General features: G+C 33.3%; 3 protein-coding genes across 7 annotated transcripts; 2 read left to right on the forward strand and 1 right to left on the reverse strand.

Annotated features, from left to right (window-relative positions):
• The first annotated feature begins 5,690 nt into the window (after positions 1-5,690).
• Positions 5,691-28,580, forward strand: LOC114388907 (ubiquitin-conjugating enzyme E2-17 kDa-like). 3 transcript variants are annotated; one of them, XM_028349448.1, is made up of 5 exons: positions 5,691-5,760; positions 6,626-6,753; positions 7,376-7,480; positions 28,356-28,460; positions 28,527-28,580. In XM_028349448.1, the coding sequence occupies exons 1-5, from the start codon at positions 5,691-5,693 to the stop codon at positions 28,578-28,580; spliced, it is 462 nt and encodes a 153-aa protein (XP_028205249.1). The 3 variants fall into 3 exon arrangements, with proteins under 3 accessions (XP_028205249.1, XP_028205248.1, XP_028205250.1); XM_028349447.1 differs by lacking the exons at positions 28,356-28,460; positions 28,527-28,580 and adding an exon at positions 7,547-7,690 and having other exon boundaries at positions 5,691-5,793; XM_028349449.1 differs by lacking the exons at positions 28,356-28,460; positions 28,527-28,580 and adding an exon at positions 7,547-7,690.
• Positions 28,581-38,773: 10,193 nt separating this feature from the next.
• On the forward strand, positions 38,774-72,227 carry LOC114390454 (DNA (cytosine-5)-methyltransferase CMT2). Of its 3 annotated transcripts, none has more exons than XM_028351193.1 (23): positions 38,774-39,338; positions 42,077-42,111; positions 42,224-42,821; positions 43,045-43,079; positions 43,194-43,296; positions 58,843-58,947; positions 59,031-59,150; positions 59,254-59,347; positions 60,672-60,814; positions 60,922-60,987; positions 61,073-61,315; positions 62,227-62,285; positions 62,363-62,429; positions 62,519-62,848; positions 66,763-66,834; positions 66,913-66,999; positions 67,251-67,338; positions 67,692-67,810; positions 67,888-67,989; positions 70,558-70,601; positions 70,695-70,764; positions 70,836-70,939; positions 71,596-72,227. In XM_028351193.1, the coding sequence occupies exons 1-23, from the start codon at positions 38,970-38,972 to the stop codon at positions 71,900-71,902; spliced, it is 3,360 nt and encodes a 1,119-aa protein (XP_028206994.1). In that variant the 5' UTR covers positions 38,774-38,969; the 3' UTR covers positions 71,903-72,227. The 3 variants fall into 3 exon arrangements, with proteins under 3 accessions (XP_028206994.1, XP_028206995.1, XP_028206996.1); XM_028351194.1 differs by having other exon boundaries at positions 38,775-39,338; positions 66,766-66,834; XM_028351195.1 differs by lacking the exon at positions 42,077-42,111 and having other exon boundaries at positions 39,024-39,338.
• Positions 72,228-84,370: 12,143 nt separating this feature from the next.
• Positions 84,371-85,165, reverse strand: LOC114389849. Its single transcript, XM_028350575.1, has 2 exons — positions 84,679-85,165; positions 84,371-84,477 (listed from the first exon to the last, which is right to left on the reverse strand). Exons 1-2 carry the CDS (start codon positions 85,163-85,165, stop codon positions 84,371-84,373), a joined length of 594 nt encoding a protein of 197 aa, XP_028206376.1.
• Between the last annotated feature and the right edge of the window lie 26,250 nt (positions 85,166-111,415).

Here is a 111,415-nt window from a genome sequence, read left to right on the forward strand (position 1 = left end):
TTTCTGGCACATTTTTTAAAATTTATTTTCTTTTAGATAGGAATTTATTCAGAATCATAAAATTTTATAAAATCTTATATTATATTTACTGATTTTCTCCTAATTTCATAGTCTTTAATAATATCAATTATAAAGAATATATTTTCAATTATAGAGATAGGGAATATATTTATAATACTCATTTACTATTCCTTTTGTCAAAAACAAGTGTGTTGTAGATTGTTTTATATAGAGAATAGTAACTTTACAAAACTAATAAAGTGAATAGTAACTTTACGAAACTAATCTTAATATTAATATTATCATGAAAAATTAAAGTGATACTCCATCAATTCCAAAATGACTGATGTTTAAGATTTTTCACACTAACCAAGAAAATAAGTATTCTAAGATAATTATCATTTATTAGAGAATAATTTTACTAAAGTAACCTTGTTCCTCTTATATTCAATAAATGTATTATTAATTTTTGCAAGACAATATTATTTATTATAAGGCAAAATTGGAATAGATATTTGAATGTTTCATTGAAAAGTGAGAACATTAGTCAATTTGACTTTTTTTCAAAGCCTAAAAATGTAATCATCTTGGGAAGAAGGGAGTATTTATTAGGAGTATCAATGGAAAAAATAATTAATATTATATTAAAACAATTATGGACAACAAAGTTGATCCACCTATTTGGTGGTATCTAACATGATACTTATTTTGAAACAATCTTTTCCTAAATGCTATGCTTATTTTGGGACAAAAAACATATTAATTTTTTTTATGAAGTAAAAAAATTAAATATGAATAACAATTAATCAATTTAAATGTTACTATTAAATATGTTTTTCCTTTATGAGACCCATATATTTTTTATTTTATACTAGATTTTAAACATGTGTAATGCACAGGTTCAATTGAATTATATATATATATATATATATATATATATATATATATATATATATATATATTAATAAAATTAATTTTTAAATATATAAAATATAATTATATTAAACTTGAGAAGATATTTTATTATGTTTTTAATTGATGAGATATTTTAAAAAAATATTAAGTTTATTCAAATTTATTTTGATTGTTCTCCCTCTAAGTAATAATAATGACATAATACATATATCAATAAATTTAAAAAATATAAAAACATATATTGATAATTATTTAAATTTGAGTATTCATATTTGCTATTTTAAATGCTATGTTTACATGCACTTCAATTTTTCGTGTTTACAGGTAATATTTTTAAATACTTTTATTGTAAAAATTAAATTTTATTTTAAATTGATATTTTAATCATTTTGAAGATATCAATATTAATTATGTGATATAAGTTTTTACTATTAATTATTACTACTGCCACTTGTTTTTTTATTTTAATTTCATTACTTGTTTCTTTTTAAGGTTATTTAACTATAAGAATTTTTATATATTAGAGACTTTATATGTTTTAATTTAATTATTATTAGGAAATATTTATCTATATAAGAATTATTATTTATCTATTAGAGTTTTTATGTAGTCATAATTTTGTTATATTATTAATTTTTTTTTCTTTTTATATGTTACTTTTTTCTCACTTTTAGTGAATTTGCAAAAACAATGTTATTTAATAATTATAACTATTCTATTATTGAATACTTTAAACATATTATAATAATAATAATAATATATTTTTCATAATGATCAATTATAAGACATTAACAATGACGTAATTTCATGTGGAGCTTGTAGGCCTAGAATCTTCTTCATCAATAGAGTCATGCGCTTCTTGAGGATCAATGACAACGGAATGGAGAAGGAAGAAAGATGATTGGAGACGTCACTTCAAGGAGAAGATGAGTCAAGAACAAGCTCATCACTATAGGAAGCCATGAATAAGAGCTTGAAGGTAAGAGAAGAGAGTGAAGGGAGAAGGAGAAAGGAGCACAAAATTTTGTGACTCAAATGAGGTCTGAACTTTGAAGTGTAATTCTTAAATATAGTCAAAGTTGAAAAAATACACACACAAGGTTTCTATCTATAGCTAAGTGTCACACAAAATTGGAGGGAAATTTGAATTTCTATTCAAATTTCACTTGAATTTGAATTTGTGGAGCCAAATTTAGAGGCAAAATTTCACTAATTATGATTAGTGAATTTTAGCTATGGTTCAACCTACTAATCCAAGATTCTCCACTAAGTGTGCTTAGGTGTCATGAGACATGTAAAACATGAATGACATGCACAAAGTGTGACTATATGATATGACAATTAGGTGTAGCAAGCAAATGTTCACCTCCTCCTCTAAATTTTAATTGGGTTGGGCTTCTCCCAATTCAATTAAATTTATCTCCTAACACACATCAAATATTCACTTAATGCATGTGAAATCACAAAACTATCTCTAATACAACAACTAGTCTAGGTGCCCTAAAATACAAGGGCCGAAAAATCCTACATTACTAAAGTACCCTACTTATATTACGGAGCCCTAAATACAAGGTCCAAAAATAGTAAAACTTTAATCTAATATATACAAAGATAAGCGGGTTCATACTTAGTTCATGGCCCAAAATCTACCCTAAGCCTCATGAGAACCCTCGCGCCTTCTCTTATCTGTCTGGCTCAATCTTCTTGGAATCTTCTATCCAATACCCTTAGGGTAGGATTACATCAAGTACTTTTTTATATATAATTTAGATATTAAAGAATAACAATTATTCATCAAATATCATAAATATAAAGAGTAATATTTATTTTATTATTATCTTATTTGTATATTACTTATATATTAAACTTAATTAGTGTCATAAATTGTGTATTATTTAATATACTTTTTCCTTTAAAATATCAGTGAGGTTATTGTATCAACTTAATTGTATTTTTAAAATGTTATATTTATACAAGGAAAAAATAATTTTGAAAGACATTTAAGTGAACTTACTATTACTATACTACTACTATAAATACCATCTATAATAAGGACTCTTCATGTTATGTTAAAAAAATATTATAAGTTGAAAATATAAAGTAAAAGTCAAATTAATTATTGATTTTTTGTTCTAAAAATGAGAAAGGATAAGAATGTACACATTATTTGTTTATAATATAGTAGAAAAGAAAAAAATAAAAACATATATGAAATAGTTAAACGATAATTATCAAAACATAATAATAAAATAAGAAAAAAAAAAGAAAAAATGCATAAAGTTATGTGGAGAGAACATATAATAATAATAATAATAATAATAATAATAATAATAATAATAATAATAATAATAATAATAATAGAAATTAGTTATTAGGGAGTGCTTGGTTCTCTCAATCCTCACTTCACATGTTTCGTCAAATTCATTTGATGATGAATTTTTATTTCTTATATTATTAAGTTTCAATGTTGCAAGAAAGTTAAATGAAAGATGTTGAGTGACATTCTCATTACATCAAACTATATTAACAAAATGAGAAATAAATATTAATTAAGCAAAAAAATATTGAGCAAATAAAAGGACAACAAATAGGGACAATTAACAAATAAAATAATATTCAGATAATGTTAACATAAGTTTTGATATCTTTTTTATTATTAAGTTAACTTAATTATCTTGATGTTTGCGTTTATTCGTAGATATACTCAAGAATATTATGAAGAGATTATCATATAGATATTAATACTTAATAGTTGATTAGCAAAATGAAGCAAAAGGAAGTTAAGAGGAGTGAGTGGTTAAGGTTTTGTATCTTTAAAATAGTGACAAACAAATTTCATTTGACTCCACTTTCATTTTACATGTTACATATTTATTACAAGTTTTTAATGCTATGTTTTTTTCTTAAAAAATTCTTCTATGATCATCCTTCATTTCTTATATATATAAAAGCATCAAGATAAAAAATAAAAAAATGCACATGCTAATTTACTCTTAAACTTCATGAAAGAATATAGAGTATATAAGAGAGAATAATTGTTTTCATTCTGATGATAATGAGTCAGTTCATGTTATGAATTAAATTTAAATTTTAAAATGTTATAAAACAGTTTACAAAATTTAAATCAATTTTATACATTATTGATTGATTTAATTTAAATATTGAATGAATTATTTTTTGCTTAAAAAATCAAAAAAACGAATTAATTGGTGAAATGATTTGATAATACTTCTAGCATCTAATTCAGTATTGATAAGGAATGATTATGTAAGAGTGCTTGCTTATCTGAAAATACAAAAAAGAAACAGAAAAAGCTTTTAACATACTACTTTTTTTTACTTCTTACAAATAAAAAAATATCTTTCTTATTTTGAAGTTTGAAAAGTTAGTATAAATTATTACCGTTAAAAGTAATCAAATTAAATATATATTAATACAGTTTATCCAAAATTTAATAAGATGTTTACAATTATTTTCATCAAACCATTTTCTCATATATTCTATTTTTATAATATAGTGAGTATAATTTTATTTGCAAAAAAATTAAATTCAAGTATTTTAAAGAATTAAAAATTAAATATATATATATATATATATATATATATATTATTTTAATTTACATATATGTATAGATATAAAATATTTTAATTAAGTGCATAAATTATTTATATACATATATTGAATTAAGCATATTAAATTATTATTATTTTTTAAAACACTAAATAAATAATTATTCTAAAAATAAAATTTTATAAAGAAAATAATTACTTTAAAAAATAATTTTAAAATTAAGGCTACAGTCTTTCTTATTTAATTATTATTTCTATTTTTATTTGCTAATAATAATAATAATAATAATAATTTTAAATCATTGTTATAAAATTCATAATCCTTCAAAATGTTTAATTATATATATATATATATATATATATATATATATATATATATATATATACTAACTTTATTTTTAAAAAAATCAAATTAAAGTATTTTAAAATTTTGAAAAGTAAATTTATGTTATTTTAATTTACATAAATATATAAATATAAAATATTTGAAATACATGCATAGATTATTAATATACATGTATTAAATTAAATATATTAAATAATTATTTTAATAAGTAATTTTAAAATTAATACCTCATTATCTCTTATGTAATTGATTTTTCTATTTCTATTTGATAAATAATAATAATAATAATAATAATAATAATAATAATAATAATAATAATAGTAAATTATTGTTTTAAAAAATCATAATCCTTCAAAATGTTTCAATATGACAACTATTGTGAAGTTAAAAGTTCAATCTGATTGTTATTGTAAAATTTATATAGTTAAATCAAATCAAACAGTTGTTATAAAATTAAAATTTCGATCTGACGGCTCTACAAATTTGAAGTGAATTTTACACAATATTATATTTTGCATGTCGTATGTATGAAATACACAACTCTCTCACTCCTCTTTGCTTCTTATTAAAAATCATGTGTATCCCATCATCAATTTTCATTAATTTTTCAATCCTCTTAGCTTCTTATTAAAAATCATGTGTATCCCATCATCAATTTTCATTAATTTTTTAATCATTTGCATGCCATATGTATGATATACACAATACATAGAGCGTGGAATTATTTTAATGTTGATGTTGATAAATATTAATCATAGAAATATCTCTACATGCATAGATACTTAAACATTGGTTCATATATAAGTGTGATTGTGTATAAATAAATAAATGTAATTGTGAATGTGAACAACATTGATCGCATGGCCTTGAAACGAATCAATATGGAATTGAAGGACCTGCAGAAAGACCCCCCTGCGTCCTGTAGTGCTGGTATGCTTTTTTGTTCTTTTTGGGTCTCTCTTTGTTTTTTTTCTTGGCCTTCAATTATTATACAATTAAAAATTTACACAAACGTTGTACAATTCAAAATATAGTTTGATTGAAAATGTAGTTTCTGACAAAATGTATAGACCAAGGTTTTAAATTGCAATTACAATTATTGTCTAGTTGTGGTTTTGTTGGGATCAACAATTGTGGTCGCGATGGGCCCAAAAACCTTGATTTGGTGTTGAAATCATGGTCACGAACTGCACCAAGGTTTTAAAAAAGGGTCATCGGCTGTAATTTTGACAGCAAGGTCAAGGCTTTTAGGTTCCCACGACGACCGCAAATGTGACTATAGAAGTTGTATTTGCTCACAATTTAAAGTAATATCAAGGAACATTAGAAAACTCAGACTACAATGTTGGTTGGTATTGTGTTGTGATGGACTTTACATCTTTTAATTTTATTTTTATATTATCTTTTGATTGTTTGATAAACTTTTTTTTATTGTTACTTTCTTGTGTACACACACCCGTGGCTGTATGCATAGCTAGGTGTGTTTGTGTGGACCAAATTAATTTAATTTTTAAGTGCCACGGAACATTTGTTTGTTGATAGTTATCACAATAATTTATTGAAGATGTATGAACAATATAATATGTGGGTCCTTAACACTTATGCTACTAGTAAAATAGAAAATTTTGAAATTTAGAGGTTGGATGCACCCCACATTATGTAGTTAATTTTTATTTTATTTGTTTGGTAAAAAAATAAAATGATTCCTTGAGGATTGGAACCACAATGATTCTATGTTTGCTTAAAACCTATCAAAACTTTTGAGTGTATGAGTTATGGAATTTTTTATATTCAGGCCCAGTGGCTAATGATATGTTCCATTGGCAAGCTACAATTATGGGCCCTATAGATAGCCCATTTGCTGGAGGTGTGTTTCTTGTGTCAATTCACTTCCCTCCTGATTATCCTTTCAAACCACCCAAGGTAAATCAAAAGTCTTTATTCTAACTTATGCTCGTGTCTAACTATATCTACCCACACACTTTATGGGATAACTTTCTTTTGTGTTAACTATGATATTTTTGGTACCAATATCTTCATTGAATCCTTTTATTAGAATTTTGCATTGAAGTGTTGTAAATTTCACTTTAAGCCGCTATATAAGACAATGTGAATTGAACTCCTTAAAGTCACAATACATTCTCAACTTTAGTTTATTGGACAATTTGTTGTGAACTTATAATGTTATATATCTTATTTAGTGATTTACTCATATGATCATTGGTTGGTTCTTTTGTGGACTAATTTGTTTTATTTTTATTTTTCGATTGTTGGTAATGTTTTGAATCATTATCAGTTATCTCTTAACTTGAACCTAAGATTCCTATGCATACAAATGGCTTGTTGGTGAACTGAAAATATTCAAGGATTGTAGAGATAACTACTAAAAAAAAATTCTCATTTATGTGGTTGGATATATAAACAACTTTTGCAAGAACTCATTTGCTCCAACGTTAACCAACATAAGTAACTGCATTGGAGTTTGCTAATAACAATTACACCTTGTGGGAATGGTTTGTATGACATTCATTATCATTTTGTTAAGGTTTCATTTCGTACAAAGGTTTTCCACCCTAACATCAACAGTAATGGAAGTATCTGCCTTGACATCCTCAAAGAGCAATGGAGCGCTGCTCTAACAATATCTAAGGTAACGAAATAATTTATTTAATTTAATTTTCTTGTAATGGATACTTAAAATGTTAAAATTGTGTAGGTTCTTCTATCTATATGCTCTTTGCTGACAGACCCTAACCCAAATGATCCTCTGGTGCCTGAGATTGCTCAAATGTACAAGACTAACAAAGCCAAGTATCAGGCCACTGCTCGATCATGGACTGAGAAATATGCCATGGGCTAAAGTCACTAGTTAATCTGCAAAATAATTTTCTTATTATTCTTTACCATAGTAGTAAATAAATAGTGTTGAATTGATTTAAAAAAATATGATATTATACTCTGCTTTATGCAAGCCACTTTGAACTTTAATATTGGAAAAACAAGTTCGTTGTATATAAAGTTTATGGATGGATGTTCACGCCCCGGTGTTGCTTGTTATTATGGATGTGTAAATCTAACTGGCAAGTGTACCGAGTCAGGCAAGTAATAATAAAACGATAAGAACTGAGTATCGATCTCAAGAAACTTGTTTCATTTGGTGAACTCTCATTCAATCAGTAGACATTGATATAAAGCCATGTAAACAGAATCGAATTAAAGATGTATGTGTTGTAAATCTAAAAGAACTACAAATACGCTTATCAAAACGGGAGAGAAACAGATGATTAAAACGTTGGGTCCTTCTACTGAACGCTTGATGTAACTAAAATATTTTTCTCTATTTAATTTTATTTCTATGTTCTATGTTGAGGACTAAAATACCAAACACTGATTCCTCGCGTGAATGGACCTCGTTCTCGAATGTCTCGTCCAACTTAGCCTAATTGAATAGTATTACAATCACAACATATCAAAAACTAAAACCCTACACTCTATGTCTAGCAATGTAGTTATCTAGCCCTGCTCTATCCAGTTCTAAGGATTAATATATTTTCCAATGCTAAAAATACTAACTTTACACCCCAATGGGTGATCAGACTAAAAGCATGCAATAATTAAGTCCAGATAGAAGCAATGAACACATAAAACAACTTTAAATAGATAGTTAAGAATTTACATCAAGTTCCAGTAGAATTTCCCAACAGAGATACTTAGCCTTCCATCACAAGGCAACACCTTTCAGCTACAAGATGAGGGTTTAAGAAGAAAATAACATATTACACAGTAGTGGGGATGTCTCCTCCACCTCTAGGAACCTAGAAATTACTCTTAAACCTAAAATCCTCTTGAAAGCTGAGATTTTTGCCTTCCTTGCTTTGTTTTGCGCCTCTGTTATGCTCTCCCATCGTCTCAATTAGCCCTTTTCTTCCAACTTCAACCTTAAAAAAGGCTTTCTGTCCTCGAAGGCCCGCTTAGCGCCATTTTTGCGTTTATCACGAGTTAGTGAATATCCGCTGAGTGAGCTGGGCGCGCTTAGCGCAGGAAGAGAAAAATGCCTCGCTGAGCGAGCTGAAGATGCGCTGAGCACGTAGATGCTTCTCAGATTCTCCTCCACATTCTCCCAACTCGCTAAGTGAGCTGAGTGCCTCGCTTAGCGCATGACTCTCGCTAAGCGCACAGGCCTCGCTTAGCGAGACACCAGCTGCTAGTCTTCACAAATTTCATCCTTTTTACCTGAAATTGAAGTTGAAACACATTAAATTCACAATGTTGGGCATTTCTACTAAACAAAATTAAGCTAAACCTAAAAATATGTACAAACCTACAAAAAGAACCATAAATTGGGGAAAAGACAAACATTTTATAACACTTTTCTATACAAAAGTTAGTCGTAGATGACGACTGACAATGGAACTCGCCAAGTATTTTGCATTTAAATGCATGGTTTCCTTTATATTTATTTTAAATGAATATCTTTGTCAATATTATACTCACATTATTTTATAAAGCAAATTACAGTGACACTTGAAGTTTTGTCACATTGTACAAAATATCCCTGCTTGTTTTATCACTACATAAAATATTACGCGAACACTTCTTTATATGTTATTATGTACACACTCCTTAAAGTTTAAAAAACATTACACCCAACATTCTTGTAAGGGATGTCATTATAAGATAAGCAAAAGTAAAGATATTTTGTATAATTTTACAAAATTTCAGGAAGTGTACTTATGAGAAGTTACACCCAATATTACACCCAATTTGACAAAATTTAACAATAACATTACACCCAATATTATGCTAACTTTTGATCTATAAAAGCACCACTAGTTGATAACTGTCGCAACCTACCCTACGACAGGGGTGCGAAGGCAAAGAAAAAAGGGCATCTTCCAAAAAGAAAACGCGTGGGAGTCGCTACCAACGTTTATTTGAGGAAAATGTTAGAAAAAACCAAAAAGAGGTCTCTAAATTTTGAAAATGAGGGTTCGGGAGTTGTTTACGCATAGGGAAGGTATTAACACCCCACGCGCCCGTCACAAGGGACGACTGCCTTTAATCAAGTGTGCAACGTGACTTCAAAATTATTTACTTTTCCCTTTTTATATTTCTTTATTTTTTTGGGGTCGACAAGGGGGTGCCCTTGCTCCTACATATCCTCAGGTGTGATGAGGAATTCAGACTTACGTAGTTCTTTAAGTTTGAATATTTATGTGTTAAATTGATTTTTATGTTTTTTAGATTTATTTTGATTGCGAACAAAGAGTCGTTAAGGTGTTGGACCTTGAAACGATCTCAAGTGGTATTTGATGAAAATAAGTTAGGTTATGAGTTGATTTTGTTTTAGTTTTGTCTATTAGCTTTCAATAATCTTAAGATAGTTTTGTGGCACTAGTGATCGGTTAAGATTAAACTTTACAAATAAAACGAGATCACCAATGGTAAATGGAGAAGATGAATATGCACATAATATCAGAGGAGACCCCTAAGGGTACATAGATTACGTTCAACTCTTAAAAACAAAGCTAACCGATTGTTGCATGAGGAACACTGAACAAGAAAAACGATGTAGGGAATGGTTGCGGTCATGATTCGGTAGCGCCTCGGCTTTGTTTCCTCTTCTTTCTTCTTCTTCTTTCTCTCTTTCTTCTTCTTCTCTCTCAATTCTCTCAAGTGTTAACCCTTGGAACCCCTTAAACCCCCCTAGCATGTCTATTTATAGGAAAAAAGCCACTTTGGGGCGGTTAAAGCTCGCCCAGGCAAGCTGAAGCTTAGCCCTGAAGGAAGAAGCTCGCCCAGGCGAGCTGCTTGCTTAGCCATAAAGCTATTTCATGGCCCAGGCCAGCCAGATGTTGGCCTGGGCGAGCTAGGGTCTAGGAAAATAAAAAGAAGGACCTTTTTGCCTCCCTTCCTTGGTATCTTTTGTTTTCTTGATCAAAAACACTAAGTGATTCCTTGCTTTGCACTATAACGGGTGCCCAATATCATAGTTCGACTAGAAAGAATCAAAATATCAGCGAACGATAGTCCTTGGACAAAATTAGGGTCTAACAGTTGCCCGTCTTTACTTATCTTTTATTGAAAATGAAAAGGTAAGTAAAGATTAGGACACTAATTTCATCTGAGCGATCTTGCTATTCGAAATCGGACGCCAGAGGAAACAAAGGAAGTGGAACCAAAAAAATGCAAAAAGACATTGATGTATCGAAAGCATCAAGCAAAAGACAACGTAGTCTCATAAAACATAAGACTGGAGACATTGAAGTCTTGGTAAAAGGCTGAGAACATTGACGTCTTGCAAATAAAAGTAAAAGACAGAAGACATTGGAGTCTTTGAAATGTAAAAGACGGAAGACATTGAAGTCTTGTAAATGTAAAGACTGAAGATATTGAAGTCTTTGAAATGTAAAAGATAGAAGATATTGAAGTCTTTTAAATGTAAAAGACTAAAGACATTAAAGTCTTGTAAATGTAAAAGACTAAAGACATTAAAGTCTTTGAAATGTAAAAGACAGAAGACATTGAAGTCTTTGAAATGTAAAAGACAAAAGACATTGAAGTCTTGTAAATGTAAAAGACTAAAGACATTGAAGTCTTTGAAATGTAAAAGACAGAAGACATTAAAGTCTTATAAATGTAAAAGATTGAAGACATTGAAGTCTTTGAAATGTAAAAGACAGAAGACATTGAAGTCTTTGAAATGTAAAAGACAGAAGACATTGAAGTCTTTGAAATGTAAATGACTGAAGACATTGTAGTCTTTGAAAGTGTAAATGAATGAAGATATTGTAGTCTTTGAAATGTAAATGACTGAAGACATTATAGTCTTTAAAATGTAAATGACTAAAGACATTGAAGTATCTGACAGCATAAATGAATGAAGATATTGTAGTCTTTGAAAAGGTAAATGACTGAAGACATTGCAGTCTTTGAAAATGTAAATGACTGAAGACATTGTATTCTTTGAAAGGATAAATGACTGAAGACAATGTAGTCTTTGAAAGCATAAATGACTGAAGACAATGCAGTCTTTGAAAGCATAAATGACTGAAAACAATGTAGTCTTTGAAAGCATAAAAGACTGAAGACATTAAAGTCTTTGAAATCATAAAGCAAAATACATTGTAGTCTTTTGAAACATAAAGCAGAAGACATTGTAGTCTCTTAAAACATAAAGCAAAGGATGTTGAGTCCTATGAAAAAAACAAAAGGCGTTGAGTCCTATGAATCATGCAATTAGATTTTGAAAATTGGTATATAATGAGAAATCTATGGACTCATAGCTTGATGTGAAACATGAGTTTTGGAATGCATGGACATGCAAACTTCACCCTAAAACGCAGTAAATGTAGGCTTTGTACGCAACAATGCAATGCAATGAAAAATTGTGCAATGTTCATGACATTCTTTCCTCTTTTTGATTTTTTTTTTTGTGTGAAAAACATAGATTGACTGCCTTTTTCTGAAATACATAATAACTCATGTAACCTTATCCTATCTTTTGCAAATCTCTTCAGGGACTCCCTCAAAGTGCGTGTTTTGATTTAACCACTTGACAATTTTTGGGTGACGACAGTGGAGCCATTTGACATCTAATCAATCAACTAAAATATTGATCGTAGGGTTTGCCCTTTTCTTTTTGTTTAAAAACTTCGATTATTCTGCACAACAAAAAATATAAGGCTTTGGGACCAATCGCATGCACCATTGAAGGATGGCAATGGATTGTTACACTTTGGTATATGACCAAGTAAAACTTTCTCGATTTAAGGTCATAGAGTGATGCCAAGGGTTTGTCGATCCCACTGAAACTTTATGACATGGGTAGATCCCGAAAGAATTTATGTAACGAAGGCTACCCTTGAATCTGAAAGGAATCCTAAGGAGTTTGCATGAGCGACTAACATCAGATGTACCCTATTATCACAATTGTCTTTGGGCATTTTCCACGAGCTCCTGGTCGAATGAGTTTTCTTCTCAACTGTGTAAGTGTAAAACCTCGAGGGTTCTCCCTTTTTTATATATTTTTTTCTCAACAATCACAAGCATGTGCGGGTTCTATTCCAGAATCTAGACTTAAAAGCAAAAGTATCATTCCTTGATCCACATGGGCTTTATTGGGCTTGTAACGTGGTTGAGGGTAAGAGGGGTATGATGAAAGGATTTGAGAGGCTCAAAGAATGTTTAAGGGTTATATTGAGTAAGAACCCTGAGAGTCTTGCTTGTACTTTTATTCATTTCAACCTTTTGGGTTGGGCTCTACCCTATTCGCTTTATACATTAATCTTTTATTGCACTTTTGTGCCTTTCTTGTAAAATTTAGAGATCTTTTGTCTCTCTTTTTTCTTCACTCACCTTTGGCGGATCTTATTTTCTTTTTTCATTGTTGCCCAACTTCATGCATGTATTGTTTGCATTGCTCTTCTTACTGGTTCAGCGGTGGTTCCTACTTGGGGTTTCTACTTTGTTTTTGTTGTTTTTTTGTGTGTTGTTTTTAGCAAACAAATATGCTTTGGCTCGGAGGGGGTAATAAGGGATAAATTAGTGTTTGGGATGTTGAAACACGGCCATGTGCCATTTCAAATCTTGACTAGATACTTTTATAGTTTAGATTTTGGGACCCAACCTCTGACAAACACGCTCCTTATTCTTTCTTATTTTTATTTTTTACTACCCTAATTTTTGCCTAGGCTGCCCTTTCGGGTTTTCAACCTACCGGGTAAGAACTTTTGATCTACCCCTAGGTTCGCTTGAGGCTCATGCATGGTGCCTCTCATTGCCCCAGTGTAGGGCTCCGAGGTATCCATTGTTGTCTTTTGTCATGACCTTGTAGCAAGGAAAAATTAAAGAAACTATCCAGGTTCTCGAATATGAATTTTCAAGGACGAGAAATATTTGAAGGATTTTCAATTGATAGATTAAGTCGAATGTCTCTTGTTCTTGACAACTCACTTTTCTCTCAAAAAAACAACTTTTAAGAATGATAAAATGAGGTCACATGAATGTATGTACTTCTTATTTTTTTTATTTTAAACACAATCAATCAAACGTTTTTTTTTTCTTCTTTTCTTTTTTTTGAACTTTACTCTTCGTTTATGGCACCCCTACCAAACATGTAGAACGAGCAATTTCTGCTTGAACAGACTTGGAGATCAACTCAAGAGTGCAAGTCACTTAAGCAAACAAGCCAATGACGTACATTCACATTCCAATGAATGTTAAATAAATATGCAAAGATGTAATTGTGAGAGAATGAGAGACAAGGACATCCAATTTATCCATATTATTATCATTATGACCGTTGTTTACAGTAATGGCATAAACTTGAAAATCCTAATGAGTCGTTGGAGAAAACTAACAACAACCTTCAAACTGCCCCAAGTATCATGCATAGTATCACTCGACAATGTTAGAATTCACAAGCAATTGTCCTCCTCAAAATTTAGCTAGCATGCATCAATTAGACTTTGCACCTTATGTTTCAGGATCATACAATGTTCAATGGAATGCCCCGACACTCCTCCATGATAAGCACATGTTGCATTCGAGTTGTATCATTGGGAATTGAGGAATCTTTGCTGTGATTATGGCTACATTGCATTATTGAGGAGATATGGGAGTAAGTTAGCATATGACACTGGAATTGGGGTGAATTCTACATGATTCTTTTCTAGAAAATTCCTCCCTTGGTTCGTGTTTTGGTTCGTATTAAGGGTGGTGTTTGGCCTCGGATGTGCGGCAGGTCGGTTTTATGGATGATTGGGTGTTCTTGGCTGGTAGGGAGGTGGGTAATAAGAAGGACTGATATTGGCTGAGTATTGATATTGTTGAGCTAATGGGAAATTTGGCCATGTAGGAACAACAATCACAACATGGGTTTCTCCCTCCTTCTTATTATCTTCATCTGTCCCAAGCCTCCTATTTCCAGAACTCGTCGAAGCAACATAATCAAATTTTCCTCTCTTTAGACCTACCTCAATCCTCTCGCCTGCAAACACTAGGTCTATAAAACTCGAAGGCATGTATCCCACCATCTTCTCATAGTAAAACATAGGTAATGTGTCTACTATCATTGTTAACATTTCCCTCTCCATCATTGGGGGTGCTACTTGAGCTGTCAGATCCCTCCACCTTTGGGCGTATTCTTTGAAAGATTCATACTCCTTTTTACACATGTTATGCAGTTGCATTCTATCCAGAGCCATATCAGAATTGTACTGATACTGCCTAATGAAGGCAACCATTAGGTCCTTCCAGGAATGGACCCGGGAAGATTCCAGATTGGTGTACCAGGTGACGGATACCCCAGTAAGACTTTCTTGGAAGAAATGCATCAAGAGTTTTTCATCCTTTGTGTATGCCCCCATTTTCCTGCAGTACATCTTCAAGTGATTCTTGGGGCAAGTAGTCCCTTTGTACTTAACGAAATCTAGCACCTTGAACTTCGGAGGTATGACGACGTCGGGCATTAGGCACAGCTCTGTCATGTCAGCAAAAGCATAATCTCTGCCTCCTTCAATAGCCCTTGGCCTTTCTTCTATATGATCAAATTTTTCCCTTTCCACCATAGCAGGAGGTACTCTTCCCACCGCAAAATGTAAGGGTTGTGGTTGTGGGCGATACTGAAGGGCCCAAAAGTGTTTGGCAGGGGTATGCCAAAAAATGTATGTCCCTTAGTGGCATATCTGAGGTGAGGCTCAAAGTCAGATAAAGTGTAGTCTCGGGGTACTTCATGTGTCTCCCCATGGGTAGAGGGACCTGTGCATGACTAAATTGGGGTTGTTGGCTCTCAATTGGTATGTGAGCGAAGTTGTTGACATTCTCATCGGGAGTGTGTGCAACATTGGGCGGTGTATAGTTGGGAGGCAATCCATATGGTGGGAAGGAATGCTTGTTTTGAACTTGCACAAAATGGGGGCCGCCCGTACTTCCCAACGCTTCACCTCCCTGACCTACCATATCCGAAGCTGGACGATTTACTTGATTGAAGCCAGGTGGGTGAGTCGGGTCCACTTTTGTGGCGGTACTTGCGACAACAACAGTAGTTGTATTGACCTCCATCATCCTTCTTATACTCATCATGGCCTCCATCATTGTGGTCACCTGTTCTTTCATGGCATCAATGTTGGCCTTCATCTGCTCTTGCACCTCCTCTATTTCACTCATTACTCTAGCTTTGGCATGTGTTCGGTAAGGGCACCGTAAAGTGTGTAGGGAAGAAGAAGACAAACACAAGATTTATACTGGTTCGACAACAACCCGTGCCTACATCCAGTCCCCAAGCAACCAACGGTTCTTCAGATTTCTTTCAACCTTGTAAAATCCTTTACAAGCCAAAGATCCACAAGGGTTGTACCCTCCCTTGTTCTCTTTGAACAACCAAGTGGATGTACCCTCCACTTGAATTGATCCACAAGAGATGTACCCTCTCTTGTTCTCAGTATAACAACCCAAGTAGATGTACCCTCTACTTGTGCTACAAAGGATGTACCCCCAATGTGTTAGGACAAAGAATTCTCAGGTAGTTAGTCCTTTGAATCTTTGTAAGGGGAAACAAAAGATATCTTAGGCGGTTAGTCCTTTGAAATCTTTTGTTTAAGGGGAAGGGAAGAATCAAAAGAATTCTCAGGCGATTAGGACTTTGAATTCTCTTGGAAGAGGGAGAAGGGAGATACAAAAGAACTCAGGTGGTTAGTCCTTCAATTCTTTTGGCAAGAGGAAGAAGGAATGAAGAAAAAAGAATAACACAAGTTTTTGGCCAATGAACTTTTCTTGAAAGAGAAAGTATTGAACAAAAACTTTTAGAAAGACGAAGAGAAATGAATCAGAAAGTTCTGTAAAAACGTTATTGAAATTCATGCCATGGTCACATATTTATAATCATTTGATAACTTAAGTTAAAGTTTGTGACTCTTTGGCAATTTCTTTAAAACTAGTCACCTTTTAAAAATTGTGACTCTTTTGAAAACTAGTTACTCAAAAAGTTGTGACTTTTGAAAAAATCTTGAGAAACAAGTCACTTTATGAATTGTGACTTTTGGAAATTTATTTTTTGAAATCAGTCACTGGTAATTCATTACCATTATAGTGTAATCGATTACACATCAAAAGATGTGACTCTTCATGTTTAAATATGAAAATCAAAATGTTTAGAAACACTGGTAATCGATTACAAGTATTGTGTAATCGATTACACAAGTTTAAAATGATTTGAAAATGTTTTATCACTAGTTGTGATTCTTGAAATTTGAAATCTAACGTTTTAAAACATTGATAATCGATTACATGATTATGGTAATCGATTAAAGCTTTGTAAATTAGTTTTGAAAACAATGTTGGCTACTAATAATCGATTACTACCTTCTGGTAATCGATTACCAGAAAGTAAAACTCTTTGATAAAAGATTTTGTCAAAAATTCTTGTGCTACTCAATGTTTTGAAAAACTTTTTTAATACTTATCTTGATAGAGTCTTCTCTTGATTCTTGAATCTTGAGTCTTGAATCTTGATCTTGATTATTCTTGAATCTTGATTCTTGAAACTTGATTATTCTTGAATCTTGATTCTTTGAAACTTGATTCTTGAAGCTTTTTTACTCCTGATTCTTTGGAACTTGCTTAACTCCTAATTCTTTGGCATCATCAAAATAATCTTGGAAGACATTGCTTCCATAGGGGGTGCTACTTGAGCTGCCAGTTCCCTCCACCTTTGGGCGTATTCTTTGAAAGATTCATGCTCCTTTTTACACATGTTATGCAACTGCATTCTATCTAGAGCCATATCAAAATTGTACTGATACTGCCTAATGAAGGCAACCATTAGGTCCTTCCAGGAATGGACCCGGGAAGATTCTAGATTGGTGTACCAGGTGATGGCTGCCCCAATAAGACTTTCTTGGATGAAATGCATCAAGAGTTTTTCATCCTTCATGTATGCCCCCATTTTCCTGCGGTACATCTTCAAGTGATTCTTGGGGCAAGTAGTCCCCTTGTACTTGACGAAATCTGGCACCTTGAACTTCGGAGGTACGACGATGTTGGGCATTAGGCACAGCTATGTCATGTCAGCAAAAGCATAATCTCCACCTCCTTAAATAACCCTCGGCCTTTCTTCTATATGATCGAATTTTTCCCTTTCCACCATAGCAGGAGGTACTCTTCCCACTGCAAAATGTAAGGGTTGTGGTTGTGGGCGATACTGAGGCCCCCCAAAGTGTTTGGCAGGGGTACACCACAAAATGTCTATCCCTTAGTGGCATATCCGAGGTAAGGCTCGAAGTCGGATAAAGTGTGGTCTTGGGATACTTCATGTGTCTCCCCCATGGGTAGAGGGACCTGTGCATGACCAAATTGGGGTTGTTGGCTCTCAATTGGTATGGGAGCGGAGTTTTTGACATTCTCATCGGGAGTGTGTGCAACATTGGGTGGTGTATAGTTGGGAGGCAAGACATATGGTGGGAAGGAATGCTTGTTTTGAACTTGAACCAAATAGGGGCCGCATGTACTTCCCAACGCTTCACCCCCCTGACCTACCATATCCGAAGCTGGACGATTTACTTGATTGAAGCCAGGTGGGTGAGTCGGGTCCACTTTTGTGGCGGTACTTTCGACAACAATAGTAGTTGTATTGACCTCCATCATCCTTCTCATACTCATCATGGCCTCCATCATTGTGGTCATCTGTTCTTTCATGGCATCTATGTCGGCCTTCATCTGCTCTTGCACCTCCTCTACTTCACTCATTACTCTAGCTTTGGCATGTGTTCGGTAAGGGCACCGTAAAGCGTGTTCTTTCCTTTTGATTACAATGATTACAATTTTGATTTCAAGGAAAGAATGCAATGAGCAATGCACCCAATGTGAAAAGAAAAATAGGCATGAATGTATATGAATGATATATTGTTGAAGTATTTTAAATTTTACACTGGACATTCAATAGAACATGGGGTCGAATCAATTCAAATTTTCATCAAAACAACATTGATTGTTCATTACATCTTGTCAGAGTCAAGGTGCACTTGGAAAATCAACAGTCCCTAATTTTGTAAATTATTTAGCTCAATCATGTGTTAGTAGTAGCCAAAGAAGCTATGTAAACTTGATCCATCTTCTGCCCCAACTTTTGCAAGCTGGTTACTTCCATACTTGACCTTGACCTTGATTTGATGAAAAACTTTTCTCAAAAGCATATGCTTGGTTCGACCCCATGTTCGCAGGAATATAAATTTTGATCACCAATATTTCAACAACTTATCATAGAGGAGATATAATGAATGCTTAGGGCATAGTTATGCTATACATGACAAAATGTTTTTATCAAACCGAAACAAAACGCCCGAAAGACCATCCTTTACTATTTAACAATGCATTAGGTACCATGTTCACGTGATTTTCAATCATTTTTCAAGGGAAATGAGCATATAATCCCAACATGGTTTGTTTATAGCTATCATCATGGTACCCAACACATGTAACTAAGAATGTGGTGTGAACTTTCACGCTTCATCGTGACTTTCCTTTTTGTTCTTTTTTTGTTTTTGTTTTTGTTTTTTTTTGTTTTTGCGAGGAAAATGGAAGGCATGAGCAACTATGTGTTAGGATCATGCAATGCGTGAACATAACATGCGAATGATGAAAATATAATGTATGCAATTGGAAGAACAAAAGCATGCTAAATGAAGATGTATGATAATGCAATGGCTTATGCAAATGCAATGCATGAATATGATAAATGATATATGTGGAAGCAAAGCTTCATGATGAATCAACAATGATTCAAAGGTGTTTTGATGATAACAATGATGACAACAAAAGATGATGACAAAAGTGATGAACAAAAAGCTCAAGTGAATCAAAGAACATCCATTTCAAGAGAATCAAGAACAAGTCAAGATTTCAAGAATCAAGAAGCATTCAAGACTCAAGAAGAAATCCTACAAACAAGAATCAAGATTCAAGATTCAAGATCTCAAGAATCAAGAATCAAGACTCAAGATCTCAAGAATCAAGATCAAGATTCAAGACTCAAGATTCAAGAATGAAGAAAATACTCAATCAAGATAAGTATTAAAAAGTTTTTTCAAAACTTTGAATAGCACATGAATTTTTGACAAAACCTTTACCAAAGAGTTTTTACTCTCTGGTAATCGATTACCATATTGTTGTAATCGATTACCAGTAGCAAAATAAGTTTGAAAAAGTTTTCAAACTGAATTTACAACGTTCCAAATATTTTCAAAAGGCTGTAATCGATTACAATGTTTTGGTAATCGATTACCAGTGCCCTTGAACGTTGAAATTCAAATTTAAATGTGAAGAGTCACATCCTTTCACTCAAAAGCTTTGTGTAATCGATTACACTTATTTGGTAATCGATTACCAGTGACTGTTTCTGAAAAATTTAAAGATGTAACTCTTCAAAAAGGTTTTGACTTTTTCAAATGACTTTTAAGTCTTTTGAAAAGTTATAACTCTTCTGAATGACCTTCTTGACCAGACATGAAGAGTCTATAAAAGCAAGGCTTTGTTTTGCATTTTGATTCAATCATTCCAATCTTGAACACTTTTCCAATTCATTCAAACAATATTTTACAAGCCTTGAATCTCTTTGAACTTCTTCTTCTTCTTCTTTGTACCAAAAAGCTTTCTGAAGTTTTCTGGTTTTCCAAAACTTGAAAACTTGTGCTATTAATATTTTCATTCTCTTCACCCTTTGCCAAAAAGAATTCGCCAAGGACTAACCGCCTGAATTCTTTTTGTGTCTCTCTTCTCTCTTTTCCAAAAGAACAAGGGACTAACCGCCTGAATTCTTTTGTGTCTCCCTTCTCCCTTGTCAAAGAATTCAAAACGACACAGTCTGAGAATTCTTTTGATTCTTCCCATTTCCTAATACAAAAGCGTTCAAAGGTTTAACCGCCTGAGAATTCTTTTGTATCCCCATTCACAAAGTATCAAAGGTATAACAGCCTGAGATCTTTGTCTTAACACATTGGAGGGTACATCCTTTGTGTCACAAGTAGAGGGTACATCTACTTGGGTTTGACTGAGAACAAGAGAGGGTACATCTCTTGTGGATCAGTTCTAGTGGAGGGTACATCCACTAGGTTCAAAGAGAACAAGGGAGAGTACATCCCTTGTGGATCTTTGCTTGTAAAAGGTTTTTTAAAAGGTTGAAAGAAATCTCAAGGACTGCAGGTCACTTGGGGACTGGAGGTAGGCACGGGTTGTTGCCGAACCAGTATAAAAACTCTTGTGTGTTTGTTTCCTTCTTCCCTACTCTTTTACTTTTCGCTGTGCATTTAATTTCCGCTTTTACTTTCTGTTAAGTTTCTCTTCTACTCCATTTTTTCTTAACAACATAAGTAAAAGCCTTAAAAGAGTAATTTTTTAATTGGTAAAGTTTTAGGAATAATTAATTCAACCCACCCCCCTTCTTAATTATTCTGAGGCCACTCGATCCAACAAGTGGTAGCAGAGTAGGTTTCTTGTAGAAAGTCTAACAACTTCAAGATTAATGGCCTCTTTAGAGTATTTGTCTTTCAAAAGTATTTTCAGAAACAGGTTATTCCAAGATCATGATGAAGACCAAGTCAATTTGTGTCTCATGACAAAATCTGATGAGAATAACAAAGAAGATTCTGTAAGGAAGAAATGGTACATAGACAGTGGATGTTCCAAGCACATGACTGGTGATGTATCCAAATTCACAACTATTTCTCCCAAGAAATGTGGACATGTTATATACGACGACAACAATATTAGTAAAATCTCAAAAGAGGTAACATCTAAGCCATCTCTATGAATTAAGGTATGAGTAGTATTTTCAGTTAATTCATTTTTGTGGCTAATAGAAAATAATTGTTAAAATTGTTTGATTGTGTTTACAATGTTTAATTAACTATATTTAGTTTTAATTTTGAATATATATGATTAATTGAATTTTGTTTAATGCTTGAATTGCTTATGTTTTGTTTGTTTTGACATGATAGGATAATTGAATTAAGTAAATAATTACCATAATATGTGTTGATAATTGTTATTTGATACTTAAATTTCAGTGTTTAATTCTCTGGTAATCGATTACCACTATGTGTAATCGATTACAATAGAATAGACTTAGTTCTATAAATTGAAGATAAGTTCAAAATTATTTGATTATGTTAAAATTTATTATGATTAATTAACTATATTTAGTTTAAATAATTTCAATATACATGATTAATTTTTTGTCTTTGGCAATTGTGTCCAAGTAGTTGGAAGTTTGAAAATTAAAATTTGGAAGTTATTGGAAGTTTCAAAATTAAAATTTGGAAGTTATTGGAAGTTGAAAGTTGAAAATGAAAGTGGAAGTTATTGGAAGTTGGAAGTTGAAAAAGGAAGTTACTGGAAGTTGAAATTTGAAATTTAAAATTTAAAATTTAAATTTTAAATTGAAATTTAAAATTTTTTATATTTGAATTTTTTTAAAAAAGTATTGTGCACAGTTAGTTGATTATTAATTAAATTTAATTAATTTGAAATGTTTGATGATTGATTGTGCTTAAAAGTTATGTTTATTATTTTGATAATATATATTTTTAAAAGGGGCATCATCTATCGCCATCTATCGCAACCTACCCTTCAACGGGCGTGTGAAGGCGAAGAAAAAGGGGCGTCTTTCAAAAAGAAAACGTATGGGAGTCGCCACCAACGTTTATTTGAGGAAAAAGTTAGCGAAAACCAAAAAGAGATCTGTGAATTTTGAAAATGAGGGTTCAAGAGTTATTTACGCATAGGGAAGGTATTAGCACCCAATGTGCCCGTTACAAGGGACGATAACCTTTAATCAAGTGTGCAACGTGACTTCAAAATTATTTACTTTTCCCTTTTTATATTTCTTTATGTGTGTGTTTGACTTCAAAAAGCAATGAGAGAGATATTGCAAGAGAACTTCATTGCCAAATGCTCGCTCAAAAGAAACTCTTGGGCAAACACTTGCAAATCCATTAAGATTTCATCCATGGACTTCAATTGTAATATCCTTCTCTTCAAGAGAGAGTTTCTCTTCTTTCTTCTTATACAAAGAGATTGCTTTAGGGACCGAGGGTCTCTTAAGTTGTAAGGAATTTTGAACACAAGGGAAGGGTTGTCCCTATGTGGTTTAGACTTTGTAAAAGGAGTTTTACAAAGATAGTGGAAAATCTCAAGTGGGTTGCTTGAGTACTGGACGTAGGCACGGGAAGTGGCCGAACCAGTATAAATTGAGTTTGCGTTTCTCTCTTCCCTTATCTCATTTATTTTGTTGCAATCAATTTTGTCTTGCATGTTTAAAGAACATTATTAAATTGATTGTTGTTTCTTCTGCATTTTGAGCCTTCCTCATTTAGAAGGGGGTTAAAAGTTTGTTAGTGGGAAATTAATTCACCCCTTCTTAAGATAACTGAGGCCACATTTGTCCAACATCAATTGCATCAGTACCCTTGTCCATAAGATCAGTCTTTGTGAAAACTCCTAATATTCTTTCCCCTGAAAATTAAAACAAGTTTCATAAAAAAGCTTACCTAAGTTGCATAGTACCCTAAAAATAAAAATAAAAAAGTTTCATAAATAAGCCAACTTTAGTCACACAGTAATCTCATCATCGAGTTAGTTGCTTGTAAAAATATTGAGTTATCTACTTATGTAGAGGTCACATAACATTGAGTAATTGACAAATTAAGAAGCACAAAAGTGAGAACCAAAAATTTGAAAATTCTTATGCTCAAAGGAGTCAACTGTAGAAACCACTACTAGAATAAAGGTTTTCAACGTCAATTCCAGGACCCATTTGATGACGGTTCTAAAATTGTCTTTGAAGTCATCATCGTGAAAAATGTTAACTTTACACTACAGTTATCCAACCGTCTTAGTTTGGAAGATTTCTAAGACGATTTTCAATCAAAATCATCTTAGAATGTCATTTTTAAAAATAAAAAAAAAATGCAAACACATACTATAATCACCAAGTTTCGTGCAATTGTGTCAATTTCAGTAATTAAACAAATTGATAATCAGTATGATTCAACAGTACTTATGATCAATGTAATATCCATCACCGAACTACTTGCCATATAGTAGAGAGAATAGATAATGTGAGACATCTTTTACCTCGACAAACATATAAATAAATAAAACATATAAAAATACAGATAAAAAAATTCACGTGGATAAAAGGTTTACATTTACTTCACTATTACCAACTAAAACTTATTAAAAGCATATTCGGCTTAGAACAAGGCCATCAAAGTTTACAAAGGAAATTTTGTTAAATCAGTGAGGTAAAATAAAATAAAATAACATCATGCAATTAAATTAAAAACTCATCCCCGATGTCACATCCTATCAGAACATTGTGTCACAGTGTCCTCTAGCATGAGGTTCTTTAAAGTCATCCACCTAGTTATCTACTCCCACAAATACAAGGTTTGAGATTATCACAAGATCCAAACATAAATAGCACATAGGGAGTGAGTTATCACATTTCTAAAAAAATACAGATCACCAAAGACATAATCAATATAAATTATAAAAGTATTTATAGCATAGCTCAACTTAATACAATCCATGTCACCACTTTATCATTTAAAATTCATTTTTCAATCACCAATCACATTACACATGAATCACACACTCAGATCAAGATGTAATAACACTCATTAATTTCATAATAAACAATTAGCAGGTGTTATGCAACAATTATACTAAGACTCAAGCCTATATGTAATGTGGTACCATGTCAGTGAAAAACTACACTGGGGCGCTTAGGAGTACATAACAAGACACACCACACAATGAGTATGTCAAGTCACTCTCACTAAGTAAAATCATAAGGTGACCAGTCAAGGTCATTCTGTTTTGCGAGAATGCTCCAACCATATGGGATCAACATAGGCTTAAAGGAGCACTCAAACTGAGTGTCTTTACCCCCAAGGTCTAGACTCCAAAAATTCTGTTAGGGCTTCACCTTCCTGATTCAGGTCCAACTCCTAAAACAATTTTTGCACGCAGACACTACTCATGAATTATACAATACCCATGACTTCACACTCGTGTTTCAAACACGTTTAACACATTGTGCTACAATTTAACACTTTAGGTTCCTAACTAGGAATCCTACACTTTCCCTTTAACACTGTGCATAAACACTTTTCTCAAGGTAAACACCAGTCAGGTTATTGTATAATTCGAAGCTCACAACACAAGTATTGTCACATCAAGTGTTAACCACACATTTATTCACAACCAATTTCATGTCCACAATTTTAACATATCACAACGTCACAATCCACCATCACATGTTTATGTGAACCTCATAAATCAATGCATGTTCAACTTTGCACTTATACTCAATCCCAATAACAATGTTGTGATCTCAAAGCATCATGTTATCTCACAATTCATCACATATTCAATTTATCACTTAGGCACAACTTTAATCATAATTTCATAATCTCAATATAATAATTTATCATGCCAATCTAGCAAATCTTGTCCAAAGTACAAACAATTTATACAAAAATGTTTCTCACAACATGGGGAGTAAAACCCCTCAAACAATTTCACATAATATCAAAATCAATGAATCAAAATCCTAGGTTAAAAACACGAAAACACCAAGAGCATTCAATTTTATCAACCAATTTGCATCAGGACATCAATTGGTTTGTCAAATGCAACAATATTGCATTTATAATCATAAAGGAAAAATTATAATTCAATAAACATCCCAAAATAAATCCCAATTTGATCCCCTAAGGATCCCTACACATGTTCATTCTAACCTCAATTGCGATAAACTCATCCCTTACCTCTAAGCAGGCTCACATGTGTAGTCCGGCAGTGATAGCGACGTCTCTAGTAGTTCCCTAACATTTCTCAAGCTTTTCCTCTGTTTGCTCTATTAGGGTTTCCAAGCGTTAGAGAGAATGGAGAGAGATTGTAGCCTCCATTTTACTATCAACGTGCGAGACTAATTTCTCTCTTCAAAAACATTATTTCTTAAATAGCAACGGTGAGAATTTGTGAAAATGGGTTCTAAAGGTGGTGTTCAAATTTCACGATGATTCAACGGTTGATGAGTCCGAAATCGTAGTTTTATTGGGACAAGTTTTGGGTATTTGCGGGAAAAGAGAAAGCTTAGTGCGAGGGACATTTCATCCACCACAGATATTATCTCAAAAATCCCAACGGCGTGTGTGTGTGAAAATAAATTCCAAACCATGCATTCGAATTCTACGAGGATCCAACAGTTTACGAATACAAGATCATTGCTTTACTGAGACAGGTTTGAGTGTATCCGGGAAAAAGAGATGGTTTTGGGATGGGAGAAGGAAAAACGAATTTTAAAGGAAGAGAAATCGTAGAGATGTATCGTCAATCTGGAAACTAACCTAATATGTCTTAATTTATAGTTAGGGTACTCTTAACATATTATTTACTCTATTTTTCTTTATTTTTATCATTTTATAAACAAGAAGTCTATTTTATTTCTTATCAAATGAATAAATAAAATATCCTTTTTATTTTCCTGCAAACCATTATTTTAATAAAGTTATTTCTCCTTATTTATTTAATTATAAAAACCTCATCATTTTCCTAAAACTCTATTTATTTTTAAATAAAAATCATTTTTAATTTATTTTACGAAAAATGGGGTGTTACATACTAGCTTATGTGCTTATATCACATATTGAACAAAATAAAAGTATAAACATGAAACAAAAATAGTTTCAGAACCGATAACTTACATGTCCCAAAGAAGTACTTACCCATACAAACACCACAACTAATACAGTTTTGCAGAACCTGGAATACATTGACAAAAAAAAACTTTCATTGAAGAATCTAAATGATGCAATATCAGTGTTCATAATGATCTGATGGATGGCTTGACAAACAATGTGTGAATAATAAATTACCTAGGTGTAGATTACGAGAGAGGTAACGCCAAACTTCATTTGGTAAAAGAAGAAGAAGAAGGAAACTCATCAATTTTTGCTAAGTAGTAAAAAAAAGGATGCTCTCGGTCAATAGCACCGACGATGCTAGCTTACCAGGAACACTTTATTCATGAAAATGACACTGAATCGAGGCAAGATGATGACGTAGAAGGCCTCTCCAAAGTGCTTGAGCTTTAAGCCAACATCAAGGAATTCAGTTCCACCAGAGTGCCAGAAAGGATTTCGGCATTGCAAAGCCTCACGGTGGTGATGCGGGTAATGGCGACTCCATCAATGATAGGCCATCGCAAAGCAGGGCCTGGTCCTCGACATGCACGCCATGCTGGTCCTCGATGCTTTGGCTCTGAGGCCAAGACAAAACGCGACGAGGTGAGAGGAACATGAACGGAAAATCAACCACCCTGGCAACCACGACAACCTTATAAAAGTTGAGGCGAACCTCAATTCTGGCATCTGGCCTTAGCGACATGGTTTGGTTGGAAAGGAAGGAAAATTTTCAATTTGAAAAAACCCTAGGAGGAGCAAGCTCATAAGGTCGTGATGCTTGGGCTTTTTAAATAATTTATATTGTGAATATAACGATGGTTATCCAAACCCATATTTATTTGTTTGGTAAAAATAATTAAATGATTCCATGAGAATAGGAACCCCAATGATACGTTTGCTTAAAACTTGTCAAAACTTTTAGATTGTTTTATGTTCAGTCAGTGTATGAATAATTGAATTTTTTATGTTTAGGCCCAGTGGCAAATGACATGTTCCATTACAATTATAGGCCCTACAGATAACCCATTTGCTGGACATGTGTTTCTTGTGTCAATTCACTTCCCTCCTGATTATCCTTTCAAACCACCCAAGGTAAATCAAAAGTCTTACTTTATTCAAACTTATGCACGTGTCTAACTATATCTACACACACAGACTTTATGGGATAACTTTCTTTTTTGTTAACTATGATATTTTTGGTACCAATATCTTCATGGAATTATTTTATTAGAATTTTGCATTGAAGTGTTGTAAATTTAACTTTAATTCACTGCATAAGGCAATGTGAATAGAAAATTTAGTAAATCCAAGCCTATGTTTGGTAAAGGACTGATGGGTGTATTGAAATTAATGAGGAACTCCTTAAAGTCACAATACATTCTCAACTTTAGTTGATTAGAAAATTTGTTGTGAATTTATGATGTTATATATTTGATTTCGTGATTTACTTATTTGATCACTGGTTGGTTCTTTTGTGAACTCTTTTGTTTTATTTTTATTTTTCTATTGTTGGTAATGTTTTGAATCATTATCAGTTATCTCTTAACTTGAACCTAAGATTCCTATGCATACAAATTGTTGGTGAATTAAAAATATTCAAGGACTGTAGAGATCATTACTGCAAAATTTTCTCATTTACGTGGTTGGATATATAAACAACTACTGCAAGAACTCATTTGCTCCAACGTTAACCAACATAAGCAAATGCATTGGAGTTTGCTCATAATAATTACACCTTGTGGGAATAGTTTATATGGAATTCTTTATCATTTTGTTAAGGTTTCATTCTGCACAAAGGTTTTCCACCCTAACATCAACAGTAATGGAAGTATCTACCTTGACATCCTCAAAGAGCAATGGAGTGTTACTCTTACAATATCCAAGGTAATCGAATAATTTATTTTATTTAATTTTCTTGTAATGGATACTTAAAATGTTAAAATTTTGTAGGTTCTTCTATCTATATGCTCTTTGCTGACAGACCCCAACCAGATGATCCTCTAGTGCCTGAGATTGCTCACATGTACAAGATTAAGAGAGCCAAGTATGAGGCCACTGCTCGGTCATGGACAGAAAAATATGTCATGGGCTAAAGTCACTAGTTAATCTGCAAGATACTTTTCTTATTATTCTTTACCCTAGTAGTAAATAAATAGTGTTGAATTGATTTAAACAAATATGATATTGTACTGTACTTTGTTTGCTTTATGCTAGCCACTTTGAACTTTAATATTGGAAAAGAAAGTTCATACTATATAAAGTTTATGAATGGAAGTCAACAAGTATTTTGCATCTAAATGCATGATTTCCTTTATATTTATTTTAAAGGAATATCTTTGTCAATCTTATATTTCACATTCTTTTATAAAGCAAATTACATTGACATTTGAACTTTTGTCACATTATACAAAATATCCCTGCTTGTTTTATCTATACACAAAATATTATGTGAGCAATCCTTTATATGTTATTATATATACACTTATTAAAGTTTAAAAAACATTACACCCAATATTCTTGTAAGGGAGGTCATTATAAGATAAAAAAGTACAAATATTTTGTGTAATTTGACAAAATTTCAGGAAGTGTAAGCATAATTTACTCTTTTTTACCTATATTCGGGTTCTTAATTGTTGGGGAAAATCTGGGAAGTTAAGCACATATATGTTTTGCTTTTGGGTCAAGTATTTGAAGCTCTTTTGACCATTGTTGTTTGCAATCTTTGATTTGAGTGGTAGGAGTATTATAAGAAGTACTTAGGACGTCGGCATGTTAGACCAAAAAGGACACTAGATTTTGGCATGTTTTATTAGGCAATGATAGAATAAACTAATATAATGCACTAAAGATTTGTGACTTTAGCGATGTTCGCGGGCCGATTTTGGTCAAATTCAGGACCCAACTCAATCAAATTTGAATGGTTTGATTCAGTTCGGTTTTCACAATTTTTTTTAAAATCCAATCCAACCCAACCCATTTATGAATGGTTTGGTTCGGTTCAGGCCAATGAGTTACCCAATTATATTTGATCTTTTCTCTTAGAACTACTATTTTATATCATGATTCATTCAAATATCCAATACAATCAACACAATATTATCAAACGTCTGAAAATAGTAAAACTGATTCGTTTAATACCATCAACACAATATTCTAAAATAGACTAATAGAAATTAAAAAAAAATATTTTTCAACGAGATTTACTATAATAGTCTGAATCATAACTATTTCCTGTAAACTAATTTCCTGCAATAAGCTTTGCGGTAATCAAATTCGCTACAACCAGATTTGTTGAAACAAAGAACAAAATATGATCCATTAATGTTATAAACATGACAAAAAATATATGAAAAAAGGTTAAACAAATAACAATGTACCTTAAAGTAATACATTAAGAAGTTTCAACACTAGTAGTCCCAACACTTGCAGTTCCAACACTTGGAGTCCCAATATTAGCAGTGTTTAAAATCAAACTAAACAACTCTAAAAATTTAAACACAACCCCATTAGCACAAAAATTAATTGACATTCTATACAAATATAAAAAATGAAATAAGAGATTACACACCTGATTCAATCTTTTCCGCTTCATTTATTTGAACTTACAAGTTATTAACACCTGATTCAATCTAAGCCAATTTTGGGAACCAATGAGAGATTCAACAGTAGTGAGACTCAAATAATGCAGTACCACACCTTCCCTAATTTTCAAATTATTTTTTTAGTTTTTAATATATATATATATATATATATATATATATATATATATATATATATATAAATTATAAAATTTATATTTTAATCACTGGTTCACGAGTCAGGTCAACAGATCTATAAATCTAAACCCGTGACTACACCTGTACATGAACAATTTTGATCGATTCGGTTCGGTTTTGACCCAAATACATAAATGACCCAATCCAAATTGTTTAGATCGGTTTAGGTCAATTCGGGTTCATGGGTGACCCGTACCCTTGAACACCCCTATGTGAGTTATTTGGCACCTAATTGGGTCACTTTCCTACAAATTGATCAACTCAGCCCATGGTGATTCTTCAAGTTGGCCTCAAAGCATCTTCATCAATTTGTAGGAAAGAGACCCAATTAGGTGCAACCCTTAATTCACATTGGTCTTCTTTCTCGTTGATTTTTAGAATCAAGCCTTGCAATGCTTGCTTCATCCTCTTAGTCTTGGACCTTGTCATAGGACCTCTAATCCCATATAAAGGATCATTAGATGGGTTGGTTGCTCACTCTCATTTTTTTTTCTTTTCTTTTTTTTTTCTTCAATGCTCAATTGTTCTTCTCTCAACTTACAATTTTGATTTGATTGACATAGGCCTCAACAGGTCAGAGAGGTGTTAACACAATGGTGCAATTGTTCAAAATAAGAGCATATTTATTTTTGTAACTATCATGAGTAACCTTTTTATCAAATTTTCATGGACTCCCCAAAAATATATTCCCAACATGCATAGGTACCACATCACAAAGAACTTCATCCTTGTATTTACCAATGAAAAAAGAAACCAACACTTGCTTGGTCACCCTTATGTCTCTACAATCATTCAGCCACTAAAGTCTATATGGATTAGGGTGCTTTAATGTGGGCAAACCCTATTTCTCAACCAACAAGGTGCTAGCAACATTAGTACAACTTTCACTATCAATGATCAGATTACATACCTTGTCTTTTATGTGGCATCTTGTATTAAAAATATGTTCACCTTGCTCCTCATCACCTCCTACCTTAGGCTGCATGTTAAGAGCATGCCTAATAACAAGCACATCTCTATTTATTACAGGTTCAGTGACATCAACATCACTGCAATCCTCCAATGGTGGCATTTCACCATCACTTGAGCTCTCACTCTTTATGTCTCCATTATCCAGCAATATCATGGCTCTTTTTTTTTTTACATTGAGAAGCAATATGTCCAACTCCTTGACGCCTGAGACATTTGATATCACGAGATCTAAAAGATGAATTAATTTCCATTTTACCTTTAGGTGCAGCAAATGAATTTTTGGACTTAGCTTCATCTTTTAACTTTGTCACGGATTTGTTGTTTTGCCAATTTGACTTCAATGAAGAAGTGGAAGCAATTTTGGAAGTACTCTTAGCTTTCAATTACCTCTCCACTTGAATAGATTTGTGCAACAAGTCCTCCATCTCCACATAATGTTACAATTCTACCACATCAGTTATCTCTATTTTTAGACCTCCAATGAATTTGGGCATAGTTGCCTCGTGGTCTTCTTCAACATTGGCTCTAATCATGACTATTTTTATCTCCTTGTAGTAGTCTTCAATAGTCATGGAACCTTGAGTTAGAGTTTGTAATTTTCTGTGCAAATCCCTATGATAGTGGCTAGTTACAAATCCCTTTCTCATGACAATCTTCATCTCCTCCCATCTACTTATAGGCTTTTCACCATTCCTGCGCCTACTAGTCACAAGTTGATCCCACCAAATACTAGCATAACCGGTGAATTCAACAACTGCTAGTCTAACCTTTTTTTCCTCAGAAAATTATGGCAGCCAAACACATGTTCAATCCTTCTCTCCCACTTCAAATACAACTCAGGATCATTTTTACCTTGAAGCGTAGGGATTAACATCTTAATGCTCCCCAAATGATTATCTCTTCTTGGTTCACCTCTTCGCCTTCTTCCATGACTTCTTGCATCTGAATACTCCTTTTCTTCTTCTTTTTCTGAAGTTGATTGTCTACGACTACTAGATCTGAATGGAGATTGTAAACTATCCAATCTCAAGTTTAAAGCTTGAAATTGTTCATTAACAACTTTAACAAATGACTTGAGATCCTCTCCTTCTTATCCAATCATAATTAAAATTGTTGCAAGAATTATGTTAGAAGTGATCGTAAATGGACAAATAAATATCCTCACACAAACACTTTCTCACGTGTTTACACTCAATAATTTTTTTCACTCGTGTTTCACTCTTTTTGGCTCTTTCCCTCTAATAGTCTCACCATTCTTGCCTTTTACCACTCAACTTCTCCTTTTGAGCTCTTAAGTAAGAACCCTTGGGGTTGATTATACACGACAAGATACAACAAAGGATCAATGAGATCTTTAGCGAATAAGAACAAACAGAGCACAAGGAACAAGAGATTTAAGAAAAGTGTTTTTTTTAAGAGAATAAAACCAAAGGAAGATTGATAGAACAAGAAGAAAATAATATCAATATTCACACTTTGTTTTTTTGTTGGATTTTTTTTTTCAAATTGTAAACAAATGTAAAAACTATCCAGATTTTTCTTCTTCTTTTTTCTCACGTTTTTTTTTCACTTCCTTCTTTCTTTCCTTTTCTTTTTTCATGATTTTTTTTATAATATATATAAAAGAGAAAACAAAAAGATATTGATACTAGATAGAATTAAGAAAAGAAAGATAGACTCAAAGAAATAGAACAAAGGAAGGTGAAACAATAATATAGAGTTAAACAAAAGGGAAAGAACAAAAAAAAAAAGGAAACACACAAGAAGAAATAAAATATGAAGGACGAGATAACACCTAATTTCAAGAGCCAAAGCTTTGATAGCAAATGATAAGAGAACACTTTGGATCGTCTTGAAAATAGGTATAAAAAGAAAGGAACTTGACCCTAACCACGACCTGCTTGTAGAACCAACACTATCAAGTTCTTTACCCAAGAACAAAGGAAAAACTCTCACAATAGAGAAACTCTCAACTTTCATTAATCTTCCAATTCTACCTTTGGAGAGTACAAGAGTTCCCTATTTATAGGCTAATCTTGAAATGCTGTAATAAATTCCCACTAATATGCATTTACCAAATGCATTGATAATTGCATGCCACTAAATGAAAATAAATGACAATAAACATGAAAATAAATTCCCACTAGTCACTAAATGACCTGAAGCATTCTAGAAAGCATTTAGCAAGATTAAGAGAAAATGAAAAGTCACTAGAAAATTAAGCCAAAAACAGTAAGAAAATTACATATAAAATGACAAGAATTGGACTTAGTTATTATCTAATCAACCCAATACTAATAGTCCACTAAAATTGATCAACACAACTCATGGAAGCTTCTTGTCTTATAAATTAGGCTTCCCAAAGTGATTCTTCAAGTTGGCCTTAAAACATCTCAATCAATGTGTAGGAAAGTGACCCAATTAGGTATAGCCCTTAATTCACATTGGTCTTCTTTCTCTTTGATCTTTATAATCAAGCCTTTCAATGCTTGCTTCATCCTCTTAGTCTTGGAACTTGTCATAGGACCTCTAATCTCATGTATAGGATCATTAGATGGGCTGGTTGCACCTCTATCATATTCCAACCTAATTTGTGATCTCAATAAATTTAGGAATTAATACGATTGAACTATCTCTAATGACATTGACTAAACTTTCACAATCTGAACATCATTCGTAGCAGCTGTGATAATTCGATTTGCATTGGTTTGGCGAATTGGATTGATGCTATTAAACCTGATTCATATCCTATTTCCAAAAACTTTGTTCTATTTCTGTTTGTGTTTTCGCATTCCTTTACATTGCCTACAAAATATTTGTTGAAACTTCCCCTACTGTTTATAAGTGAATTTAAGTAGGAATCAAATTGAATTATATCTCTGAGTCGATCTAGGTAAAACCTATACTACAAAATTTCCTAGTTTTATTTGTTTTTGAACAATTCAATAGTCATTATCATGCTTATTTATGATGTGTGGTTTGGTCTATGATTTTATTGTTACTAGTTTGTCATGTTGTTGAGAATATTATATTTATGATGAGATAATTATGATAATTGGTGAATGTATTGAGTTATGTTGGTTGATTTCTTGATGATGATATGAATGTTTTTTGATGAGTTGAATGTGGTGTTAATGAAAGATGACATATGATTGTTTTGGATGATAACCTTATTTTGAGAACCATCCATATGTGTGAAAAGGAGTTAACTATATCCTTTGGGAAGAATTTGTTGTTGGAAAATGGTATACTGAAGGGTGAATTCCATGCTAGAGCACCGCCTAACTAAAGTAACCTGGGGTTTTCGCCCAGTGGGGTATTTTTTTTAGTACCACCCCTATGTTTTAACTCCAAATGACATGTTGGAGTGTTGAAAATTACTTCCGTAGAGGATTAGTGATCCTTTTAGTGTATATGGGATGGATCATTGTTGATGGTGAAACTTGGATACTTCAGACCGACCATGAGTGAGATGGTGGGTATGGATGTGTTGTACCTAAAACTCTCAAAGAATCTAAGTGTAGTTGTTATTGTGAGTAGGCACGTAAGTTTTGGGTACTAAGAAGACCCTCAACCTAGTGCTAGAGGTTGTCGGTGGTGGCTAACAGTGAAAAGGCCTATAGAATGGATGGGTAAATGAATCCTTAAATAGGTTAAGGTCATTTCAAGCCTTACCAAAGGTAAGCCACTACTCACACTTATCCCTTTTTTTATTATAAAACTACACTTCCTCCGCGGGATTAATCTAGGTCTCCCCATATGGTAAGATCATAGAGTGCAATTATGTTAAGGGATGTGTTTAGGTTAGTCACTCATGTAGTGTAAATTTGAATGGAATCGAGTCTGTCTTTGGTGTTAATCATTAATGGACCAATGACGATGATGTTTGATGGATGAATTATGATGATGATGATTGATTGACTAATAATGATGTCGGCGTGTGTTGATTGAATCTTGACTGGATGGTTGTTATGAGATGCTCTGTTATATGAATTTCTAAGATTTATGTCATACATATGATTTCTGAATACTACGTTTTATATGTATATGATGGTGTTTATTTATGCTTTAATTGTTAAGTTGTATACTATTTTAGTATGATTTTTTAGTAAGCTTACATTGCGTTGTTGCGCATGTGGTTTGTGCTTATGATGATCTCATATCTGGTGTACGTGGGGAGCAAATGGATAAGATGTGACCTTGTGTCTTTGGAGACTTCATGGAGATGTGTACTTGGACGTGAAGACTTGTTATCTCATTTATTTCCTTTAGCATCATATATAGTGTTGACGACTCAAAGTCTAGGTAACTTATCTTTATAGGCTCTGATGTTGTATCAGTTTTATGTTATGATGGAGGGTCATAAGGCATATGGTTTATTTGGTTGTATGAGTATGCGCGCGCGCGCGCGTGTGTGTATATATATATATATATATATATATATATATATATATATATATATATATATATATATATATATATCACGTGATCTTTTATCTTGGTATCGTGTGTTTTAGTGTTTGGCCTTTGAAACACAAAAAGTTTACAAATATTTTCATAATCAGATTAATAGAAGAGTTTTAAATGAATTAAAAATAAGTCTCCCACTCGAGTTAGTTCATAGTTTCATATAACAGTTGTGGATTGTTATAATCAAAATCATAGATTTTACAAAATTGGGGACTAAATGTATCTCTATTTTAAAACAAGGGACCAAAATTGTGAATTTTGAAAAATAAGGAGACTAAATATCTCTATTTTAAAATAAAGAGACCAAAATTATAGATTTAAAAAAAAAATAAGAGGATCAAAATTATATTTAAACCTATAGAAAAGAAAGCCTTAATGTGTCAAAAACCCTAAAGCAAGAAATAACAAAATTCCATAAAGGTCCCTACATGAAGAAAACTACAAAAATATCCCTAACATTACAATAAAAGAAAAAATGTCATTTTGACTCTTTAAACATGGAATTTGATTAAAATCTTGTGATGCACTATGTATAGTATTGTTTTTTTTTTGCTTAGAAGGTCATTTCCATAAGAAGAAAAAAAAATACTTGTATGTAAAAAAAGAACATCATTGACTTCTTAGTCAACTATGGTTAACTCCACATTACATCAATTTCTATGATAATTGTTTTCTTGTGGATAATCTGTTGGTGTGTTATGGTTGAATTTTTGTTGAGGTGTTGGTATGTTAGCAAAAACATAATTAAGGTTAATAATAAGACTAAGAAATGACCCACAACAATACAAATCTCCAAAAATGTCATCTATGGATTTAACTTTAACTTCAAGGGGATGGTTGACCAAATTCCCTTGAAACAAATAAGCAATTTCCATTTTCTTGATGATGGTGATCTTGATCTCAAACACTAGGTGAGAGGCAACCCATCTTTTTTCATCAACTTTTAACTCCACTCATGATTTTAGTAAACAACATGACATAGGGAATTGGTGCCTATGCTTTTCCTCCTAGTTGTTCTTGGATTTTAAACATGACAACTAATATTCTAAAATCAAGTTATGTAGATTTATTAAGAGTGCAACCATCATTGAATATATGTAGCATTGATCTCTAGGAGACATCATCCTCGCTTCCTCTCCTTGGCATGATTATATGAAACAAAATATTGTGAAGAATCCTACATTTTGGTTTCATGTTGAAGCCATTTTTGTCAAATGTTGTAGGTCTTCTTTCGAACAAAATCAAGTCAATATAGTATTTTCTTAGTCATTGTATTTTTTTAGTCCTATAAATTTTTTTTCTTCATGTTTTTAGTTCTTGTTGACGTGACATCTATGACATGACAAGATATTTTTTGTTGACATAACATTTGGTGATGTCATCATTTTATCAAAGTAGTATTTATTAACATTAGCAATTATTAAATATGTCAAACACCATTAATATTTTTTTAATGTCAATGACTAAATAAAAATAATAATAAACTCTACTTGCCTTTTAATTTTTTTACAAGAACTAAAATATAAAACAAGTAATTATAGAGACAAATAATATACTTAAGCATTTTTAAAATTTCAAAATTTAACAACCATACAAAATAAGTCCCATCTTTTTAATTTAATTGCATTTAATACGTGCTTTAAAAAAATATTATGTTATTGATTATTTTAATTTTAATTTTAAGTGTGTTAAAGTTATCAAATACAGTACTAGTTAGTTTTTACATTTATGGATATCAATCAAATTTATTAAAATATTAACCGTAGTTAGGTATTTAACGCAGGAAATTAAGTAACAAGTTTTAATGGTTAATAAGAAAGATATTAAAGGCATGTATACACGTGTAATAGTAAATGATTAATATATTAGAATGATAACAACTTATTTTCTCAATACTAACTAAAATTACTTTTTTGATTGTATTTATTTTAGAAAAACCAAATCCAATGAGATATCACTCAACTTCACTAATTATTGTCTCCAAATAAAATTAAAATGACTAAAATTACATAAAAATAAGTAGCTGAAAGTATAATTAAATAGAAGTTAACAAGAGTGTATGAAAAATTGTAAAAGTAATTTATGATTTTTATAGAGAGTTTTACTAACTTGTATTAATATTTTTTTATAGATTTTATTGAATTAAATTATTTTAATTTATTTTAAGAAATTTTATAATTAAATTTAGAGAAAACAAGCTATAGATAAGTTGTTTATGATCATGCACTAATAACATAAAATAAATTTATATTGTGATTCAATTATAATAATTTATAATTAAATAATAATATAAAATTATTTTAAATTTAATGCATAACTTGTTTTCTTGATGAATTATGATAATTTTGTTGACAATAACATAACTACTCCAATTAATTTAAATGTTATACTAAAAGCTAATTCATGTTTGCATAAAAAACATATCTACTCCATGGGTTTCAATTTATAAAGAAAAATAATTAATTTAGTTAATACTGATAAATTTATTCTAAATTTGTATTATATCTTTAGTCAAAATTATTTTTTCTATTAATACTTTTTTCTTTCTTCTATCTTTTTTCTAGTGAAATTAATTAAGAATATTTAAATTTAAAAACAATTAATACAAGAAATATTATGAATTGAGACATATAAATATTAACCGATGCTACTATTAATTTGAGTTTTATAAATAAAAATAGAGTGATTATTTCTCAAGAATAAAACATGTTAAATAAATACTTAATTAAATTAATTGTTAAAAATATTAAAAATATTAATCAGTTCAATTTTTTAATTACATTAAAATAATCATTAAATATTTTTAATTTAACATTTATTAATTAATCAAATGCATATTGATAGCATTCATTTTAAATAAAATGTAAAGTGCTGGGAGCAGACATGGGAAAACTAAATCTAAAGATAGAAGTAGAAGTAAGCATAAAAGTTCTGCCACATATATGTTGTCACCCACCACCCATGCGATGATGCCCCTTTCGTAATTCGTACTTTTTGATTGGAAGAGATGAGTTAGACCACACTTTTATTAATTTAAAGAAACGCAACACTCTCTCAATATCACTCTTCACTTTTTCACTTTTAGCCATTCATTAGTTACCAACAAACCCTTTTTCTTCTCTTCTCTCACCACACTGCAAACAGAGTCAACAACAACACACACAAACACAACGTCATGAAATCGCCGCAGCACAAAAACAAAACACCAAAATCCCGATCAGATCCTCAACAACAACAAAAATCCAATTCCCTGGCCGTCACCGTTTTCCGAAATGCACCCGATTATTATTCCTGCGACCCCCTTATTCCGTTAAGCACGTGCCTCCCCGCCTCGGGCACGTGCGCCGCCAGAATGCGCCTACTGCCGCATGCAGATCAGGGTCTCAGTCTCCGCCGCTCCCCCCGCTTCAATTCTGCTCCGGCCGCCGTGGATGGCGGCAATGCGGGCTCCAGAAAGCGGAAGCGGTCGCCGGAAACGGCGGCGACGGCAGCGGAGGAGGAGACATCTCGGAGACGCTCCCCGAGATTCTCAACACCCGTTAAGGTGTGTCACTGTCCTTTTACTTTGCGCGCTGTCCTTTTTTTTTTTTTTCATTTTTGTTAGTAAAATCTGGTTTAGGTTACTCAATTAACATTGGTTTTTTTAATGGAAAATTAACATTGGTTTTAGGTTATTATTTTTTTATTTAAAGTTGGAAAATGTTTTTTTTTTTTGCTCAGCAAAAATATGATTTTATATATATATATATATATATATATATATATATATATATATATATATATAAATGAATAGTACCAGAGGTACCGAATTACATAATAAGATTAGGTGCACAATTGGTTCCCGATGTTAGCCTAACATATTGGGAACCATCTGAACCCAATACAAGTGTTTTGGGAGATCTGCATTTATAAATACAAGTGTTTTGGAAAATGTTTTTGTATTCTAACGTATAATTGCGAATTTTGATATTTAAATGAAAAAAGTAAAAAAAAAATGTTGCTTTGTGAGTAAAAATACTTTGGAACTCTCTGGATTTTATCCATAAATGAACTTAATTTTTATGTTTTAAAAACTAGCATTGGAACCCGTTTATTTTAGTAAAAATAGAGTGAGAGAAAAAAAAAAAGAATAAAATGTTTAAATTTAAAAAAAATAAAAAAATTGTTGCATTAAAAAAACAAAAAGTGCAAATTGTCCTGCAATTGCCAGCAGCTTGCCAGCTTGTGGCTGGACAATTTTTATACGTATATAGATATAGATATAGATGATAATTTTAGTTATCGTAATTTTAATAATCAGTGAATTTGGACTCTTACACCTGTATTTTAAGTTTCACTAAAATAGATCAAATTTATTAATTATAAAAAAGTACAAAAACCTAAAATTATTGTTTTTGAAACTCAGGAATTAAAAAAAAAATTGATTGAAAATTGAGGTATTTGTTTCCATTTGTTTATTTTAATCTGGTGCCGCATTTTGCCTATAAAATGTAATATGAGAAATATAGTTTTTTTTTAATGAAGGTCTGAGTTACCGTTAGTGATACCATTTTTAGTGCATGCTTCAAAATTAGGAATAAAAGTATGTTTGAGGCAAAAATACTTTTACGAAAACATGAAGAACCTTTGTTTTTATTTTGCTTTTATCGGTTGGTTTACATTAGAATGAGCGGCACAACAATTTCAATTGCAAACCACACAATGCACTTATTTTGTCAAGAAGTTCAAGTTCTCCTTTATGATTTGGCAGAAAAATGAAATGTTGGATTTTGGCGTGTGTACTGTGTAGCATAGTTCCCCCTGAATGGGTTAAATCAATTTGCTGGCTAATATCAATTTTTCCTTTTTTGTTTTGTTTAGGCAAAAGTTACTAAGTTAGGCTAGAAGCAAAAATAGAAACTTCTTATTAAGAAGAAAAAATATTATTATATCAAAACCGTACAAATTATTAAATATTTGCGTTTGCAAGTAACTAAAATTTAAAAATTAAAAACCAATATAGCAAGACTCTTTTTTGATCAAGATAGCAAGACTCTGTTTTTTTTTTTTTTTTTTGCTATTTTGAGAGAGGAAAATCAAATCATTGGATTCTATAGGAACAAATACTATAATTTTTTATTATAATTATTTTTTGTTTGAAGAGTATGTAGTTAACAAATACTATAACCAGCGAATAATTTTTCTTCTTCTTTTTTTTTGATGACGAGAATAATTTTTATTTTGTTTTCGTAACCAGCAATCGGATAATTTTATCTTATAATGCATACACGAAATTTTAAATATGGTCCTTTCTATAAGAACAAACTAGAGGTCTCCTACATTATTATTATTTTATATATAAAAATACCCTTAATTATGAGTAATTTTTGTGAGTTTTTCCAAGTTCAATAAATAGTAAGTGAAATATATTAATGTCTTAGGCTTTTTGAGACTGTAACCTTGACTCTATGGAGAAGATTGAGAGAAACCTTACTGATATGAGAGATTAAAAGAAATAAGGCAATAAAATAATTGAAAAAAAATAATAAAGAGTATTATTATTATTAATGTTAGAGATAATTTTGGAAAAAGACATAAATTTAGGACAATTTTTTTGGGGTACATTATATATATATATATTTTTGGTACATTTAGGACAAATTTAATGCTACTAAATAAATTAACTATTTTTTGTTACAAAAATAAGTTGTAACCCAAAAAATAAATTAACTAATTTCTTTAATCCATGTGAATTAGTTAATTGAGAATTATAAAAAGGACCGAAGAAAGTATTGGACATTCATGCATGTACAATCTTATAGTTGACATTTATTTATATTTAAAAAAAACATATCACACATTATAATAAAACATTATGATCAAATATGAACTAGATTTTAAATTGAGGGAAAATTTATACTCTTATAGTTGATGCCATTTTTCAATCCAACTGTTATATTAAATAAATTCAACAGCAGGAAGTATGTGAAGGTTCACTCTTGGGTTGTTGAGCAATGCACCAATTACGGTGTGACTTCTTTATCATTTTGTTAAATACCCCTTTTTCATTTTCCAATAGCATATTTGCTATATCTATTTTTGAACTGTGACATAATGCTTTATTATTATTTTCAGTGTATTTGATTCTCTCAGTCTTTTTATGTCTATGTATCCTTTTTTTATTTCCTTGCATAATATTTAACAACACGTTGACACAATCTGCAGTATTGTTGACATACCATCTTTGACTTTATTTGAATTTCATGGGTTAAAATTCTGTCTGTTGATTCTTGAGTTGTGCAGTGGCAAGGGTCTAGGGGTCCAGAATTACCATTGAAGTGAGTGAAAAATGGAAAGAATGTTTAGTACTTTACTTTCCTGTCATTGCATTCATTGGTTAAATTTTAATGGTTTTAATTCTAGGCCACATAATGCTTTTTGATTTTGTAGTGCTTACCTAAAGGACCAAAATGTAGATTCCAATCTTCATTCAGATGCTAAGCCTATCAAAAATTCTCACGGGAAGTTCTTTGGTGAGAAGCACTTGAGGCAGTGCCCAGGATTAGATCCATCAAGTGAGGCATATGCAGAAAAGCTTGAGGTGAAACTGCATGGTACATTGGAGCCTAGGAGATCTCCTAGACTTTCATCGTCAAATGGGAATGAAAACATGGAAATTAATGCTTCACAAGTTAAAAGAACATCAAAAGTAGTTCACCAAAAGAAAAAAAATACCAAAGTGATTTCTACTTACATTGAATTGTCTAATTCACCAGTTGAGCAGCATATGTGTGGAATTGATGATACAAAATACTTGATAAGGTCTTCAGAGGCAATCACATCCCCATCCTGGACTGAAAATGGCAGAACAACTTCTAATTCCTTTGCCTTGCCTGAGTCAGATGACAGGCCACCAAGAAAGAAATTTAATACATCTACTTCTTCAACTAAGGAATGTATAGATTCAGAAAACTTTCCTTCCTTCATTGGTGATCCAATACCAGATGATGAAGCTCAGAAAAGATGGGGATGGCGTTATGAATTAAAGGTTGTTGACCTGATTCTTTCAGTATGCTTTTCATGCTGTAAGAACTTTAGTATGTTGTGCTCAGAAAAGAAAAAAAAAATATTAACCATTTTTATGTCACTTAACAAAAGGTCTTTTTTTCTTTACTTTTGAAGAAATGGAATAAGTTTTGTTAGTTTCTATTTAATCCAAACACATTGTATTCTTCTATTTTTTTTATCTGATTTTTCTCTGAAGCTTGCAGGACAAAAAATGTAAAGACAACATGTTTAAAATAAAGTAAGTATTAATCATGTCATAAACTTATGTAGTGTATTGTAGCCCTCTTTCTCAGTTGATACATTTTCTAATTTCTTGTTCCTATATTTCATTTTGATTTTGTTGGTTTCATAGCGAGGGTGAAGAAGATGAGATTATTGCAAATGTCAAATGCCATTATGCCCAAGCTGAAATTGGGAATTGTATTTTTAGTCTTGGCGATTGTGCATTTGTAAAAGTAAGTTCTTGGTTAAATAAACATACATTTTTTCTTCTTTCATTAAGATATATTTTGATCAATTATGCCCTTCTATATTTTTCCACAGCATTGCATTTCCACCATGAGCTTGTGCAATGTCAATTTAATGAAGGATATATATGCAGCCTAATTCCTGTCCTTTTATTGACAATTCTTTAGTCATGGCACATAATGGCATTTCTTTAGTCTCTCTCTGTTAACATAGAGCCTGCATCACTGCTGGAGTTTGCTGCCGCCGCTTGACCTGTTTTGGATTGTTTTTCTTCATTGATATCATTTCTGAAGTTCGTTTATCCTATTTCTGTCTCCATTGTCAGTTTTTCCTCCTTGTTTGAAGCTGTCTTCAATTTATCATGGAGGACCCATCATCCAACTTGAAGTCTGGATCATTTACTGGCAACTTTACCCCTTATTTGGCAATTGCAACTGAACAGTTTAGGTCCCTTTAATTATGTATCTTAGTCTAAACCAGTTGAGAAGCGGTGCATGTGTCTAGGTTTAAAGGATCATTTGCACACCTAACTTGAATATGTGAAAACGATATGGAAAATTGGGAAAAGGCTGATGCAATTCTCTGAACCTTCTTATGGAGGTCCATAGGTCTCTCGTTTCGTCACAATTTACACACTACTTCGATTATAATTTGTGGACCCATGCTAAATCCATTTACATAGATGACATCTAGAGATGATATTCAGTTGTTAAAAAGTTGACTAATCTTCACTAACATGGTATCTCTGTTCCTGATTTTGTTAGTTAGAAAAAGCATATGATTAATTGTCTAGAGAAGTGTTGTGGAAGACTTTGGAAAAGAAAGGTATTTGTGTGACTTATATCTGGGCTATAGAAGACATGTAAAATGGTGTAAGTACTAGTGTGAGAACAATAGGAAGTGAAACTTAGGACTTTTTTATAGGAATAGAATTATATTAAGGTTGAGCCTTAAGTCCTTATATAATCTAGTTTTGGATATGCTTACTAGAGACATGTAAAGATCATCGCTAATTGCATGCTTTTTGTGAATGATATAATTTTAATTGAGGAATCTAGGGAAACAATTAACTTTAAATTGCAACTTTGGAAACTAAGGTTTTTTGCTTAAGTAGGAATAAGACAGCGTATAGGTATGCATTGCAAATTTGAGCAAGACGAGAGAAAAATGACTTGGAACTAAAAATGAGAGAGGTCATATAATAGGTTTCTAAGTTTAAATATCTTAGTACAATATTACAAAATGATGCAGAGATTAATAAATGAAATGCAATAAATCACACTAGAAGGGGGATTGAATAGTGTGTTAGTCAAAATAAAAACCTTTACAAAATAAAAGATGTTTATAACAAACAAGTTTATAAAACCGTCGTCCAATGACTATTTTCGATAAATTGAGTGAGAGTGAGAGAGAAAATGAAAAAGATAAAGCTGATATTATTGCTCAGAAAGGAAAAACTCAATGAGTTAGATACAACAGAGGTATTTAAAGAGTTCTGGCTTGAGAAACTTACCACAACTAACTCTAACTACCTCTAACTAACTTCTAACAGAATGTAAATTAACTCTAACTACCTCTAACTAACTTCTAACAGAATGTAACTACTTGGGTGCAGTTAAGTGAAAACTAACTACCCTTACAACATATACACTGCTGTCTAATACTAGATGGGTGCAGTTTGCTAGAGCTAACAACCCTTACAATTATGAAACAAAACTATTTACACAGTTATGTATTTACATACTCCAATACCCCCCTCAAACTCAAGGGAAAGAGTTTTCAGAAGAAACACTCCACATTGAGTTTGCCTCGAAGAACTTCAAACCTTGAGGCAGAGAGAGGCTTAGTCAGAATGTCAGCCCACCGATCTAGAGCTGGACATGAACAATAGTGAGCTATTTGACCAAAAAAATTTCTCTAACAAAGAACACATCAATTTCCATGTGTTTAGTTATGCTATGAAAGACTGGATTATGAGCAATAGAGACTGCACTCTGATTATCACATAAAATAATAGGAGTAGTGAAAGAGACTTCTAACTCTGTCAGCAAAGTATAGATCCAGGTTAATTTAGTGGAAGTTTGAGCTATGCTAGGATATTCAGCTTCTGTGCTGGACTTGATAGTAACTTTCTGTTTGCGAGACCACCAAGATATTAAATTTGGACCAAGAAAGATGGCAGCTCCTGAGGTTGAGCGCCTATCATCCACATCAGACGCCTAGTCAGCATCACAAAATGCTCTAATATTCAAGGGCTTTGCAATAGAGGTGGGCTGAAGTAGCAAACCATGAGACAAGGTCCCTTTGAGGTATCTTAAGATTTTTTTCACCAATGTCCAGTGAGAATCTAGAGGAGTAGCCATAAATTGACAAACTTTGTTGACAACAAAGCTGATTTCAGGTCTAGTAAGGGTAGCATATTGCAATACACCAACCATAGACTTGTATAGAGTAGGACCATGAAAAGCATCAGCCCCATGTCTGGATAGTTTGCAGTTAGAGACCATTGGAGAAGAAATGGAGTGAGCCTCAGCCATATTAGTTTTATGGAGTAAATCTCAAATGTATTTGCTCTGAGTCATCAAGATAGACTTGTTGGACTGATACTTGATTTCTAGGCCCAAGAAGTAGTCTAAATGACCTAGAAGTATTAAGTTTGTCTGTAAGCTGCTGAATCAAAGAGGTTGAACTGCCTGTCAAAATTATATCATCCACATAAACCAGCATATAAACAGCATGCAATTGATGCCGATAGATAAACAAAGAGGAAGCACTCTTGCTTCCAACAAAACCAAGTTGAAGTAAAGTGGACTTAAGTCTATCAAACCGCTGCCTGGGAGCCTGTTTTAAACCATAGATGACTTTATTGAGTTTACAGACTAGTGACCTATCAGTAACTTCAAAACTAAGTTGAAGTAAAGTGGACTTAAGTCTATCAAACCATTGCCTGGGAGCCTGTTTTAAACCATAGATGACTTTATTGAGTTTACAGACTAGTGACCTGTCAATAACTTCAAACCCAGGAGGTTGTTTCATAAAAATAGTTTCTTCAAGAGTCCCATTTAAAAATGCATTATTCACATCAAGCTGAAACAATTTCCACCCATAGGACAGAGCAAGAGTAAGGATAATTCTAATGGTGACAGGCTTGATCACAGGTGAAAAAGTTTCATGAAAATCAAAGCCATGAACTTGATGGAACCCCTTAGCTACTAACCTTGTTTTGAATTTGTTAACAGAACTATCAGCATTTTCCTTAACCCTGTACACCCATTTACAGCCAATAGCCTGCCTATTTGGAGGTAATGATACCAATTCCCGAGTATTGTTCTTCATCAAGGCATCATGAAAAGCATCAGCCCCATTTATAGCAGAGAGCCAATCATTATTTGCTAGAGTCGGTATGGTGGAAAGACCTAAAGTCGGTATTCCAAACAACACAACAGGGTGAGGATGTAAAAAAGGGTGCACAATGGAGGGTTGGCTGTGGTGATAGGATCAAATTTTGGGAGGATAAGTGGTTGGATGGAGAGACCTCATTGGTAACGAAATATCCTAGTTTGTTCTTAATTTCGTGCCAGCAAAAAAATTAATTCAGCAGCTGGGAGACCATAAGGAAGGGGGTTGGGAGTGGAATTTATCATGGAGGAGGCCACTGTTCGATAATGAGATCCCTATGGCTGTTAATTTCCTACAAGACATTGAAGGTAAGACTATCCACACACATAGAAGAGATGAGTGGGAATGAATGGCAGACCCAACCGGGAGATACACGGCGTACTCAGCGTACAAATGGATGAGGGAGTCAGCAGTTGAGGGGATTCGGGATCAGGCATTTGAGGAGATGTGGAAGTTGAAGGTGCCACTTAAATTTGGAGTGTTTGCATGGAGGCTACTTAGAGATAGGCTGCCTACTAAAGTAAACTTACATAGGCGACAAGTAGAGCTCATGGATAGGAGCTGCCCATTCTGTGCAAGGGTAGAAGAAGAAGCAGGACATATGTTCTTTCACTGCAGTAAAGTCATACCGATCTGGTGGAAAACATATTCCTGGGTGAATAATTCTACAGCCTTACCAAATGATCCAAGACAGCATTTCCTACACCATGGATCTATATTGAATGAGGGGACTAGGGCTGATAGATGGAAGTGTTGGTGGTTAGCCGTGACGTGGACTATTTGGCAGCAAAGGAACAAGATGATATTCTCCAATGAATCATTTGACAGTAACAAAGTGATGGATGAGGCAGCCCTCTTATTACGGACATGGCTGTGGCATATGGACAAAGACTTTTCATTGCATTTTAATCAATGGACTAGTAACCTTAGAGCAGGGATTTTGTATAAGTAAAGATTAGTAACATAGAATGCCACTACATTTTACTAGTATGTCTATACCCTGGCTGTGGTTCCAATCTAGACTCCATTTAGTCTAAATCGAAACCATTACTCTGGGTTCTTAAATATATGTAATTTAGTACCTCTGGTACTCTTTTAGTATATATAAAATATTATCTTTGCTGATAAAAAAAAATTATTTGCTAGAGCTTGTTTCAGTCTTAGGCTCACAATGAGTGAGAAACAGTGAAGGGTGGAGTCTAGGATTGTGGATACCAGATTTAGATATTGTTTGCATGGGGTGAGTGTTAATTGGGAAAGAGGTAGTGGAGTAATAGTGTCTGAAGTGGATGTAGGAATGGTAGTGAACTCAGAATTTGGATGTTCAGCAAAAATGGATGTAGAAGAAGTAGATGTTGGAGGTACAGACACAATAGTGATGGGAGAATGAGTGGGCAAAGGTGAAAAACCAGGAGGAATGAGAGGAACAAAAACTGAATTAGTAGGTGGTACAGTTGCAACATGCGGTGGAGATAGGTTAGGACTGAGACTAAAGTAGAAATCTAGACTTTTTGTAGAAATCTTATCTCATTTAACAACACATCCTTAGAGATGTAAATCCTTCCAAAAGGTGACAAGCATTTGTAGCCTTTATGTGAAGAAGAGTAACCCATAAATAGGCACTCTTGAGACCTAAAATTAAGTTTGTGTGTAGGATATGGTCTTAGCAAAGGAAAAAAGGCACACCTAAAGGTTTTGAGAAAGTGATAATTAGGCTCTTTATTGAACAAGGCAACAAAAGGAACAACAAGTTTAAGAGTAGTGGTAGGTAGCTTGTTAATTAGGTAAAAACGGTTGTAAAAGCATAGTCCCAAAACTATAGAGGTAAAGAAACATGATGTAGCAAAGTTAAACCCAAATCAACTATGTGTTTGTGTTTTCTCTCAACCACACCTTTTTGATGATGAATGTGAGGACAAATTAGTCTATAGGAGATGGCAAAGGAGGCTAGGAGATTAGAGAATGGTTTGTATTCACCTCCCCAATCTAACTGAATACTCTTTATCTTGGTATTAAGTTGTAACTCAACCATAGATTTGAAATTTTTGAAAACAACAATGGTTTCAGCTTTGGACTTTATAGGAAAAATCCATGTGTACCTAGAGAAAGCATCAATGAAGGAAACAATATGTATAACCAGCTTATGAGGGGACATGTGAAGGTCCCCACAAGTTAGTGAAAATATGTTCTAAAGGTGAATATACAAAAGTGGAATTATGAGAAGGTAGTCTATGAGCTTTACCCATACAACAAGAGGAACTGAATTCTGTGAAGTTTTTATTCAAATGAGAAATGTTACAATGATTAAGAACAATTTTCATAACATGATCATTTGGATATGACCTAACCTAGCATGCCAAAGGTTGGTAACATTGGTAGAAGAAACAACAGATTTTGAGCCTATATTAGAGCTACTATTGACATTTGCAGTTGAATAAGAGAGGTCAGCATTGGGATGGGCTGCCTTGAAGTTGAAGATTGTTAAATGTATAGAGGCCATCAGCATCCACGAATCCTTGAAGGAGGACCTTATGTGTCTCTTGAGATTTGACAAGATAGACATGAGGATGAAATTAAAAAAACATTGTTATCTTTGGCAAATTGACTCACACTTAGTAGATTTTTTGAAATAGAAGGGACATGTAACAATTTGTGAAGTTTAAAAGTTATGCCAGTATCAATAGGAGAAATAAAGGTTGAGGAACCAGTTTTAGAGATACTTAAACCTTCACCATTACCTATAAAGATCTGATCTGGGCCATCAAAATGGGTGAACTGTTTAATGTTTTGAGAATCACCAATAACATGAAAACTAGCTCTAGAATCTGGTATCCAAGTGGAGCCAGCTAGAGCAGTCCCGTGAGAGGTTGAGTTTGTGAGCATGGCATTGGGTTGATTATGACCTGAGCCTGTTGACTTAGAATTGGGATTAACCCAAGTGTTGGAGGTTCTAGGTGGACTAGTTGAATAAGGAATGGGCTGCATCATAGTAGGTTCAAAAAGAGTGAGGGAATCATGTGGTTGAAAGCTAACATTAGTCCTGAAATGGCAAACATTTGTAGTGTGTCCTTATTTGAGACAAATTTGGCATTGGAAGTTAGCAAAATGACCACCACTGTGGCCTCTGCCAGAGCCACCACCCCTACGTCTAGTACGTCGGAAAAGGTACCACGATCACCGTCGCGGCCATGCGAGTCTCGAAAACCACCAATTTTGTACGTGTTGGGATGCGAGTAGCCTTGAGTGTAGTGTAGTGATGCAAAACTGGTCGTTGGAGTATCTCGATTGTAGCGTGTAAGACGAGTCTCATGACCATAGAGAAGAGCTTCAATTTCTGCAATGGAGGGAGTATGCTTCTTACTCTCGATAACAGAGATGACTAGCACGTAATCTGACAGTAACCCTTCGAGGAGTGCATCAACATACTCCTCGTGACGAATCGGAATGCCCACGCTAGCTAATTCATCAATATAGCCTTTGATTTTGTGCAAGTATTCCTCAATTGATTTTCCATCAAGATTGACCACGACATGGTAGATCAAAGTTGTCGCGCACGAGATTGGGTGTGAAGGCTAAAGTACTCATGAATTTTGTCCCAAACTTGATACGAGTGATTGGAACCAAGACCTCTCGACAATACGTACTTCGAAAGGGTAGATTGTAGCCAAACAAGAAACGTTTGGTCTTGAACCTCCCAGGTTTCATATTCTGGATTAACTTAATCAGCGATGCGATCATCTTTGGTGAGGTAACGTGGAGGAATGATGGGATTAACCACAAATTGTTGCAGCTTGTGCGATTTGATTACTAGCTCTATGTGTTGACGCCAGTGTAGATAATTGGAGTCATCAAGTTTCTCTGCAACCGAATTGGGAAATGATTAATAAACAAAATTGGAAGGAGCAGAAGCCATGGATGCACAGTAGGAAGCTTCGCAAAAGAACAAGCTTACGAAAAAACGACTCTAGATACCATTTTCGATAAACTGAGTTAGAGTGAGAGAGAAAATGAAAAAGATAAAGCTGATATTATTGCTCAGAAAGAAAAATCTCAATGAGTTAGATAAAATAGAGGTATTTAAAGAGTTCTGACTTGAGTAACTAACCACAACTACCTCTAACTAACTTCTAACAGAAAGTAAACTAACTCTAACTACCTCTAACTAACTTCTAACATAATGTAACTACTTGGGTGCAGTTAAGTGAAAATTGACAACCCTTACAACATATAGACTACTGTCTAATACTAGATGGGTGCAGTTAGCAAGAGCTAACTACCCTTACAATTATGAAACAAAACTGTTTATACAGTTATGTATTTACATACTCCAATAGACTTAAAAGTGGATTGTTGTCCAATGATGTATAAAACTTATTTTTCAGTGAAAACCTTGTGTGCAAAATGTATTAATAATGAACTTTGAAATACTTTGATAAGCATAAGAAGTGCAGTAAAAATACTTCGTTTTATACTGGTTCACTTAACCTGAGTTATGTCTAGTTCTCCTTTACAAACCAGTAAATGATTCCACTAATCAAACTTGATTACAATAAGTATTTTTTTCTACCACTTCTAGTTTACATGTATTCTCAACTGCCACAACCCGTAGACTTCCTCTAAATCTAAAAACACCCAAATATTGTTTTGTTACTAAGCCACTCCTGGCTTTCACAAACAAAGGTTTGATATAGAGTTTACAATGAAGTTATAATCTCTCACAAGTATTTTGTATATCACAAAGGATGAACTCTCTTAAGCTTATTGTATTTCTCAACCAATGCTTTTCTTTTTCCTTGTTTCTTGATTCACAACTCTTGTTTTTTGTACATGTTCTTTTTTTCTTCAATCCTTGATGTCATATTTATAGGTAGAGAGAAGCTCGTAATTGTGGAGAGTATCTTCAACATTGAATAATATGACCGTTTTGCAGATTGATCTTGTTTCTTGGAATAAATTGATCCTGTGTGTTTTTGTCTAATATGATCAAAACTTTTCATATCTGTCATTCATAACTTAATATGGTTGTTAGACTCATAAAAGGAAATATAAGATTGATTCACAAATATATTCCTTTTAAACAAAATCATATAAACTTGTATAAATGAATAATTCGAATAAAATTCTCTATTCAATCGGTGTTTGGATGGACTGGAATAGTACTTCCTACTTCTAATAGACAAGTTATCCACTAATGGATAAGTTTCAACTGGTGTTGCTTCCAGTCTTCAAACCTGTTAACTTACATGCAACAAAATGTTTAACATAAATTTACATCTCTGTTTTCATTAAAATTTCAAGAGATGTCTAGGTTGTCCAATGATGGATCGTCTTGTGTCTAACAATAAAGATGTCACACACATGATACAGGCAAAATGATAACAATCCGAGAAAGGCATCAAGGTTTATTTGTGATTGCAAATTACCTAGTATTTAAACTCAAGGATTCCATCGCAAAAGAAAACTTAGAGGGAAGATAAAGAGAGAGAAATGAGAGTTCTCTGAAAAATGAAAAAAGATTTGAGAGAATGATGAAATGTTATTTCTCGCATTAACAATACTTACATAATTCCTTTATATATCCTAGCATAACCCACATAAAGGTCTAACAATTGTTAATTGCAAGCTACCTGCACTAACAAACTAAAGGCTGACACGTCTACTTCACCACCTACCAAACACAAAGGGAAGTTCTATTGAACTGCTATATCTATGTCTATATACTCTATGGTTATGAATGTTAGGCTTTGTAAGAATAATAAGAGAAAAAAGGTGGGAATAACAAAAATGAGAATGTTCAGATGGATGCGTGGCCACATAAGAAAGGACATGATATGAAATGATTATATACAAGGAGATTTGGTGTGTCATTGATTGAGGAACAAATGATAAAAAAATGATTAAGGTGATTTAAACACATACAAAGAAGGCCAGTTGAAGTACAAATGAGAAAAGTAGATTGCACAAATTTTAGTCCTATTACAAAAGAGAAAGGGAGACCAAGAAAGATATTATAGAAAGGTTTTAGGAGATCTCATGGGGAATAATCTCTAAAGATTTGGTCTTTAATTGAGATGAATGATGTATGATTCATGTAGCCAACATCACCAAGCGGTATAAGACTTTTGGGGAGATGCATTAATTTCCTTTTTTGTTCTTCAACCTCAATTGTTTTTTAATTTGGTGAAAAGCAGAAGAGGGAGATAAAAGAGGAAGTTGAAAGAAATCTTCTAAGGAGATCTTAGGCTAAATAATGTATTTGAAACTTTGGTTTTTAACCGTACCGAATGACGTTGTGTGATCCATATAGTTGACCTCACTTAGTGGGATAAGGCTTCGTTGTTGTTGTTCACCCTCAAGTTCCTTATTCTATACTATTTCTTTGCTAGTCATTATGCATTGTTATGCCTCATGCTTTTGGATGTGTTTGTTTTGTTCATAATATGGCTTTTGGATAGGATAAATTGTCACAAAATTGGTTAAGTGCATCTTTCTTGGATACTTTCATCTTCAAATAGGTTATAAATGACTTTACAGATACTACTAGATACTACCTCTTCACTGATGTCACATTTTTTTAGCCTTTCCCTTTCTATTCTTGTTTTTGTTTTTCTTCATGTAATTCTTTGACAGAAGCTTTACCTCTTACACTCCTCTCTTTTCAATTAACCTTGGTAATTCATGTTGTCCTTATCCCATGTGCCTTTATACAAGTATATTGTTACTGCCGAACTATTTTTTACATTCCTTTGAGGTTTCTATTGATTGAACCCTTGCTGTAACATCACTACCTATTCCAAGTCCATTTTCAAATGTTGACCTTCCAATTGCAATTGCAAAAGGTATTCATTCCTCTCATAACTTCCATCCTATTTTTTGCTTTCTCAATTATCATCTTTTATCTTCGCTCTATTGAGCTTTTATCTCTTCCATGTCTAGATATTTTGTTCCTAAACTCATTAGAAAGGTACTTTCTCATCTAGGGTGACTATTAGGTAACAACAAAAGAGATGATTGCATTTCAAGCTTATGGTAATCAGGAGTTAGTTCCTCTCCCTTAAGGAAAAACTCAACATGATTTTCATTGGATTTACATAATGAAAAATTGTCCTAATGATAAGGTTGATCACTTCAAGGCTCTTCTAGTTACTAATGGTTTCACTCACGTTTATGGTGATAGCTTTTCACTTGTCACCAAGATGCCATTTGTTTGTCTCTTCCTTGCCATGACTCCCATGTGTTATTGGGCTCTATTTAAACTAGACGTTAAAAATGTCTTTCTACACAACGAACATGGAGAGAAAATTTATATGGAAACCTCATTGTTTTTTAGGAGGAGTCTAATTTGGTTTATAAACTTCATTGCTCTCTTTATGGGTTAAAGCAGTCTCCTTGTGCTTGGTTTCAAAGGTTTAGTATTGTTATTCAACTATTTGGCATGGTTTGAAGTGGGTGTAATTACTGCCATTGCAATTATTGCCAACGCTTTGGCCATGTGGAGGACCAATGCGTCACCAAGGCTAAACAAGAACCTAAATTTTCTATGTATACTCACATTGTTTCTTCCCATGCTAATTATAATGAAAATCTCCAGCTCCCGGTGACCATACAATCCTCTACACTTGTTGCCTATATTTATTAGTCCTTATCCAGTGGACCTTGTATACTTGACTATGGCTCATTTGATCATATGTCTAGCAACAAATCATTTTTTTTCATCTGTCCTATTTGGATTCATTGCCAAATGTTACATTTGCCAATGATTCTCAAATAACAGTTCAACGAATTGGTTGAACACTTCCCTTTCCCACACATTCTATGCTTTTTTGTTCATGACCTTTATTTCATCTTTGGCTGCTTGTTTCACTTTTTATTCATTCATCAAAACACCAATATTTTGGTTATCCTAGTTTGTAGAAAATGTTTTTATGATTCCCAATCTTTCCTCCAGGTAATCCTTTCAATTTGAGTTTTGTTACTCAGATAAACATACATGAAGCAACTATCTACATCAAGTTAAGAAAAGAGCTTCATCTCCTTTTGCATTGATTCACTCTAATATTTGGTGTCCTACTTGTGTTATATCACCTTTAGATTACCAATATTTTGTTGATTTAATGGACAATTTTTCCCATTGCCACTTGTTTATTTTTAATGGAAATTGTTCTAATGTTTCACCAATTTTCCAACGTTTCTTTGCAAAAATTCAAAATTGATTTGGTAACTCTAAAAAAATGTGCATGAATAATGCTTGTGAACATTTGTCTACTCTATACTGTTTCAATCTCTTTTGTCCTCACTGAGAATTGCTCAACAAACTTATGCTTATATGTTTTAGCAAAATGATATTGTTGAAAGAGAATCAATACTTGGTTGAAACAACTTGCACCTTTTTCACACTCTATTGTTCCCTGACCATGAACTCTATCTTGTTCCTCTCTGCATCTTTGGCTGCTCATATTTTGTAGACAAACTTTGCCAAATCTCTCAAATGCATTTTCCTTGTCTATTCATGTCTACAAAGAGGGTTATCACTCTTAATGACCAACATTTCAATGATATATTGTCTCGATTGATGTCACATTCTTCACAGCTAGTGCTTTCTTCTCTCCTTTTGCAGAGCACAATGTCATTGTGTCTATGAAACTCTCACATCCAATTGTTCCCTCTATTCCTTTTTGTTACCCTAGCTCCAATTGTTGCTTACATGTTTCCTTTAATCACTTACTAGTGTTGGTCTTACCCTCAACCTGTGTTTCCTTCCTTTGATCCTCTAGACTCTTTTCCTTCCTCAACTAACCCCTCTGAGTATGTCACATACACTTGAACTTCCAATTTTGTTATGCAAAGGTATTTGGTCCTCTTGCAATTCTAATCCTCTTTATGCTTCTACTTTAAATTATGATCATTTATCTCTCAATTCTCTCTCTCTTATTTCTTCTTTGGATTCTATGTCCATTCCCATATTTACAAGTCAAGCCGTGGCTGATCCCTGTTGGTGACATGTAACATGCTATAATGGATGAAATGTTTGCCATACACTCTAGTGACACTTGGGAGCTTGTTCGCGTACCTCCTGGTAGGGCCATTGTTGGTTGTCAATGGGTCTATACAGTGAATATTGGGCAAGATGGCAATATTGATTTTTTTTTATCAGCAAAATAAATTATTATATATATAGTATTAAAACAGTATCAGAGGTACTAATACAAAAGGGATATACAGTCCTTATATCTAGACACCAGAGATGAATGGTATTCTAGATATTAGGAGAACATCTAGTTTGTTCTAATTGTATAACGGTCCACCTTGTTGCTAAGGGATATAAGTAGATTTTGGCCTCGACTGTAGGGACACTTTTTCTTCAGTTGCAAAAATCACTTTGATTTGTCTTTTTCTTGCCATGTTGTCATTGGTCTCTCCGCCAATCAGACATTAAAAATGTCTTTTCGCATGATGCATTATAGGAAGAGGTTTATATGGGACCAACCTTCTTGCTTCACTACCACTGGAAAATCTCCCCTTGTTTGCTGATTGTGACATTCTCTCTGGTTTAAAATAGTCCCCTTGGGCTTAGTTTGGGCATATCAGTTTTGCATTGCTACAATTTGGCATTGCATTGCTACATTTTGGCATGACAATGTGAGGCTGACCATTTTATCTTCTTCACTCACTTTCCTCCTTTATCTTGTTGTCTATATCAATGACATTGTCATCATTGGTGATGATGAACCTGAAATCTGTAGCCTCAAAGACTATCTATTTCATCAGTTTCAAACAAAATATTTGGGGCCTCTCAAATACTTCTTGGGAACTGAGGTTGCCCAGTCTCGTTCTAGGGTTGCTATTACTTAATGTATGTATGCATTGGACATTCTTGAGGAGACAAGTATGCTTGACTACTATCCTTGCAATGGACCCTAATGTAAAGATTCTTCTAGGTTAGGGATAGCTCCTATATACATGCATACATACATACCTATATACATATACATGTGTGCGTGTACTTGTATTTCATTTGTTTTAAATGACATGGACTAATGAGAGGTTGTCCCATCACATGTATACATGAACATATATAAATGATGCAATGAATGATTTCCATTTAGCTGGAAATGAAAATGACTATTTGAAGCTTCATGGTGTAATCACTTTAAAATGATGTAAATAGATTTCTAGGGTGCATGTACATTTTTCCTTTCTAGATTTTCTCAAATAATCTTTTTTTTTTTTGTAATGGATGATGGATAAGAGTAAAAGGTTTGTTATCAAAGGGTGATTCAATGTGGTATAAGAATGGCTAACCAAAAAAAAAAAAACTATCATAAATATATTTTATTTAATTGTCTCCTCCATTTTATAAAAAACTACTGCTTGACATGACAAAAAATGAAAGAGACTAGCCCCTTCTAAAGATATTTTACCATGCTACTTTATTAGGGCTTCCTCTTATCATTTTCTCCACGTGAATAAGCAATTTAGTCCCTGAGATTGTACCCATTTTGCATATTAGTCCCTAACTTAATGTTAAATTCAAAATAATCCCTATCTTTGCATAAGTGTTACAAAATAGTCCTTCCGTTAAATTTTAAAGTAACGCCATTAGTGAGGTCAATTTTAGTGCCACGTGGATTATCCAACGTGGCACTAAAGGATGACGTGGCATGACACGTGGACGTGCCTCCTAAAAGATGTCATGTCATTTGATGATAACAAAACGAGTAAATAGACAATTTAGTCCCTGACTTTGTACCCCTGTTGCATATTAGTCCCTAACTTAATGAAAAATTTAAAATAGTCCCTATCTTTTGCATAAGTGCTGCAAAATAGTCCCTAACTTAAAAGATGTCAGAAATCATGCTTAAAGTGTCCATGCATTGCAAAGGTTGTGCCTTGCATGATTTCTGGCGGCACAGATTCCTCCTTGGATTCCTTGTCATCTTTTGATTCCTTTGGTTTTTTCTCTTCTTCTTTCTTTTCTTCTTTCTCTGCTTTTTTCTCCTCCACTTTGTTTTCCTCTGGTTTTTTCTCTTCCTATTCAAAACACAAAAAAAAATCAAAACTCAGAATGATACATTGATGGTAATTGAAGAAAAAAAAGAGGAAAAGAGAATGGTTATGCATACCTTGCCCATTGGTGTTGACGGCTACAGAGATAAGGTTGTTGCTGTGAATTTTTGGTTCTTTTTATTTGTGCAAGTGTGTGTGGATTCTTTTTTGTATATATGCCTCAATTGGTTCAGAACCATCAAATTTGAAGAAGCCACTCATTCTATCATCATCAAATGACGTGACACTAAAATTGACCTCACTAACAACGTTACTTGAAAATTTAACGGAAGGACTATTTTGCAATACTTATGCAAAAGATAGGGATTATTTTAAATTTTTCATTAAGTTAGGGACTAATATGCAACAGGGGTACAAAGTCAGGGACTAAATTGCCTATTTACTTGTTTTGTTATCATCAAATGACGTGACATCTTTTAAGAGGCACGCACACGTGTCATGCCATGTCATCCTTTAGTGCCACGTTGGATAGTCCACGTGACACTAAAATTGACTTCACTAACAGCGTTACTTTAAAATTTAACGGAAGAATTATTTTGCAACACTTATGCAAAGATAGGGACTATTTTGAATTTAATATTAAGTTAGGGACTAATATGCAAAATGGGTACAATCTCAGGGACTAAATTGCCTATTCACTCCATTTTCTCCCAATGAAATAGTTAATTTGTATTTTATATAAGTACTAATCATTATAAACCTTTTTGTTATTGGCTATACTCATTGTATAAATTTTTTGATATATATTTTCATCAATATAATCCCCCTCAGAAAAAAGGGTCCGCCCCTGCTGTAGATTCTTATCCATAAGATATTTGCCATGAAATTGCTAGAAACTTCTTACATCTTACTGACGTTGAGTTTCCAGCCATTAATTGGAAGATATAAATTGTTTTGAGACCATCATCATAACATGCATGTGAATATGACTAATTATATTAATCTTTCTGCTATCTATTGTTGAGCAGGTGAGTAACATGTGGATGTCAGTGACATCTGTGAACTTCAAAATCTCATGTGAACATAATGAGAACAATTTTTACTTACACCTTGAGTAATTCTTACAGGGTGAAGGAGAAGAAAAACATGTTGGCAAGATTATTGAATTTTTCCAAACAACTGATGGTCAAAATTATTTCCGAGTCCAATGGTTTTACAGAATTCAAGATACAGTGAGTACTGAGTATGTCATGATATTTATCTAGTCATGTCAAAGGATATGCCATTGTAACTGTTGCTTCCATTTGATTTTCAGGTTGTCCAAGACGAAGGTGGTTTTCATGATAAGAGGCGTGTATTTTATTCAGCAATAATGAACGATAACTTAATAGATTGCATAATGGGAAAAGCTAATGTCACACATATAACGCCTAGGGTATGACAAATCTTGGTTAGGGTCTTTCTTAATTTGTTTATGCATCAGTATTTGTATACAGTATATACTGACAGCCAATTTTTTTGTGGGCGACTTGTTGCAGGTTGGTCTGAAGTTGGCTTCAATTTCATCATCTGACTTCTATTATGACATGGAATATTGCGTGGATTATTCTACATTCCGCAACATACCTACAGGTTTGTTATTAAGGAGCCCAAGATGCTTTTTGTCATCAGTTTCTATATCTGTTTATTTGTCTTGTTTGATCTATCACTGGAGAAGGAAATAGGGGGCTGGGGAGCCTTAAAACTTGTAACAAAATTTACTTTTAGCAGTAGGTGACAACTTCTGTATGCATGCTTCTGACATCTATTTTGGCATTTTCATGCATAAAATCCATCTATCCCTTTGTTGATATTTTGGTGTTTTAGAAATAAAGGAGATAATAAAGAGAAAAGAGACTTTTAATGATAATTTTTTGTATACTAAACTATGATGATTTTCAATAAGATGTAAAGTGTTAATAAAGCCTTAAATACTCATCCTTATTTACAGTAATAATCTCAATAAGCAAACAAAGTACAGAATATTATAAAACATGGAAAGTAGGAAATAATCCTGAGAGATAATTTCTATGATACTCTGATAGGAACCTTGCCTCCTCTAGATGGGATAAGCCCATTAAGGTTTATCAGTGTAGGCCCAAACCCAAGTGAGTCTCTGTTAGTTGTTTGTAAGTGTGAGTAGGGAGGGCAGATTAGGAAACTCACCTCAGACAGTTAGTTAGTGGAGTGTGTGTGTGTGTGAGAGCACATTCTGACATTCTGTTATATATGATTCTGTAATGATGATTCAGGGCATCCATTGGGATCCTTAGTGGAATTTGGGAGCAGAGAGATCCTCTCTCTTGCTTTGAGAGCCTCGGCTCTTGGCTAATATCTCTTCCCTATCTTGCGGTCGTCTCCTCTTGTGATTTGCAAGTACCATTAATACAGAACTTATCATACTCTAAATTAGTTTAAGATATAATATTGATATTATGAGATGTTTTAACAATTCCCCTCAAGCTAAAGTTAACTAAGATTTAAGCTTACCATAAATATATAAACCCTTTTAAAATATAATGTGGGCTCTACCAAATGGGTATGAGGTGACTGATAGTCATGCTCTGGTGAGATATTGGTTGAGTGGATTGGGTTTCACACATTTTACCAATCATGTGTCCGCAACAAAGGCTGGACAGTTGATGAAAAAGGTCTGCAATGAGGGCTAGATTCTCTCAAGATAGCAATGAATGTTGACAGTGTTAACAAGTAGGGATATTTAATACTTCGCTTCTAAGTTTCATTTGTTCGTATGCAATCAATGTTAGCTGCCTTGAACTGTTCCAACGATGTTCTTCAAATATATGTTCTGTTTCTCTTAAGATTATATCTATTAAGTGTCAATATACTGCCTTAAATAATCCTGTTAAGACTAATGAGTTATCACCACCTTCTGTTCTTGAGAGTCTCTCAACAGATGCCTCTACAGTAACTGAGAGTCAACCCTGTTCTGAGTTGAACAAGACAGAATTAGCATTACTAGATCTCTATTCTGGGTGTGGTGGCATGTCAACTGGATTGTGCTTAGGTGCCAAAACTGCATCAGTTAACCTTGTCACGGTATTATAGATAAAATCGTTTTCTTTAATGAAATTCTTACTATTTATGAATTCCATTAAATATCATCTATGATACATTGATCTTGCTTTGGTTGGTGTTTTGCTCAGAGATGGGCTGTTGATAGTGATAGGTCTGCTGGTGAAAGCTTGAAACTAAACCATTCGGACACCCATGTGAGTGCTGACAATCTTCTGCTACAATAAAGATATTTGATGGTAACTTTCCACATCAGAGATAATATATTCCTTCATTGTATAGGTGCGAAATGAATCTGCCGAGGACTTTCTGGAACTATTGAAGGCGTGGGAAAAGCTATGCAAACGGTATAATGTCAGCAGCACAGAAAGAAAACTTCCATTTCGATCCAATTCTTCAGGAGCAAAGAAACGAGGGAATTCTGAAGTTCACGATATTTCTGATGGTGAACTTGAAGTTTCTAAGTTAGTTGATATTTGTTTTGGTGATCCCAATGAAACTGGCAAACGTGGTCTATATTTGAAGGTAATAAATCCAATGTCAACTTTTGAGTATTCATTTTTTTGTCTCTTTAAAACCATATAGTAGACATATTTGCTTACTTGCTCTTAGATAGTGATAGTCATGTGACCCTCAAATGACTAGTACTTGCAATTTTGTCAAATTCAATTATATTAGCTATTTACATAATTCTCTAATTAAGAGATAATTATTGTGGATTCTAAAAAAGCATAAAAGTTTGAAAGCTCGTGTCGTGCCTCCATCAATAAAAGACAAAAGGAAGTTGAGTGATGGGTTGTAAATTCATTTTGATGGCAAAACAAAGTATGGGAACCATTTACAGTAAATGTTTGTAAATAAATAAATGGAGTTCAAACTTTTGTTTAAGGATTAAATAAAAAACTGAATTTTTAAAAAGCTTAGGGACCTTGACCAGTCAAACTTTTGTTCAATGACGAAAAACCTTAACAGAAAAAAGTTGAGGGACCTAAACTTTTGTTCAGGGACTAAAAACTGAATTTTGAAAAAGTTTAGGGACTAAAATCTTAGTTAACCCTTTTTGTAATTAATATTAGTGAAAATTAAAGCATGGGTTTTCATTACCTTCAGTTTTTCTGTTCACATAAGTGGAATAGAATGTTTGGGCTTCAATAAAATCATCCTTTTTTTCACAAAGCTCAGATCCATTTGCTTTTTTTGAATTTTAGGATACTACTAGCTGTAATAAGAGCCCCGGCAGGCTTCATTTTGTAGATTTTTCTCATGGTCAAAGATTTCCAATTTTAGTACTACCAAGTTCATAACATCTGCCCCTTTAACAGGAAAAATTGTTCCTTTACTTTCTTATCATTTACCCATATTTTACCCTATTGAATCTCTAATAATGTTTTGGTTCATAAATTGGTGATGATTGCATTACCACGGTTGTTTCATAGGTGCATTGGAAGGGTTACAGTGCAAGTGAAGACACATGGGAACCAATTAAAAGCTTAAGGTATGTATTTCTCGATATTCAGTGTGATTAATGGTATTAAATATTCTCAGAGCATCGGTACTTATTTATATTTGTAGCAAGTGTAAGGAAAGCATGCAGGATTTTGTGAGGAAAGGGATGAAATCAAATATCTTGCCTCTTCCTGTAAGTATTATTTATAGTATAGAATAGATATGGTAATATCTTGATGGATTTTGCATTTTAAATAGAGCTGCTGCTTAAAATTATTTCAGGGTGAAGTTGATGTTATTTGTGGGGGTCCTCCTTGTCAAGGAATAAGTGGATATAATCGCTTTCGAAACTGTGCATCACCATTAGATGATGAAAGGAATCGTCAGATTGTGATTTTCATGGACATGGTGAAATTTTTGAAGCCTAGGTATGTTTTAATGGAAAATGTGGTTGACATATTGAGATTTGACAAGGGTTCGCTTGGAAGATATGCATTGAGTCGTTTGGTACATATGAACTACCAAGCAAGGTTGGGAATCATTGCTGCTGGGTGTTATGGTCTTCCCCAATTTCGGTTGCGTGTTTTCTTGTGGGGTGCTCATCCAAGTGAGGTCAGTTTTAAAATTTGGTGCTAGATAAAGTTGATATGTACAACTGAATACAAACATCTCTCTTAATATCTCTTTCAAAGATTGTCTATGTTAATCCATCCATATTTATGGGAAAGCATATGCCTCTCTCGATCGATGTCTTCAACAGCTTGCGTTAACTGTTGTCATATATAACATTCATTTATTAAACCTTAATGACAACAACCAAAGTTTTTTTCCATTGGGTAGGTTCACCTACATGGACCAAATTATGCCATTGTGTTCTATCAGAATATAATTATTCATAGAGATCTAATTCCATTTTAATGGTTTCATTTTTTTTAGTCTTTCTCGACCTACTACTGGTATCTAAAATGTTACATGAGTCTTTTCTTAATTTTTTAATTTTTTTAGCTAGCTCAAGGAAGAAAGGTTGCCCATGTTTTATATGTAGTATTCTAGCCATATTTTTACCCCTAGGACTAGACATGTGGAGTGTGAATTTTGTGGTAGGACTGGACATTTGTGAGTTGTCCAACATTGAGATCAGATTGGCTTTGATACTATATTAGAAACAGATTGGGCTTATTTTGCTCCTAAAAACTAGCTAAAAGGAGGACTGCACATCTCTTAGGAGCATTCTAGCCTTATTTTTAGCCAACTCGGGACATCTTAACAATATCTAACCAATTAGTCCCTCTTGAAATTTTGTTCTATGCGTTAGATGAGGTGTGCAACACGGGATTAAGAACCAGGGCCATAGTGCTCATGATTTCACAGAAAATGCAAGGAAGTGAGTGATGGATGGCAAGTTTAGACAATAGAGCCTATATCGAGGTGATTTTGGTAGTGGCATGAGTTAAGCTTTCATATTCAGCTTTTTAAAAAAGAGCATGTGAAAAAAATGGATTCTTCAGGTAAATGTGAGAAGAGCTTCTAGTTCTACTTCTTTGATCAGAAGCGGTTCAAACTTGCTCTCAATCACCGAGATAACAAAACCATAATCTTGAGGTAAACCTTCAAGAATCACATCAATGTATTCTTGAGGTGTAATCAAATCTCCAATAGAGGCTAACGAATCAGCTATGGCTTCAATCCGTAACATGAATTCTGAAACCAATTTGGTTTTGCGAGTTGTAGAGCGTAACTGGCAAGCTTTTGCATGATTTAATTTCAGAAAATGATCATGAATTTCCTCCCACAATTGATAAGAATGCACACTTCCAATAACGTGCGACAAAATCAAGCTCGAGGGAGATGATTGGAGCCACGGAAGAAGCACTTGATCCAGTTGCTCCCAAGAGGTATATGAAGGATTAACAATTCCAGCACCATGATTGCTTTCACTGGTGAATTGCATTGGAATACTTTGACAAATGAGAAAATGCTGAAGCCTGTGAGCTTTGTTACGGGCTATACTTGTTGGCTCCATAACAGGAAGTTTTTATCATTAAGTTTTTCTGAAATGGTGTGCAAGAAGGTGATAGGTGCAGTGGAATGAGGAGGAGAAGGATCGCTTTTGGCCATGTTTGTAACTTTGTATCGTCAAGCTCAATATACCATATAAATGGTTCAAAGAAAGTTTAGAGAATAATTCTAGAACAAAAAAATGATTTCATTCCCAAGTGTATAACTGTTATGTAAGGTTAGTTATATCGGCTCTAACTAGCCCAAGGCTTAAGACAGATGTCAATTGACAGTTGTCAAATTAAATGAAGGATGTATCAAATCTGCCTCAATGTCAGTTTTGGTAAATGGAAGTCCCACAAATGAGTTCCTCCCTCAAAGGGGCATTAGGCAAGGGGATCCGTTAGCACCATTATTATTTAATGTAGTGGCGGAAGCTTTTATCAGGGTTGATGAGAAGGGCAATAGCAGAAAATCTGTATAAAGGCTATTCAGTGGGATCCAAAAATGTTAACATAAGCATTTTACAATATGCGGACGACACCATATTCTTTGGGGAAGCAAGTATGGAAAATGTGAGAGCTCTAAAGGCTACCCTCAGGGCTTTTGAGTTAATCTCAGGCCTAAAAATCAACTTCGCAAAGAGCTGCTTTGGAGCATTTGGGGTAAATGAGCAGTGGAAGCTTGATGCGGCTAAATACCTGAACTGCAGTTTGCTAACTCTTCCTTTTGTGTATCTCGGCATACCTATTGGAGCCAATCCGGGGCAAAAACAAATGTGGAATACTATCATTCACGGATATGAGAGGAAATTGGCCAAATGGAAGCAAAGATATGTATCATTGGGGGGGGAGGGGGGGGGGGGGGGGAGTGACTCTAATTCAGGCTGCACTAACATCAATTCCAATTTATTTTTTGTCTTTTTTCAGGATTCCAAAATCAGTGCAGGAAAAATTAAAAAGGATTCAACGCAGTTTTTTATGGGGTGGTGGAACAGACCATAAAAAGATTGCTTGGATTAAATGGGACCAAGTTTGCTTGCCAAAAGAAAAAGGAGGTCTGGGGATTAAGGATATTGACGCCTTTAATCTCGCATTACTTGGCAAGTGGAAATGGAACATGATGCAAGAAAAAGGGGACCTTTGGACCAGAGTTTTAGAGTCGAAATATGGTGGATGGAGGAGTCTTCATGAAGCAGGGAGGGCAGCAAAGCAATCTGTGTGGTGGAGAGATTTAAAGCAATCATTCAATATTCCAAATCAGGGAGACATGATTCAAAGCAACATGAGATGGAAGGTGGTAGGCGGGGACAAAATAAGATTCTGGGAAGATAAGTGGAGCCAGCATCAGCAAACACTAGCAGAGTGATACCCTAGATTGTACCAAATATCATCACAGCAGAATCAAACCATTAACAAGCTGGGACATCATAAAGATTCAGGATGGGAGTGGCAATTCACTTGGAGAGGGTCGATGTTTGATAATGAAATTGAAGCAGCCATCAATTTCCTAAGGGACATAGAAGGTATGGTTATTCAGCAGCATGGATCTGACGAGTGGGTATGGTTAGGAGATCAATCAGGGAATTATTCGACACGCAGCGCTTATAAGCTGATATGGGAGGCTACTGCAACAGGCCAGCAAGAAGAATGGTGTATGGAATTATGGAAGATAAAAATCCCTAGTAAGATTTCGGTGTTTGCTTGGAGGTTGTTAAAGGATAGACTACCAACAAAAAGGAATCTTCACAGGCGACAATTGCAGATTCAGGACATGCGTTGCCCTTTTTGCAGAGATGCTGAGGAGGAGGTCTCCCATCTTTTTTTCCACTGCAGCAAGATCCAACCAATCTGGTGGGAATCAATATCTTGGCTGAATATTAAAAGCGCCTTTCCTCTCAGACCTGTACAGCATTTCCTTCAGCATATCTCTATTCAGATAAAAGGAGTAAGGGGAAAGAGGTGGAGATATTGGTGGCTAGCGGTAACATGGGCTATTTGGAAGTTTAGAAACAGAATGTTGTTTTCAAATGCAGAATTTGATATTAATAGATTGTTTGATGAAGCTATTTTCTTGACCTGGACTTGGCTTAGACATTTTGAGAAAGACTTCTCAATTCATCTAAATCAATGGTCAAGCAACATTAGACAAGGCTTTTGTATATGTAATGGGTGATACAAATAGAACAACTAGATGTTCTCCTAGTATCTAGAATACCATTCAGTGCTGGTGTCTAGATATAAGGACTGTAAATCCCTCTTTTGTATCAGTACCTCTGGTACTGTTTAATCTTATATATATAATGCATTATTTTGTTAATAAAAAAAAAAATTAAACTGGTAATAAAATTGTAACCTGTTAAAAAAATTTGTTAGACCACATGACTAAGTAGTCCTTTAGAAAAGCTATGGTTTTGTGTGGAAAGTATACATCTCAAGTTTCAAGGGTTTGAAGAAATTTTATAGCTCACCTTAAAAAATGAAGAAATTGTTATATTCATTTATGATTTGTTCATTGTTAATCTCTAGCAGGTTATACCCCAATTTCCACTGCCAACGCATGATGTTATCGTCAGATACTGGCCTCCACCAGAGTTTGAGGTATTGATCCTCATGCTTAATTGTATAATTTCATCAATAGTCTTGTATATTTTTACTAGTTTTGGCTTTTATATGCAGCGCAATGTTGTTGCTTATGATGAAGAGCAACCTCGTGAGTTAGAGAAAGCTACTGTTATTCAAGATGCCATCTCTGATCTTCCTGCTGTACTGCTCTACATTTATTTGCTTTTTTTCTTTTTTTTTTTTATGTTTGGGAAGACTCCTCCAAAGTGAGCTTGTCTTGAAAGTGTAAAAGTAAGGGTACCCTTCATTTATTTTTTTGTGCTTGGTGATCTTAACTCACCAAGATTCTAAGGTGGATATACCCTTGCTCACTATAAACACTTACTTTAGATGACCTTTTTCTTTATGTTTACTAGTGTTCCACACGACTTTAAAATAATTCAATATTATAGGTCATGAACACTGAAACTCGTGATGAAATGCCATATCAAAATCCTCCAGAAACAGAATTTCAAAGATATATACGATCAACTAAGTATGGTAATAGCACCTTCCTTTCTGTGCATAATTTGTTACTAATCATAAAATTGTTTTTATGGGGTATAGTTTTTAACTGCAACATTTCTGTGATAATTGACTCTTCATTCATCTGTAATATTAAATATAAAATTAAAAGTTTTGAATTTTATTTGTTCCAGATTCAAGTTATGAAGCTTAGTTGATTTGAGTTCATCATAAGCACTTGTTTTTCCTATGTTTTCTTTGTAGTCATTTCATCTGCACATCTTATCTGCATTTTTTCCTTTTGTAATTGCTCTCTTATGTGTGTTGTCGATAGATCTTTGGACCAAACATCAAGCTCATCTTTTGTTTCCTTGTTATTCACTGAGCAGAGATGACTGGGTCAAAATCAAATGGCACAACAGAGAAAAGACCCTTATTGTATGATCACCGTCCCTACTTTTTGTTTGAAGATGACTACCTACGTGTTTGTCAAATTCCAAAACGCAAGGTTGTAGTCTATATTAAGTTCATGAATTACACTTTTGTTTCATTCCTTGTTCACCCGTAAATATATTATGACTGTAGGGCGCAAATTTCCGTGATCTGCCTGGTGTAATTGTAGGAGCTGACAATGTGGTTAGACGACATCCGACAGAGAATCCATTGCTACCATCTGGAAAGCCATTGGTTAGTCTTTATGTTTTCATTGGAAAGAGGTTTATATTCATTTGCATTCATTTGTCTTCATTGGATTAATTATCAATATTAGAGTATGTACTTGTATAACTGTGAAAACAGTTTTGTAGAATGATTGTAAGGGCCGTTAGCTTTTGCTAACAGCACCCCTTGTGTTAGATAGCAGGTTATATGTTTGTAAGGGCTGTTAGCTTTTGCTAACAGCACCTCACTAGTATTAGGAAGTCAAAGTCTGTTAGTGTTAGTTTAGAGGGTCAGAGGGTCAGAGGTCTATATATACCTCTGTTGTAACTAACTCTAACTTTTTCAGATCACAATAATATCAGTTCCCTTTCTCTCATTTTATCAAAGAATCAATTTGGTACCCAAATTTTTAAGAGCTCCAATCTAGTCCTTTAATTCTTAAAATGCATCACTTTGGTCATTTCTGTCAAATTGGCATTGATGGCATTAGGATGGAAATTCCGGCAGTTTCATTTGCAAATAGTGGCAGCTAAAAACCACGGCTATATTTTTTTTCCTATTTTTACAAACACTGCCTTGAGGAGAGCAGCCACCACCAGCACCGTCTTCTTCACCAGCATTGGAAAATCCAGCTTCTCGTAACGCACAAGATCTTGCAGATGCTCATCTCGTTTGACGTCCGCTTGACGTTCCTCTCATCGATGGATGCTCTCCATGGCAACATTGGAATACTCACCAATTGCGACATGCTCATCCTCCTCGGCAATTCTGGCTCCACCAAGGAGCTCCTCTGCCTGGTGCCGTACGCAAGGGCGAAGGGCAAACTCCTCGTCGTGCTCACCTTCGACAAAGGCAACATGTTTGCGGCGGTGTGTGACATGGCTGTGCATTTGCTGCTCCAAAGAGAGCTCTGTCCGACAGTATCCATTCAACCTCACACCGGTCACCTCCACTGCCATTCAGATGGTGTTCGGCTTTACCGTGGTGGTGGTCGTCGAAGAGGAGGAAGGAGATTATGACGGTTGGGGAAACAGATCTGGGGAGGAAGGAAAGGAAAAAAAATATAGTGGCGGTTTTTAGCCGCCACTATTTGCAAATGAAACCATTGGAATTTCCATCCTAATGCCGTCAACGCCAATTTAACGGAAGGGATCAAATTGATGCATTTTTAAGAATTGAAGGACCAAATTAGAGGTTTTAAAAATTTGGGGACCTTCATAAACAACTAAGGGGGCATTTGATAGGGGAGAAGATTTTTCATGCCCAGGAATCATGATTCCTAGGAATGAATAAAATTTGTTTGATTAATCATTGAGAATCTTTAGATAAACTTCTTAGGAATCAAAGAATCATACATATTTTTACCGATTATTTTAATTATTTATCACATTATATAATTTCATAAAGAATAACATGATGTTTTTAGTAGTAAAAGAAAAATTAAACTCAGGAAAGTAAGATTCCCACCTGCCCCATGGGAAAGTTTTTGTGGGAAACTAATTAAAAGATTTCCAGAAAACATCCATTCTCAGGAATATTATTTGTTTAAAATGCATACCAAACATGGCAAACTAAGTTTCTCAACCTATGACCGAAAAACCAAAAACTTCTCCCCTACCAAACGCCATAAATAAAAACTTTTGTACATGTCTGTTACTCAACTTTTAACTATAGAACCTTCATAAATAAAAACATATTCCTTGGTCCTCTTTATAAGACTCAATTAATTCACAATGATTAAGGAAATTAGTTGTATTAAATTTATCCTAAATTTATATGTTTCGTAAATTCACAGTAATGAGATGTACTATTATCCTTTTTTCCTTTGTTTTTGTTGCCTTTCATTCTTTTAATCTTTCTCTTCTTGTCAGTAATTGTTTATTGCTTTAAATTTATTGGTTATGCATGTGAAGAGACAAAATAAGGTTCCCAAAGTGCTCTATACACAAAGTTAGACTCTGTATTCCGCCTACTCTTTATTGAACTTAGAAAAATAGCTTATGATTAAAGGCATTGTTGTAAAAAAAAAGAAGAATAAAAATAACAATGCAGGAGACATTCGAGATTGGTTTTTATTAAAAGGACCGAACAAAACTTTTAATTTGGTTCTTATGAAAACGACCGGAGGGAGTATATAAATGTATTTGATCTTGAATGTACGCTCTATCAGTTTTAAATTTAAAGCTTTTGTAAGGAAGTTTGAAAGAAGTTATGAAGAGATTAATAGCGTCCAAACATGTCATGATCACATACCAATCTGTATGAGCACTTATTATAAGAAAAATAAGATTTAATTGGATGTATCTGGTTTCACCAAGCAGTTGAAGTAAACAGGTTTTCTGTTTAGGTTTCTTATTTCATGTCTAGAACAGCATGAAGTCAAATTATTCTTATTTTCGTTCTAGAAAAGCCAAATGTGTAGTCATTTTGACAAATAAATCTAAATTTTTAAGAAGTATGATAAACTGGAGATACCGATAATGCTGGGAAAAAAAATGAATTGGCTTTAATATGTTATTCCCAACAGTCAGGTTTTCTGCGAAACATAATCAAAGGATCTATACATGCTCTGACTATTATTCTATGCTGTCTCAGGTCCCAGAATATTGCTTCACTTTTGAGCATGGGAAGTCTAAGAGGTGATTGTTTTTCAATAGAGTAGTATATCTGGTGATTTTTCTTTCTTTACTACATTTGAATGACTTTTAATTTGTATTTTCACATATATGTAGACCATTTGCACGGTTGTGGTGGGACGAGAATCTTCCTACTGCACTAACCTTCCCAAGTTGTCATAACCAGGTCTTACTCCGGTCTTTGATTTGTAAAGAAATCACACAAATTGATTTCTTATATATTTGAAAGTCTTGTAGGTTGTACTACATCCGGAGCAGGATCGAGTCCTCACTATACGAGAATTTGCCAGGCTGCAAGGATTTCCTGATTATTATAGATTCTATGGGACTGTAAAAGAGAGGTACAAAACATTCTTTAATTTAATAAAAACATAAAATAGGCTTAAATATGTTTAGTGCCTAAAGACATACAAATGTTTGGTTTTAACCCCTTTAAATTTTGGATTTTGTGTTGTATCCCTAATCAATAGTATCATAAAAACAGTTCATACATTGTCATGTGTCGGCTGGACAAGTTTTCAAGTTTTTCTTTTTACTCTTTTTGTTTTTTAAAAACCATGCAATGCACGGGTCCAACTGCTATTTTTTAAAAGGTGAGCATTGTCACTGGTTGTTAAATGCCACATGTCATTTAATAGTTCCTGAAATCCATTTTTCACATCAGCACTCAAAGAATGTATATGATATGTGATAATGGCAGGGATCAAAAGTGCTCTTTTTTAAAAAGCAAGGATTACCAACTAAAACAAAATGTAAAACTGAAATATAGTAAATTTAAGCCTATAAAGTATTAAGGGAGAAAAAATATATTTAAGCCTATAAAGTATTAAGGATGCACTTTAGAATCAATTACTTTGTTTGCAGGAAGCAATCCTATGGTTGCAGTTTCCGAATAGCCAGAGACAGAAAATAATATTCTTCTAATTATTTCCTGCATTTTACCAAGTCTCCGTACACGTAATTTTCTGTATTATTGTTGTTATGATACTATTTGTAGGTACTGTCAAATTGGAAATGCAGTTGCTGTTCCTGTTTCACGGGCTTTAGGTTATGCCCTAGGACTTGCTTGTAGAAAGCTCAATGGAAATGAGCCACTTGTAACCCTCCCGTCCAAGTTCTCTCACTCCAATTATCTTCAGTTATCTAAATGCGTGTTTGGAAACACGTCCAACGAGGTGAATTCACGTCAATTCAGGGCTTTGGACGCGGAAGCTACACCGGGTAGCATTGGCCAAGACTCACGTGTGGAAGATTCGACACAGCTCCAAACATGCTATAATAATCAGCCTGGCAACACTGACTAACATTCATCCTATTCTTTTCATTGATTTCATTGTAACCAGTGTTTATATTTAAAGTTGTTGCTGAGAAATTTTCATTTATATGTATCCGGTGAATTCTCCTCAGCAACTCCACTTTAGTTGAATTCACACTTTTATTTATTTGCATATCTCTTTGGCTTTAGCTAGTAAGCTAATACGTTCAAGACTAGAGGTAATCTTGAGAATTGCTTTCTTTCTCGGAGTAAGTGATTCTTTCCTTGCCTGATTTCTTTCATGTAATCAAACAGGTGGTGTAAAAATGCTACCCATTGTCTTAAGGGCATTGATTAATATTTATAAAAAAAAACTTTGTTATTAAGGTGCCATGCAATGGAATTTGATATTAAGAATAAAAAATAGTTATTGGAATTGGAATCACAATTAATTGAAGGATATTTTTGAAATAATATCATTAAATATACTCAAAGTAGTTAAAATTGATATGTATTCGAGTTCAAAAATATTTTTTTTTCTTATATTTAGATTTAGAGTGAGTATGCGTTAACATGACGTAATTGCGTAGTACATTACAAAATGTGGTTGGTATCTCGTGTTATATGTATGTTTAGGTAAAAAGAAACACGTCAGAATTCAAAAATTAATAATGCAAAACCAAGGTAAAATGCACCACATGTGTCAACTATTGATAACACCCAACCAAACATGTTGAACAACGTTATAGTCGAATGATTTAATCAATGTGATAATGAGAAATGAATGAGTGAGTATTTAGGCTTGAGAGAGAATATAACTTTAGGTGGTTGCAACAATGTTTTTCTAGGGAATAAGGACTTATGATGTGAACCTCAGAAAATCATTATTAAGAGTGTTCAAAACTGAATCGCTTCAAAAAAAATAATCAAAAATTGATAACCGATTATAATCAAAGTGTCTTTGAATTTTTTTATTGGGAATTGTTTGGGGAACCAAACATTTTTGTTGGGGCACTCAACAATTTTCATAAATGCCAAAAATACTCTTATGGGTATTTTTGGTTATAAATAATAGGATGAGTTTTTCATTTTTGTATCGCCAGTTTTTTTTCGCAAAATCTCAGTCACTTAGTGTATGTTGCTTCCGTTAAGGTTGGTTTTGTTGGACAAGTGGCCTCAGGAATTTTAAGAAGGGGGGGTTGAATTAAGATTTTGTTAACTATTCCTAATTGAAAATTTTCCTTTCTTAGATATTCCCTATATTCAATTATTTCTTTAATTGTAAGTTACTCGAATAACAAATAAGGAGAAGTAAACTTAAAGAAATATAAACACAACAGAAAGTAAAAGAGATTAAGGAAAGAGAGAATGCAAAATCAGATTTATACTGGTTCGGTCACAATTTGTGCCTACGTCCAGTCCCCAAGCAACCCGATTGAGATTTTCACTATCCTTGTAAAATCATTTACAAGAAATGAACCATAAAGGACTTTCCTCCTTTGTGTTCAGTGATTACAACCAACAAGTTATTCTCACTTCTTGCAATGAACCCCAATGAACGTTGGTCCCTTGTGTCCAGTGATAACAACCAAGAAGTTATACCCACTTCTTGCAATGAACCCAAAAGACGTTGGTCTTTTGTGTCCAGTGATCAACCAAGAAGCAAATCCTGCTTCTTGCAATAAACCCAAGGAACGTTGGTCCCTTGTGTTCAGTGTTTGCAACCAAGAAGACCTCTTCTTGAAAACAGTCACCAAGAGTAGGTCTCTTGAAAAGCTTTTTTTGTAAGAATGGAGGAGAGGAAGAAAATAGAATAGTACAAGTTTTTGTCCAATGAACTTTTCTTGACAAAGCAAGTGTTGAACAAAAAACTCATAGAAAGATGTTGAGAATTATTGTTAATCAATATATTTTGAAATTCGTGTCATGGTCACATATTTATAGTCATTTGATGGCTCTTAAAGAACCATGTTAAAAGTTGTGACTCTTGGCAAAAACTAATCAATTTAAAAGTTATAACTCTTTGGCAATTTATTTTTCAAAACTAATCACTGGTAATCGATTACCATTATGGTGTAATCGATTACACAGTTTATTTTATCAAAGGTTGTGACTCTTCATGTTGAAGTTTGAAATCCAACGTTCAGAACCACTGGTGATCGATTACAAATATTGTGTAATCGATTACACTATTTTGAAAATATTTTGTCAGAAGTTGTGACTCTTGAGATTTAAAATTCAACGTTAAAAAACATTGGTAATCGATTACATGCTCATGGTAATCGATTACTACTTTGTAAAACAGTTATAAAATTGTTTTGGGCTTCTGGTAATCGATTACTGCCTTATGGTAATCGATTACCAGAGAGTAAAAACTCTAGTAAAAAAAAATTTCTTTGAAAAATTCTTTTGGACAAATTGTGCTATTCAATCTTTTCTTTGAAAAATTCTTTTTATACTTATCTTGATGTTTTTTTTTTAAGTTCTTGCAAATCTTGAGTCTTCTCTTGAATCTTCACTTGAATCTTCTTGATTTCTTTAATCTTGTTTGAATGTATCTTTTTAAAAATCTTTGGCATCATCAAAATAATATTGGAAGCTTTGCTTCTACAGGTTTGAAAGCGTATTTGGTCTCCGGTGGTGTACATGCGTTGTTTAGGAGCATACGGTGAATTTTGATTGATTTTTGTCACCAGGGAAGAAGGGTACGTGAAAAAAATTTTACAAACGTACGGATTGGCAATCCGTATGGACATACAGATTTCTTTTTTAATTTTATTTATTAAATTGTAATTTAAATATTGTTAATTTAATTATTATTAATTTTTTAATTTTTTTGTAATAGTTTTAGTAATTTTCGAAAATTTGTTTGGTGATATTATTTTTTTATAGTGACATAAAAAATATATTAAATAATTAGAATGGTGAAAAAAATGCTAATGATTAATAATTAACTAACATTAGATTGCTTAAAAATTAATATACTAATGATTAATAATTAAACAAATTTATATGATAATGATTATGTATTTACATGTTTAACTGAATTATGTATTTTATTGAATGATGTATTTATTAGATTTATATGACATTTTAATGAAAATGCGTAGTATTTTTTTTTTGTAAACAACTATATTTATGTCAATAACAAATGAGGTAATTGTATGATTTTTTGTCATTGAATTGAATTTGTTAAATGTTTTATGAAAATGGACGAAGACTAGTAGATGTATGATAGTATGATGTCTGAAGAAGTTGATATGAATGTTGAAAATGGGGAAGATGCTGGCGTTAAAGTAGAACACGTTGATTGCTTTGATGTCTTTAATACTTCTCAAGTATTTGTGTAATTTGTTGTTGTTAGTACAATAATTATATTACATAGATGTTTATTGATGTCAAATCTTATTTGAATTGTGTTATAGTTGTTTGCTAGTTGTGATGAAGTTTTACAATGGGCTCGATCGTTGGCTCATAACATTGAATTTGTTGTTGTTATAATGAGGTCAGACACCAATACTGGTGTTCGAGGAAGAGCCTCATTTCTATTGATAGCTTGCGAAAGGAGTGGTGAGTATAGGCCTAAGAAACATAATTTGGCAAGAACATGCACTGGTAGTAGAAAATATGGATGCCCGTTTAAGTTGCGTGCGAAGCCAGTTTTGGGAGGAGAATGATGGATGATGAAGTTAATTTGTGGGGTTCACAATCATGAAATGGCAAAGTCATTAGTTGGGCATCCATATACGGGTCGACTGACAAAGGATGAGAAGATTGTTGTTACTGATATGACGAATTCCATGGTGAAGCCAAGAAATATTTTGTTGACGTTGAAGGAGCACAATGACAACAATTATACAACAATCAAACAAATTTATAATGCCAGACATGCTTATTGTTCTTCCATAAAAGGGAGTAACACCAAAATGCAACAATTGATGATGCTGCTTGATCGAGATCAATATATTCACTAGCATAGGTTGAAAGATGATAATGTTGTGCGTGAGTTGTTCTGGAATCATCCTAATGTAGTAAAGTTAACCAATTCTTATAATTTGATTTTTTTTTATTGACAATAACTACAAAACAAATAGGTACAAACTACCATTGCTTGATAGTGTTGGTGTTACACCAACATGAATGACATTCTTTATTGCTTTTGCTTACTTGGAAGGAGAATGTCTTAATAATGTTGTTTGGGCTCTACAGCGGTTTCGGGGTCTTTTCATGAGAGTTGATGCACTCCCCAGGGTTATTGTCACTCACAGAGATTTGTCTTTGATGAATGCAGTGACAATTGTATTCCCGGATGCTGCGAACTTGTTGTGTCAGTTCCACAATGGCAAAAATGTGAAGGCAAAGTACAAAACCCTAGTTGCTCAAAAGAATGCATAGGATTATGTGATGGAGACTTGGGAGAGTTTGGTTGACTGTCTATGTGAGAGTTCTTTTGATGAGTACCTTAAAAACTTTGAAATGGTTTGCTCTCTGTGGCCTATGTTTGTAGACTATGTGTGTCAAACATGGGTGTTTCTGCACAAAGAAAGATTTATGAAAGCATGGACCAACAAAGTGATGCATCTAGGAAACACAACCACTAACAGGTATCAATGTTATTTTTTGTTTGTGTTCATTTGTTTAAGTGTTGACTTAAATGAAAATGTTGCGATTGTTTACATGCTGTTGTATATTTCATCTGTAGGGTTGAAAGTGCTCATTGGTCGTTAAAGAGACTCCTACAAAACTCTCTTGGTGACATATACAGTGTTTGGGAAGCAATGAATAATATGATGACACTTTAACACACCCAGATTAAAGCATCTTTTGAGACAAGCACACACGTGGTTGGGCATGTGTCTAAAGTTACCTTGTACAAAAAACTACTTAGCATGGTATCAAGGTATGTTTTAAATGAAATTGCTACTAAGTATGAGTGTGTACCTTATGCAGGCAAAAACCCTTCACATTGTGGATATGTCATGAGGAGTACCCACGGTCTTCCATGTGCATGTGAGTTGTATAAATATATTGTTAGCTCCATACCACTCGAGACAATCCATATTTTGTTGCAGAGACTTAGTTTTTCAGATCATGGGTTATGTGAGACACATGTGACCATAACTGAGGAGATGGAAACCATATCGAAATGCTTTGAGCAGATCGATGTTTGTGGCAAACCTCTCCATTATTAAGCTGTTAATTACGTGTTTTTTTATACAAATACAAACCTTTCCATTCCAGATTCTGGGGGCAATGTGATTTTCATAATCTCTCAGAACAAATGTGTCATGGGATTCGCCTGGAAAACCCTCAACATTAGTAGGAGGATCCTCAACAGGTGCTTCTTGTTGTCGTTCCTTGTCGTGCAATTCCTCTACAATCGCAGGAGGATCCTTAACAACACGCTCCTGTTGTCGCTGTCTGCGGGCAGATGCGGTAGGCATTCGCCGCTGGGGGACATCATTATCATCATCACTCGCTTGTCTCCTCCCTAGGGCTTTTCCTATTGCTCGACCTAAAGCACGACCGAAACTTGTAGTTCTAACCATTATCTGCATAATAATTATCATTTTTTTATATTCAACCATTTTTTAATATATTTAATAATTTTGAATATTTTCTTAAATCATTTTTTAATAACTAAAAATGTCAAAATATTTTGAATTTTTCATTCAATCATTTTTCAGTTTTGGTTTGAACAATGTTACAATATTTTTTTGACTAACTTCTTAAAATCTTTTACATTTTTATTTAAATCATTTTTAAATGAAAAATATATTTTTAAATTTTGTTTTCAAAAATTGTTTTAAACTTAATTTAAATTATTTTCAATGGTTGTTTCAAAATTTTTTAAAAGTAATAAAATAAAATTTATTTCAATAATGTTTAAAGTAATTAACAAAATTAAAATTATTTTAAAAGTATTAAAAGTCGATTTTTTTAAAGTAATAAAACTACCAAAATGAATGTATTTTAATATTTGATTTTAATCATTTTTTATAACTTACAAATTTGTTATACAATTCAAATATTTGTTTCAATATTTTGTATAATAATTTTAAATTATTTATAATTTTCAATTGAATTATTTTTATAACTAACAAATTTTAATTAATTTAAATATAGTCTTAGTTTTTGAAATCTTATCTAATCTAATCTTAGTGTTAATTTGGGAAATCTAATCTAATCTAATCTAAAATTATCATACATAATTAAAAAAACAAAACTAATCAAATTATATAAAAATGAAGACTAACATATAAATCAGAAAAATTATCAACAAGACTAACCAAATAAGTCCATACATAATAAAATTTCAATACATGATTAAATTTCACAAATGATTACAATACACTAAAAAATAACTAAACTAAATTATTTAACAAAATCACTAAAATGAAAACAAATTTTAAAAAATAAATACAATTTTTTTACCAAACATAACACTATTTAAAAAAAATTGAATTTTTTTTAAAAAAATATCATACGGATCAATGATCTAACGATCCATATGAATCATACCCGTATGACCAACACATACATTAAATTTTAATAAAATACAACAAATTTTTTAACATACATAACAACATTTAAAAAAGTTTAAAAAAACTCACAAGAATTTTAAAAAAAATTGCAACAAAAAAAGTATTTTAAGCATAATTTCCAGTTTAGTATTTTTAATTAATAAAAAATTTCAAATAAAATTCCATACGGATCACTAATCCGTATGGCAATAACACAAATTAAATTTTAATAAATAACTAAAATAATTTTTACCATACATAACAACATTTAAAAATTTTTAAAAGTAACTCACAAGAATTTTTTAAAAAATTGAAACAAAAAAAAATTAAACATAATTTCCAGATTATTATTTTTAATTAATAAAAAATTTTAAAAAATCTCATACGGAGAATGGCAATAACACTAATTAAATTTTAGGTAAAATTGCACTTTTAGTCACCTATATTAGCTCCTATTTCGTATTTGGTCTCCCGATAATTTAATTCACAAATTTGATCCTCTTGTTATATAAAATCTTGTAATGTTGGTCTGAGCGTCTCAATTCGACGTTGACCGTTAAACAGTAACGACCGTTAAACAGTAACATGTTGGATCGAGTAGCCTCAAAATAATTAAGAGGGGCGGTTGAATTAATTATTCCTAAACCTTTACTGATTAAAAAATTACTCTTTTATGGTTTTTACTAAATTGTTAAGAGAATGAGGAGTAGAAGAGAAACTTAACAAAAAGTAAAAGCGAAAATTAAATACACAGCGGAAAGTAAAAGAGTAGGGAAGAAGGAAACAAACACACAAAAGTTTTTATACTGGTTCGGCAACAACTCGTGCCTACATCCAGTCCCCAAGCGACCTGCGGTCCTTGAGATTTCTTTCAACCTTGTAAAAATCCATTTACAAGCAAAGATCCACAAGGGATGTACCCTCCCTTGTTCTCTTTAAACCTAGTGGATGTACCCTCCACTAGAACTGATCCACAAGAGATGTACCCTCTCTTTTTCTCAGTCAAACCCAAGTAGATGTACCCTCTACTTGTACCACAAAGGATGCACCCTCCAATGTGTTAAGACAAAGATCTCAGGCTGTTAAACCTTTGATACTTTGTGAATGGGGATACAAAAGAATTCACAAGCGGTTAAACCTTTGAACGCTTTTGTATTAGGGAATGGGAAGCATCAAAAGAATTCTCAGATTGTGTCGTGTTGAATTCTTTGACAAGGGAGAAGGGAGACACAAAAGAATTCAGGCGGTTAGTCCTTTGTTCTTTTGGAAAAGGGAGAAGAAAGACACAAAAAGAATTCAGGCGGTTAGTCCTTGGCGAATTCTTTTTGGCAAAGGGAGAAGAGAATGAAAAGGATGAATAGCACAAGTTTTCAAGGTTTAGAAAACCAGAAAACTTTGGAAAGCTTTTGGCACGAAGAAGAAGAAGTTCAAAGAGATTCAAGGCTTGTAAAGGATTGTATTGGATTGTTAGAAAGATTTTTTGAAAATGCAAAACAAAGCCTTGCTTTTATAGACTCTTCATGTCTGGTCAAGAAGGCCATTCAGAAGAGTTATAACTTTTAGAAAAACTTAAAACCCATTTGAAAAAGTCAAAACCTTTTTGAAGAGTTACATCTTTAGATTTTTCAGAAACAAACACTGGTAATCGATTACCAAATAAGTGTAATCGATTACACAAAGCTTTTGAGTGAAAGGATGTGACTCTTCACATTTAAATTTGAATTTCAACGTTCAAGGGCACTGGTAATCGATTACCAAAACATTGTAATCGATTACAGCCTTTTGAAAATAATTGGAACGTTGTAAACTCAGTTTGAAAACTTTTTCAAACTCATTTTGCTACTAGTAATCGATTACAACAATATGGTAATCGATTACCAGAGAGTAAAAACTCTTTGGTAAAGGTTTTGTCAAAAAAACCATGTGCTATTCAAAGTTTTGAAAAAACTTTTTAATACTTATCTTAATTGAGTCTTTTCTTCATTCTTGAATCTTGAGTCTTGAATCTTGATCTTGATTCTTGAGATCTTGAATCTTGAATCTTGATTCTTGATTCTAGGCTTTCTTCTTGAGTCTTGAATTCTTCTTGATTCTTGAACTCTTGACTTGTTCTTGATTCACTTGAGATGTTCTTTGATTCACTTGAGTTGTTCTTTGAGCTTTTTGTTCATCACCTTTGTCATCATCTTTTGCCGTCATCATTGTTATCATCAAAACACCTTTGAATCACATTCACCATGAAGCCTTGCTTCTACATAACATTGACACGACACCTTTTGAAACTGCTTGTGTTTTTTTACTCATATATGGTAAAAAAAATTTACTCTAAAAAACCCTAAAACCAGTTTATTTACAAATCTCTAACCCTAAATAGGTTTTTAGCTTCATCCCTAACCAAGTTACTCTTTTTTTTATCTTCCCTTCCCTCATTAAAAGTTGTGTAACGTTTACTGATCCCATCTTCTTCCCCGAACCTGCAATCCACATCTAGCAATACCCATTTCAGCAAAAACACCAAAGCCAACACCTTTTCTGTTTTGGCCCATACCCCACATGGCTTGGCTAACCCATTTCAATTGGGGTTGGTTTGTTGGTTGGCAACGTCGTAACCTTAACCAAAGCCAACACTTTTTTCACTTCCTCTCTCTCTGGGTTTTTTTTTTTGAATCCCTGTACTGATTTTGCGTTGTGGAGATGGCGGCAGAAAAAGGTGTTGAGATGGTGGCATTGGAGTGTTTAGGAAAAAGGTTCAATTTGGCCAGCAATTTTCGGTTGAGGTTCACAAAGGGAATTCAGAAAGAGAGGTTGGTGGTGCTTGATGAACAGAACAAGAGGGATATTTTGATTCCTGGAACTAGAGGAGTTACCATTAAAGGGGTTTCTAAGAATATTCATTGTGATAAAGGGGATTACGATGTCGTTTCCCTCTGTTGCCACATTGACGACCACCACCCTGTCCAAGCCAAAATCGGGGTGTGTCCCATTTGTGGGAAGAAGGTGGGATTGGATCTCGTTAGACATATTACTACGCAACATGGGAACTTCTTGAGGGTGCAGCGTTAAAGGAGGGTCAGGAAAGTAGGCTCTGGTTCAACAATGTCTATATTGAGAAAAGAGTTACGAGAAGGAGCCTTGCAGCCCCTTCTTGGAAGTTCTTCATACTTAGCTTCCTCCAATTCTGAGCCTGATCCTTTGTTATCATCTTTTATGTTTAACCCAGCTGTAACTGATGATTCTTTTGTTGAAGATACTCTAGTAAAAGAAAGCCTATTTAGGGTTAGGGATTTGTAAATAAACTGGTTTTAGGATTTTTTCAGCTTAAAAAAAAATTACCTCAAATGGGTAAAAAAAAAACACAAGCAGTTTCAAGGTGTCTCTCTTCACACGTGACAATCAACAATCAACGTCACTGCTGCTTAACGGTCAACGTCTAATACGTCCAATTAAGGCATTTGGGACCAACATTGCATAATTTTATAAAACAAGAAGACCAAATTTGTGAATTAAATTACCGGGAGACCAAATGCGAAATTGGAGTTAAAGTAGAGAACTAAAAGTGCAATTTTGCCTAAATTTTAATAAATAACTAAAATAATTTATACCATACATAACAACTATTAAAAAAATTAAAAATAATTCACAATCATTTTAAAAAAAAAATTGCAACAAAAAAAATTAAAAATAATTTCCAGTATATTATTTTTAATTAAAATTTTAAAAAAATACCATACAAATCACGAATTTGAATGGCAATAACACTAATTAAATTTAAATAAATAACTAAATAATTTTTACCATGCATAACAACTATTAAAAAAAATTAAAAATAACTTACACTCACGAGAATTTTTTTAAAAATTGCAACAAAATTTTTTAATTTTCAATTTTGAATTAATAAAAGAAAATTTAAAAATTACTATACGATCACGGATTCTTATGCCCACCACACAAAATAAACTTTTAATAAAGCATTAACAAAAATTTACCAACAATAAAAATAATAATTATTTTTAATAATAACAAATAAATTTTACCAAAAATAAAAGGAAATAAATGTTAAAATAATTAAAAAAAGTAAAAAAAAAAAAAAGAAAAGGAACTAAGAGGAACTAAAATTGGATGTTTCCACTAGGTGGAACTCCACCTACATAATGTGTGACACCCTCTACTCTCACAAATATAAATAAATAATAAACTAAAGTCATGCAAAAAAAAAAATTAAAACACATTTAATTTAAATCAATTCAAAAAGATAAAAAGTTCACATTCACTTAGTGAAATCATAGTAGAAATTGTTCGAATAAGAAATAAAGTTATCCCGACTCAAAATAAGACCGCCCATTCTGAATAAATATAAAACAAAAGCTAAAACAAAAAAACATAACACAATTATATCATTCACAAAATTAAAACATATGAGGTAAAATCCTACGCTCCGATGTCACACTTATGAGAGCATGTCCCTATCACAGGCTAAGTCTCTTAATCTCCAACATGAAATTCATTATATGTTGGCTCACCTGAAACAAAATGACAATCAACCCAAACACAAACACACACCGGAAATGAGTTATCACATTCGTATATAATAAAACATTAGAGCATGTAAAACATAATACATAGAGCTGAATTTATATAAATAACATCACTTCACAAAATCACACACATTATTCACACTCATTCAAGTTCACACACACCACAAAATAACATCAAACCACAATTGTTAACTCAATGAAAGTCAAACACAAGCGTTATGCAACAAATATGCTAGACTCAAGCCTATATGCAATGTGGTACCATTCTTCAATATGGTACATGACGGGACATGCCTCACAATGGATAAGTCAGGTCACTCTCACTAGGTGAAATCATAGGGAGACCAATCATGGTCACTCTATTTTACGAGAATGCTCCAATCATATGGGATCAACACAGGCTTAAAGGAGCACTCAAACCGGGTGTATTTACCCTCAAGGCCTAAACTCCAAGGAGTCCCTCAGGACCACTCCCTCCTAATTCAGGTCCAACTCAGAAAAAATTTTAACACACAGACTCTACCAATGAATTATGCAAAACACACAACTACTCAATTGTTTTGAAAATCTCAATTATTTTTTCAAAATTATTTTAACTCATCACGCCTTAAGTGGTTAAACTCGTTGGGTTCCCACCGTGGAACCTATCATAACTCATCGCGCATTAACTCGTCGCCCTTAAAGGGTCTTACAGTTGTGTGATTACATAATTCATAGCTCACAACTCAATACATACAACATCTCAATACCCATGTAATTCACAATTCATTACATAACAAATGATTATCACTTACACACAATCTCAATCCCAATTAATATAATCCCAATAAAATAATTTATCATATCTCATGAATCATACACATATCATTAGTAGTAATATTTACATGTCACAAAACACATATAAATTAAATCGAACTATATCATATATATATATATATATATATATATATATATATATATATATATATATATATATATATATAATTAATCACTCACATGCATGGTGTAGAAAGGATCATGTGTTTTTAGAAAAGCTTTCGTATCTGAATATGCCAGTAATTCCTATGTACAATGACATCACATTTCTTACAAAATATCACATAAATCTATTTGACTTTCTTCTTCCATGATTGCGGAAAGAAAACTCAATCTGCGAAACCACAATCACTTCGTACATAGAATTTGCAATCACCATCATAAAAATTAGAAAAGGTCACGAGGAAAAAACGAAATAAAATTATTCAATCCTTTAAAATCAATCAAAACCCTTAAATGACACAGAAGTAAAAACACAAAATCAGAAAGAAATACTCTTGAAATCAAATTACAAAAGATGTTAGATTGGGACATCAATTGATTCATCAAACACAGTTTATTTGCGAATGAAAGCATAAAAACAATTGAATTTCATAAAACAACCCAAAATTGATCCTCTAGAGATCCCTATACATGTTCATTCTAATCCCTAAGCGTGACTAACTCATCCCTTACCTCGATGTAGTCACTCAAGCGTTCCCTGTTAGCAATGGTGGCATTTCTGGTGCTCTCTAGAGCTTCTCCTTTGGCTGTTTTATTAGGGTTCTGGTTCATCAGAGAAAAAGAAAGAAATAGAATGTGTTTTTGTAAAAGCTGCTTTGGGTAAAAGTTAAATTTATATAGTGAGGGAATTGATGACCTAATCTTATTTTTTATTTATTTAAAGGAAGTAAAGGGACGACTGTTACAATTCTAGGTCCCTTAAAAGAATTTTTGCCTCTGAAACTTACCAGTATTGAATAAGGTAGGATATGCATCATGCATCTGACCCTCTAGTTCCCAGGTGGCATCCTTGCCTGAAGCACTCCCCCATACCACTTTGACCAAGGGAATCTCCTTCCCTCTTAGTTGTTTGACCATACAGTCGTCGATTCTCAATGACAATGTTTCATATGTCAAGTTCTCTTTCACTTGGATGTTGTCCAACTCGATCACGTGCGACAGATCATGAACATATTTTCTGAGCTGAGAAATATGGAAGACACTATGGAGATTTGAGAGAGATGGTGGTAAGGCCACTTGATACGCAATTGGGCCGACATGCTTTAGGATTTCAAAGGGACCAATGAATCTAGGTGTAAGCTTATGGGACTTCAACGCCCTGCCAGCCCCAGTGCACAAAGTGACTCTCAAGAATACATTATCACCTACACCAAATTCAAGGTCCTTTCTTCTTCTATCATGGTAGCTCTTCTGCCTACTTTGGGTTGTTCTCATCCTCTCTGGGATCAACTTGACCTTTTCAGTGATCTACTAAACCACCTCAGGTCCTAAGGCAATGCTCTCACCGGAATCTACCCAACATAAAGGTGTCCTGCATCTCCTACCATACAATGCCTTGTAAGGCGACATACTTATACTGGAGTGAAAACTATTGTTGTATGTAAATTCTATCAAGGGTAAGAAACTATCCCAACTACCCCTCTGCTCTAACACACAGGCTCTCAAGAGGTCCTCTAAGGATTGGATGGTGCGCTTGGTCTGATCGTCAGTCTGTGGGTGGTAAGCAGAACTCAACCTAAGCTTGGTCCCCAAGGCTTTATGAAGACTCTCCCAAAATCTAGAGGTAAATCTGGGATCTCCATCAAAAACTATGCTAGAAGGAACACCATGTAGTCTAACTATCTCACTGACATACAAGCTAGTCAACCTCTTTAAGGAATATCTGATGTTAATTGGGATGAAGTGAGTAGATTTCATCAACCTGTCTACAATAACCCAAATGGAATTTAAACCTTTGGGGGTCCTAGGTAATCCCACCACGAAATCCATGGAGATGTTATCCCACTTCCACTCAGGTATCTCTAAAGGTTGCAACTTCCCTGAAGGCTTCTGGTGTTCTATCTTAGCTTTCTGACACACTAGGCACACAAGGACAAACTCATTAACTACTCTCTTCAGACTCGGCCACCAAAACATCTTCCTAATGTCATGGTACATCTTAGTCACTCCCAGGTGGATACTCGGACTACTTTTGTGACCCTCTTCCAAGATCACTCTCCTAAGCTTGGGTACACCAGGAACACACACCCTATCCTGGAATCTCAAGACTCCATCAGGCCCCACTCTAAAACTAACCTCCCTCTTTACAACTATGGACTCTAACTGGGCTGACAAGAATGGGTCAGACTTCTGACCCTCACAGATCTCGCTCAAAAGTTCACTGGTGACTCTCAACATACCCAATTTAATGCTACCAGAGATGATCTCACATGTCAAACTCATGTCTCTAAACTACTCTAAGAGGTCTAACTCTCTAACCATCAAAGCAGACATTTGAAGGGATTTCCTACTCAAGGCATCAGCTACTACATTGGATTTACCTGGGTGATAGCTAAGCTCAAAATCGTAATCCTTAAGGAATTCCAACCATCTCCTCTGCCTCATGTTAAGATCTCTTTGATCAAACAAATATCTAAGGCTTTTATGGTCACTAAACACAAATTTAGATCCATAAAGGTAATGCCTCCAAAGTTTAAGAGCAAAATCTACAGTTGCTAACTCAAGATCGTGCATGGGATAATTCCTTTCATGTCTCTTTAGCTGTTGAGAAGCATAGGCCACTACCTGTCCCCACTGCATAAGCACTCCACCCAAACCCATCTTGGATGCATCACAGTACACCACAAAGGGTTTGCTCAGGTCAGGTAACACTAAAAATGGTTAGTGGTCAACCTTTCCTTAAGGGTACGGAAACTACTCTCACATTGGGCATCCCACACAAAAACTTGACCCTTACGAGTAAGCTTAGTCAAAGGTAAGGCTAGCTTAGAAAAGCCCTCTATGAATCTATGGTAGTATCCTGCTAAACCAAGGAAACTCCTAATCTCAAACACTGACTTAGGACTTTCCCAACTCATCACCGCCTCTACCTTGGAAGGATATACTGCTATGCCTCCCCTAGATATAATGTGCCCTAGAAAGCTCACCTCCTCTAGCCAAAGCTCACACTTGGATAACTTAGCATATAATCTGTTGTCCTTGAGGGTTTGCAACACAACCCTCAGATGCTCCTCATGTTCCTCCCTAGTCTTGGAATACACCAACATATCATCTATGAAGACCACTACAAAACTATCTAGGTAGGGATGGAAGATCCTATTCTTATAGTCCATGAACACACCTAGGGCGTTGGTCACACCAAAAGGCATAATCAAGTACTCATAATGGTCGTTACAGGTCCTAAAGGCAGTCTTCGGAATGTCCTCAGGCTTCACTCCAATCTGATGGTAACCTGACTTGAGATCTATCTTATTGAACACACAAGCCCCAACTAATTGGTCCATCAAGTCATCTATCCTAGGAAAAGGGTACTTATTCTTAATCATCACCTTGTTCAATTGATGATAGTCTACACATAGCCTCATAGTCTCATCCTTCTTCTAAACTAACAACACTAGTGCTCCCCAAGGTGACACACTAGGCCTCACAAATTGTTTCTCTAAGAGCTCCTCTAACTGTTTCTTAAGCTCGCTCAACTCTACAGGGGACATCCTATAAGGTGCTATGGATATAGGTCCAGTACGGGGCACTAGGTCCATAGAGAATTCGACCTCTCTCTTAGGTGGTAATCTTGACACCTCCTCAAACACCTCTGGAAACTCTCTCACCAATGGTATATCACTCACCAGGGTTTTGATCTCGACACTTATACCAGCTAAGATCATGTATATCCGTGCATCCTCCCTCAAAGATGCCTCAACTTGGTTAGCAGACAAAAACATATCACCTTCACTCACACTAGACTCAGGAAAGACAACAGATTTCTCAAAACAATTTAATAAGACATGATTGGAAGATAACCAGTCCATACCAAGAATAACATCAATCTGACTCAAAGGTAAAACAACTAAATCAATCAGAAACTGTCTATCATGAGCATTGGATAGAAGACTCCAAGTAGATTGGACCAGAGATCCAAGGGAAGGCCCTAGGGTTCTCATGAGCCTTAGGGTAGATTTCGAGCCTATGGGCTAAGTATGAACCTGCTTATCTTTGTAAATATTAGAATAGGTTTTTCCTTCGTTTCGGCCTTGTATTTTGGTCATTCTAGTAGTATAGGGTTTTAGCCTTGTATTTCGAGGCATTTTGAGTAGTCTTTGTAGTAGGCATTTTTTTTGTATTTTCATGTATTTTGTCATGGGGGTGAGCTTAGCTATTATAGGGGGTGTGTAGCTAAGCTCTAGCTTCTCATCTCAAGGAGGTGAGCTTAGCTATTAGAGAGGTATGTGTAGCTAAGCTCTAGCTTCTTTAGGAATCTTCTTAAGGAAGCTTCTCAAGGAGGTGAGCTTAGTTATGAGAAGGGTGTATGTAGCTAAGCTCTAGCTTCTCAAGGAAGTTTTCTCAAAGAAGCTTCTCAAGGAAGTTTTCTCAAGAAAGCTTCTCAAGGAAGTTTCTCAAGAAAGCTACCTAGGCTATAAATAGAAACATGTGTAACACTTGTAACTTTGATGAATGAGAGTCTTGTGAGACACAACTCAAAGTTCAACTTCTCTCCCTCTTTTCTTCCTTCAATTTCGTGCTCCCCCCTCTCTATTTCTCTCTCTTTCTTTTCCTCCATAGAAGCATCCTCTCCAAGCTTCTTATCTAAGGCACATTCTTGGTGACGAAACTCTTTCCATGGCTTATTCCCTAGTGGGTAGCGCCTCCTCTCACCTCTTCTCCTTTGTCTTCCGCTGCATCTCCATGGTGTAAAATCACCATTAAAGGACCTCATTGAAGCTCAAAGATCCAGCCTCCATAGAAGCTCCACAAGCAAGCTTCCATCAAGTGGTAATCAGAGCACAAGAGCTTCAAGTAGGTGCTCCTTAAACCTCCACTATTTTTTTTTGCTTTACCTTCTCTTCCATTGTTGTTTCTTCATTTTTTTCTCCATGTATCTCCTCACATGTCTTGTGCTAAATGTTGTTAACATGATTCTTTAGAGTTTCCACCATTAAACTTGCTATAGAAGCTAGATTTGATTTTCTATGGTTCAAATTTCTTGTTCTTGTTCTTGAACCATGAATTATGTTGAGTTTAGGTTCCTTTGAGTTTTGTCTTGTTATTTTTTGTGGCTGAAATCTAAACCATAAAATTCTTACAAAAATATTAAAGTAGAAGAAAACCTCAAAAATCTAGAGTGACTTGTTCACCTATTGTAGTTTTGTCATAGAAGTCATGTCTAGTCATGAAACTTGTCACATAAGATTTCTTATGTTGTGTTGAATTTTATTTTCTTGTTTCTTTGTCTAACTCATTTGTTCATGAGTGTATGAAATTCTTTTAGCCTATTATTTGATTTGAGTCAAATCTTTCATGTTAATTAGTCCTTAACATGTTCATGCAAAATTCTTAGAGAGTCTTTGATTGTGAACCTTTTCTTGAACTTTTAAGTTTCCTTATGATTGTGTCTATTGTGAGTTTGAGTTTTGGTGATTGAATTGCTGGCTGAAATGTTGATCCTAAGTGAATATTGAACTCCTAAAACTGTGGTAAACAATACTAGTGAGTTCAACATACATAGGAAGGTTGAAAGTAAGCCCAAGGCAATCAATATACCATGCTTAAAAAAAATCGCTGGTGCTGGCAGCTTGGACATACAAACTTGTAAAAATTACTGAGAATTGGTTACTTCGAATTTTGAGCTGAAATTTTTACTGAATTTTCTAGACATCTGGAAAAAAGTTATACAAAAAGAACCAAGTGATTTGGATAAACGAAAAAAAAATACTAAAAATCACACAAGTTGGCAGAAAAATCAGTATCCAGGAAAAAAAATTGAAAGGGAAGTGTGCTTGTTGTTTTGGCTCAAAATTTATTCTATAATTGGTGCCTATGTTATACCAATCTTAGTTCCGAAATTTCAATTGAAAACTACTGTGAAAACAAGTGCCAAAGCTAGAGGTTTGTTGAGTCTTTTTTTATAGTTTTTTTACTCTACTCTAGAGCCATTCTAAGTTTCTCTTTGAGTCCTAACTTGCTTCTATGTCCTTTTCATTGCTTTAATTGTTGAGTATTCCTTGAAAAATTGTCTTGTTAAAACTCCATTGGTTTAGCTTTCATTTCATTTTTTTTTTGTCTTTGGTTATTGCTTGTCTCTTTGTTTCCTTGTTTGTGGATTGCCATATAGGGAATTGGAAGGAGGATTGGTGCCATCCCTTGAAAAATTTTAGTCAAGAAGAAAGGGGCTAACCACCTTAAGAGTTATCGGACTAAGAAGCACTCCAAATTGAGTGAATCACCAAAGAGAGAATAACCACTAAAATTGAGGACCGTTTTTTAATTTTGTAATTTGCAATTTACTTACCTTCATTCCTTTCAAGTTTTGTAACAAAAAGGCCTTTCATTGGAAGTGTGTTGGGAGCCGCCAATAGGTTACCAAACTTCCATTTGTGTGTAATAATTTTAGGCAATTTTTCCTTAGGATAGTGAGTGTTTTTTTGGGAACCTTGAATGTGGTCATCCAAACACTCTTAGGATTCGCCTAGTTTACATTTCTTGCTTACTTTCATAGCTTATTTCCCTTACCTTCCATTGTCAAACCGCCTAGATAGCTTTCCTTTTACCAATTAGTTTTTTACCTTATCTTTCACACCTCTTTTAGTGTTTATTTTGGCTAGTTTCAGCCATAGTTTCTTTTACCTTTTGTTTTCAAACCTCCAACAAGAAAGAACCACAACTTAGGAACCAACATAATTCATCATTCATCTAGTTTTAATGGCGAGGGTACTAGTCATAAAGACCCTTTATCTAGAATCTTGGATGAGTTGAGTTCCCTCAAGTTATGGAAAGAAAAACAAGAGAGAAAAGAAAAAGGAAAAAAAAGAGTGGAAGAAATAAGTCAAGATGAAAGAAAGAAAATAAGAGAGGAAGAAAGAAGAAAAATAATGAAAGAAATGAAAAGAGAAAAACATGCCTCCTATAGTAGTCATAACTCTTGCAAGAGCCTAAGTGAAGAACTTCGTGACTATTACGAAGGAAGGCATAGGTCACATCTTAGACCTCACTCCCATAGAAGAGAAAAGGAAAGAAAGCCTCAAGAGGCTAACATTAACCTCCAATACTTCCATGGGAAGGACAATGTAGAGGCCAACTTAGTTTGGGAAATAAGGGTAGAGCAACAACTTAAAAAGAAGTCTACATCAAAATCTTATGGCTCTCACTCTTATCCAAAGAAAGACCAAGGTCAAGGCATCTTAGGGGTGACACCTTCTAAGCCCAAAGATGATAAAGGGAAGACAATAGAAAAGCAAGCCCCTAAGGCTAGTATGCAAGAGAAAACTAGCACTATAAAGTGCTTTAAATGTCTTGGAAGAGGACACATTACTTCTCAATGCCCCACCACAAAAACCATGATTATGAAGGGCCAAGACATTTATAGTAGACAAGATAAGGCTACTACTTCACCTTCCTCTAGTGAAAGTGAAAAAGCAAAAGGGGAAGAATCTAGTGAAGAAATCTATCCCCAAGAAGAAGGACAACCATTAGTGGTTAAAGAGAAGTGTAAGGAGGTAAGTGTCTCCTCCAAGAGGTTAGCTAAGAAGGAAACTCATTTTACAATAAAGACAAACATTAAAGAAACTTTCCCTCTTAGACAACCTCCACATTTTCTCTTTTGTAAAAAGACACTTGCTAGCATTGCCACACCTCTTGGGCTTGAGTTTATTCCTCAAGTAAAGAAGTTGTTGGATGAGGGTTTGGTTCGCAAGAACTTAAATCCTTGTGCTTTGTTGGTGCCCAAAATAGGTATTATTAGGCACCAAGTCCCTAAAATAGGTGGTATGATGAATGTTTTGAGTGTGTCGCAACGTGCCCTTCGCGGGCGAGCGAGGGCGAGGCTCACGGGTGCGCTTTCCAAAGAAGAAAAGATGCGCGGAGTCGCCACCAACGTTTATTTGTGCAAAACGTCGGAAAAACCGAAGGAAACTGGTCAAAATGAAAATTCTAAGTTCGGGAGTTGTATTTACGTTTGAGGAAGGTATTAGCACCTCTCACGTTTGTCTCAAAGGACAACAGCCTATTTTTTAGAATTGTGGAAATTGTGTTACCTTAACTTTTATTTCTTTTTATTTTTTGAGGTCGACAAAAGCGGGGCTTTTGCTCCTACGCACCCTCCTTTGGAGAGGAAATCAGACCTACGTAGTTCTTTCTTATGCATGAAACAAGTGATTCTTTTACTTTGAAAGGTGATCATTTTAAGGCATTGGACCTTAAAAATGATCCATTTTACTTGGTAAGAAATAGAAATGATAAACTTTCAAAATCCTATTTTTGTGGACGAGCTTGACTAGGCGAGTTGATTTTAGCCTTAGTTTCACTTTAGTTTCACTTTAGTTATTAGTCAATTCAATTAAGAATGAGAAATCCCAAAGAGAAAACGTCCGATTGATCTTTCGCTTTTATTTTACTAAAAGGTATTTTTTTATTATTATATTATTATTTTACCTCTTTTTTTTATTTCCAACGTGGTTACGGCACGACCGAACGGTCGGAATTCATTTTAACCAAAATTAACGGATGATATAATTCAAACGATCGGTGGAAACTTATTTTATTTTTAGATTAGGCGAGAAATGACTTAAATAAATGGCTTAAGCACGTCAAAAGGGGGTATAAAAAGTAAATGAAAACGAGAACAAAAATACATGAAACAAAATGTGGACCACCACGGGTACATAGAATGAATTGAAAAGCTTGGTTTGAGGTACTTACCCGTTGAAGACTGAAGAAAACGAAGAACGAACGATGAATCTTGAAGAATGGTCGAGAATCTTCGCGTAATTACTCACGGAAACGTTACGGAAACGTTACGGAAGCGCCTCGGCTTGGATTTTCTTCACGGAACTAATTTTCCTCAGCTATTTCGAGAGAGAGAAGTGCCTAAGGGGCTGAACCCTTTTCTTCTTCACTTCTCCCCCTATTTATAGCAAAATAGGGGAGAATCTTGCCGCCCAGCTCGCCCAGGCGAGCAAGGTTGCTTCCTCCAGAAGGCTGTTGCTTCTGGAGGAATCTTCTGGAGGGCCCAAGTGGGCCTGGTTGCTATTTGCACCCTCCCTTTTTACTAAATGCACCCCCTTCTATTTTTTTGGTGATTCTTTTTTCGTAATGTTACGAAATTTTACGAATTTCGTAACGATACTTATTTTTCTTCCGCAAGGTTATGAATCCTTACGGATTATGTATTTACTTTTTTTTAGCTTTCGAAGAAGTTACGAAAACTTACGGACTGCGCAAAAACACCTCTTTTCGACTTCCGCCACATTACGGAATTTCACGGATCGCGCAAGCCTGCTTCCTTTAGATTTCTGAGACGTCTTGGGACTTCATTTATTGTGCAACAAAGAACGCCAAGTATCTCAAGGCGGCTAACCAAAGGTTGCATGTCATCAAGTAATAATCCCCGGACGAAATTAGGGTATGACAGAGTGGTGCAACCCTCTTTTGTAAAATCACTCGTGCACCTAACATCTTCATGGTGTGTGTACATAGGGACCCATTAGGTAGGTTTTTTCTTATTTTTAGTTTCAATACAGACCTAGACTCTGAGGAGTCCCTTAGGGCCTCTCCATCCTGATTTAGATCCAACATAGAAAACATTTTAACACACAGACTCTACCAATGAATTATGTAATGCACACAACTACTCAATTGTTTTCAAAATTTCAATTATTTTTTCAAAATTATTTTAACTCATCGCGCCTCAAGTGATTAAACTCATCGGGTTCCCACCGTGGAAACCATCATAAAATAATTTATCATATCTCATGAATCATACACATATCATTAGTAGTAATATTTACATGGCACAAAACACATATAAATCAAATCGAACTATATTATATATATATATATAACTGAAAAGCAAGAACCTAGACCACAACCGCGTACAATGAATCAATTAAATTGGATTGTCACTTTTTCTTTGTAATTCACAAGCATGTACGTATAGGGAATCAACTTTTAAAATCTAGTGTGTGTGTGTGTGTGTGTGTAATTAATCACTTATACAAGTGTAGAAAGGATCATGTGCTTTTAGAAAAGCTTACGTATCTGAATATGCCAGTAATTCCTATGTACAATGACATCACGTTTCTAGCAAAATATCACATAAATCTATTTGACTTTCTTCTTCCATGATTGCAGAAAGAAAACTCAATCTGCGAAACCACAATCACTTCATACACAGAATTTGGAATCACCATTATAAAAATTAGAAAAGGTCAAGAGGCAACAACGAAATAAAATAATTCAATCCTTTAAAATCAATCAAAACCCTTAAATGACACAAAAGTAAAAACAAAAAATCACAAAGAAATACTCCTGAAATCAAATTACAAAATATTTCACATCGGGACATCAATTGTTTCGTCAAACACAATTTATTTGCAAATAAAAGCATAAAAACAATTGAATTTCATAAAACAACCCAAAATTGATCCTCTAGAGATCCCTATACATGTTCATTCTAATCCTCAAACGAGAGTAACTCATCCCTTACCTCGATGTAGTCGCTCAAGCGTTCCCCGTTAGCAATGGTGGTGTTTCTGGTGCTCTCTAGAGCTCCTCCTCCGGCTGCTCTGTTAGGGTTCTTGTGCGTCAGAGAAAAAGAAAGAAATATAATGTGTTTTTGTAAAAGCCGCTCTAGGTTAGAAGTTAAATTTATATAGTGAAGGAATTGATGACCTAATCTTATTTTATTTATTTATTTAAAGGAAGTAAAGGGACGGCTGTTACAATTCCAAACCCCTTAAAAGAAGTTTTGCCTCCAAAACTTACCGGTATCGAATAAGGTAGGATATGCATCATGCATCTAACCTTCTAGTTCCCAGGTAGCATCCTCGCCCGAAGCACTCCCCATACCACTTTGACCAAGGGAATCTCCTTCCCCCTTAGTTGTTTGACCATACGGTCGTTGATTCTCAATGGTAGTGTTTCATATGTCTAGTTCTCTTTCACTTGGACGTTGTCCAACACGATCACATGTGACGGATCATGAACATATTTGCTGAGCTGAGAGATATGGAAGACACTATAGAGATTTGAGAAAGATGGTGGTAAGGCCACTTGATACACAACTATGGAGAATGTGTTTTTGTAAAAGTTGATCTGGGTTAAAAGTTAATTTATATAGTGAGGGAATTGATGACCTAATCTTATTTTTTTATTTATTTATTATATTACTCACAAAGTTTAAGGAACTAATTTTGTAACTTCTTAATATTTCAATGAACATTGCAAGATATTACAAACATTTCAGAAATGGATAGAGAGTTTTAACCCATTTTTTGGAAGCATGATTGGAAATGTGAAAGTTAAATATGATAAGTATTGGGGGAAATGTTAAAAATATGAACATTTTGATCTTTCTTGTTGTACTGCTCGATCCTCGGACTAAGTTTCAGTTTGTTCAGTGGGGCTTAAACAAATTTTATGAGAAGGAAGAAGCTGAATTTTTGTGTACTAGGGTGAAGGACGCATTATATGTTATTCTAGATGTGTATGTGCTTTCTATTAGAAATGGGCAGCAAGCTGAAAAATCTACACAACCCTCTGTTGATATGGAAATTGATGAATTTGATGCACCTGAAATTTCTTTTGTTATGTAATTTGACAAAGAGATGAATCTTGATATCAATAATCATAAAAATGAAGTAGATTTGTATCTCATGGAGAGTTTGGAGAAGAAAAGTAATACTTTTGACATCTTGATGTGGTGGAAAGTTAATTCTAGTAAATAACTTATTCTTAGTCAAATTGCTAGGGATTTGTTGGTCATACCCGTGTCTACTATTGCTTTGGAGTCTACTTTTAGCAAGGGAGGTAGAGTGCTTAACTGTTATAGGAGCTCTCTCTCTCTCTCTCCAAAGACATTTGAAGCAATGATTTGACAAAATTGGTATCAATCCTCCCCATGGTCAACTAACATTGAAGAGCTTGTGGACGACATTGAAAGAATTGAAATAGGTATTTTTTTGTTGTATTGTAAACTTTTATTGTTGTTTAATTGTCTTTGTCTAATTTTTTTTATTCATATTGACTATTATATTTTATTTTTATTTAGAACTTGACCCAAATTCACCACTTGATGAAGAGAACTCTGATTAGATGTTTCACTTGGAGATGGAGTTGGAGTATGGTATGATTTCTCACTTAATTATTTATGTTACTTTCTAAAATGCCATGAATTTTCATTTAAACTATTAATTGATGATGTTTTAATTTTTCCAGGATGTAGCTATTGGCAAGACCTATTGATGGATGTTGTCGTGTTGGGCTATTAGCTATTGTTAATTTGTTATAGTTTTATGTTTGTGTAACTCATGGTGTAATGTTTTGTTATATGTTTTGAGACTTTGAGTTAATTATCAAGCATGTGGGTGTGACACACATGGAGTTTTATGATTTTTTTCTTCATGGTGAGTACAATTATTCGATTGTGTTGCTTTACTTTGTTGATGTGTGTTTGGTGATTTGTGTGGGCTTATGTTATGTCCACTTTATTGCTAGTTCTATATGATATTTTGGTTTAAAAAAATGTTATAATGACATCAATGCTAATTTCTTGTTGGCAGTGAAATTATATTTATTAAAACATGTCAATAAGTTTGTATAATTGTTTTAAGATTTTTTACTATGAGATTAAGTCATTTATTTATAAATACAGGAACAACTTGAAAATATGAATATTAATTATGGAGACTTTTATTTGGTAAATTTACATTATAAAATATTCAACAATTTTATAGTGACAAAAACTGCAAAAATCGAACCGAAACAAACCGCAAAAGATTAGTTTGGTTTGATCTATATTTTATTTTAAATGAAAATCGAATCAAACCGAACCACATGTGTTTTTAAATTTTGATTTGGGTGACTTTTTTTATTATCAAAAACAGATCCAAATCGAAACACAAATACCCCTATCAACACGTATAATGTACATAAAAGAGAAGGATTTGTGATAGGAAGCAAAAACTATGCTACTCTACTAAGAAAAGCACCATTAAAAAACTACAGAGAAAGCAATAAAGAAGATAAAAGGAAAATAATATAAAATTCATTCATTTCTTCATTGATTCATTTCCTCATAAAGGAATACATTTATATACCCTAATTGATGTTGTTCAATGAATAGTATCTATCCATGTGTCAACATCTCATTATTTAAAATATAAATTATAATAGAAATATTCAACTCCAACCTATATAATCTTTTAACCACTTTAATTTTAGGATATATTTGGGCCTTTTAAAGCTCATCCTAACAGTTTGTCTAATGAGAACTAGAAAGTGTGCATTTTTGGGTAACTTGTAAACAACTAACATATGACTAGCTTTCATTCCATTGCAAAGTGTACAAATATTCTCATTTGACAAAAAAATGGTAAACATCAAAGATAGAATAAATGACATGTAGAATGTCTACAATGGTGAAATGTCATCTAGGATGATATCCTCTTGCATGACTAGATGATTTTTGGCCATAGTAATCTTTAGGATTGACTAAAGGATGCAATTGTAAAACTTTTAAGGGGTTTCCTAGATTATCAATTATAGGAAACCAACAAGATCTTGAAACTTATGATTCTCACAAATAAAAAATAAACCAATAATGCGTATCTTTCTCAATAGGAAGACTTCTCTCTAGTGTACTTTGATTTCCTTTCTTTGTAATGAGACTTGTCTCCAGTACATTAATTTCCTTGGAAGAGGAGAGAAACAAAATTTCACTCCCTTGACTATTCTTTCTACCTCTCTACGTTTGTGATGACTATAGATCAGAGAGAACGCTTTTCTTATTAGGAAAGGGACCTTGTTTCACATTAGTGGGTATTAACCCCCTTTTATAACCACTACTCTCATCAAGTAGTAGTTACCTTCAGAAACTTTTCCTATTTAACCCAATTATAATTTAGTCTTTAATTATTAATTTTTTTTTATTAGTCCTTACATAAGTCACATGCCTCTCACATGAGACATTAATTCTAACATTCTACCACTTGGCTCATGTGACATTGATAAACATTATGGACTAAATAAATAAATAGATTAACTAACATAATGCGCATTAAAAATGACTAAATCATTTTATACATTGGGTACATCATAATTTCATGATTAAGAATAGGAACCAATTCGAGTCATGGCGGTTGTACATCACCTAATCAACATAGTCCCTTCCATGTACTACAAATTAGTCTTTTCCTTAATATGACCATTAGTTAGGAGTATATAATTGGTCCAACATAATGTCTTCATTCAAGACAAAACATGTTAACATTACTCTAATACAAACATGCATGCAAACATAGAGAACAGATAATTAGAAACATATCATAATTGGGCTCAGAGTGTCACTAAAATGCATAAGATAAATTACACTTAATGATCATCAATAACAATAATGCCCATACTTTCAACATGTTCTATAATGTCTTGGGCGATAATCCCTTATTCAAAAGGTTAGCTATCATAAAGTTTGTGCTAATAAGTTCTATTGACACTCTTTGTTTCTAAATTTCTTCCTTTACGACAAAGTACTTCAATTCCACATGCTTAACACCCTTAAAGTACTTGTCATTCTTACAAAATACTGTTGCAGAGTTATCACAATACACTTTCAGTGGCCTAGCAATACTGTCGACAATTCCAAGCCCTGAAATAAAGTTTCACAGCCAATTAGCCTGAATTGTAGCCTCAAAACATACTACAAATTCAACTTTCAGATGCAACAACAACTGATGCATACAAAATTGCTTCCATTTGTTTTCGTTCCATATCATTTCTAGGACATTGTGCGAGACTAAATTTGTCTCCTTTCTAAATTAGAACAGTTGATGTTAAACACCTTTCCATCTTGAATTTCTCTAGTACTTTATTGATATATGCTTTCTGAGGTAAGCCTGAAAATCCTTATGATTTATTACGGAATATTTCTATCCCTATCACGTAGCTTACCTCACCCATATCTTTCACTTCAAAGTTTCTAGAGAGAAATTTCTTAGTCTCATGAAGAAGACCAAGATTGTTAGTTGCAAGCAAGATATCATCAAAATATAGAATTAGAAAAATAACCTTACTCCCACTAACCTTCAGATACATACACCGATCAACAGTATTTCCTTAAATCTAAAGGAAACAATGGTATCATTAAACCTCAAATACCATTGGTGGGAAGCTTGCTTTAAGACTGTATTTTGATTTCTTTAGTTTGCACACCATGTGTTCCTTTCCCTCAACTGAAAACCCCATTGGTTGGTCCATTTAAACATTCTTCTCTAAATCTCCATTAAGAAAGACAGTTTTCACATCCATCTGATGTAGCCCTAAGTCATAATGGGCCACTAATGCCATGATAATCCCAAAAGAATCCTTTCGTGAGATGGGTGAAAACATCTCTTTATAATCAATGTCATTTTTCTCAGTAAATCCCTTATCAACAAGTCTAGCCTTGTAACGTTCAAGGTTGCCATGAGAGTCACGTTTAGTCTTAAAGACCCACTTACAACAAACTCTCTTACAACTCTTTGGTAATTGTACAAGGTATCAAACATCATTATGTTCCATGGAATTTATCTCTTCTTTCATGGCATTTAACCACTTCTCAGAATTATCACAGCTTACAGCTTGTGAAAGCGAAACTGGATCATTATCATTAAGGCTTAAGTCTGTTTCTGTTATATGTAGGTATACCACATAGTCATTCGAAATAGTTGGTCTTTTTTTCTCTTTGAGACCTTCTTAATGCTACTTCCTGCGATTCTTCCACTATAGGTTCATTATGTATCATGGACTTATTATTGTGTTGTGCTTCTTCATTATTTTTTGTAACAATAACTAAATGAGCAATCACCTTACTGCTAAAGGCACAAGCTAAAGGGACTTGCACTCTAACTTCTTTAATTTCCATTTCTCGTAGAACTGTACTCCCACTAATTTCATCATTTTCAATGAACCTTGCATTTCCAATTTCAACAATGCTCATTTTATGATTAGGACAATAAACATATACCCCTTTGACTTTTCTGGATAACCAATGAAATATCCACTGATTGTTCTTGCATCCAATTTTCTTTCTTGTGAATTATAAATCCTTATTTCTGCCTGACAACCCGAAACATGCAAGTGCCTTATACTAGGTGTCCTATTTGTCCATAGTTCAAAAGGTTTCATTGGAACTGCCTTACTAGGAACCTATTCAACAAATACATGACAATTTTCAAGGCATACATCCACAAAGATAGGGGTAAAGTTGAATTAATTAACATACTTCTAACTATATCCATTAAAGTTCTATTACGCCTTTCTGATACACCATTTTGTTGTGGTGTACCAGGCATTGTGTATTGCACACATATGCCACATTTCTAAAGAAATTTAGCAAATGGACCTGGGTGTTGCCTAGTTTCATCGTATCTTCCATAATACTCACCACCTCTATCATATCTAATAAATTTTACCTTTATGTCTAATTGTCTTTCTACTTTATTCAAGTAAATTTATAAGGCATCCATTGCCTGAGATTTCTCATGCAGTAAGTAGACATAACTGTAATGTGAATAGTCATCAATAAAGGTGATAAAGTATTTTTTCTTTCCGAAAAAACTAACATCAAAAGGTCCATAAATATCAGTATGAACAATTTCAAGAAGCTGAGCGCTTCTTGTATCTCTTTTCTTTGTATGTCTTGTTTATTTTCCCTTGATACAATCCACACAAATATTTAAATCCGTAAAATCTAGATTAGGAAGAATTTCATTCTTTATTAATCTTTCCATCCTTTCTCTAGAAATGTGACCTAAACGTTTATGGCACAAGAAAACAGATTGTTCATTCACTAAACTAAGTTTAGTGCCAACATTATGATGCAGAGTTAAATGATTTCTGCATAAAAACCATCTAATTTCAATTTATATAAATCATCACAAAGAACACTAGTACCAATGCAATGATTATGCTTAAATAAACTGAAAAATTCATTACCAAAATTAAAAAAAGTATCCAGTAATACCAAGTTTAGATTATGAAACTAAATTCCTAGATAAACTAGGTATATAAAGAGTTTCCAGTAAATCAAAATGATGTCCAGTGTTGAGTTTTAAACAATAAGTCTCGACTATTTCCACTGGAACTTTCACTTTATTCCATCCCCATGAAAACGAGCTTCTATTTGGGCTTATGATTTGATTTTAAGGAATCCCTGCATAGTGTTAGAAACATGAGTCATACATCCAGAATCAACCATGTATTATGGGGAACTTCCGTTAAGTTTGATTCAAAACATACATGAGCATTAAAGTCACCTTTCCTTTTTTAACCAAGACTTATGCTTTAGGCAATCCGCCTGGGAGTGTCTATATTTCCCACAAAATTAACAATTATTGCCTTTGACACCTTCTTCTGGATTTGCAAAGAGTCGTCATTGATCTTTAATGACATTTTGACTTTATCATGCTTTTTTCATAAATTTCTTTTCAGCTCCTTGATTCCCTTGGTGGCTTACATAATGAACTAAGTGACTTCCTTGATTCTTAAGCCTCGTTTCTTCCTGAACTAACATACTATGCAATTCATGCACATTCCATTTATCTTTCATGGTATTATAGCTCATTTGGAACGGGCCATACTCAAACGGTAATGAGTTCAAAATAAATTGAACAAGGAAGTTTTCATTCATAGTCATTCCCAAGGTCTTCAGTCTTGTTGCAATGTTTGTCATCTCAATGACATGTTCATACATAGTCCCAACAACAGACTTATCAGCTGTTTGAGAGCGCTCTCCCACTAACCCCATACACCTTTTAGCACTTTCAATTTTAGGGAAAATTGTCTTAATACTATCTGCAACAATCATTCTCATCGACATTAGGCTGAGTCTGTTAGATCTTTCCCAAGCTTTATAATGAACTTTCTCTTTATTGCTACTAGCATCAATAATAGTAACAAACTTCTCTTCCAACATAGCAAGATTAAGATCCAAAACACCAAGCTAAAATTAGACTTGCTCATTCTAGTCAGAGAAGTTAAGCTCATTACAATTGGCACAGATGATACATGAGAATTCAGTGAATTGGGAACATGTATTACATAATAAAATTCACATAAGTGTTTTGAGACATAAAATACATGTTGTGACACCCTCTACCCTCACAAATAATGAATAAAAGGAAATAAAATCATGCGGAATTTTTTTTAAAACACATTTACTTTAAATTAATTTCAAAAGATAAAGGGTTCACACTCACTTAATGAAAACATTGTAGGAATTGTTCGAATAAAAACAAAGTTATCCCGGCTCAAAATAAGGTTGTTCATGCTAAATAAAAAAAAAACTAAAACAAAAAACATAACACAATTATATCGTTTACGAAAATTATAACATGTGAAGTAAAATCCTATGCCCCAATGTCACGTTTATCAGAGCATGTCTCTATCACAAACTAAGTCTCTCCGGCTCTATCATAGAACTCATCATATGATGGCTCACCTGAAACAAAATGGCAATCAGCCCAAACACAAACACACACCAGGAGTGAGTTATCACATTCGTATATAATAAGATAGTAGAGCATATAAAACATATAATACTTAAAGCTGAATTTATATAAATAATATCACTTCACTAAATCACACACATTATGCACATCCATTCAAGTTCACACACTCCAGGAGATGACATCAAATCACAATTGTTAACTCAATGAAAGTCAAACACAAGCGTTATACAACAAATATTCTAGACTCAAGCCTACATGCAATGTGGTATCATTTTTCAGTGAAAAACCTCGTCGGGCGCTTAGGAGTACATGACAAGACACACCACACAATGGATATGTCAGGTCACTCTCACTAAGTAAAATCATAGGGAGACCAGTCAGGGTCACGCTGTTTTGCGAGAATGCTCCAATCATGTTTGATCGGCACAGGCTTAAAGAAGCACTCAAACCAGATGACCCCCAAGGCCTACACCCCGAAGAGTCTGTCAAGGGCTCTCCCCCTTGATTCAGCTCCAACCCAAAAAAAATTAAAACACACAGACTCTACCTATGAATTATGCAATGCACACAACTACTCAATTTTTTTCAAAATCTCAATTATTTTTTTTGTCAAAATAATTTTAACTCATCGCGCCTCAAGTGATTAACTCGTCGGGTTCCCACAGTGGATCCCATCAAAACTCATCACGCATTAACTCGTCGTCCTTAAAGGGTCTTACAGTTGTGTGATTACATAATTCATGGCTCACAACTCAAAACATACAACATCTCAACAGTCATGTAATTCACAATCCATTACGTACCAATGATTATCACTTACACATCATCTTAATCACATTTTCATAATAAAATAATTTATCACATCTCATGCATCCTACACATATTATTCAATAGTAACATTTACTTGACACAACAAAAATATAAATTAAACTGAAATATATTAATAATAAGAATTTCATGTAGTATATACGCACTAACCAAATCAAAACATTTAAGGATAAAATAATGATATGTACCTCTAAGTCTCGATTAATTAACCAGTAAGAATTTAACTAATAGGTAAGCACAAATTATGATCAATGAAATATATCTAACCTTAAAGCGTATAAATATATTTATATGTAATAATATATGTAATACGTCATAATACAGTTACATGAATTAACAAATATGTATATATTAACAAATATGTATATATATGTAAATTTGTAAAGCGGAACTCGTAATTGTTGCACAGCCTTTATGAAGTAATATTTGCAATTATTAACACATATAATTACATAAAATAATATTTGCAATAGTATTAAAGTGGAAACCGTAACTACTGTGCAACCCATGATGAAGGAATATTTACAACATATTTAAAACGGAAAACATAACTACTATACAGCCATTTACGAAGAAATAATTGTTATTACTAGCTTATATAACATATATAATTGAAAAGAAATAAAATAATAATTTTAAAATAATATTTAATTTATTTTTGAAAAGCAAATAATTTCAATAACCTTATTTTATTTGTTATTATTATTATTGTTATAGAAATCTCAAACAACAAAACAGTACCACGAGGAATCACGTAGAGGCACTTTCACCCAAAAAGCTTAATATCTACTTTATATATATATATATATATATATATATATATATATATAATGTTTTCAACAAAGCTCAATACGTACGCGTGGTTCATAAAATTTGATTACAAACAAAATGGAATACAATTATTTGGATCAAATTTTTCATTCCAATGATAACAATTCACTGACACATTCTAAAAAAAATGGTAAATTACAAGCACTAAACAATGAAAATCATACGCGTTAATATACAAAATAAATCAAGTAATAACAATTGACAATTTAAAAAAATCTGATATACACTAAACAATATCATATCAATATGCACTAAACAGGATCATAGAATTTCATAATAATAGATATTACATTCAATTTAGTGTATGAAAAATTCAATTTGAAAGGGTTCATGAATTAAAATTTTATAAAAACAACCCAAAATACCCAAAAATCGATCCTCTAGGAATCCCTATACATGTTCATTCTAATCCCCAAGCGTGAATAATTCATCTCTTATCTCGATATAGTCGCTCAAACGTTCTCCGTTAGCAATTGTGGCGTCTCTGGTGCTCTCTAGAGCTCCTCTTCCAGTTGCTCTGTTAGAATTCTTATGCGTCATAAGAAGAAGAAGAAAGGAACATAATGTGTTTTTTAAAAGCTGCTCTAAGTTAACATTTGGCTTATATAGTGAGAAATTATGACCTATTTACTTTTACTTATTTATTTATTTATTAATTTTATTTATTTATTAAAAGTTATGGTTGTTACATATGTCATATATATGATTTATTCAAATAACAATCAATGTATATTGATGTTCTCCTTTGGGTGATACACCAACACTCAACATACAAACATGATGATGCTAATAAAAATTCTTAACATTATTTGGCAATTAAATATGCACCAATTAGTAGTATCTATTTCTTTTGGGTATATAAATAAAACTAATGATACACACAAATCACCTACAATTATATTCATTAATTATAAGAACAACTAATCAACCTTTGGACGATTCATAAATGTCTTATAATCATAAACTAATAATCATATAATTTAGCATCCATTATTCTATGAGTAATTGAAATAATCATTAACTTGGAATTAAATAACCTTATAGACTTGGCCACTTTGGTGACTAACAAATCTATCATACACTTAATTTCAACCAAATATATATGACTTGCACATACTTATTAGTATTAACAATTCATAGTCATTTTATTAATTTCATTCCAGACCATAAAATAATCACATTTATTTATTTTTTGCATTCAACCACGTTTAAGAAAATATGCAACATATACATATTTATTGCTACCGATAATTTCAAAGCATTAACGTTAATTTGATTGCAGGATATAAACTTTCAATCCTTTAATCATGTTTAATAATAATTTTTGGGAAAAAATTGAGAAAGTGAGATTAAAAATAGCAAAAAGTGGGTGCAAATAGTAATTCCAAAGAATTCTTTAATTTTGGCAAGAAACGTAGGACGCTTTCAACATGAATAAATACAGCAACGTTACGTTAAATGGTTTTTTCCATATTCATGAATACATGTTAAAGGAAAAACCAATTATCATTAAATCAAATTAACGATAAATTTGAAATTTTTCTCCAAATTTAATATATACAATTCAAAGTGCCCTTTACGTATAAACATCACACTTGTAATTTGAATACAAGGAAAATAATATAATTTTAGGCATTCATATATGTGATTTGAAAGCCAATTTAATTGATACATTTTTTTAATATAAGATTTCATACTTGCGGGAAAAAAAAAACCCCCCTAAATTTCATAATTAGAGTTCATGCATAATTGGAAGAAATTAAATATCCCTAAATTTCATAAGTAAGATTCATGCATAATTGGGATAAATTAAATCATTCTTGAAGATTTGTCTCTGATCATTTCACTTCCTTTTCTTGGAGATTTGTCTCTCATAATTTCACTTCCTTGAATATTTTTTATGTCTCTTTGAAGAGGAGAGAACACTTTTCTTCTCGGGGACCTTGTTTCACATTAATGAAGTATTAGCTCATTTTATAATCACTACTCTCATCAAGTATCACTTAGTTTAAAAAATTTATCCTATTTAACCTAATTACAATTTAATCTTTAATTATTATTTATTTATTTATTAGTTCCTACATAAATCACATGCCTCTTATATGCAATCATATAAATAACACAACTCAACAAAAATAAGAGTGAAAAGTTGTCTGAATCGATAAATAGTTTAAGCATTATTAATAATTTATACAAATTTACTACTCATATAAAATTCAATAGTGATTTTACCGTTAGCTATCAACTTGGGCATATTACCAAGACAGAACAATTTTAGTTTTCACCATATAATTCTGATAGTTAATATGAGAAGATTATATATTTTGATTTTTTGTAAGTACAAATGCAAATTCTCTATATTGATTGAGCATAATTAATGATAACAGGGATATATGGGAATAATATCTACCTTAATAATTAAAGATGATATATACAGAGAATTAAAAATATTTATTTTGATATAATAAAGAAATAATATTGTTATAATTAATTATAATCAAAATCAATTTTCATTTGGATAAGCCTGCTGAAAAGTGGTTTGAAAAAAATAATTTTGTTTGGATGCAACAAAAAATTAGTTTTTATACAGTAAAAAAGTATAAAAAGAGCTGAAAGAAAACATAAGTTGTTAAAAAATAATCATAAGCTATAACTTTTTAGATTTTTTTAAAAATAATTTATTTTTCAAAAAAGAAGTTTTCTACAAATTTCAACTGATGTCCCAAACATCCAACTTATTTTACAAACAACTTTTTTCCCCATAAAATATGCTGAAATTTGGGATTATAATCTTTTCCAAACATAGTCTCTAAGTTTTCAAAATTAGAAATTTTAGTCAAATTGTACAATTGAATACGTTGATGGTTAAGTCTTTAACTTTGATCGTTTAGTGGGTGACATGACAATGATGACATTGTAGTTTTTGTTTAATTTATATATTGATGAGTAGATAATTTAATTTAACAAATATTTAATAAAAAATTAATCCAAAATCTTTATTTCTTAAATCCTTTCAAATTATTCTTAGATCTTCATTTCTCTCGACCAGCAGGTTCTCTCACAAATTTCCTCTCTAGGATGTTGTAGTGCGATGTGGACACGGAAAAAGAGTGAGACACGGTGCAATGTGGCAAGAGAAAAGGAGAAGCCACTCAAATACAACAAGCGATAATTATTTTTCACATTTTATTTTGTGAGCAATTATCTTAAATTTTTTTTTAAATTTTTGTTCATAATTATTATTTTTAATAATAAATTGTATAGAATGTTTTAGAACCTTTTTAAAAAGATAGTTTTTGTGTAAATTTTGATGTTATAAGAATAACTTTTTTATCACCAAAGAATGAAGAGTTACAAAGCCATTATCATATAGGCTTTTGCCACAAGAAAATAGAATGTTTGATGGGTTAGAACTAATAGAGATTCACCATAGCGAGGTTGCATTTCACCATAGCGAATCCACAAAGAGGAAGACCTTGGAATTACGAGAAACCCGCTACAATGATTTATTCATTTTATAACACCCCATTTTTCGTAAAATAAATTAAAAATGATTTTTATTAAAAAATAAATAGAGTTTTAGAAAAATGATGAAGTTTTTATAATTAAATAAATAAGGAAAATAATTTTATTAATTAAAATAAGGTTTGAAGGAAAATAAAAAAGATGTTTTATTTACTCATTTTATAGAAAATAAAATTGAGTTCTTGTTTATAAAATAATAAAAATAAAGAAAAAATAGAATAAATAATAGGTTGTGAGTACCTTACCTATAAAATAATAGGTTGTGATTAGTGATTAAAAAATAAATTTTAAATGATAAAGTGGTGAAGTGATGTGAATTGTATTGAGTTGAACTATGTTATAAATACTTCTATAATTTATTTTGATTATGTCTTTATTTATCTGTATTTTATTTAGAAATGTGATAACTCACTCCTTGTATGTTATTTGTGTTTGGATTCTCTAATGATCTCAAACCTTGTGTTCATGGGAGTAGATAACTAGGTGGATGACTTTAAAGAGTCTCGTGCTAAAGGACGTTGAAACACAATGTTTTGATATGATGTGATATTGGGACATGAGTTTTTATTTCAATTACATGATGTTATTTTACTTTATTTTATTCTACTATTTAACAAGATTTCTTTTGTAAACTTTGACGGGCTTGTTCTGAGCCGGATATGTTTTTAATAAGTTTTATTTGATAATAGTCGAGTAAATGTGACCTTTTATTCACATGAATTTGTGTACGTGATTTTTATAAAATTGGTTTAATTAAATTATGCATTTTTATATGTTTTTTCTTATTTATATGTATGACGGGATAAAGGGTGTCACACATTTGTCCTAGTGAATAAAGGTCTAGAGGCAGGAAAATTAAGTGCAAAGTCCTTAGTTCATATGTGTAGTCTCGCTACAGTGAATTATGTTTTCATTGCAACAAAAATCCTTTGAGGCACAAAAATTAAATGTAATATGAGTTCTATTTAAAAAGCTTGTAGTATCACGTGTGAGACTTATGGTTCATTTGAAAAAATTATCAATAGAATCTTAAACTCTTTCTCTCTTCTCTCTTGTTTCTCGTTCTCTTTCTATCTCTATCTTTTCCTCTATTATTGCTCTTTTGAGGTTCTATTTGGATCCTTCATGATCCAAAAGAACTACATTTCATAATTGCTAAGTGATTGAAGTATAATTCATGTATTTAATATTTTTTTTTATCAATTCTCATAGTTAATGCGATCATATTTCAATCTATACTTAAATGCATGTTAGGAGTGATCATCCTAGCTTTTTGGGATTTGATTATGTGGAAACAAGTTCAAATCATATATTTGAATTGAAATTGTGCAAGGCTTTGATACCATTGTTGTGTTTACCATTGATTTTGTTTGATTCCTATGTCATTAGGATGTCACATAAAGCATGAAAATGATCAAGACACTTGTTTCTTTTTATTTTAGCCTCTTAGCCAAAAAGCTAACCAAAAACAGTTTTAAAATTTAAACCCTTGAACCAATTTTTTGAGCCAAAAATAAAAAATATATTCTTTTGAAACCTTTCAATAAAAGCCCAATGAAAAAAACCATTGGTTCCCTCATCCTAGTGATAGGAGAGCAATCTTTCAAGATAAAATTTTAACATAAGTTTGAGGTGGTTTCACTACATGGAAGGGTTGTCATGAAATAAAGTGACAAGGGTAGAAAAATGGAGAGACCAAGTTTCTCTAAAAAAAAAAAGAAGAAAAGCAAAATAAAAGAGAAAAGGTCTCCAAGAAGACAAAACAAAAAACAAAAGTTAGAAATAAAAGGTCAAAAAGAGAAACTTGGTTGGGAAAATAATAAGAAAGGATATGTAAAGACAAATATCACAAGAAGAGGGGTTGAATTGTGTTTTTACTAAAGTTCAAACCTTTTTCGAATACAACAAAGATATCGTTTGATGAAGTAAAACTTAAGAAATCATGTATCAAATTTTCGCAGGACAAATCAGATGTTAGTTTCAGATCTCTCAGTCGATTTGGAGTAGGCATATAACAAAGTGAGATGGGATTTCCTTGAAGAGGTACAACAAAATTTTAACTTTCCTTCTATTGCTATATCTCTCATTATGTGGTGTGCTAAATCCTTTTTTGTTACTGTTATTTGGAAAAATTTCTCTCCTAAAAGAGGTTTTCGCCAACGGGCCCTTTATCTCCCTATTCATTTGTTATGTGTATGGAGAAACTTTCAATCTTTATATAACAGTTACTGTAGGATAGAATTTGGCAACCACTTTTTGTTTTCCAAAGGAGCCCAAGTAATTCCCATATACTTTTGCATATAGTGTTTTACTTTTTGGAAAGGCCACTGAATCTCAAGCTCACCTCATTGTAGATACTTTAGATATTTTTTGTAAAGAGTTTGGCTTTAAAATAAATATCAATAAATCAAAATTTATGAGCTCTAGTGGCATTTCAAGAGGGATGAAGAAAAAATTTCAAACAATTTGCAATATGAGATATGTTCAAGACCTTGTGAAATATTTTGGTTTCCCCCTTCTAATGAGTAGTGTTAGGATTCATTCTCTTTCATTATGGAGAAGATTCATAGTCCCCTAGCTTCCTAGAAGGGTAGACTACTTAATAAGGTAGGGGAACTTCCTATGGTCTTTTGTGGGTGATAGAAAGGGTTGGAATTTAGTAAATTTGGAGACAATTTCTACACCTAGATATGAGGCAAGCCTAGGCATAAGAAGTTTCTTGCATGACATACATCTCCTTGTTGGGTAAGTTGGCATGGAACTTGGTGACTAAAAAAGATGTGTTATAGGTTAATGTCTTGACCAAAAAATACCTCTCGGATAAGTCCATCTCCAATACTAATTGTGACCATAGTGTTTCATATACTTGGCGTAGTATTATTAAGGCCAAAAAATAGCTATATGGTGGATCAAGGTTTCGAATTGGAATTGGGGACACCTCACTTTTCTAGTGATATTTTGGGTTATGTGATACCCTTTGTGGGCATTCATGACGTCCATATCTGCTTAAAAGACATCATCCAAGATGGTAGATGGTAGTTGGATCACCTCTATATTGCTATTCCTCAAAATTACATACAACAACTGCAGGCATTGGAGTGCAGATTTACCCCTTCCCTAAATGACACATGAATTTGGTCTCCCATGTCTAATGAAATGTATATAGCTTCCTCACCATATCATTTGTTTGTATCCGACCAGGATACAAGACTAAATGTTGTCTCATGTTTTGGCTTTCACTTCATAATTCGTTGGTAACAAACTCTACCGAATTCCATCATAATCTCACTACTTCAGCATCTTGCCCCTCATGTTTCCATGCTAGTTAAGATATTTTTCACTACATAAGAGATTATCCACACCCAAAAGAAGTCTGGTTCAGATTGGGTTTTCATGCTCACCTCGAATTCTGGTCTTCCAATCTTGCCTTTCGATTGAAGCATCACCTTTTATCCAAGGCAAATTTCCTTTTTGCAACTACTTAGTGGTTATGGTGTTGGAGGAATAACAAAATTTTCAAGGAAGACCATTGGGATATTCAAACAGTTATCAAGAAAATTTATATGCTTCATGATGGAATGGTTTCATATCTTAGAGATGGAGTGCAAGTAAATATCCTCTTCTATATCCTGAGCCGGCTTCCATAAGGTGTCCTTAAATAAAGGTCATCATTCCACGTGGATCTTGGGTTACCTCTTCATTCAATTGTCAAGGAGATACCCTAAAGGCACAAGTTATTTATCATGGTTTAAGCCTTGGTTAGGACCAAAATATTAGAATTATTTACTTGGGATCAAATAATCTT

The sequence above is a fragment of the Glycine soja genome, chromosome 16 (genome assembly GCF_004193775.1).
Source record: "Glycine soja cultivar W05 chromosome 16, ASM419377v2, whole genome shotgun sequence".
In the NCBI taxonomy this organism is placed as follows: Eukaryota; Viridiplantae; Streptophyta; class Magnoliopsida; order Fabales; family Fabaceae; genus Glycine; species Glycine soja.

What these genes read in the sequence shown, in the direction of transcription:
- LOC114390454 (XM_028351193.1), top strand. Translation starts at nt 38,970, where the DNA reads ATGAAATCGCCGCAGCACAAAAACAAAACACCAAAATCCCGATCAGAT. An exon ending in GATTCTCAACACCCGTTAAG is followed by an intron (nt 39,339 to 42,076) that starts GTGTGTCACTGT and finishes TGAGTTGTGCAG; the next exon opens with TGGCAAGGGTCTAGGGGTCC. An exon ending in ATTCCGCAACATACCTACAG is followed by an intron (nt 59,348 to 60,671) that starts GTTTGTTATTAA and finishes GTCTCTCAACAG; the next exon opens with ATGCCTCTACAGTAACTGAG.
- LOC114389849 (XM_028350575.1), bottom strand. Translation starts at nt 85,165, where the DNA reads ATGAGAACAACCCAAAGTAGGCAGAAGAGCTACCATGATAGAAGAAGA. An exon ending in TCCTACCTTATTCAATACTG is followed by an intron (nt 84,478 to 84,678) that starts GTAAGTTTCAGA and finishes CTAATAAAACAG; the next exon opens with CCAAAGGAGAAGCTCTAGAG.
- LOC114388907 (XM_028349447.1), top strand. Translation starts at nt 5,691, where the DNA reads ATGGCCTTGAAACGAATCAATATGGAATTGAAGGACCTGCAGAAAGAC. An exon ending in ATCCTTTCAAACCACCCAAG is followed by an intron (nt 6,754 to 7,375) that starts GTAAATCAAAAG and finishes CATTTTGTTAAG; the next exon opens with GTTTCATTTCGTACAAAGGT. An exon ending in CTGCTCTAACAATATCTAAG is followed by an intron (nt 7,481 to 7,546) that starts GTAACGAAATAA and finishes AAAATTGTGTAG; the next exon opens with GTTCTTCTATCTATATGCTC.